Source organism: Manihot esculenta, chromosome 3 (genome assembly GCF_001659605.2).
Source record: "Manihot esculenta cultivar AM560-2 chromosome 3, M.esculenta_v8, whole genome shotgun sequence".
NCBI classification, from domain to species: Eukaryota; Viridiplantae; Streptophyta; class Magnoliopsida; order Malpighiales; family Euphorbiaceae; genus Manihot; species Manihot esculenta.
In genome coordinates, this window is record NC_035163.2 from 14,814,167 (window position 1) to 14,958,345 (window position 144,179).

A 144,179-nucleotide genomic window follows, 5' to 3' on the forward strand; every position below is an offset into this window, starting at 1 on the left:
TAAAGTTTTTCCTCTCCCTTTCTTCTTCTTCGTCCTCCTGATGGACCCAATCACATTTCTCTTAGCAGTGTTGCTCATATTAGCCTTCGTGTTATTTTCCTCCATATCATGTTGCATTTACCTGTTGAGGAGGGACCTGAAGAGGTCCCCTCATTTCCTTCCCAACAAAGTCAGCTCCCCTCCTCTCCTTCCTGTCACCGTCAGCTCCCCTCCTTTTCAACAGGGCTCCTCTGAGTTAACACCATTAACTAACAGGTAGGAGGGCTTCTCAGTGAGCCCTGAGTTAACACCCATGGTGTTAAATCAGCCTAAGGTTCCTTTTATGTTCAGCCCTGATCGAAGCCCTCCTGAAGCTCCAAGAGAGAAAATTTATTGCCAAGATGCTTCCTCATCTTCCTTTCCTCCATAGCTGTGGCCTGAAAAGTGTGCTTATTCTTCACAACACCCATGGACATTGGGATATCTCTTCAGTTTGCATGATAGGATGCTTTGGTCAAGAAGGGAATGGGGGTTTATTTTGTACCAGGGGAATGAGATTTATTTTGTACTAGGGAAATGGGGTTTATTTTGTACCAAGGGAATGGGGTTTTATGGTCATCAATCTGATAAATTTGTATTTTTGTGTTTTTCATGTATAGAAGAACTTTTTTATGTAATGGATAATATGTTTCTTAAGGGAATGGGGGTTTATTTTGTACCTGGGGAATGAGGTTTATTTTGTACCAGGGAAATGGGGTTTATAACCCAGGAGTATGAGGTTTTATAGTGAGTCCCAGCCTCAACTAAGGGAGCTTCTGGTGCAAAATAAACCCCATTTCCCTGGTACAAAATAAACTTCATTCCCCTGATACAAAATAAACCCCCATTCCTTTAAGAAACATATTATCAATTACACAAAAAAGTTCTTCTATACATGAAAAACACAACAATACAAATTCATCGAATTGAGGACCATAAAACCCCATTCCCCTTGTACAAAATAAACCTCATTTCCCTGGTACAAAATAAACCTCTTTACAAATAAACCTCCATTCCCTTCATGACCAAAGCATCCTATCATGCAAACTGAAGAGATATCCCAACGTACATGGGTGTTGTGAAGAAAAAGCACACTCTTCAGGCCGTGGCTGTGGAGGAAAGGAAGATGAGGAAGCATTTTGGCAATAAATTTTCTCTCTTGGAGCTTCAGGAGGGTTTCGATTAGGGCTGAACATAAAAGGAACCTTAGGCTGATTTAACACTATGGGTGTTAACTCAGGGCTCACTGAGAAGTCCTCCTACCTATTAGTTAATGGTGTTAACTTAGAGGAGCCCTGTTAGAAAGGAGGGGAGCTGACGGTGACAGAAAGCAGAGGAGGGGAGCTGACTTTGTTAGGAAGGAAATGAGGGGACCTCTTCAGGTCCCTCCTCAACAGGTAAATGCAACATGATATGGAGGAAAATGACACAAGGCTAATATGAGCAACACTGCTAAGAGAAATGTGATTGGGTCCATCATGAGGAAGAAGAATAGAGAGGAAAAACCCTAATGAAGAAGCGGCGGGAAGGAGAGTAGAGAAAGAGTAGCGTGCAGAAAAAGTACAGTAAGATTAGCTAGGTGGTGTAGACGGAAGAAGAAAAAAAATATATAAAGCAGACTTTATAAAAGTATACATCAACGTATTAACATCTTTGAGACTTATTGCCGTATACATCAACGTATTAACATCTTTTGAGGTACCTATCAACTGCATTCATGGTCAACAAAAGGAGACGACCCCAATTCAAAGACTTTATAAAAGTAGATGTAATCGTTAGTTTTTCTGAGCTGAGTCATTTTTGTATGTTATATATCTTGTTGCTACATTATAGGTGATTTTAAATGATCCATTCCTAGGAAAACGAGTTGAAGACATCAACTTTTCTACTGTGCCTATGAGAGATGAGTTCCTTGAAAATGCTCGCCTATTTATCTTTGAGACTTATTGTCGTATACATCAACGTATTAACATGGGGTAAGTGCATACTGGATGCTTTTAGTGAAGTTTTGCTTTTGGAATCAAGAATTTTATTCAATTTAATTGATTTTAAATTTCTTGATTGAAAAGAAAGAAATTCAGTTCTTTTTAACTTAAAAATTTTCATTTAAAATGTAAGAATTTATTTAAATTCTTCTATTGCAAAATAAATCATGCCAAACCTTAGGGAATTGGAACAATTTTACAGTTCCTTTCCTTTATTTTGCTAAATGAAATTAACTGTTCAAATGCAGAGTCCTTGCTGAGAAATTGAACCTGAATTATGAGGAGGCCGAGAGATGGATTGTAAATCTTATTAGAAACTCAAAGCTTGATGCTAAGATTGATTCACAATCAGGAACTGTTATCATGGAGCCTAATCAGCCCAATGTGCAAGATTATAGATAGATTCATAAATAATAGCACTTGTGTTGGTCTAGTATTTTTCAGTGCCTTCTATCTTGCTCTTATCTTTTCCTGTTATAATTCTTTTGCACTCTATATCTATGTGTGTTGATTTCTTTTCTTTATTTTTCTTAACGACTAAAATGCAATTTGAAAATTTCCCTCAATTCAGGTATGAACAGTTGATAGATCACACCAAGGCAATATCGGGCCGTACTTACAAATTAGTCGGTCAACTTTTAGAACATGCACATGCACAAGCTGCACGATGAAGTTATTCCAAAAGTTTGCAGGATTTATTGTTGTCATTTTTTGTTATTTGGAATCTGTTTGCTACCGCAAATAATTGTAGTGATAATCCTTTTTGGTGGGTTAATCTAGTAGAGCAGAGGTTGAGAAATTATTGATTATGAGAAACATGGTTTATTTTTAAATTCAAAAGCATCTTTTTTAGCATAAAGTTGATCTTGCGTTGAGTGAGCTAATGCTTCATGCTTGTGGGAATTCAATTTGTTTGTAAATTATTGGTTAGATGTGTTTAAAATTGAAAGCATTGTTACAAAATTGTTTTGTTTTGTTGTCTAGATTAACGAAAATACCACAAATGCTTTGTAAATTATAAGATGACCGACTAACTTGTACTCCTTATATAATTAATAATGTAAATTATAAGATCATGTTGAAAATATAAAATATATTATTGAAATTATATAATTATAATATTATTAAAATTATTTAAAATATATATATAATATTATTTTTTAAGTACCATTTTAGTTCGGTCAGTTCCGATATTTGATAAAAAAAGCAAAATCAAAATACAAATTTAGTTTGATATAATTTAATTTTTGTAGTATTAATTTTTTTTTTTATTTTGATATGATTCAATACGATTTTTTGATTGGTTCTTCGATTTAGTTCAAAATCCACCTACTTTTCAGGATATTTTCCAGCAGATTAAAGAAATAATCATCTTTGGTCCACCGTGATTTAGTGTACAAGGTTCCTCAAAAGTGTGATGCTCTACCTACCAACGCAAATGTCCTCTTGAATTATGCTGATAGAAATGGTGATTGTGATTTGAAGCGTCAAATCAGCATGTTTCAATATTTAGAAAGCAAAATAGAAATGATTTTGAGACGATCAGAGTACTCATTTGCTTATAAATCGATCAAGAAATCACAATCAATCCACCAAAATTAATTCCACAGAAATAAAAAAAAATAAAAAATTAATTCCACAAGTACTTTATAACAATGATTCTTTTATGACAAATCGCTTAATGAGTATTCAAATTATTTCTTAATATTTAATAAAATTTAATATATTTTTAAAAAAATAAAATAAAATTTAATGTTGTCATGAGTATAATCGAAAAGTTAATAAAAAAAATTATTTTTAACAAAAAAAAATTATCATTTCTTAATACATTGAACAAGAAATTATGATATTTTTTGAAACTTATAAGAAAATAATATTCGGTGATGATACGTTCAATTTGTTAAAAAGAGTATATATCTACTTGGTTTAAAAATCGAGTAATTCTTAATATTAAAAATAACACACAAATTGTTAAGTATTTTTGGATCATAGTATTATACATTAACTCTCACCTACTTTTCATAAAAGATTATTGTTTAGCTTGGTACAATCTATGAATCGGAGCTCTTGAAGGGACGCCATGTTCTGTAGGCAATTTGGCAATTCTCTGAGGTTGTCACAGTAAGCAACTTCCAACACTTTTAAAGTATTAGTAAATCCTCGAATAAGCCATTGTGGAAAGTCCACTAATTTTGGCAACTCTCTTAACTCTAATTTGTGTAGGCTAAATTGAGCGTCTTCTCCTTCCTCAATTCTCAAATCAAGGTTTTTACAATCTTCAATACAAAGACTATCTAATGTTGTTAGGCATTTTATACTTTGTGGCAAAGAGATCAAACTTCTACAACTAGAGACGGCCAATCTTCGGAGCTTTTTGAGACCTAGCATATATTCAAACAAATATTCCAGATTCGGACATTCAGTAATGAAAAGAGATCAAAGAGCCTTCAAGCAACCTATTCCGCCCATTGAGAAACACTTTTGATGCGTAGTTACCCAGAGCAATCTAAGGTTAATCATGTACTTTATATCTTTGGGCAGCTCTTTAAGGTTCCAACATCCAAATAGTAGTAGATCTTGCAAGCTTTGTAACTTACATATTGAATTAGGGAGTCTTTTGATGGTACTCTCAAGTACTGAAATCTTGAGAAACATGTCCTAATGAACACTTTACTACTTATTCCCTCTCTTCTTTCATTTATACAACAAATGGTTCGCATGCAATCCAAGTTTTGTAAGGATTTAGGAACAACTTTGGAAAGTGATTCAGGATAAGGAAAAGATACATGTCGAACACTCTTGGCAAATTGTTGAGTGCTGCCGATAAACATTGAGTATTCATTTTGTGTGATGGATAATGCTAGATCATTTATTAGTTCATGCATTTTGCATCTAACATTACCACCATATTCAGAAAAATCCAGGAAGAAACACCTAGAACACAACACTTTAAAATAGCGCAAGCCAACATCTTCAAACTCTTGATTCTCATTGGAAGATTGAACAAGTCCATTTGCCATCCATAAATAAACCAAATCAATGTCTACTAACTCATAATCCTTAGAAAATGGAACAATATGCAAAGCATCTTTTCAAGTAAGATGTTAAATGTTCATAGCTCAATCTTAAAGCAGGCAATATATCATTTTCCTTCTGCTCTCATTTCCATATCTCATTATCTCTATAAATTCCCACTCACGTTCATCAGTTATAGAGTAAAGCAACGATCCTAAAGTTATGACTGCTAGAGGAACTCCTTTGCATTTTCTCACTATTTCTCCCCTAATTCTTGTAAAATTTGGATTTTGTTTTCCTTCTCGTACTTAAAATGCACATTTAAAAAACAAAGATAAACAATGTTGGTGATGGAGAAGACTCAAATTGTGCGGAGAAACTGTGCCCATAATTTCAGCAACACGATTGCTACGAGTGGTGACTACTATTCTACTACCATTAGAACCTCCCATTAGCAGACTTTTCAGATCAAGCCATTTTTGGGGTCCTCGCTCCATACATCATCTAGGATCATCAAATATTTCCTTCCATTTAAAGTCTCTCGCAAAGTTCTCTGTGGTTGGTCTATATCCATATCTACATATTTCTGACCAAGACATGCATATTTGAGAATTTCAATAACCACCTTATCTAATTCAAGGACATTTGAAACACAAACCCATAGATTCAATTCAAAAATGAGTAGCTACCCTTTGATCATTGTACACCAATTTAGCAAGTGTTGTCTTCCCAAGACCTCCAAGTCCAACAATTGGAATAATGGAGACAACATTTTCACCATCAACAAATTGCAACAACATTTCAATGATGGTAAATTTAGCTTCTTCCCTCCCAATGACATTAGAAGCATCTATGAAGGAGTGGGTCATCTCCCTCTTCTTATGAATCACATGTCTATGAAAAATCCGCTCAGTCAGACCAAACTTAGACTTAAGAGCTGCGATTTTATCTATCCTCTCCCTAATTTTCTTTACTTTGTGTCCCATTTTAAAGTGGAATGCGAGTGGATTAGGGCTAGAAAAGAATCGGCGTACCTTCCGAGTCACTTTCCTTCTCAAGGCTTCATATTCAAAATCATCCACCACATCTTCTGCATCGTATAGAACTTGTTTGAGATTCTCCAGCCAAATCTCTACCCAAGGATTTTGCGACAGCTGCTGCTCTGCATCCAAAAGCACGGGTTTGATGACTTTCAAATTCTCTTTAATCTTTTGAAGCTCACTTTCAAGTCCCCATGCCAAAGAAAAATTCTTGAAGAGCAAGAGAGCCCAACTTCCCCAAAACACTTTCGGTATGAAAAGGAGATGTATATATCGAATGGAATATAGGGTGACAAGATGCTAAAAACAAGCTTATAATAATGTTTCATCGCCATATGATAACAAGCTGAAAACAAACTTACAACAAGTTGAAAACAAAGGCAAACAGAAGAAAAGAGAAACAAAATAGTGAAATGATTTTCATAGAGAAACAAAGCCAAAATATCACGTGCCTTCTACCTATTCAACTAAGCAGCACCTCTAGATTTCAAAATTAAATACAATATGTTTTTTTTTTTTTTTTGAAATAGAAATCGATAATTAAGAGATTAAAATTCAAGATTTCTCATACATGTTAAACCTGTAAATGTAAATACGAACTCTGTACATAATTTAAATAAACTACAAAATCATAAAACTAATTGATACTAACCGATAAATAGAAAATTTTTAAGAGAATGATTTGTTATTTTAATAAAAATTTATAATTTGTATATAAACACTCCTGTTCAATAAAAGAAACGACAACTATTTTCTACAAGTCTAATTTGTTATATAGGTATTAGGGTCTTTAATTTTTTTCTTGAGATTTATTTTTTGGGTACAGTTTAAAAGTATCACACATATTATTTATGACTTTGCTGGATTGGATTACGTTCTAAACTGATTTTGAATGTTTTAAAATTTTAAAAATGGTCATCAATAATAAGTCTATAATTACCCAAGGATGGAAAAAATAAATCTGTAACCTTAGCTTTGTTGGTTTATGTTCTAAACTTCCTTCCACTGTTTATAGAAGAATTATTAGTATGCTATCTAACTTTTGGTAGGACCAACAATTTAATAAGCAAAAAGGTTCGTTGGACGTCATGATCTAAAATGTATGAACCCAAAGCTAAAGAAGGTGGAGGGCTTTAATATGGCTCTACTGGTTACTGGCTAAGTAAAGAGGGACAAACCTTTAGTATCCAATCTTCTCTCTCGAGTAGTCAAAGAAAATATTTTCTTTCGCTCATCCTTACTTGCAGTTACTTCTAGCAATAGACTATGATGGGGATAGAGAGCATCCTTTGGTAGGTAGGATGAAGAGAAGTCATTGATCATAAAAATGATGGTTGAATTCCAAAGTTTCGGGGATTCTATTCCTCACATTTTTTTCAGAGGGAAGACAAATTGATATGACATTATAACAGACAAGGCAGATATTCAGTTAAATCAGGCTCCAAGAATCCTTGGCGGAAATTCTACCTGATGGCAAATTCTTGACTCAGTTATTGATTTTCCTGTCGTAGCATTTGTGGAAGAGTAGAAATGCCCGGGTCTTCAAGATGAATTGCAAGATATTAGAACCATTATCTCTAAGTAAATTTTGATGATGCTGTCAATAAGAGGAGAGAAAGGAAGAGGAGCAAGTGCAGTGGCAGGTAGAGACGATGTGGTTTAGATTGAAATTGCAGGATTATTCATGGCTAGTTTTGGAATGCATGGCAATGTGTCAGGGTCATAGAGTTTTCAGGGACCAAAACTGTAATTTTCCAACATTGGAATTCCTAGAAAGCAATATTAGGATAAAATAGTAGAAATTAGTAGGAAGATAATGGCCGAGACAATTTGTTGTAATTCCTTTCCATGTATTTGTTTTAGGGGGGGTGTCATATGAGACATGTTGATGTCTCCTCCTGCCATGGGCCAAGTTGTTCTTAAGGCTCTTTAGGGGGGAGTGACTAGTTGGCCACCAGCTGGGGCTGGGCCCAGTTGGCTACCGTAGGCCTACGGATATCCTGAGTTGTGCCTTCACTCCTTGTAGACCGTCCCCCCTGTCTACAAGGGAGGTGAGAATTATTGTAACGATTGCATTGATGATAATGTATAATTACCATTTTGCCCCTGGAATAAAATAAGTAGCCTGGTCATGAATTTCCATGTTCAGTTCTTATCTTTTGTGCCTACTGTGAGGCTTCTAATGGAATGTTGTATGTTGGCTTCGTTGTTCGTTTATATAACCTTGACTAATCAGGGTATTCATATTCACAGGATATTGGGTGATTCTTACGGCTGACTTGGCTTGAAGGTGTTCAAGTCAAGTGCCGCACGGTTCCAGGCGATTGCTAAAATCTGAAACCGTGACAATTGGTATCAGAGCAAAAAAAGATCTGCGAGCAATATAAAGGAATGACGAAGTTGGCATATGCCCGAACACCATTGAGGGAAGGGTGAGAATCGTGCTGCCTGGTTGGTTGTCTATACCACTTAAGAGGAGAAGGCGTTGGAGATTGATTCTGGTTAGAAGTGCTTTGAGGCACTAGAAAGAAAAGAAAGAAAAAAAAAATGAACGTTGTTGGCTATGATGGCCAAATTGGCGAGAGATTCAGGCCATCCAAAACCTCTTTCAGGCGAATGACACTCAGTGGGGTGATCTTGAGCATAAAGTGGTGAAAGGGGGAGGTGCTGACCTCCCAATTATGAAGCTACGAGGAGTAATAACACACTATGAGGCAAAAAAAGACAAAAGCATGAGCCTTCGGGCTAGACTGGCCATATTAACTAGAGGTGCTGCACGCTCCATAGGGACACCCTTGGGAGAGAGGTAATGGCCTAGTACTGCACACTCCATTGGAAATGTCTTCTGGAGAGAGGGTAATGACTAGGTGTTACCTACTTCCTTTTAGTGGCCCTTGGGGAGGGAGTAATGACCTCAGGGTATAGTGGTAAGGGGGAGGATGAGCCAATAGAGCTTGAGGCCATCTGAGAATCCCGAGACCATTCCACTCAGAATTGAGGCAAGAGGCCTTCTGAGATATAATTGAGGCAAGAGGCCTCACGAGACAGAATTAAGGCAAGAGGCCTTCTGAGACATAATTGAGGCAAGAGGCCTCCTGAGATAGAATTGAGGCAAGAGGCCTCCTGAGACAAAAGTGAGGCAAAAGCCTCTCATGTATTGTTTTGCTTGCAGGAATGGTGCAAGAATATTAAAGATAACATAGGAGAGACTATGAGCAATACTTCAGAAGTGAACCAGAGGAACATTTATCAAGGGCGTGCATTACGAGCTAATGCCTATGAAGTAGGCAAGGGTGGAATCCCAGAACCTCAATCCGTGTCGTGGGATGAAGGTAAATGATTTTCTCTTTAATATGAACTTATTTATTAATATTATTGGGAAGTGGGATGGAGCATATATATAAAGAACAACATTTATGTGATCGAACTATAAAGCTAGATTTATTCCAAGGATGAAATTGTAAAGTCCTATGGATAGAGAGCGTTCCCACTGGACATGAGAAAAGGGATATGAAATGGTAAGCTTCAATTTTACTACAAGAATGTAACATTCGTTATTCAAGAGAGTTGGTAAACTCCAACAAAGTGTTCATAAGGAAAGTACATAAAGGAATTGTTTAGCATATATGGCTAACACAAAAGAATGTGGCACTTGATTTTAATAGAGTAAGCGGATTGTGACAACAAATTCAAGAGACATGGATGAGCTTAAAACCTTCCTGGATAAGGTCAAAACTTGGAGGAATATGGTGCAGAGCAAAGGGGGACTAAGATTGAGTGGATTCTATTACCAAGGAGTTAAAAGAGATGTTCAACTCTGGTATCTAATTGATAGCCGCCTAAGAAGATGGGCTAAAGCAGTAAGTGGGGGAGCGATCTGAAATGTGATTAATAGGATGACATAAAAGTGGCATAACTAAGCAGTATGAAGTGTTCTCTATGAAGAAAGCCATATTATTCCACAAATTGCCTGGGCAAAAATGCTTCGAAGGTCTGGAAGGACTTGGTGAGTAAGGGAGGAGGGAACATAAGGTATAAATCATAGAGTTGTCAACTCTAGGTTGTTTGTACTTTCTTGTTCCTCCTCGTCTAAGGTAGTATTGTTCGCGTGAAGGGATCAAGCATGATGGAAATATTCTGCGAGTTGTGTGTCAAATAAGGGACATGGAATGGAGGAGGAGATCTTTAAAGTCTCATGGAGGACTTTAAGAGAGGAAATAGAGATAAAGCAGACAACTTGAGTGCAGGGATTAATGTGAGCATATCCTTTGACAAACTCACTTAATCAAGGACATCGAAAAGCAAGATGGACTTCACAATTCCTCCTTATAGTGAATCCGAGACGTTAATGGGTGTGGCGTCTCCCAAGAAAGACACAAGTTATCTCTGTATTGTCCAATAATTGTTCCTTGATAAAGGAGAGGTAATTGAGAGTAGTGAAGAAGAAACTAGTGGCTATCCAGCATGAGGGGGTGCAAGAGTAAACTCGACAAAAAGTAGCATTTGATGAAGTATTATCTGTTTGTGAGTAAGTGGAACAAAATAAATAAATGTGGTGATTATGAGAAATGAGTATCATGGTTATCAACTGTTATGATATTCTCCTATAGATGACTTGATCCTGGTGCGTAAGTAGTGAGCAAGTTATTGCTCCTATAACTCTTGCCATGTTGTGCAGCATTGTTAGTGCAGAAAGAAGAGTCTTGAGGGATCCCTGTGAAACACTAGTGTGGATGAGATGGTGATAGATCAAAAGTGGTAATTGCCTCATCTCTCAAAAACATATCCTTTATAAGAATACAGAAAACGAGCATCAAAATAGGAAGGGCATACACTAAAAAGGAAAGTAATAATTACAAGAGTATGAAACAATGTATGATAGGTGCCAACCAACTATGATTGCCGAGCACATGTTCATTCTCTTTGAGGTAAGTGAACCTTTTGATCAGACAACCAAGAGGCATGTAGGGTGACATTGGGCTAGAGTGGTATCAAATTCCATTGAGAGCAACAGGGTTGTGAAAAAGTAATTCACTCGTCCTACGACAAAAGAAGGAAGATAAGTGGAAACTAGCAAAAGTGAGGACCAGTGGGCTAGTCAAAGGAGTGTGGGGCTCAAGGTAATGAGGAGAGATTGAGATCCTTAATGACAATTCAGTACGAGAGAATGGAATTTAACAAGAGGGAACTCTCTCACATCATGAGACGAGTATAATGCTTTGGTGTTTCCTGATATCTTTCTTTGTCTTACTTCATTTTTAGTTATTCATTTATTCTGAGATATTTTGTGTATTATTGAGTCAGGTTGCTTGTGATGTGGGACTTGACAAGTTGGTGCTAACAGATATTGTGAACATACAGGGTATAACTTCCTTAAAAAGAGGATTGGAAAATAAGGTGTAATTAAAAGGACAAATTTAGTCCTACCCTTGTTGTTGAGCAGGAAAGAGACCTCATGGCTAAACAAAATTTCTCACAAGTGGATCAACGTGGAGGAGGACCGAGATAGGTCGAGAAGCACAGGTTGCCTAAGCCAAGTTGGTGAGGCAAGTCAATGTTGGGAGCTATGATGAAAGCGGCATAATAAAGGGGGTATCTTCTAGTAATTTCTTATTGTTGAATCATAATGATGATATTAATTGCTTTATGTATAGTCAATCTTAATAGCTGTTTTGAGTAGTCTTCTGCGGCTCATAGGGTTCAGTGGTCGTGGTTATTTGGTGTGTAATGTGTGTCGTTTTGTAAGCATTTGGCATTAACTACATTCTTAGGAAGAGAGGGAAAGGAGATAAAGTGAGCATAATACTGGAGCCTATGAAGGGAGGACTGTAAAACGGACAAAAGGAAAAGAGAGTGTGGAGAGATCTCTATTGACAATGGGGATACCGATTTCTTAGGAGTATTCACCGAGCTTCGCTGCAAGTGGGATAACGTGGTGTTATGTCAAGGGAATGGGTAAAAGCAGTTCAAGTCTTAGTAGTCAAGTGCGGTTGACACTCCGGTTGAGTTGTAATGGGTTGTATTTTAGATGATTTGCTATACTAATTTGTATTTCAATCTGACGTGCGTGGTACTAATCTTTCTTATGAGACTATTACAGGTTAATCACGATGTCGTGTGGCACGAGTGTATGCAGGTGGATAGATTTGTTGCCCGACGGGGTCGTGCTTTTGAGGCGAGGAGTAAGGTCGACAATTAAAGACGAGTAATGGCGAGACAGATTTGGGAGAAAAGAACTAGTGATCAATGAGTTCAGGCAATAAGTTCATGCTAAGGAGTAAAGTAGCAGTTTTCTCGCACCATATGCAGTAAACTAAGGAATCAATGGCAGAACATTTACCGCTAGAAGATAGAGCTTTTGTAGTTTCATCATCATTAAGAACCAGCAGTTCACAGAGATACCAAGAACGGAATCATTTCAAGCTAAGGATTAAGGCTGCCCAACAATTTAATCAAGCAGGACTGGGGTCAGATCCCACTGTGAGTAAGCATAAAAGCGTCGGACTCGAAGATTGAAGAACCCCAACAACGTCAGTCGACGAGGACGTCGACCGTTTAAGTGGGGGAGTGTCAGGGTCATAGAGTTTTCAGGGACCAAAACTGTAATTTTCCAACATTGGAATTCCTAGAAAGCAATATTAGGATAAAATAGTAGAAATTAGTAGGAAGATAATGGCCGAGACAATTTGTTGTAATTCCTTTCCATGTATTTGTTTTAGGGGGGGTGTCATATGAGACATGTTGATGTCTCCTCCTGCCATGGGCCAAGTTGTTCTTAAGGCTCTTTAGGGGGGAGTGACTAGTTGGCCACCAGCTGGGGCTGGGCCCAGTTGGCTACCGTAGGCCTACGGATATCCTGAGTTGTGCCTTCACTCCTTGTAGACCGTCCCCCCTGTCTACAAGGGAGGTGAAAATTATTGTAACGATTGCATTGATGATAATGTATAATTACCATTTTGCCCCTGGAATAAAATAAGTAGCCTGGTCATGAATTTCCATGTTCAGTTCTTATCTTTTGTGCCTACTGTGAGGCTTCTAATGGAATGTTGTATGTTGGCTTCGTTGTTCGTTTATATAACCTTGACTAATCAGGGTATTCATATTCACAGGATATTGGGTGATTCTTACGGCTGACTTGGCTTGAAGGTGTTCAAGTCAAGTGCCGCACGGTTCCAGGCGATTGCTAAAATCTGAAACCGTGACACAATGGCATGCAGGGACGTAGTGATATTTGCAATAAACAGAGGCTTGGATGATTTAATTGTGGCAGGAGATGCTTTGGGAGTCATTCAAGCCATAAATGAGGGACCAATTCCTCTAGAAATTCAGCAATATTCGAGTTTATAGATCCTGTAACTCAGCAGGCCATAGCATAGCTTCTAAAGCCATATGGGATAAGAACTGGTTCAGCGCAGCATTGTTCTTAGTTCTTTGCCACCTTAATGTTCTAAAAAGAATGAAAAGAAAAACCCAAAAAAGAGAGCTGGATGGAAGAAAAAGGGGAAAATATGTAAACCAACAATATTAAAAAACAATTGTGATTGTACTATTCATGGTTAACCAATTTTTATATCATAGTATATGAATTATAACACAGGCTCAATTTAAAAAAAAATAAAGGAGTATGTACTCTTTATTTCCTTCATCATATGCTCTCACTTCGTGCCACAGCAACCAGGCTGCTGCAAGTCTACCAGTTAATGACAATTAAACATTCGAATTGTATCAATAACAAATGTACGACTTTCCAATCATTTTCTTTTATATTCTGTGTTCCTGACGATGTCGAAATGCAAGAATTTGAGTCCAGTAGATAACAGGCCATTCTCCTCCCACATCCAACTCCTAACTTTACAAACACTCCTCATTAACTTTGCAAGTCATATAGTAGTCAACTTTGCATATTGTATAAGACCCAAAATGCTTTAGATATGTATAGGAGTAATGATTCTTGGAGATATGGCAGTCCCTTCTATTTGATCCATTCCGGAGCTAAAGTTGGTTAACAGACCAAGGCGACTGCTACCAGTACTAATTACTTAGACCCACTGCAAAACTTGTGCCACTATATTGATCCGACCAAATCGATCCAAATAAGGCGACTTGAATGCCAAATAATGTTTATTTGCACAAAATCCCAGGACTGCCATGAGCTTCTTACCATCGAGAACGTGAATGGCCATATGTATTCCAGTTGTCCTGACAATTTCGCTGACGGTTACCACTCCTCCCATATGAATAGCTGTAACCATCTGAAGTTCTTCTGGGAGGGTGGCTTCCTTTGATGCTTTTCTAATTTCCTCCTCTAGATCATAATTTGCCCGCTGTGTTAAAGAAAAACAGTAAATAAAAATCAATTAGCATTCCAAATTTAAAAAGGTGAAAATACCAACAGAAAAAAGCCCAAAGAGTTAACGATAAAAGGGACAAACACAGAACAACAGAGAATTGCCTTCTCTGACAGTTCAGAACTGAACTAGAGGTTGCAGATGATAACAAAATCTCATTCAAAGAACTGTTGTCACTAGGTGTAATTTTGAGTTAATGCAATTTTGTGATTAAAAAGAAGGTAAGGATATATAAGAGATTCCAATAAGTTCCTCAGGATAATCAAGTCCAAGTTCTTGTATACCCACATCAAATTGCCCATGCAACTGATATGGGATATTGAACCAAAAAAATCCACCACGCTCTCACAACTGATTCTCTAAGTTGGCCTTCTCCATCAATAAAACTTAAAACATAGAAAAATTTTTCTTAATGCTTTCATAGTTGCCATTTTTATCCAAAACTTAGATTGATTTTTATAAATATATAATTCAATTTTTATATTTTAAAAATTAAAATTATTTATAATGGTAATAAATAAAAAAATGAATAAAAATCATAAATTCACTGATTTTTAAAAATTAAAACAATAATTTATGAAATTTTAGTTATTAAAATAATAAATAAAATATTTTTTTATAAAAAAAATTTTAACTACTTAAAATGATATTTTTTTATTAAAAAACATAAAAATTTTAGTGGTTAATTAAGTACTATTTTATTAAAAAAGTTCATGAGTGACGTGAATTTTGTCAAACAAAGATTCATGTAAATTACCCTTAATAAATTTCCCTTGTAATTTATCTAAAATTAAGAAGGGATGGCTTTTATATTCGCTCCACCAACTAGGGATGTCAGCAGGCGGGCGGATTTTCGCGGGTACCCGATCCGCCCAAACTCTATTAAGACGGATTTGGGTTTTTACAAAACGGATTTAGGCGAGTTCGAGTTTGAAAAATTTTAGCCGTCTCAGATTCGAGCAGGGTTCGGGAATAGATGATCGGATACCCGTTACCCGAACCCTATTAGCTATACTTAGGGATGGCAAGCGGGCGGGTTTTCACGGGTACCCGAACCGCCCAAATCCTATTAGGACGGATTTGGATTTTTACAAAACGGATTTGAGCGGATTCGGATTTGACCCGTTATAATCCCTAAATTTTCTTTTTTCATTTCACTTCATACACTTCCCTCTCTCTGTCGGCGTCTCTCTCCCTCGCTTCCCTTCCCATAATTCCCAATCGACTCTCTCCCCCACTTCACTGCCGGCAGCCCCGACACCGGCGACGTCTCCTTTTTCTTCCCAACGACCATAAATCTTCTCCCTCCCCAGCTAGCGATATCTCCCTTTTCCCCATCCCTTGAGTACTACCTTCAAGGAATTCCCCTCGCGTCCCTGTATTAATAGGAGCGCATTCTCATGCTCCAAGACAAACAACGAATATTCTAACCGGGTAAGCATTCCGTTATAGGAACAGTAATCTCACAAACTAAAAATACAGAGTCTGCTCGTGACGTTTTTTTTTTCTTTTTATTTTTTTTATTTATCACTTGTGCGCTTTGTAGGGGTGAGCAGTATTCGGTTTAAACCGAAATAACCGACCGAGCCGATTAATTTCAAAAATTTGGTTCGGTTTTTTTTCCGCTCGGTTCAGTTTGAAATTTTTAAAAAATCAGTGATTTCGGTTCGGTTCAATTTTAGACATAAAAATTTCGATTAAACCGAACCGAACCGAAATCACCTATACTATGTCGTTTTAATATTTCCCTAATTCCCTATTTCCCTTCCCTTCCCTTCCCTGCCCTAAATCTAAAACAAATTTCGGTGCGTGCCGCCAGACCCAGTGCTCCTCCTCCTCCATCTCTCATCTCTCATCTCTGTGCTCACCCCTAACGCTAACGCCCTCACCTTAAGTGCCTCGCCTCTGAGCGGCGCTTCCACCTCAGCTCCATCCACTTCCAGCGGCGCTTTCACCATCCACCGTCCAGCCTCCGATCTCTTTCTGAGAAGAGCCACGCACGCATCTCGCCTCGAGATTCTCGCGCCTGTGCCTCCAGTCTCCTCTCGACTGGACTGATTCACCGTCGGCGTCAGCCGTTGCTCTCAGTCGTGCTTATTCCACAGCCCTCAGTCCTCTCCGAGTCTCTGTGTCGCGCTTCCAGCCATTCACAGTTGAACTTGAGTAAACTGTACAAGGTAAGTAAATATTTGTGATTTGCTATTGATCGTTGCCGGAGTTCTTTCATGAACACTTTTCCTCGTCGATTTATATGAAACTCAATTCTGTAACATGATGAGCTATAATTCTTTGAAATTTACGATCGAGTTGTTATCTACTGCTGTTACAGATAAATCTGTGAGACTGTTTGGTGTTCAAGAAAGGTATGGAAAAGTTGGTGAATTGGGACAAAGAAATAATACAAATAGAAGTGAACATATTTTAACTTATAAAAAATAATTTAAAAAAAAAAATAAAACATGATTGTATTGGGTCTACATTAGCTGATCTATTGGCTTGTGTACTCTTGATTGTTGAAGTTGTGTGCTGTTGAAGTGTTGATTGTTGAAGTTGTGTGCTCTTGATTGTTGAAATTAGACAGAAATATTATGTGAATAATTTAGGAAATTAGACAAAAATTAATTGTCAATTGATCTGTAATTATAAATATAATTATAATTATAATTAACAGAAATTATAATGAAATAAATAGCCAACAGTATAATTATAATTAAACAGAAATTAATTAGTGACTGCATGCCGACACTATAATTATAATTATAATTAATAGAAATTATAATAAAATAAATAGCCAACAGTATAATTATAATTAAACATAAATTAATTAGTGACTGCATGCCAATTGATATGTTTAATTACAATCTTCTATTGTGATCTGTTTAATTGCAATCAAGTTAGGATACAGTATTTAGTTTGGAAGTAGACAGAAATACCATTAATTTTGTACTGTATATGATCATGTTTTGAGGTACTTGACTCATCCAACTGAATCAAAGTTTAAGTAAGGTCTGGGCCCATTTTATATATATATATATATATATATATATATTTGTTTATTTGTACTAGTATTGTCCTGTCTTATTTCTTAACCTTGTCCTCTTTCATATTTCGGGCTCTAATTAACTGTTAATCTCATGTTATTGTTTTTTTAGGAAAATGAACAGATGGTCTTTATAGAGTGAATTCACCACTGTCTTTTCTTCCCTCATTCAATCATTGTATTTATTCACCACCTCTTTAAACTTTTTTCCCTCATTCAAACATTGTATTTATTCACCACATCTTTAAACCTTTTCCCCTCATTCAGTCATTGTATTTATTTCACATGATAACTGGTCAGAATAATTCGCTGCCTTTGTAGTTCAGATTTAAGGCTATTATCTTAAGCCGAGATTTTTATTTGAAAGGTTGCTTCTATGAATGTGATTTCAAGCCTCATTTTGAATTTTTCTGTTAAAAATATGCCAATGTCATCTATTTTGTCTATCGATATTCTGTAGTAAATGATAATTCTGGATCGCTTTTCCAAGGTCCTATGTTGCCTGATTAGTACTTGCACCTTTCTGCAGCTATTTGAATCCCATCTTCATAGTACTGAAGTACTTCTACGTTATTCATCTGCTCTTGTTCAAGGTGCTACAAACGTTTTCTGGTATGAATGCCTGCAATCTTGCGTAGATTGATTGTGCTTTAGCACCTGCTTAATAGTTTTTTTTATTTCTTTTGATTGAATATCGCCAAGTGTTGGCTGCACTCTTTGACATTACTTATGCATCAGGAATGAAACTGAGTTTCTTATGGCTGGATTTGAAAAAAAAAAGGAAGAAATGCACTAGTTTTGAAATTGACCACCTTAAGATTCCATTTTGAAGTTGACCATCTTAAGGTTCTGAGTAATGTTTATTTTACATCTCTTTTCATTTTCTCTTCTTTCAAGATGAATCAAGTTCTGGTCATCGTGTAAGATCAATTCCATGTCATAAATCAGATCAAAATCTAACTGTTCTTAGCTTTCTATCTGTAGCATTTTTCTTGGAGTAAAAAAAATCAATGTATTTTGTTTTCCCCTCTGCTTGTTGAATATCTGGGTATCAAACTGCGCATTTCTAAGTGGTCTAATGCTGAACTGAGATGGCAAGTCATACTCTTCTTAATAACCTTGGTGCTCCAATCAAATAGCTTTCTCATTTGGTCAGATAATGTCATATATGTGGCCAAGAGGTCAACCTGGCAAGAAAAGTAGAAGAGGGGATTTGGGGTGGGAGAAGTCCAGATGTACCTTTTCATAGTGTCAACTCTGTGCTGTCAGATTAATACTGTAGTGTACATATCTTTCAAGATAGAGGAAACTAAAATTTTGTATTTTACACCAGATGTGGTAATTTTTTTTGTTTGATATCTGTTCAGGATTGACATCCAAACAAACACTCGGCATTTTCAAAGCCTCTTTCGGGTAAGAGGCCTTTCAATAAGTTGAAGTGACCCATAAAAGTTGATATACATTGTTAAAACACATTTTGTTATTTTTTTCTTGTTGTTTTCTAATGCCTGTTACTTTTATCTTTGTGTTTTTTCGGTTTCAGTATCTCCTTGAGGAAGTTGCACTAGAGCCTAAGCGCTTGAATAAAATTCCATTACAGGTCAGGAAGTTACTATTGAATGGTTTAGCTCTGCTGTCATTACGATATACTAAAAATATGTTTAGAACTTTGGAACCATCATTCACTAGCAAACATGTGAAATTTTCCTTAATCAGATATAATTGAAAAATGTAATTTGTCAATTTAATTCAGGCACAACAAGATCTGTTTCTTCTACTCTCAAGATCCTTACTTTTTTACAACTTAGGTAACCTTAATTACTTTGCATTAATTCAACATTGAACAATGAATTCATGGTTATTTGCCTATTTATGATACTTTGTTCTGTGTAGATGACAAACTAGAAATCTTCTTAAAGCACTTTCCTGTTTTTCCAAATGCTTTCTTGGTTGGTGGTCCTGTGGATTTCTTTGTGATTGAACTTGCGGACCGGGTATATCAATCTTTAGTCTATACATATTTTATTATTGAAATTTCATTTTTTATCTGTTCTGTGTAGTTGGACATATGCTTGTAGTTGCCTGTTGTAACGGTGTTGGAATTCCTTTTTTGGTCAGCTTCAAAAGTTGAAGGTGGAGCCAGTTCTATTGCATTACCTCTCTCAAAATAAAATTCTCCAAGGTAGTACTATACAACATCAAAGAGTTGAGACTTATATTTCTAGCAAATTGATATCATTATTCATTATTATTCCCTTTCTGCTGCACTCCAAAGCCTTTGGCCTCTGATATCGTCATGATTCTTAGTCTCTTGCATGATTCAATCCACATCTTGTGTGTACATTATGATTTCAAGGTAGATATTTTTTTCTTGTTATTATTGATTATTGAATTGATTCTTACAATTTTTTATAGCTATTCTAATATTTTTTTATGCTTGCAAGTGAAATATCAGTTCAAATTTGAAAAATATGGTGGTGTTGGTCTGCTGGAGACTTGATTGAAAAATATGAGTTCAAATCTTCTCTCCCCCACTTCACTGACGACCGCTGGAGACAAGCCTTGCCTCTCCCCAATCGCCGTCGGCGACATCTCCTTTGACTGGAACTCTCTTCAGGTTTGCAATCAAATTTTTTGATAATCAAGATCTTTTATGTGCATGTTGTTAAAGAATTTTTAGTTGCTATTAAAGATTTTTAGAATTTATGGACTATTAATTTGATTATTTGGATACTGTTAAAAAATCTAATCATTTGCTATTTGGTTACTTTAACACTGTTGATTTTTAGAATTTATGGGCTATTAATATGATGTATGGACTAAAGGTTGCTATTAAAGATTTTTAGAATTTATGGACTATTAATCTGATTATCTGATTATTAATATGATTATTTGCTAGTTGGTCACTCTTAATCTGATAATCAAGATCTTTTTAGTTGCTGTTAAAATATGTTAATACTATCAGATCCCATGCTGTTTAAGAAAAATATGTGTTAATTTACCAGAATGATATTTGATGTAGTGAAGAGATTATAATGCCGAAGTACCATCTATGTAATCCACCTGGTTCGTGTCATTGAGCATTTCTCCAATGTTTCTACTGCTGGATTGTGCATATCCTACTGATAGTTTTAGTGAAAATTATTGCAAGTTCTCAGACTTGATTTACAATCTATGTTTTAACTGTTGGTAGTTTATTTGTGAGCTAAATTATTGATATTATCGTTCTCTCTGATGAGTACGAGTGTGTTGACTTCAGTAAAGGGATCTTTGAGCAAATCTTTAGAATTAACTAGGTGAACTGGAGTAGTTATTTTAGTTTGTGGTTATGTATTGACTTAAATAAATTTATTTGCTAATTAAGTTACTATATGTTATTTGTTCTTATGGTTATGTATTGTTTGCTAATACATGTTATTGTTTTTCATATTTAGGATATTTGCTAATCTATTTGTTTTTTTGAAGCTTTTCAAGCACAATTTGATATTGGAGATTGAAATGGCCAATTGAATATATTTTATGTTCAATCAATGTAGCTTAATGAATTTTTGGAACATTTCATTTGTTCAAAATTTTATGTTGGATAGATAATTGATTAATGGTTGTGTTATGATCAATTTGTAATATATTTATTTTGTTTTAATATATTTAAATTTTCTAATTCAGGTTTGTTATTTGGGTTATAATATCCAAATCTTTAAATTTTTTGTCATTGAATTGAATTAAAAAAAATCGGGTTCGGTTGTGTTCGGGTAGTGTGCGGGTATTGTTAAACGGATTTGGATCGGGTATGGGTTGTAAAATTAAAATACTAAACGGGTTTGGGATGAGTTTGGGAATTTTATATATAATCGGATTTGGGTTTGGGTGCTCTCAATTTTGCGGGTACCCTACCCGTTTACATCCCTACAACCAACTACATGACTGCCTAAAAAACCCTAATTCTATCACTCTCCTTTCCCCACCTTCAATTCGCAGGAAATACGAATATCAGCACCACCCCAGAGCAACAATGGCTACTTACGATCTAACTCCGAGAATTGCACCGAATCTGGACAGGCACCTGGTGTTCCCTCTCTTGGAGTTTCTCCAAGAACGACAGCTATACCCAGAGGAACAGATCTTCAAGTCCAAAATCGAGCTCTTGAGCAAAACTAACATGGTCGATTACGCCATGGATATCCACAAGAGCCTCTACCACACTGAAGACGTCCCTCAAGGTAACTACAAATTTCATCCTTTCTGACCTTGGGCGCTCTATACATGATGCGTATGTGATGTGTTTGGTTGGGTTTTTGTTAGATATGATTGAGAGGAGAGCTGAAGTCGTAGCGAGATTGAAGGCCCTAGAGGAGGGGGCAGCCCCTCTTGTGGCGTTTTTGCAGAATGTGAACGCCGTGCAGGAGTTGCGAGCGGACAAACAGTACAATCTTCAGATGCTTAATGACCGCTTCCAGGTTTGCAATTGCAATTTATGCTTTAGTAACGGGTGATTGTAATGTAATGTAGAATTGGTATGGGTGTCGTTTCTTGCTCCTAAACCTACTTTGGTTTAATCTTGTTTGAGTTTTTGAAGTGTGCTATGCAACTGGCATTATTGTAATTGAAGTGTTATGCTAATTCAGGCGTCATATTTATTGGGATGAAATGATGTGGTGTTATTGTTGAGTTCAAAAGAAATTGCTGAATTCAAAAGCTCCCTTGCTTCTGTATTGAAAGACTCAATTTTTCAATATAAGTGTATTGTCAAAGCTTTTAATTTTAGCTGAATTCCACTTTTTCTTCAACTTGTGTCATAGTGATATAGCTTCTATGCATTCCAAAGTCATTACCAGATCCAAATCATCCAATGATTGCACATTGGTGTTGCTATTGATAAGTCTCTTGCATAATTTCATCACAGAAGTTCTTGAACGTTACCTTCAAGTAATTCTTTTCTTCCTAAATCCCCCCTCCTACTGCTACTTTTTTTGGGAGGGGTTTGTTGGTTAAGAGATTTGGTTATCTTACTCTTGAGAATGCACTCATGAAATAGCGTTAGGGTTTGTTGGTTAAGATATATAGTTATTCTTACTCTCCAGAATGCACTCATTAAAATGGTGGTAATGCTTCATTATCAGATTGGTCCAAAGCAGATTGAGGCACTATATCAGTATGCCAAATTTCAGTTTGAATGTGGAAACTACTCTGGTGCAGCTGACTACCTGTATCAATACAGGGCCTTGTGCACTAACAGTGAAAGGAGTCTGAGTGCACTGTGGGGGAAGTTGGCAGCTGAGATATTGATGCAAAACTGGGATATTGCTCTTGAAGAACTTAATAGGTTGAAAGAAATAATTGATTCAAAGGTGGTTTTATTGTATCTACTTTTCCCTGTATGATGATTTACTATTTTTGTTGTTTTGGAATTGATATGTTCACTGGCTGTGATTTTACGTTTCAGAGTTTCTCGTCACCATTGAATCAGATGCAAAGTCGAATATGGTTGATGCATTGGAGTCTTTTCATCTTTTTCAATCATGACAATGGAAGAACACAGATTATTGATTTGTTTAATCAGGACAAGTATGATTTATCTTTTTCTTTTCTCTGTGTTTTAGCATTTGTTGAATTTCTCTGACTTGTTTCATCTATTAAACAATTTCTTGAGTGTCTTTAGCTTTTTATGGACTGGTCTTCTGGTTTTTTGACCACTTGGCCAATTGACATTTCAAGAGTAGTTTTTATAAATTGTCAAGCTTTTACTATATATGATCTGACTGGCAGCATGCAGTGTACTTAATGGATATTCCCAAAATGCAATTATGGATTCTGTGCACGTCTAACTTTACTGCTCTGATATGTTGTATGATAATTGATAAATTTTTTTAAATTTTTTTTGCTGGATCTTAGCTTTTCTTTTTTTGGCCTTATCTATGGTGGAAGAGATATTAGTGGAGATTATTTAAGCTGTCCTATGCTTCAAACCATGCAGCAGTGTGATGTTGAGCAAGACCGCATAATATTTAATTTTATGTATCATTTAAATCTTTTGCTGTTTATTATACTTCATTTCTTATATATTTTCAGGTATCTCAATGCCATTCAAACCAATGCTCCTCATCTTTTGAGGTACCTATCAACTGCATTTATTGTCAACAAAAGGAGACGACCCCAATTCAAAGACTTCATAAAAGTGCTACAGCAAGAGCAGCAATCATATAAAGATCCCATCACAGAGTTTTTAGCATGTGTGTACGTTAATTATGATTTTGATGGGGCACAAAAGAAGATGAGAGAGTGTGAAGAGGTAAGCTTTCTATATCCTAATGTGATTGTTTGGCTAACAAAAACATTTAAGTTATTATCCTCACTGAAAGGCTGCCACTTTTCCCAGATGACCTTTACTTTCTCTCTCTATCTTTACCTTTTTTTTTTTTCTAAAAAAAAGTTTTGGGCATGTGAATGGGACTGGTGAATGAGACGACATGGTTGGCATCACAGTGACATTGCAATAGCATGGTTTCTTAGCAAAAAGCCTTTTTTTTTTTCCTGTTTGGTCCTCTTCTTTTTTTCACTTCTGATTTTTTTCCCAAATTCTTTTAATGTGGATTGGGGGCAGGGCAGGGGGGGGCTTTGAGGGTGAGGGAGTGTGCGAGGTTGTAGCTTGTGTTACTGGTAGATGTAATCGTTAGTTCTTCTGAGCTGAGTCATTTTTGTATGTTATATTTCTTGTTGCTACATTATAGGTGATTTTAAATGATCCATTCCTTGGAAAACGAGTTGAAGACAGCAACTTTTCTACCGTGCCGATGAGAGATGAGTTCCTTGAAAATGCTCGCCTATTTATCTTTGAGACTTATTGCCGTATACATCAACGTATTAACATGGGGTAAGTGCATACTGGATGCTTTTAGTGAAGTCTTGCTTTTGGAATCAAGAATTTTATTCAATTTAATTGATTTTAATTTTCTTGATTGAAAAGAAAGAAATTCAGTTCTTTTTAACTTAAAAATTTTCATTTAAAATGTAAGAATTTATTTAAATTCTTTTATTGCAAAATAAATCATGCCAAACAATGGGTTAGGGAATTGGAACAATTTTACAGTTCCTTTCCTTTATTTTGCTAAATGAAATTAACTGTTCAAATGCAGAGTCCTTGCTGAGAAATTGAACCTGAATTATGAGGAGGCCGAAAGATGGATTGTAAATCTTATTAGAAACTCAAAGCTTGATGCTAAGATTGATTCACAATCAGGAACTGTTATCATGGAGCCTAATCAGCCCAATGTGTAAGATTATAGATAGATTCATAAATAATAGCACTTGTGTTGGTCTAGTATTTTTCAGTGCCTTCTATCTTGCTCTTATCTTTTCCTGTTATAATTCTTTTGCACTCTATATCTATGTGTTGATTTCTTTTCTTTATTTTTCTTAACGACTAAAATGCAATTTGGAAATTTCCCTCAATTCAGGTATGAACAGTTGATAGATCACACCAAGGCAATATCGGGGCGTACTTACAAGTTAGTCGGTCAACTTTTAGAACATGCACAGGCACAAGCTGTACGATGAAGTTATTCTTGAAGTTTGTGGGATTTATTGTTGTCATTTTTTGTTATTTGGAATTTGTTTGCTGCCGCAGATAATTGTAGTGATAATCCTTTTTGGTGGGTTAATCTAGTAGAGCAGAGGTTAAGAAATTATTGATTATGAGAAACATGGTTTATTTTTAAATTCAAAAGCATCTTTTTTAGCATATGTGAAGGTTAAAGTTGATCTCGCGTTGAGAGCTAATGCTTCATGCTTCATGCTTGTGGGAATTCATTTTGGGCACTTTGATAATGGAAGGGAAATAAAGAGAAATTGTACAGGGGAAATGATGAGAAAGGAAAGAACAGGAAAACTTTTGAAGAGAAATATATTTCTTTAGAAAAAAAGGGAATATAATTATATATATATATATATATATATATATTTCTAAGGGCATTTAAGTAATTTAGTATAAAAATACAAATAAATTTCAAATTTACCTCGATTTTTTTTCAAAGTTTACCAAGTTAACCCATAGCTTTTAGTATTGTGAAATTTTATATATCACATGTCGTACTTTTATACCAACTTCGACTCAATGAGTTTATTAGGACTAAATACATTTAATATCATATACTTCGACTCAATGAGTTTATTAGGACTAAATACATTTAATATCATATATTAGATTAACTCAATATGTATATGTATAATTCTGTATCTATTTCATGCCAGTTTAAGCAAACTTATCAAAATATCTCTTTGCAACTTCATGCCGTAAGGTACTCTCTATTAGTAACATAAAAATTTAATACACGGTTCTAATGCCTTAGCATTTTCAATGGTACATCAAATAAATTCAAAATAAAAATTTTGAGTTCCAATAAGACATATAAAGATTATTTATACTTCCCTCCTAGTGTACAAAAATTTAGATTAACAAGTTAATACGTGTATAAACCTAACATATGTGTAACCTTTACCGAAAACGCAAGCATGTTAACTCTTTGCAATTTGTTTTCAATTAGGCTGCATTCTGCCCGATTTTATCTCAAATTTTCAAGCATCTTATAAATATTGTACTTCATTTGAACAAATACATAATAAATTACAGCTTTTTAAATATAAATTGTCGAATTAGAGTTTCAATTTGCCAAGTTTAAATCAAAATCTCCATGCTTACCTATTTTTTAAAAAACCTTCCATCATTCATTTAACTCATTTAAACATTCAAAATAATATTTCCAGCCTCTAAAATCAAAAAACACCATTAGACCAAATCTTTTCAACAAAGTTATTTAGTTCACCACTTTTACTCATTAGCCACTTCCTTTTCCTTTGAAGTTCTTTCATCTATGTCAATTTCAATTTTAGCAAAGGATTGAATATTAAAACTAGCTTTGCATATTAAATTAATACATGAAAGGGTGGAGTTTCCTTAATTTTTTTTCGATTGCTTTTGACTTCCAAATTAAGACAACTTGGAACCTTAACTTTTAGAACTTGAAAACTTTCAATCTATGACTCTTCTTTTAGTTGTTTGTCTTAGGAAAGAATTTGATTGGACAAAGTTTTGGATTTCATGGAGAAATTGGCATAAATTTGATGGAAAATGAAGAAAGCTCACCTTGTTTTTCTATGGAGCCAAGCTTAGGTAAGGTTGAAGACAACTTTTGTTTTTAGTTTATTCATATTTTTAAGTCTATTTGAAAGACAAATGGAGGGCTAGGATATATTATTACTTTATTTCGAAGGTTAGGATTTAATTTAACTTATTAACTTTCTAAAACAATTCTTTAACCTACTAAACTTTTAATCATATTTCAATTTAACTTTAAGAGTCTATGTCATACAGCCATGATTAAGCTAACTCGTTAAAATTAAGTTAGCACCTCTTTTAAAACCTATTTACTCTAACTTTGAAAAATGACAAATAGTGCCCCATTCTTATCTCAGAGTTTTAGAATGTGATATAATCACAGTATGGTATACAATTTGGGCGTAAAATTACTATCTGGTCCATAAAATATAAAAAATTCTCTACTCGATTTTAATTAACCTTGAATCCTTCGTTAATGTATTCCTTAAATACCAATTTATATCAAAATATTTTATAATAATTTTATATTAAATAATTTCTCTACTATATAAATCCGGAAACTTTAATTCCTAAATTTCTTAAAAACCATTTTCTATCAAAATATTTTATAATGGTCTTATACTAATTTTTTTTTCTCAATTATACTAAAATAAATAATTTTGATACAAATTAATAAATTATCTTCCAAAATTTTTATATATTTTTATTGAATATATTACAATTGGTTGGTATATGGAAAAAACACAAATACTTATACTAATATTAACATAATAGAAAAAATTATATAATACAATATTGCTGTAAAATGTGAAATAATTATTAGCTCATAAAGTTTTATTTTGTTAGTAAAATAATTATTCGGTTAAAATTTTATAATAATACAGTTTTTCAAATTTCAACTCTTAATTTAAAATACTACATTATTATAGTCCAATAATAAATTTTAATAGAATAACTATTTTATTAACCAGATGATATTTAAATTCAATTATTTCACATTTTATAGTAATATCGTATTAAATATTTTCTCTATAAGTAATTTAATATACATCTATTAATTATAATATATTTTAAAAAAATTATATAAATTTTTAAAAAATAATTTGTTAATTATATCAAAAATTTCTTATTTTAATATAATTAAAAAATATTTAATATGAGACTATTATAAAATATATGATATAAATTCGCGTTTAAGAAATTTAGAAATTAAGATTTTATACAGTAAGAGAAATTATTTAATATAAAATTATTATAAAATATCTTGATATAAATTGATGTTTGAAAATTTTAGTTATCAAAGATTAAAATTAATTAAAATTGGTTGACCAATGAGTTTTTTTTAGTGTAAAGAGTAAATAATAATTTTCTTTGTAAATATATAATTTTTTTAAATTATATCCCTATCGCATTTAAGGGTACATATATTAATATTATATTAGGTAAATTATCATGAAATTTAATTTGATTAATTAAAATATTACTATATTTTAAAATTATATTAAAAAAATTCTTATAATTTAATTCCATTAATTAGCAAGGACATCCTCTATTTAGCCACTATTCTTCCATTAGTTATTATGGAAAAAAAAAACTTAATTACCCTCATTTAATTAGAAAAAAACAATAATACAAATAAATCCCAAAACCTTAAAACTTAAAACATAGAAAAAAATTTTCTAATGCTTTCATAGTTGCCATTTTTATCCAAAATTTAGAAGGGATGGCTTTTACATTGATTTTCATACTTATATAATATCACTTTTTATATTTTAAAAATTAAAATTATTTATAATGGTAATAAATAAATAATAATAATATATAAAAATCATAAATTCACTGATTTTTAAAAATTAAAACAATAATTTATCAATTTTCAGTTATTAAAATAATAAATAAAAACATCCCTTCTAAATTTTAGATAAATTATATAAATTACAAGGGAAATTTATTAAGCGTAATTTACATGAATCTGTGTTTGACAAAATCCACGTCACTCATTAACTTTTTTAATAAAATAATTCTTAATTAACCACTAAAATTATTATGATTTTTAATAAAAAAATATTTTTAAATTGTTAATTAAGAACTATTTTATTAAAATATTTAATAAGTGACGGGGTTTTGTCAAATACAAATTCATATAAATTATCCTTAATAAATTACCCTTGTAATTTATCTAAAATTTAGAAGGGATGACTTTTATATTGGCTCCAACCAACTACATGACTACCTAAAAAACCCTAATTCTATCTCTCTCCTTTCCCCACCTTCAATACGGAAGAAATACGAACATCAGCACCACCCCAAAGCAACAATGGCTACTTACACTACAAAAAAAACTGTGAAATTGCGACCAAAATTAGCGACCAAAATTTTTGGTTGCTATATAGCAACCAATCAGCTACCATTCTGCTACTACATGAATAAAATAGTATTTTTATTTAATAAAAAGCTCAACGACCAAAAATTAGTCGTTATTATTAAATCGTCGCTAAATTTAGCGGGAATTAGTGGCGCGAATTGCACAGAATCTGAACAGGCACCTGGTGCTCCCTCTCTTGGAGTTTCTCCAAGAACGACAGCTATACCTAGAGGAACAGATCTTCAAGTCTAAAATCGAGCTCTTGAGCAAAACTAACATGGTCGATTATGCCATGGATATCCACAAGAGCCTCTACCACACTGAAGACGTCCCTCAAGGTAACTACAAATTTTATCTTTTCTGACCTTGGGCGCTCTATACATGATGCATATGTGATTTGTTTGGTTGGGTTTTTGTTAGATATGATTGAGAGGAGAGCTGAAGTCGTAGCGAGATTGAAGGCCCTAGAGGAGGGGGCGGCCCCTCTTGTGGCATTTTTGCAGAATGCAAACGCCGTGCAGGAGTTGCGAGCGGACAAACAGTACTGTCTTCAGATGCTTAATGACCGCTTCCAGGTTTGCAATTGCTATTTATGCTTTAGTAATGGGTGATTGTAATGTAATGTAGAATTGATATGGGTGTCATTTCTTGCTCCTAAACCTACTTTGGTTTAATCTTGTTTGAGTTTTTGAAGTGTGCTATGCAACTGGCATTATTGTAATTGAAGTGTTATGCTAATTCAGGCGTCATATTTATTGGGATGAAATGATGTGGTGTTATTGTTGAGTTCAAAAGAAATTGCTCAATCCAAAAGCTCCCTTGCTTCTGTATTGAAAGACTCAATTTCTCAATATAAGTGGATTGTCAAAGCTTTTAATTTTAGCTGAATTCCACTTTTTCTTCAACTTGTGTCATAGTGATATAGCTTCTATGCATTCCAAAGTCATTATCAGATCCAAATCATCCAATGATTGCACATTGGTGTTGCTATTGATAAGTCTCTTGCATAATTTCATCACAGAAGTTCTTGGACGTTACCTTCAAGTAATTTTTTTCATCCTAAATCCCCCTCCTACTTCTACTTTTTTTGGGAGGGGTTTGTTGGTTAAGAGATTTGGTTATCTTACTCTTGAGAATGCACTCATGAAATGGCGTTAGGGTTTGTTGGTTAAGATATATCGTTATTCTTACTCTCAAGAATGCACTCATGAAATGGTGGTAATGCTTCATTGTCAGATTGGTCCAAAGCAGATTGAGGCACTATATCGAGCTACTTTATATTTCTTTTTTTTCTTCTTCCGTCTACACCACCTAGCTAGTCCTACTTTACTTCTTTTACACGCTGCTCTTTCTCTACTCTCCCTCCCGCCGCTTCTTCGTTAGGGTTTTTCTTCTCCCTTTCTTCTTCTTCTTCTTCCTCCTGATAGACCCAATCACATTTCTCTTAGCATTGTTGCTCATATTAGCCTTCGTGTCATTTTCCTCCATATCATGTTGCATTTACCTATTGAGGAGGGACCTGAAGAGGTCCCCTCATTTCCTTCCCAACAAAGTCAGCTCCCCTCCTCTCCTTCCTGTCACCATTAGCTCCCCTCCTTCTCAACAGGGCTTCTCTGAGTTAACACCATTAACTAACAGGCAGCAGGGCAGGTGTTAAATCAGCATAAGGTTTCTTTTATGTTCAGCCCTGATCGAAGCTCTCCTGAAGCTCCAAGAGAGAAAATTTATTGCCAAGGTGCTTCCTCATCTTTCTTTCCTCCACAGCCGTAGCCTGAAGAGTATGCTTCTTCTTCACAACACCCATGGACGTTGGGATATCTCTTCAGTTTGCATGATAGAATGCTTTGGTTATGAAGGGAATGGGGGTTTATTTTGTACCAGGGGAATGAGATTTATTTTGTACCAGGGAAATTAGGTTTATTTTGTACCAGGGGAATGAGGTTTTATGGTCCTCAATCTGATGAATTTGTATTTTTGTGTTTTTCATGTATAGAAGAACTTTTTTATATAATGGATAATATGTTTCTTAAGGGAATGAGGGTTTATTTTGCACATGGGGAATTGAGTTTATTTTGTACCAGGGAAATGGGGTTTATTTTGTAACAGGAATATGAGGTTTTATGGTGAGCCCCAGCCTCAACCAATGGAACTTCTGGTATAAAATAAACCCTATTTCCCTGGTACAAAATAAACCTCATTCCCTTGATACAAAATAAATCTCAATCCCTTAAGAAACATATTATCCATTAAACCAAAAAGTTCTTCTATACATGAAAAACAAAAAAATACAAATTCATCAGATTGAGGACCATAAAACCCCATTCCCCTGGTACAGAATAAACCCCATTTTCCTGGTACAAAATAAACCTCTTTACGAATAAACCTCCATTCCCTTCATGACCAAAGCATCCTATCATGCAAACTGAAGAGATATCCCAACGTCCATGGGCATTGTGAAGAAGAAGCACACCCTTCATACCACGACTAAGGAAGATGAGGAAGCACCTTGGCAATAAATTTTCTCTCTTGGAGCTTCAGGAGGGCTTCGATCAGGGCTGAACATAAAAGGAACCTTAGGTTGATTTAACACCATGGGTGTTAACTCAGAGTTCACTGAGAAGCCCTCCTACCTGTTTGTTAATGGTATTAACTCAGAGGAGCCCTGTTGAGAAGGAGGGGAGCTGACGGTGACAGGAAGGACAGGAGGAAAGCTGACTTTGTTGGGAAGGAAATGAGGGGACCTCTTCAGGTCCCTCCTCAACAGGTAAATGCAACATGATATGGAGGAAAATGACACGAAGGCTAATATGAGCAACACTGCTAAGAGAAATGTAATTGGGTCCATCAAAAGGAAGAAGAAGAAGAAAGGGAGAGGAAAAACCCTAACGAAGAAGCAGCGGGAAGGAGAATAGAGAAAGAGTAGCGTGTAGAAGAAGTAAAGTAAGATTAGTTAGGTGGTGTAGACGGAAGAAAAAAAGAAAAAAATATAAAGTAGAAGGGATGGCTTTTATATTGGCTCCAACCAACTACATGACTACCTAAAAAACCCTAATTCTATCTCTCTCCTTTCCCCACCTTCAATACGGAGGAAATACGAACATCAGCACCACCCCAGAGCAATAATGGCTACTTACGATCTAACTCCGAGAATTGCACCGAATCTAGACAGGCACCTGGTGTTCCCTCTCTTGGAGTTTATCCAAGAACGACAGTTATACCTAGAGGAACATATCTTCAAGTCCAAAATCGAGCTCTTGAGCAAAACTAACATGGTCGATTACGCCATGGATATCCACAAGAGCCTCTACCACACTGAAGACGTCCCTCAAGGTAACTACAAATTTCATCTTTTCTGACCTTGGGCGCTCTATACATGATGCGTATGTGATGTGTTTGGTTGGGTTTTTGTTAGATATGATTGAGAGGAGAGCAGAAGTCGTAGCGAGATTGAAGGCCCTAGAGGAGGGGGCGGCCCCTCTTGTGGCATGTTTGCAGAATGCAAAGGCACGTGCAGGAGTTGCGAGCGGACAAACAGTACAATCTTCAGATGCTTAATGACCGCTTTCGGGTTTGCTATTTCAATTTATGCTTTAGTAATGGGTGATTGTAATGTAATGTAGAATTGGTATGGGTGTCGTTTCTTGCTCCTAAACCTACTTTGGTTTAATCTTGTTTGAGTTTTTGAAGTGTACTATGCAACTGGCATTATTGTAATTGAAGTGTTATGCTAATTCAGGCGTCATATTTATTGGGATGAAATGATGTGGTGTTATTGTTGAGTTCAAAAGAAATTGCTGAATCCAAAAGCTCCCTTGCTTCTGTATTGAAAGAGTCAATTTCTCAATATAAGTGGCTTGTCAAAGCTTTTAATTTTAGCTGAATTCCACTTTTTCTTCAACTTGTGTCATAGTGATATAGCTTCTATGCATTCCAAAGTCATTATCAGATCCAAATCATCCAATAATTGCACATTGGTGTTGCTATTGATAAGTCTCTTGCATAATTTCATCACAAAAGTTCTTGGACGTTACCTTCAAGTAATTCTTTTCTTCCTAAATCCCCCCTCCTAATGTTACTTTTTTTGGGAGGGGTTTGTTGGTTAAGAGATTTGGTTATCTTACTCTTGAGAATGCACTCATGAAATGGCGTTAGGGTTTGTTGGTTAAGATATATAGTTATTCTTACTCTCAAGAATGCACTCATGAAATGGTGGTAATGCTTCATTGTCAGATTGGTCCAAAGCAGATTGAGGCACTATATCCAGCTACTTTATATTTCTTTCTTTTCTTCTTCCGTCTACACCACCTAGCTAATCTTACTCTACTTCTTCTACACGCTACTCTTTCTCTACTCTCCTTTCCGCTGCTTCTTCGTTAAAGTTTTTCCTCTCCCTTTCTTCTTCTTCGTCCTCCTGATGGACCCAATCACATTTCTCTTAGCAGTGTTGCTCATATTAGCCTTCGTGTTATTTTCCTCCATATCATGTTGCATTTACCTGTTGAGGAGGGACCTGAAGAGGTCCCCTCATTTCCTTCCCAACAAAGTCAGCTCCCCTCCTCTCCTTCCTGTCACCGTCAGCTCCCCTCCTTTTCAACAGGGCTCCTCTGAGTTAACACCATTAACTAACAGGTAGGAGGGCTTCTCAGTGAGCCCTGAGTTAACACCCATGGTGTTAAATCAGCCTAAGGTTCCTTTTATGTTCAGCCCTGATCGAAGCCCTCCTGAAGCTCCAAGAGAGAAAATTTATTGCCAAGATGCTTCCTCATCTTCCTTTCCTCCATAGCTGTGGCCTGAAGAGTGTGCTTATTCTTCACAACACCCATGGACATTGGGATATCTCTTCAGTTTGCATGATAGGATGCTTTGGTCAAGAAGGGAATGGGGGTTTATTTTGTACCAGGGGAATGAGATTTATTTTGTACTAGGGAAATGGGGTTTATTTTGTACCAAGGGAATGGGGTTTTATGGTCATCAATCTGATAAATTTGTATTTTTGTGTTTTTCATGTATAGAAGAACTTTTTTATGTAATGGATAATATGTTTCTTAAGGGAATGGGGGTTTATTTTGTACCTGGGGAATGAGGTTTATTTTGTACCAGGGAAATGGGGTTTATAACCCAGGAGTATGAGGTTTTATAGTGAGTCCCAGCCTCAACTAAGGGAGCTTCTGGTGCAAAATAAACCTCATTTCCCTGGTACAAAATAAACTTCATTCCCCTGATACAAAATAAACCCCCCATTCCTTTAAGAAACATATTATCAATTACACAAAAAATTTCTTCTATACATGAAAAACACAACAATACAAATTCATCGAATTGAGGACCATAAAACCCCATTCCCCTTGTACAAAATAAACCTCATTTCCCTGGTACAAAATAAACCTCTTTACAAATAAACCTCCATTCCCTTCATGACCAAAGCATCCTATCATGCAAACTGAAGAGATATCCCAACGTACATGGGTGTTGTGAAGAAAAAGCACACTCTTCAGGCCGTGGCTGTGGAGGAAAGGAAGATGAGGAAGCATTTTGGCAATAAATTTTCTCTCTTGGAGCTTCAGGAGGGTTTCGATTAGGGCTGAACATAAAAGGAACCTTAGGCTGATTTAACACTATGGGTGTTAACTCAGGGCTCACTGAGAAGTCCTCCTACCTGTTAGTTAATGGTGTTAACTCAGAGGAGCCCTGTTGGGAAGGAGGGGAGCTGACGGTGACAGAAAGCAGAGGAGGGGAGCTGACTTTGTTAGGAAGGAAATGAGGGGACCTCTTCAGGTCCCTCCTCAATAGGTAAATGCAACATGACATGGAGGAAAATGACACAAGGCTAATATGAGCAACACTGCTAAGAGAAATGTGATTGGGTCCATCAGGAGGAAGAAGAATGGAGAGGAAAAACCCTAATGAAGAAGCGGCGGGAAGGAGAGTAGAGAAAGAGTAGCGTGCAGAAAAAGTACAGTAAGATTAGCTAGGTGGTGTAGACGGAAGAAGAAAAAAAATATATAAAGCAGAAGGGAAGGCTTTTATATTGGCTCCAACCAACTACATGACTATCTAAAAAGCCCTAATTCTATCTCTCTCCTTTCCCCACCTTCAATACGGAGGAAATACGAACATCAGCACCACCCTAGAGCAACAATGGCTACTTACGATCTAGCTCTGAGAATTGCACCAAATCCAGACGGGAACCTAGTGTTCCCTCTCTTGTAGTTTCTCCAAGAACGACAACTATACCCAGAGGAACATATCTTCAAGTCCAAAATCGAGCTCTTGAGCAAAACTAACATGGTCGATTACGCCATGGATATCCACAAGAGCCTCTACCACACTGAAGACGTCCCTCAAGGTAACTACAAATTTCATCTTTTCTGACCTTGGGCGCTCTATATATGATGCTTATGTGATGTGTTTGGGTGGGTTTTTGTTAGATATGATTGAGAGGAGAGCGGAAGTCGTAGCGAGATTGAAGGTCCTAGAGGAGGGGGCGGCCCCTCTTGTGGCGTTTTTGCAGAATGCGAATGCCATGCAGGAGTTGTGAGCGGACAAACAGTACAATCTTCAGATGCTTAATGACCGCTTTCGGGTTTGCTATTTCAATTTATGCTTTAGTAATGGGTGATTGTAATGTAATGTAGAATTGGTATGGGTGTCGTTTCTTGCTCCTAAACCTACTTTGGTTTAATCTTGTTTGAGTTTTTGAAGTGTGCTATGTAACTGGCATTTTTGAAGTGTTATGCTAATTCAAGCATCATATTTATTGGGATGAAATGATGTGGTGTTATTGTTGAGTTCAAAAGAAATTGCTGAATCCAAAAGCTCCCATGCTTCTGTATTGAAAGACTCAATTTTTCAATATAAGTGACTTGTCAAAGCTTTTAATTTTGGCTGAATTCCACTTTTTCTTCAACTTGTGTCATAGTGATATAGCTTCTATGCATTCCAAAGTCATAATCAGATACAAATCATCCAATGATTGCGCATTGGTGTTGCTATTGATAAGTCTCTTGCATAATTTCATCACAGAAGTTCTTGGACGTTACCTTCAAGTAATTCTTTTCTTCCTAAATCCCCCCTCCTACTGCTCCTTTTTTTTGGGAGGGGTTTGTTGGTTAAGAGATTTGGTTATCTTACTCTTGAGAATGCACTCATGAAATGGCGTTAGGGTTTGTTGGTTAAGATATATAGTTATTCTTACTCTCTAGAATGCACTCATGAAATGGTGGTAATGCTTTATTATCAGATTGGTCCAAAGCAGATTGAGGCACTATATCAGTATGCCAAATTTCAGTTTGAATGTGGAAACTACTCTGGTGTAGCTGACTACCTGTATCAATACAGGGCCTTGTGCACTAACAGTGAAAGGAGTCTGAGTGCACTGTGGGGGAAGTTGGTAGCTGAGATATTGATGCAAAACTGGGATATTGCTCTTGAAGAACTTAATAGGTTGAAAGAAATAATTGATTCAAAGGTGGTTTTATTGTATCTACTTTTCCCTGTATCATGATTTACTATTTTTGTTGTTTTGGAATTGATATGCTCAGTGGCTGTGGTTTTACGTTTCAGAGTTTCTCGTCACCATTAAATCAGATACAAAGTCGAATATGGTTGATGCATTGGAGTCTTTTCATCTTTTTCAATCATGACAATGGAAGAACACAGATTATTGATTTGTTTAATCAGGACAAGCATGATTTATCTTTTTCTTTTCTCTATGTTTTAGCATTTGTTGAATTTCTCTGACTTGATTCATCTCTTAAACAATTTCTTGAGTGTCTTTAGCTTTTTATGGACTGGTCTTCTGGTTTTTTGACCACTTGGTCAATTGTTATTTCAAGAGTAGTTTTTATAAATTGTCAAGCTTTTACTATATATGATCTGACTGGCAGCATGCAGTGTACTTACTGGATATTCCCGAAATGCAATTATGGATTCCATGCATGTTTAACTTTACTGCTCTGATATGTTGTATGATAATTGATAAATTTTTCAAAAAATTTTTTGCTGGATCTTAGCTTCTTTTTTTTTTCCTTATTTATGGTGGAAGAGATATTAGTGGAGATTATTTAAGCTGTCCTATACGTCAAACCATGCAGTAGTGTGATGTTGAGCAACACCACATAATATTTATTTTTATGTATCGTTTAAATCTTTTGCTGTTTATTATACTTAATTTCTTATATATTTTCTATAATTTTTTTCTGGTATCTCAATGCCATTCAAACGAATGGTCCCCATCTTTTGAGATACCTATCAACTGCATTCATGGTCAACAAAAGGAGACGACCCCAATTCAAAGACTTTATAAAAGTAGATGTAATCGTTAGTTTTTCTGAGCTGAGTCATTTTTGTATGTTATATATCTTGTTGCTACATTATAGGTGATTTTAAATGATCCATTCCTTGGAAAACGAGTTGAAGACAACAACTTTTCTACTGTGCCTATGAGAGATGAGTTCCTTGAAAATGCTCGCCTATTTATCTTTGAGACTTATTGCCGTATACATCAACGTATTAACATCTTTTGAGGTACCTATCAACTGCATTCATGGTCAACAAAAGTAGACGACCCCAATTCAAAGACTTTATAAAAGTAGATGTAATCGTTAGTTTTTCTGAGCTGAGTCATTTTTGTATGTTATATATCTTGTTGCTACATTATAGGTGATTTTAAATGATCCATTCCTAGGAAAACGAGTTGAAGACATCAACTTTTCTACTGTGCCTATGAGAGATGAGTTCCTTGAAAATGCTCGCCTATTTATCTTTGAGACTTATTGTCGTATACATCAATGTATTAACATGGGGTAAGTGCATACTGGATGCTTTTAGTGAAGTTTTGCTTTTGGAATCAAGAATTTTATTCAATTTAATTGATTTTAATTTTCTTGATTGAAAAGAAAGAAATTCAGTTCTTTATAACTTAAAAATTTTCATTTAAAATGTAAGAATTTATTTAAATTCTTCTATTGCAAAATAAATCATGCCAAACAATGGGTTAGGGAATTGGAACAATTTTACAGTTCCTTTCCTTTATTTTGCTAAATGAAATTAACTGTTCAAATGCAGAGTCCTTGCTGAGAAATTGAACCTGAATTATGAGGAGGCCGAGAGATGGATTGTAAATCTTATTAGAAACTCAAAGCTTGATGCTAAGATTGATTCACAATCAGGAACTGTTATCATGGAGCCTAATCAGCCCAATGTGCAAGATTATAGATAGATTCATAAATAATAGCACTTGTGTTGGTCTAGTATTTTTCAGTGCCTTCTATCTTGCTCTTATCTTTTCCTGTTATAATTCTTTTGCACTCTATATCTATGTGTGTTGATTTCTTTTCTTTATTTTTCTTAACGACTAAAATGCAATTTGAAAATTTCCCTCAATTCAGGTATGAACAGTTGATAGATCACACCAAGGCAATATCGGGCCGTACTTACAAATTAGTCGGTCAACTTTTAGAACATGCACAGGCACAAGCTGCACGATGAAGTTATTCCAAAAGTTTGCAGGATTTATTGTTGTCATTTTTTGTTATTTGGAATCTGTTTGCTACCGCAAATAATTGTAGTGATAATCCTTTTTGGTGGGTTAATCTAGTAGAACAGAGGTTGAGAAATTATTGATTATGAGAAACATGGTTTATTTTTAAATTCAAAAGCATCTTTTTTAGCATAAAGTTGATCTTGCGTTGAGAGAGCTAATGCTTCATGCTTGTGGGAATTCAATTTGTTTGTAAATTATTGGTTAGATGTGTTTAAAACTGAAAGCATTGTTACAAAATTGTTTTGTTTTGTTGTCTAGATTAACGAAAATACCACAAATGCTTTGTAAATTATAAGATGACCGACTAACTTGTACTCCTTATATAATTAATAATGTAAATTATAAGATCATGTTGAAAATATAAAATATATTATTGAAATTATATAATTATAATATTATTAAAATTATTTAAAAAATATATATAATATTGTTTTTTAAGTACCATTTTAGTTCGGTCAGTTCCGATATTTGATAAAAAAAGCAAAATCAAAATAGAAATGATTTGGTCCACCGTGATTTTGTGTACAAGGTTCCTCAAAAGTGTGATGCTCTACCTACCAACGCAAATGTCCTCTTGAATTATGCTGATAGAAATGGTGATTGTGATTTGAAGCGTCAAATCAGCATGCTTCAATATTTAGAAAGCAAAATAGAAATGATTTTGAGACGATCAGAGTACCAATTTGCTTATAAATCGATCAAGAAATCACAATCAATCCACCAAAATTAATTCCACAGAAATAAAAAAAAATAAAAAATTAATTCCACAAGTACTTTATAACCAATGATTCTTTTATGACAAATCGCTTAATGAGTATTCAAATTATTTCTTAATATTTAATAAAACTTAATATACTTTTAAAAAAATAAAATAAAATTTAATGTTGTCATGAGTATAATCGAAAAGTTAATAAAAAAAAATTATTTTTAACAAAAAAAAATTATCATTTCTTAATACATTGAACAAGAAATTATGATATTTTTTGAAACTTATAAGGAAATAATATTCGGTGATGATACGTTCAATTTGTTAAAAAGAGTATATATCTACTTGGTTTAAAAATCGAGTAATTCTTAATATTAAAAATAACACACAAATTGTTAAGTATTTTTGGATCATAGTATTATACATTAACTCTCACCTACTTTTCATAAAAGATTATTGTTTAGCTTGGTACAATCTATGAATCGGAGCTCTTGAAGGGACGCCATGTTCTGTAGGCAATTTGGCAATTCTCTGAGGTTGTCACAGTAAGCAACTTCCAACACTTTTAAAGTATTAGTAAATCCTCGAATAAGCCATTGTGGAAAGTCCACTAATTTTGGCAACTCTCTTAACTCTAATTTGTGTAGGCTAAATTGAGCGTCTTCTCCTTCCTCAATTCTCAAATCAAGGTTTTTACAATCTTCAATACAAAGACTATCTTATGCTGTTAGGCATTTTATACTTTGTGGCAAAGAGATCAAACTTCTACAACTAGAGACGGCCAATCTTCGGAGCTTTTTGAGACCTAGCATATATTCAAACAAATATTCCAGATTCGGACATTCAGTAATGAAAAGAGATCAAAGAGCCTTCAAGCAACCTATTCCGCCCATTGAGAAACACTTTTGATGCGTAGTTACCCAGAGCAATCTAAGGTTAATCATGTACTTTATATCTTTGGGCAGCTCTTTAAGGTTCCAACATCCAAATAGTAGTAGATCTTGCAAGCTTTGTAACTTACATATTGAATTAGGGAGTCTTTTGATGGTACTCTCAAGTACTGAAATCTTGAGAAACATGTCCTAAAGCAGAAGGGAAGGCTTTTATATTGGCTCCAACCAACTACATGACTACCTAAAAAGCCCTAATTCTATCTCTCTCCTTTCCCCACCTTCAATACGGAGGAAATACGAACATCAGTACCACCCCAGAGCAACAATGGCTACTTACGATCTAGCTCTGAGAATTGCACCAAATCCAGACGGGCACCTAGTGTTCCCTCTCTTGGGTGAAGAGAAGTCATTGATCATAAAAATGATGGTTGAATTCCAAAGTTTCGGGGCCATGACAATAGCGCTCATTGGGTGGGAACAAGTCCTAGGAGGAGGATATTTTGCAGCAGAGGAGGTTCAAACATTCTGGCCATTCTTTTCTTTTTTTTTTTTTTTGCCATTCTATTCCTCACATTTTTTTCAGAGGGAAGACAAATTGATATGACATTATAACAGACAAGGCAGATATTCAGTTAAATCAGGCTCCAAGAATCCTTGGCGGAAATTCTACCTGATGGCAAATTCTTGACTCAGTTATTGATTTTCCTGTCGTAGCATTTGTGGAAGAGTAGAAATGCCCGGGTCTTCAAGATGAATTGCAAGATATTAGAACCATTATCTCTAAGTAAATTTTGATGATGCTGTCAATAAGAGGAGAGAAAGGAAGAGGAGCAAGTGCAGTGCAGGTAGAGACGATGTGGTTTAGATTGAAATTGCAGGATTATTCATGGCTAGTTTTGGAATGCATGGCAATGGCATGCAGGGACGTAGTGATATTTGCAATAAACAGAGGCTTGGATGATTTAATTGTGGCAGGAGATGCTTTGGGAGTCATTCAAGCCATAAATGAGGGACCAATTCCTCTAGAAATTCAGCAATATTCGAGTTTATAGATCCTGTAACTCAGCAGGCCATAGCATAGCTTCTAAAGCCATATGGGATAAGAACTGGTTCAGCGCAGCATTGTTCTTAGTTCTTTGCCACCTTAATGTTCTAAAAAGAATGAAAAGAAAAACCCAAAAAAGAGAGCTGGATGGAAGAAAAAGGGGAAAATATGTAAACCAACAATATTAAAAAACAATTGTGATTGTACTATTCATGGTTAACCAATTTTTATATCATAGTATATGAATTATAACACAGGCTCAATTTAAAAAAAAATAAAGGAGTATGTACTCTTTATTTCCTTCATCATATGCTCTCACTTCGTGCCACAGCAACCAGGCTGCTGCAAGTCTACCAGTTAATGACAATTAAACATTCGAATTGTATCAATAACAAATGTACGACTTTCCAATCATTTTCTTTTATATTCTGTGTTCCTGACGATGTCGAAATGCAAGAATTTGAGTCCAGTAGATAACAGGCCATTCTCCTCCCACATCCAACTCCTAACTTTACAAACACTCCTCATTAACTTTGCAAGTCATATAGTAGTCAACTTTGCATATTGTATAAGACCCAAAATGCTTTAGATATGTATAGGAGTAATGATTCTTGGAGATATGGCAGTCCCTTCTATTTGATCCATTCCGGAGCTAAAGTTGGTTAACAGACCAAGGCGACTGCTACCAGTACTAATTACTTAGACCCACTGCAAAACTTGTGCCACTATATTGATCCGACCAAATCGATCCAAATAAGGCGACTTGAATGCCAAATAATGTTTATTTGCACAAAATCCCAGGACTGCCATGAGCTTCTTACCATCGAGAACGTGAATGGCCATATGTATTCCAGTTGTCCTGACAATTTCGCTGACGGTTACCACTCCTCCCATATGAATAGCTGTAACCATCTGAAGTTCTTCTGGGAGGGTGGCTTCCTTTGATGCTTTTCTAATTTCCTCCTCTAGATCATAATTTGCCCGCTGTGTTAAAGAAAAACAGTAAATAAAAATCAATTAGCATTCCAAATTTAAAAAGGTGAAAATACCAACAGAAAAAAGCCCAAAGAGTTAACGATAAAAGGGACAAACACAGAACAACAGAGAATTGCCTTCTCTGACAGTTCAGAACTGAACTAGAGGTTGCAGATGATAACAAAATCTCATTCAAAGAACTGTTGTCACTAGGTGTAATTTTGAGTTAATGCAATTTTGTGATTAAAAAGAAGGTAAGGATATATAAGAGATTCCAATAAGTTCCTCAGGATAATCAAGTCCAAGTTCTTGTATACCCACATCAAATTGCCCATGCAACTGATATGGGATATTGAACCAAAAAAATCCACCACGCTCTCACAACTGATTTTCTAAGTTGGCCTTCTCCATCAATAAAACTTAAAACATAGAAAAATTTTTCTTAATGCTTTCATAGTTGCCATTTTTATCCAAAATTTAGATTGATTTTTATAAATATATAATTCAATTTTTATATTTTAAAAATTAAAATTATTTATAATGGTAATAAATAAAAAAATGAATAAAAATCATAAATTCACTGATTTTTAAAAATTAAAACAATAATTTATGAATTTTTAGTTATTAAAATAATAAATAAAATATTTTTTTATAAAAAAAATTTTAACTACTTAAAATGATATTTTTTTATTAAAAAACATAAAAATTTTAGTGGTTAATTAAGAACTATTTTATTAAAAAAGTTAATGAGTGACAGTGAGTTTTGTCAAACAAAGATTCATGTAAATTACCCTTAATAAATTTCCCTTGTAATTTATCTAAAATTAAGAAGGGATGGCTTTTATATTGGCTCCACCAACTAGGGATGTCAGCGGGCGGGCGGATTTTCGTGGGTACCCGATCCTTCCAAACTCTATTAAGACGGATTTGGGTTTTTACAAAACGGATTTAGGCGAGTTCGAGTTTGAAAAATTTTACCCGTCTCAGATTCGAGCAGGGTTCGGGAATAGATGATCGGATACCCGTTACCCGAACCCTATTAGCTATACTTAGGGATGGCAAGCGGGCGGGTTTTCACGGGTACCCGATCCGCCCAAATCCTATTAGGACGGATTTTGATTTTTACAAAACGAATTTGGACGGATTCGGATTTGACCCGTTATAATCCCTAAATTTTCTTTTTTCATTTCACTTCATACACTTCCCTCTCTCTGTCGGCGCCTCTCCCCCGCTTCCCTTCCCATAATTCCCAATCGACTCTCTCCCCCACTTCACTGCCGGCAGCCCTGACACCGGCGACGTCTCCTTTTTCTCCCCAACGACCATAAATCTTCTCCCTCCCCCCAGCTAGCGATATCTCCCTTTTCCCCATCCCTTGAGTACTACCTTCAAGGAATTCCTCTCGCGTCCCTGTATTAATAAGAGCGCATTCTCATGCTCCAAGGCAAACAACGAATATTCTAACCGGGTAAGCATACAGAGTCTGCTCGTGAGGTTTTTTTTTCTTTTTATTTTTTTTATTTATCACATGTGCGCTTTGTAGGGGTGAGCAGTATTCGGTTTAAACCGAAATAATCGACCGAACCGATTAATTTTAAAAATTTGGTTCGGTTTTTTTTTCCGCTCGGTTCAGTTTGAAATTTTTAAAAAATCAGTGATTTCGGTCCGGTTCAATTTTAGACATAAAAATTTCGATTAAACCGAACCGAACCTAAATCACCTATACTATGTCGTTTTAATATTTCCCTAATTCCCTATTTCCCTTCCCTTCCCTTCCCTGCCCTAAATCTAAAACAAATTTCTGTGCGTGCCGCCAGACCCAGTGCTCCTCCTCCTCCATCTCTCATCTCTCATCTCTGTGCTCACCCCTAACGCTAACGCCCTCACCTTAAGTGCCTCGCCTCTGAGCGGCGCTTCCACCTCAGCTCCATCCACTTCCAGCGGCGCTTTCACCATCCACCGTCCAGCCTCCGATCTCTTTCTGAGAAGAGCCACGCACGCATCTCGCCGCGAGATTCTCGCGCCTGTGCCTCCAGTCTCCTCTCGACTGGACTGATTCACCGTCGGCGTTAGCCGTTGCTCTCAGTCGTGCTTATTCCACAGCCCTCAGTCCTCTCCGAGTCTCTGTGTCGCGCTTCCAGCCATTCACAGTTGAACTTGAGTAAACTGTACAAGGTAAGTAAATATTTGTGATTTGCTATTGATCGTTGCCGGAGTTCTTTCATGAACACTTTTCCTCGTCGATTTATATGAAACTCAATTCTGTAACATGATGAACTATAAATTCTTTGAAATTTACGATCGAGTTGTTATCTACTGCTGTTACAGATAAATCTGTGAGACTGTTTGGTGTTCAAGAAAGGTATGGAAAAGTTGGTGAATTGGGACAAAGAAATAATACAAATAGAAGTGAACATATTTTAACTTATAAAAAATAATTTTAAAAAAAAAATAAAACATGATTTTATTGGGTCTACATTAGCTGATCTATTGGCTTGTGTACTCTTGATTGTTGAAGTTGTGTGCTGTTGAAGTGTTGATTGTTGAAGTTGTGTGCTCTTGATTGTTGAAATTAGACAGAAATATTATGTGAATAATTTAGGAAATTAGACAAAAATTAATCAGTGACTGCATGTCAATTGATCTGTAATTATAAATATAATTATAATTATAATTAACAGAAATTATAATAAAATAAATAGCCAACAGTATAATTATAATTAAACAGAAATTAATTAGTGACTGCATGCCGACACTATAATTATAATTATAATTAATAGAAATTATAATAAAATAAATAGCCAACAGTATAATTATAATTAAACATAAATTAATTAGTGACTGCATGCCAATTGATATGTTTAATTACAATCTTCTATTGTGATCTGTTTAATTGCAATCAAGTTAGGATACAGTATTTAGTTTGGAAGTAGACAGAAATACCATTAATTTTGTAGTGTATATGATCATGTTTTGAGGTACTTGACTCATCCAACTGAATCAAAGTTTAAGTAAGGTCTGGGCCCATTTTATATATATATATATATATATATATTTGTTTATTTGTACTAGTATTGTCCTGTCTTATTTCTTAACCTTGTCCTCTTTCATATTTCGGGCTCTAATTAACTGTTAATCTCATGTTATTGTTTTTTTAGGAAAATGAACAGATGGTCTTTATAGAGTGAATTCACCACTGTCTTTTCTTCCCTCATTCAATCATTGTATTTATTCACCACCTCTTTAAACTTTTTTCCCTCATTCAAACATTGTATTTATTCACCACATCTTTAAACCTTTTCCCCTCATTCAGTCATTGTATTTATTTCACATGATAACTGGTCAGAATAATTCGCTGTCTTTGTAGTTCAGATTTAAGGCTATTATCTTAAGCCGAGATTTTTATTTGAAAGGTTGCTTCTATGAATGTGATTTCAAGCCTCATTTTGAATTTTTCTGTTAAAAATATGCCAATGTCATCTATTTTGTCTATCGATATTCTGTAGTAAATGATAATTCTGGATCGCTTTTCCAAGGTCCTATGTTGCCTGATTAGTACTTGCACCTTTCTGCAGCTATTTGAATCCCATCTTCATAGTACTGAAGTACTTCTACGTTATTCATCTGCTCTTGTTCAAGGTGCTACAAACGTTTTCTGGTATGAATGCCTGCAATCTTGCGTAGATTGATTGTGCTTTAGCACCTGCTTAATAGTTTTTTTTATTTCTTTTGATTGAATATCGCCAAGTGTTGGCTGCACTCTTTGACATTACTTATGCATCAGGAATGAAACTGAGTTTCTTATGGCTGGATTTGAAAAAAAAAGGAAGAAATGCACTAGTTTTGAAATTGACCACCTTAAGATTCCATTTTGAAGTTGACCATCTTAAGGTTCTGAGTAATGTTTATTTTACATCTCTTTTCATTTTCTCTTCTTTCAAGATGAATCAAGTTCTGGTCATCGTGTAAGATCAATTCCATGTCATAAATCAGATCAAAATCTAACTGTTCTTAGCTTTCTATTTGTAGCATTTTTCTTGGAGTAAAAAAATCAATGTATTTTGTTTTCCCCTCTGCTTGTTGAATATCTGGGTATCAAACTGCGCATTTCTAAGTGGTCTAATGCTGAACTGAGATGGCAAGTCATACTCTTCTTAATAACCTTGGTGCTCCAATCAAATAGCTTTCTCATTTGGTCAGATAATGTCATATATGTGGCCAAGAGGTCAACCTGGCAAGAAAAGTAGAAGAGGGGATTTGGGGTGGGAGAAGTCCAGATGTACCTTTTCATAGTGTCAACTCTGTGCTGTCAGATTAATACTGTAGTGTACATATCTTTCAAGATAGAGGAAACTAAAATTTTGTATTTAACACCAGATGTGGTAATTTTTTTTGTTTGATATCTGTTCAGGATTGACATCCAAACAAACACTCGGCATTTTCAAAGCCTCTTTCGGGTAAGAGGCCTTTCAATAAGTTGAAGTGACCCATAAAAGTTGATATACATTGTTAAAACACATTTTGTTATTTTTTTCTTGTTGTTTTCTAATGCCTGTTACTTTTATCTTTGTGTTTTTTCGGTTTCAGTATCTCCTTGAGGAAGTTGCACTAGAGCCTAAGCGCTTGAATAAAATTCCATTACAGGTCAGGAAGTTACTATTGAATGGTTTAGCTCTGCTGTCATTACTATATACTAAAAATATGTTTAGAACTTTGGAACCATCATTCACTAGCAAACATGTGAAATTTTCCTTAATCAGATATAATTGAAAAATGTAATTTGTCAATTTAATTCAGGCACAACAAGATCTGTTTCTTCTACTCTCAAGATCCTTACTTTTTTACAACTTAGGTAACCTTAATTACTTTGCATTAATTCAACATTGAACAATGAATTCATGGTTATTTGCCTATTTATGATACTTTGTTCTGTGTAGATGACAAACTAGAAATCTTCTTAAAGCACTTTCCTGTTTTTCCAAATGCTTTCTTGGTTGGTGGTCCTGTGGATTTCTTTGTGATTGAACTTGCGGACCAGGTATATCAATCTTTAGTCTATACATATTTTATTATTGAAATTTCATTTTTTATCTGTTCTGTGTAGTTGGACATATGCTTGTAGTTGCCTGTTGTAACGGTGTTGGAATTCCTTTGTTGGTCAGCTTCAAAAGTTGAAGGTGGAGCCAGTTCTATTGCATTACCTCTCTCAAAATAAAATTCTCCAAGGTAGTACTATACAACATCAAAGAGTTGAGACTTATATTTCTAGCAAATTGATATCATTATTCATTATTATTCCCTTTCTGCTGCACTCCAAAGCCTTTGGCCTCTGATATCGTCATGATTCTTAGTCTCTTGCATGATTCAATCCACATCTTGTGTGTACATTATGATTTCAAGGTAGATATTTTTTTCTTGTTATTATTGATTATTGAATTGATTCTTACAATTTTTATAGCTATTCTAATATTTTTTTATGCTTGCAAGTGAAATATCGGTTCAAATTTGAAAAATATGGTGGTGTTGGTCTGCTGGAGACTTGATTGAAAAATATCAGTTCAAATCTTCTCTCCCCCACTTCACTGACGACCGCTGGAGACAAGCCTTGCCTCTCCCCAATCGGCGTCGGCGACATCTCCTTTGACTGGAACTCTCTTCAGGTTTGCAATCAAATTTTTTGATAATCAAGATCTTTTATGTGCATGTTGTTAAAGAATTTTTAGTTGCTATTAAAGATTTTTAGAATTTATGGACTATTAATTTGATTATTTGGATACTGTTAAAAAATCTAATCATTTGCTATTTGGTTACTGTAACACTGTTGATTTTTAGAATTTATGGGCTATTAATATGATGTATGGACTAAAAGTTGCTATTAAAGATTTTTAGAATTTATGGACTATTAATCTGATTATCTGATTATTAATATGATTATTTGCTAGTTGGTCACTCTTAATCTGATAATCAAGATCTTTTTAGTTGCTGTTAAAATATGTTAATACTATCAGATCCCATGCTGTATAAGAAAAATGTGTTAATTTACCAGAATGATATTTGATGTAGTGAAGAGATTATAATGCCGAAGTACCATCTATGTAATCCACCTGGTTCGTGTCATTGAGCATTTCTCCAATGTTTCTACTGCTGGGTTGTGCATATCCTACTGATAGTTTTAGTGAAAATTATTGCAAGTTCTCAGACTTGATTTACAATCTATGTTTTAACTGTTGGTAGTTTATTTGTGAGTTAAATTATTGATATTATCGTTCTCTCTGATGAGTACGAGTGTGTTGACTTCAGTAAAGGGATCTTTGAGCAAATCTTTAGAATTATTTTAGTTTGTGGTTATGTATTGACTTAAATAAATTTATTTGCTAATTAAGTTACTATATGTTATTTGTTCTTATGGTTATGTATTGTTTGCTAATACATGTTATTGTTTTTCATATTTTGGATATTTGCTAATCTATTTGTTTTTTTGAAGCTTTTCAAGCACAATTTGATATTGGAGATTGAAATGGCCAATTGAATATATTTTATGTTCAATCAATGTAGCTTAATGAATTTTTGGAACATTTCATTTGTTCAAAATTTTATGTTGGATAGATAATTGATTAATGGTTGTGTTATGATGAATTTGTAATATATTTATTTTGTTTTAATATATTTAAATTTTCTAATTCAGGTTTGTTATTTGGGTTATAATATCCAAATCTTTAAATTTTTTGTCATTGAATTGAATTAAAAAAAATCGGGTTCGGTCGTGTTCGGGTAGTGTGCGGGTATTGTTAAACGGATTTGGATCGGGTATGGGTAGTAAAATTAAAATACTAAACGGGTTTGGGATGAGTTTGGGAATTTTATATATAATCGGGTTTGGGTTTGGGTACTCTCAATTTTGCGGGTACCCTACCCGTTTACATCCCTACAACCAACTACATGACTGCCTAAAAAACCCTAATTCTATCACTCTCCTTTCCCCACCTTCAATTCGCAGGAAATACGAACATCAGCACCACCCCAGAGCAACAATGGCTACTTACGATCTAACTCCGAGAATTGCACCGAATCTGGACAGGCACCTGGTGTTCCCTCTCTTGGAGTTTCTCCAAGAACGACAGCTATACCCAGAGGAACAGATCTTCAAGTCCAAAATCGAGCTCTTGAGCAAAACTAACATGGTCGATTACGCCATGGATATCCACAAGAGCCTCTACCACACTGAAGACGTCCCTCAAGGTAACTACAAATTTCATCCTTTCTGACCTTGGGCGCTCTATACATGATGCGTATGTGATGTGTTTGGTTGGGTTTTTGTTAGATATGATTGAGAGGAGAGCTGAAGTCGTAGCGAGATTGAAGGCCCTAGAGGAGGGGGCAGCCCCTCTTGTGGCGTTTTTGCAGAATGTGAACGCCGTGCAGGAGTTGCGAGCGGACAAACAGTACAATCTTCAGATGCTTAATGACCGCTTCCAGGTTTGCAATTGCAATTTATGCTTTAGTAACGGGTGATTGTAATGTAATGTAGAATTGGTATGGGTGTCGTTTCTTGCTCCTAAACCTACTTTGGTTTAATCTTGTTTGAGTTTTTGAAGTGTGCTATGCAACTGGCATTATTGTAATTGAAGTGTTATGCTAATTCAGGCGTCATATTTATTGGGATGAAATGATGTGGTGTTATTGTTGAGTTCTAAAGAAATTGCTGAATCCAAAAGCTCCCTTGCTTCTGTATTGAAAGACTCAATTTTTCAATATAAGCGGATTGTCAAAGCTTTTAATTTTAGCTGAATTCCACTTTTTCTTCAACTTGTGTCATAGTGATATAGCTTCTATGCATTCCAAAGTCATTACCAGATCCAAATCATCCAATGATTGCACATTGGTGTTGCTATTGATAAGTCTCTTGCATAATTTCATCACAGAAGTTCTTGGACGTTACCTTCAAGTAATTCTTTTCTTCCTAAATCCCCCCTCCTACTGCTACTTTTTTTGGGAGGGGTTTGTTGGTTAAGAGATTTGGTTATCTTACTCTTGAGAATGCACTCATGAAATGGCGTTAGGGTTTGTTGGTTAAGATATATAGTTATTCTTACTCTCCAGAATGCACTCATTAAAATGGTGGTAATGCTTCATTATCAGATTGGTCCAAAGCAGATTGAGGCACTATATCAGTATGCCAAATTTCAGTTTGAATGTGGAAACTACTCTGGTGCAGCTGACTACCTGTATCAATACAGGGCCTTGTGCACTAACAGTGAAAGGAGTCTGAGTGCACTGTGGGGGAAGTTGGCAGCTGAGATATTGATGCAAAACTGGGATATTGCTCTTGAAGAACTTAATAGGTTGAAAGAAATAATTGATTCAAAGGTGGTTTTATTGTATCTACTTTTCCCTGTATGATGATTTACTATTTTTGTTGTTTTGGAATTGATATGTTCACTGGCTGTGATTTTACGTTTCAGAGTTTCTCGTCACCATTGAATCAGATGCAAAGTCGAATATGGTTGATGCATTGGAGTCTTTTCATCTTTTTCAATCATGACAATGGAAGAACACAGATTATTGATTTGTTTAATCAGGACAAGTATGATTTATCTTTTTCTTTTCTCTGTGTTTTAGCATTTGTTGAATTTCTCTGACTTGTTTCATCTCTTAAACAATTTCTTGAGTGTCTTTAGCTTTTTATGGACTGGTCTTCTGGTTTTTTGACCACTTGGCCAATTGACATTTCAAGAGTAGTTTTTATAAATTGTCAAGCTTTTACTATACATGATCTGACTGGCAGCATGCAGTGTACTTAATGGATATTCCCAAAATGCAATTATGGATTCTGTGCATGTCTAACTTTACTGCTCTGATATGTTGTATGATAATTGATAAATTTTTTTAAATTTTTTTTGCTGGATCTTAGCTTTTCTTTTTTTGGCCTTATCTATGGTGGAAGAGATATTAGTGGAGATTATTTAAGCTGTCCTATGCTTCAAACCATGCAGCAGTGTGATGTTGAGCAAGACCGCATAATATTTAATTTTATGTATCATTTAAATCTTTTGCTGTTTATTATACTTCATTTCTTATATATTTTCAGGTATCTCAATGCCATTCAAACCAATGCTCCTCATCTTTTGAGGTACCTATCAACTGCATTTATTGTCAACAAAAGGAGACGACCCCAATTCAAAGACTTCATAAAAGTGCTACAGCAAGAGCAGCAATCATATAAAGATCCCATCACAGAGTTTTTAGCATGTGTGTACGTTAATTATGATTTTGATGGGGCACAAAAGAAGATGAGAGAGTGTGAAGAGGTAAGCTTTCTATATCCTAATGTGATTGTTTGGCTAACAAAAACATTTAAGTTATTATCCTCACTGAAAGGCTGCCACTTTTCCCAGATGACCTTTACTTTCTCTCTCTCTCTTTACCTTTTTTTGTTTTTTCTAAAAAAAAGTTTTGGGCATGTGAATGGGACTGGTGAATGAGACGACATGGTTGGCATCACGGTGACATTGCAATAGCATGGTTTCTTAGCAAAAAGCCTTTTTTTTTTTCCTGTTTGGTCTTCTTTTTTTCACTTCTGATTTTTTTCCCAAATTCTTTTAATGTGGATTGGGGGCAGGGCAGGGGGGGGCTTTGAGGGTGAGGGAGTGTGCGAGGTTGTAGCTTGTGTTACTGGTAGATGTAATCGTTAGTTCTTCTGAGCTGAGTCATTTTTGTATGTTATATTTCTTGTTGCTACATTATAGGTGATTTTAAATGATCCATTCCTTGGAAAACGAGTTGAAGACAGCAACTTTTCTACCGTGCCGATGAGAGATGAGTTCCTTGAAAATGCTCGCCTATTTATCTTTGAGACTTATTGCCGTATACATCAACGTATTAACATGGGGTAAGTGCATACTGGATGCTTTTAGTGAAGTCTTGCTTTTGGAATCAAGAATTTTATTCAATATAATTGATTTTAATTTTCTTGATTGAAAAGAAAGAAATTCAGTTCTTTTTAACTTAAAAATTTTCATTTAAAATGTAAGAATTTATTTAAATTCTTTTATTGCAAAATAAATCATGCCAAACAATGGGTTAGGGAATTGGAACAATTTTACAGTTACTTTCCTTTATTTTGCTAAATGAAATTAACTGTTCAAATGCAGAGTCCTTGCTGAGAAATTGAACCTGAATTATGAGGAGGCCGAAAGATGGATTGTAAATCTTATTAGAAACTCAAAGCTTGATGCTAAGATTGATTCACAATCAGGAACTGTTATCATGGAGCCTAATCAGCCCAATGTGTAAGATTATAGATAGATTCATAAATAATAGCACTTGTGTTGGTCTAGTATTTTTCAGTGCCTTCTATCTTGCTCTTATCTTTTCCTGTTATAATTCTTTTGCACTCTATATCTATGTGTGTTGATTTCTTTTCTTTATTTTTCTTAACGACTAAAATGCAATTTGGAAATTTCCCTCAATTCAGGTATGAACAGTTGATAGATCACACCAAGGCAATATCGGGGCGTACTTACAAGTTAGTCGGTCAACTTTTAGAACATGCACAGGCACAAGCTGTACGATGAAGTTATTCTTGAAGTTTGTGGGATTTATTGTTGTCATTTTTTGTTATTTGGAATTTGTTTGCTGCCGCAGATAATTGTAGTGATAATCCTTTTTGGTGGGTTAATCTAGTAGAGCAGAGGTTAAGAAATTATTGATTATGAGAAACATGGTTTATTTTTAAATTCAAAAGCATCTTTTTTAGCATATGTGAAGGTTAAAGTTGATCTCGCGTTGAGAGCTAATGCTTCATGCTTCATGCTTGTGGGAATTCATTTTGGGCACTTTGATAATGGAAGGGAAATAAAGAGAAATTGTACAGGGGAAATGATGAGAAAGGAAAGAACAGGAAAACTTTTGAAGAGAAATATATTTCTTTAGAAAAAAAGGGAATATAATTATATATATATATATATATATATATATATTTCTAAGGGCATTTAAGTAATTTAGTATAAAAATACAAATAAATTTCAAATTTACCTCGATTTTTTTTCAAAGTTTACCAAGTTAACCCATAGCTTTTAGTATTGTGAAATTTTATATATCACATGTCGTACTTTTATACCAACTTCGACTCAATGAGTTTATTAGGACTAAATACATTTAATATCATATATTAGATTAACTCAATATGTATATGTATAATTCTGTATCTATTTCATGCCAGTTTAAGCAAACTTATCAAAATATCTCTTTGCAACTTCATGCCGTAAGGTACTCTCTATTAGTAACATAAAAATTTAATACACGGTTCTAATGCCTTAGCATTTTCAATGGTACATCAAATAAATTCAAAATAAAAATTTTGAGTTCCAATAAGACATATAAAGATTATTTATACTTCCCTCCTAGTGTACAAAAATTTAGATTAACAAGTTAATACGTGTATAAACCTAACATATGTGTAACCTTTACCGAAAACGCAAGCATGTTAACTCTTTGCAATTTGTTTTCAATTAGGTTGCATTCTGCCCGATTTTATCTCAAATTTTCAAGCATCTTATAAATATAAGTAAACTTAGTTTTCCTCATAAAAATTTTGTATTTTTATCTTAATTTTCTAACAAAATATAGTAAACCTAATTTTGATCACTCTAGTCTAAGATATAAAATTTTCTTTACAAGCTACTCAAACAAGTATTTACTAGTCCAGATTTAATGCCAGTATTTAACCGATTAAAGAATTTGATTTTCATAAAAATGCATATAGAATTGGATTGTTTTTTTGTCTTCTACAAAATGTTATGCCTACCCTTTAGGATTTATTTGGCACTAATTTGCTTAATTTCATTAAGTAAGACTTTAGTTATAACACAAGTAATACAAATTGTTTTAGATGTACTAATCCTACTAAACTTTAGGATTTATATTTTTCACTATTTTAGATCTAAAATCATATATTGGTCTCCTCATCAAAGTTTTATTCCTTTGTCGTAACTCTTTTTTGTTCATATTGTACTTCATTTGAACAAATACATAATAAATTACAGCTTTCTAAATATAAATTGTCGAATTAGAGTTTCAATTTGCCAAGTTTAAATCAAAATCTCCATGCTTACCTATTTTTTTAAAAACCTTCCATCATTCATTTAACTCATTTAAACATTCAAAATAATATTTCCAGCCTCTAAAATCAAACTCTAAGTATAATCAATGAAAAATTGAAAACACCATTAGACCAAATCTTTTCAACAAAGTTATTTAGTTCACCACTTTTACTCATTTGCCACTTCCTTTTCCTTTGAAGTTCTTTCATCTATGTCAATTTCAATTTTAGCAAAGGATTGAATATTAAAACTAGCTTTGCATATTAAATTAATACATGAAAGGGTGGAGTTTCCTTAATTTTTTTTCGATTGCTTTTGACTTCCAAATTAAGACAACTTGGAACCTTAACTTTTAGAACTTGAAAACTTTCAATCTATGACTCTTCTTTTAGTTGTTTGTCTTAGGAAAGAATTTGATTGGATAAAGTTTTGGATTTCATGGAGAAATTGGCATAAATTTGATGGAAAATGAAGAAAGCTCACCTTGTTTTTCTATGGAGCCAAGCTTAGGTAAGGTTGAAGACAACTTTTGTTTTTAGTTTATTCATATTCTTAAGTCTATTTGAAAGACAAATGGAGGGCTAGGATATATTATTACTTTATTTCGAAGGTTAGGATTTAATTTAACTTATTAACTTTCTAAAACAATTCTTTAACCTACTAAACTTTTAATCATATTTCAATTTAACTTTAAGAGTCTATGTCATACAGTCATGATTAAGCTAACTCGTTAAAATTAAGTTAGCACCTCTTTTAAAACCTATTTACTCTAACTTTGAAAAATGACTAATAGTGCCTCATTCCTATCTCAGAGTTTTAGAATGTGATATAATCACAGTATGGTATACAATTTGGACGTAAAATTACTATCTGGTCCATAAAATATAAAAAAATTCATTAATTGATCTCTCGATTTTAATTAACCTTGAATCCTTCGTTAATTTATTCCTTAAATACCAATTTATATCAAAATATTTTATAATAATTTTATATTAAATAATTTCTCTACTATATAAATCCGGAAACTTTAATTCCTAAATTTCTTAAAAACCATTTTCTATCAAAATATTTTATAATGGTCTTATACTAATTTTTTTTTTCTCAATTATACTAAAATAAATAATTTTGATACAAATTAATAAATTATCTTCCAAAATTTTTATATATTTTTATTGAATATATTACAATTGGTTGGTATATGGAAAAAACACAAATACTTATACTAATATTAACATAATAGAAAAAATTATATAATACAATATTGCTGTAAAATGTGAAATAATTATTAGCTCATAAAGTTTTATTTTGTTAGTAAAATAATTATTCGGTTAAAATTTTATAATAATACAGTTTTTCAAATTTCAACTCTTAATTCAAAATACTACATTATTATAGTCCAATAATAAATTTTAATAGAATAACTATTTTATTAACCAGATGATATTTAAATTCAATTATTTCACATTTTATAGTAATATCGTATTAAATATTTTCTCTATCATGTTAATATAAGTAATTTAATATACATCTATTAATTATAATATATTTTAAAAAAATTATATAAATTTTTAAAAAATAATTTGTTAATTGTATCAAAATTTCTTATTTTAATATAGTTAAAAAAATATTTAATATGAGACTATTATAAAATATATGATTTGATATACATCTATTAATTATAATATATTTTAAAAAAATTATATAAATTTTTAAAAAATAATTTGTTAATTATATCAAAAATTTCTTATTTTAATATAATTAAAAAATATTTAATATGAGACTATTATAAAATATATGATATAAATTCGCGTTTAAGAAATTTAGAAATTAAGATTTTATACAGTAAGAGAAATTATTTAATATAAAATTATTATAAAATATCTTGATATAAATTGATGTTTGAAAATTTTAGTTATCAAAGATTAAAATTAATTAAAATTGGTTGACCAATGAGTTTTTTTTAGTGTAAAGAGTAAATAATAATTTTCTTTGTAAATATATAATTTTTTTAAATTATATCCCTATCGCATTTAAGGGTACATATATTAATATTATATTAGGTAAATTATCATGAAATTTAATTTGATTAATTAAAATATTACTATATTTTAAAATTATATTAAAAAAATTCTTATAATTTAATTCCATTAATTAGCAAGGACATCCTCTATTTAGCCACTATTCTTCCATTAGTTATTATGGAAAAAAAAAAACTTAATTACCCTCATTTAATTAGAAAAAAACAATAATACAAATAAATCCCAAAACCTTAAAACTTAAAACATAGAAAAAAAATTTTCTAATGCTTTCATAGTTGCCATTTTTATCCAAAATTTAGAAGGGATGGCTTTTACATTGATTTTCATACTTATATAATATCACTTTTTATATTTTAAAAATTAAAATTATTTATAATGGTAATAAATAAATAATAATAATATATAAAAATCATAAATTCACTGATTTTTAAAAATTAAAACAATAATTTATCAATTTTCAGTTATTAAAATAATAAATAAAAACATCCCTTCTAAATTTTAGATAAATTATATAAATTACAAGAAAAATTTATTAAGCGTAATTTACATGAATCTGTGTTTGACAAAACCCACGTCACTCATTAACTTTTTTTAATAAAATAGGTCTTAATTAACCACTAAAATTATTATGTTTTTTAACAAAAAAATATTTTTAAGTAGCCAATTAAGAACTATTTTATTAAAATATTTAATGAGTGACGGGGTTTTGTCAAACACAAATTCATGTAAATTATTCTTAATAAATTACCCTTTAATTTATCTAAAATTTAGAAGGGATGACTTTTATATTGGTTCCAACCAACTACATGACTACCTAAAAAACTCTAATTCTATCTCTCTCCTTTCCCCACCTTCAATACGGAGGACATACGAACATCAGCACCACCCCAAAGCAACAATGGCTACTTACACTACAAAAAAACTGTGAAATTGCGACCAAAATTAATGACCAAATTTTTGGTTGCTATATAGCAACCAATCAACGACCATTCTGCTACTACATGAATAAAATAATATTTTTATTTAATAAAAAGCTCAACGATAAAAAATTGGTCGTTATTTGATCGCTATTTAGCGATCAAATATTAAATCGTCGCTAAATTTAGCGGGAATTAGTGGCGCGAATTGCACAGAATCTGCACAGGCACCTGGTGCTCCCTCTCTTGGAGTTTCTCCAAGAACGACAGCTATACCTAGAGGAACAGATCTTCAAGTCCAAAATCGAGCTCTTGAGCAAAACTAACATGGTCGATTACGCCATGGATATCCACAAGAGCCTCTACCACACTGAAGACGTCCCTCAAGGTAACTACAAATTTTATCTTTTCTGACCTTGGGCGCTCTATACATGATGCGTATGTGATGTGTTTGGTTGGGTTTTTGTTAGATATGATTGAGAGGAGAGCGAAAGTCGTAGCGAGATTGAAGGCCCTAGAGGAGGCGGCGGCCCCTCTTGTGGCGTTTTTGCAGAATGCAAATGCCGTGCAGGAGTTACGAGCGGACAAACAGTACTATCTTCAGATGCTTAATGACCGCTTCCAGGTTTGCAATTGCAATTTATGCTTTAGTAATGGGTGATTGTAATGTAATGTAGAATTGGTATGGGTGTCATTTCTTGCTCCTAAACCTACTTTGGTTTAATCTTGTTTGAGTTTTTGAAGTGTGCTATGCAACTGGCATTATTGTAATTGAAGTGTTATGCTAATTCAGGCGTCATATTTATTGGGATGAAATGATGTGGTGTTATTGTTGAGTTCAAAAGAAATTGCTGAATCCAAAAGCTCCCTTGCTTCTGTATTGAAAGACTCAATTTCTCAATATAAGTGGATTGTCAAAGCTTTTAATTTTAGCTGAATTCCACTTTTTCTTCAACTTGTGTCATAGTGATATAGCTTCTATGCATTCCAAAGTCATTATCAGATCCAAATCATCCAATGATTGCACATTGGTGTTGCTATTGATAAGTCTCTTGCATAATTTCATCACAGAAGTTCTTGGACGTTACCTTTAAGTAATTCTTTTCATCTTAAATCCCCCTCCTACTTCTACTCTTTTTGGGAGGGGTTTGTTGGTTAAGAGATTTGGTTATCTTACTCTTGAGAATGCACTCATGAAATGGCGTTAGGGTTTGTTGGTTAAGATATATCGTTATTCTTACTCTCAAGAATGCACTCATGAAATGGTGGTAATGCTTCATTGTCAGATTGGTCCAAAGCAGATTGAGGCACTATATCCAGCTACTTTATATTTCTTTTTTTCCTTCTTCCGTCTACACTGTAACGACCCGAAAATCGGACCGCTACCGGCGCTAGGATCCGGGTCGGCTTAAGGCCGCCAAGACCCGTAGCAAGCCTGACATTCATCCTGAAAACCTGTTTAATCCCATACATGATCACAACATACATAAAAATTTAAAACTTTTCTTTCATACATCCAACTCAACCTGAACATGCACTGCACATAGCCATAATAATAATCATGATCCCTCTGTGGGATCTCATCAATGCCCCAATGGGCGATACTTCATAAGATGAGTTGGCTTTCATGAACATAATAAAACATTTTTTATCATGTAATAAAAGGGATATCTCATACACAATGTCAAGCACAATATCTAATCCTCAATATCATTACATGACTGAAACTATACTTTTACATAACATTAATACATCTATCATGTCCACGCTAACTATTACATACACGTGACTTCATTACTCTTGTAAACCTCCTGGTCTACCCTGTACCTGCAATCCTGGGGAAATGGGGAGAGGGGTGAGCTACTAGAGCCTAGTGAGCAGAATAATAAAAACATTTAAATCATATGGATCATGGAATGCATCACATCACAGCTAATCACATCAAGGATGAACCTGTCACCAATAGCCCTCTACATGGTCCAACTGTGCCAGAACGTAGAATGGGTCCTGGTCTTTCCCTTACATATCATAACATAACAGTGTCCAACTGTGCCAGAACGTAGAATGGGTCCTGGTCTTTCCCTTACATAGTGCCAGCGAACGTAGAATGGGTTCCACTGGTCTTACTTTCCGTACCGTACATATCATATCGTCATATCATAGATCGAGGGCTATGGATCATTCAACATTCATCCACATCAACATAAAAATATGCAATGCAACATATTCGTGAATTCTAATGCAAGCAACCTAATTCATCACGTGGCATTCATGATGCGTGAAACATGCTAAAGTTCATTCTTTGCTTTAAAACATAATAAGTTATTCCACTCACCTTTGGATAGCTCTGACCAGACACTGGGGGCAACAGACTCACTGCTGGGGTCCTCGGTTCCTCGGGTCCGAACCTACACAGGTGGACTCAAATGAGGGACCAAACATATATGAACATAACTCTAAACTATCCCCCCAAAACCCCCTAAAACATCATGGAATCATCATAGAAAAACATGCAAGAAAGGGCTGGACAGGGCACTTTCGGCGGCAGGTTCGGCGGCCGAAAGTCCCTCCAGAGCCGAAAGTCAGGCAGGTTCGGCGGCACCTTCGGCGGCCGAAACTCCCAGACAGAGGCGAAACTCATGCATGTTCGGCGGCACCTTCGGCGGCCGAAAGTCCCAGACAGAGACGAAAGTCTCTTTTCGGGGGCAACTTCGGCAGCCGAAAGGCCTGCCTTTCCAGCCATGTTCGGCGGCCGAAAGTTCCTTCGGCTGCCGAACCTGGTTTCTGCCAAAGGGCAGAAACTTGGCTCCCTTATGCATTTGTGCCTCCAAAACTAACCAATCATGCATAGGCCTATTCTACAACATTCCCAAGCATTCACAAGCAAACATACAAGCTCCTAGGGGCATCAAACCATCAAAAACCCCAACTACAACACACAAGCAACTCACATTGCTCAAAACACATATAAAACCCATAAACCTAACTATGAGCTAAACACGCATTCTACTCTATAGATCTTGCATAAAACTTACTTTAAACATAAAATGAGCTTAAGATCGGCTCTTACCTCTTGTAGATCGAGGGAGAGACGTCCTAAACTCGGAGGTGGGAGGTTTTGAGTTCTTGAACCTCAAAGCTCCAAAACTTTGCTCAAAGCTTGAAAATCTTCAAAACCAAGTAAAAACTCATGAAAATCGAGTAAGATGGGAAGGAAAGAACTCAAGATCGGTGAGGGGCGGCAGAGAGCTCACCTTGGCCGGAAATGGGGAGAAAGCTCGCCCATTTTCGGCTAAGGGACCCTTTTATAGTGGCTGGCCAGGCCACGTTTGGGGGCCGAACGTGCCTCCGCATGCATGCCATGTTCGGCGGCCGAACTTGAGGTTCGGCGGCCGAACCTGGACTTTCCTCACTTATGCTTTCGGGGGCCTAAAGGCGCTCCCGAAGGCATGCATGTTCGGCGGCCGAACCTGAGTTTTCCTTCAAGGTTGTTTTCATGCAAAAACTCATTTCCATTTTACTTAAAACCATGAAATACCTTAAAACATTTTATGAAAACATGATTCTACCCTACTAGAGGCTTCCGACATCCGAGATTCCACCAGACGGTAGGAATTCCGATACCGGAGTCTAGCCGGGTATTACATTCTCCCCCTCTTAAGAACATTCGTCCCCGAATGTTCCTCAACTAGCACATAGCATGGCATAAAACATAACATACATACATACATAGCACATAAACACATAGAGATCTAACCTCAAAAGAGATGAGGGTACTGCTGGAGCATAGACTCCCGTGTCTCCCAAGTGCATTCCTCCAAATTGTGGTGGTTCCACAGGACTTTCACCATCGGGATTTCCTTGTTCCTTAACTTTCTGATCTGGGTGTCTATGATCCGTACTGGCTGCTCAACATAGGTGAGATCCTCTTGGACCTCCACATCAGACTCACTAAGAACCTTGCTTGGATCTGACACAAACTTCCTCAACATTGAAACATGGAAAACCGGATGGATTCTTTCCATTGAAGCAGGTAAATCTAGCTTATACGACACATTCCCAATCTTCTGCAAGATTTCAAAGGGTCCGATGTATCGTGGGGCTAGTTTACCTTTCTTCCCGAAGCGAACCACTCCCTTCATTGGAGACACCTTAAGCAATACCAGATCCCCCTCCTGAAACTCTACTTGCCTTCTGCGGATGTCTGCATAACTCTTCTGTCTGCTTGCAGCAGTCTTGATTCTTTCTCTGATTAAGGGTACCACCCTGCTGGTGATTTCTACTAGCTCAGGCCCTGCCAAGGCCTTTTCTCCAACTTCTTCCCAGCAAACAGGTGACCTGCACTTCCTTCCATATAAAGCTTCGTATGGCGCCATCCCAATGCTAGCATGATGGCTGTTATTGTAGGCAAACTCCACCAAAGGTAGATGCTGCCTCCAAGAACCGCCAAAGTCCAGCACACACATTCTTAGCATATTTTCTATGGTCTGGATGGTCCTCTCTGACTGTCCGTCTGTCTGTGGATGGAAGGCAGTGCTAAAATCCAACCTGGTACCCATGGCATCCTGCAGACTCCGCCAAAACCTGGAGGTGAACTGGGGTCCTCTATCTGACACTATAGAAACAGGAACCCCATGCAGTCTGACGATCTCATCAACATATACCTGCGCCAACTTGTCCACAGAGTAGCCACTCCTGACAGGGATGAAGTGAGCAGATTTGGTGAGTCTGTCCATAATCACCCATATGGAGTCCAATCTGTTGGACGTCGCCGGTAACCCCACTACGAAGTCCATAGCTATATTCTCCCATTTCCACTCTGGAATAGGTAGCGGGTTAAGCATTCCAGTCGGCTTCTGATGTTCCAGCTTCACCCTCTGACAAACTTCGCAGGCTGACACAAACTGTGCCACTTCTCTCTTCATAGCTGGCCACCAATAAACTTTCTTCAGATCCTGATACATTTTGGTGGCTCCGGGGTGAATGCTGTATCTTGCATTATGAGCCTCTCTCATAATGTCTCCTTTTAGCCCTATGTCATCTGGTACACACAATCGACTCCCATAGCGGAGGATCCCCTTATTGTCGAATCTGAACTCAATGTCCTTGCCTGACTGAACAGTCCTGGCAATCTTCACTAACTCTGAATCCTCATGTTGTTTCTGAGCCACCTGCTCCAGAAACACGGGTGTCACTTTCATCTGAGCAACCAAGGCACCTGTACCAGACAACTCCAACTGAAGTCCTTCCTCAATGAGCTTGTAAAACTCCTTCACCACTGGTCTCCTCTCTGCCGTGATGTGGTATAGACTGCCTAGTGACTTCCGGCTTAGGGCGTCTGCCACGACATTCGCCTTACCCGGATGATACTGAATCTTGCAATCATAGTCACTCAGCAGCTCTACCCATCTCCTCTATCTCAAGTTCAAATCTCTTTGACTCAGGATGTACTGCAGGCTTTTATGATCTGTGAAGATCTCACATTTTACCCCATAGAGGTAGTGCCTCCACATCTTGAGTGCAAAGATTACTGCTGCCATCTCAAGGTCATGTGTGGGGTAATTCAACTCATGCTTCTTTAGCTGCCTAGAAGCATAAGCAATCACCTTCTCATTCTGCATAAGCACACAACCCAGTCCCACACGGGACGCATCACAAAAGACTGTAAAGTCTGCATCACTAGATGGCAGAGCTAACACTGGTGCTGAAGTCAACCTCTTCTTAAGCTCTTCAAAACTCTCTTCGCACTGGTCAGTCCACACAAACTTCTGATTTTTCCTGGTTAACCTGGTCAGAGGAGCTGCTATTTTCGAGAAGTCCTGAACGAACCTCCTGTAGTAACCTGCCAAACCCAAGAAACTCCTGATCTCCGTCACTGAAGTGGGTCTAGGCCAGTTAGCCACAGTTTCTGTCTTCTTGGGGTCCACCTCTATCCCATTCTCTAACACTACATGCCCCAAGAACGAAATGCTCCTCAGCCAGAACTCACACTTTGAGAACTTGGCATACAAGCCATGTTCCCTCAAGGTCTGTAGAACCAACCTCAGATGATGGGCATGCTCCTCTGCATTCCTGGAATACACCAAGATATCATCTATGAAGACAATAACGAAGTGATCCAGGTACTGGCTAAACACTATGTTCATGAGATCCATGAATGCTGCAGGGGCGTTGGTTAACCCGAACGGCATTACAAGGAACTCAAAATGCCCATATCTGGTCCTGAAAGCTGTCTTTGGCACGTCCTCTTCCCTGATCCTCAACTGATGATACCCGGACCTCAAATCTATTTTGGAGAAACAACTCACTTCTGCTAGCTAGTCGAATAGATCGTCGATCCTTGGCAATGGGTACTTGTTCTTGGTAGTGACTTTATTCAACTGCCTGTAGTCGATACAAAGCCTAAGGGATCCATCCTTCTTTCTCACAAACAAAACTGGAGCACCCCAGGGTGAGGTACTCGGTCGGATGAAGCCCTTGTTACCAACTCCTGTAACTGCTCCTTCAACTCTTTCAATTCTGCTGGCGCCATCCTGTAGGGAGGGATAGAGATCGGTCGGGTTCCAGGCATCAGTTCTATCTCGAACTCTATCTCCCTAGCAGGTGGTAAACCTGGCAGCTCGTCTGGGAACACATCTAAGAACTCTCTAACCACTGGCACCGAGGCGGGCTCTCTAACCTGACTGCTAAGCTCTCTCACATGAGCCAAATACCCCTGACATCCCCTCCTGAGCAACCTACGAGCCTGAAGAGCTGATATCAGACCTCTAGGTGTACCTCTCCTGTCTCTTCTGAAGACAACCTCAGACCCATCCTGACCTCTGAACCTGACTACCTTGTCCCTGCAGTCCAAGGTAGCACCATGGGTAGATAACCAGTCCATCCCTAGAATGACGTCAAAATCTGTCAAATCTAGAACCACTAGGTAGGCGGACAAGCATCTTCCCTCAACAAACACAGGACTACACTGGCAGACTGACTCTGCCACTGATGGATCACACTTGGGTCCACTGACCCAGAGAGCACACTCTAACCCAGAAGTCATCAGACCCAACCTCCCCACGGCTCTCGGGGCAATAAAAGAATGAGATGCACCAGGGTCCATCAAGGCATACACATCTGAACAACCAATAATTAAGTTACCTGCCACCACGGTGTTAGATGCATCTGCCTCCTGCTGTGTCATTGTGAAGATCCGTGCTGGAGCTGATGGACCTTCACCTCGGAAACCCGCTGAAGAAGAGGCTGCCCCTCTCCCTCTGCCTCTGCCACTGGCCTGAGTCATGACTGGAGCTGCTGGCTGCGCTACACTGCCTGAAGCTGTCTGCTGGGACTGAGCCATCGGGACTGCTCTTGGACATTCTCGAGCCATATGCCCCTCCTGACCACATCTGAAACAGGCGTTTGTCCCAAGCCGACATACTCCCTTGTGTGGCCTACCACACCTTGCACAAACTGCATTATCCGCACCAGAGCTTGAGCCACTCCCAAATCCCAGACTGGACTTGACTTTACTCCAGAACTTATTCTTTTTACCCTTGGGTTTACCCCATCTCTTACTGCCTGAAGCTGCTGCACTCAGGGTAGAAGGATCTAATCTTCCCCCACCCGGAGTTTTAGAACCAGAAGGCTGTGCCACTGTCTGCTTAACTGTCCCCTGAATGATGGCACTGGCCTCCATTTTCCTAGCCATATCTACTATGGCATGGAAGCTCTCCCTGTCCACGGACTGAATCAAGGAGGAATACCTAGAATGAAGTTTCATGACATACCTCCTTGACTTCTTCGAATCTGTATCCAGACTCTGCCCAGCAAAAGGCAACAGCTCCAAGAATCTATCGGTGTACTCCTCTACACTCATTTCATCCGTCTGCCTCAACTGCTCAAACTCTATCATTTTCAGCTCCCTTGAACTATCTGGGAAAGCCCATCCTGCAAACTCGTTTGCAAACTCTTCCCAAGACATGTTGTCCACTCTCGGGTTCACATAACTCTTGAACCACTCTCGTGCCTTCTTGCACTTAAGCGTGAACCCAGCCATCTGAATGGCTCTACTATCATCAGCCCCAATCTCCTCTGTGATCACTTTAACCCTTTCAAGGTACACAAATGGGTCATCCCCTTTTTCATACTGAGGAGCACCCAGTTTCATGTAGTCAGTCATCTTGACCTTGCTCCCACTGGCTGAGCTAGGTCTAGAAGGTTGAGTAACTGGGGCTGCTGGTTCTGTAGGTGGTGAAGGTGGTTCAACATTTTCTGAGGTAGGGTTTGCTGGATTTGGATAGTAAGGTGGAGGTGGATACATTGGGTATTGTGAATATGGTGGGTAGTATGGTGGGTATGGCATCTGTGTGGGATAAGGGGTGAAGCTAGGGTAATCCGATGTACCTCCCATCGAATACCCGAGATGCTGTGAGAAGTGTGGGTAGTGGGGTGGCTGAACAAATTCCGAGGTCTGAGTGCCTCCTTGAGACTCTCCCATACCTTCTTCTGACATGCTAACTCCCAAACTGCCATTCCTCCTCTGCTCTATATCCATATCATCCCCCATGTCCTCTGACGCTCCTCCCTGAACTGTTCCTCTAACTGATCTGATCCTACCCAGATCCAGAGACCTTCTAGGGTCTCTTACTGCTCTTTCTCTGCTACACCTACTAGACATTGCCCTAGGCAATGCTGGAGGACGGGCGCTCGTGCCCTCATCCTCAGGTGGCACTCCAGTCAATCGTGCAGATCGACGAATTCCTCTCATCCTGTTTTCTGAAAAACAGTGCACATCACATAAACATTAGCATCATATGGTTCATGTGGGCACACATGAACCCGCATCACATACATCACATATCATTAATGCACATGCATAAAATCATGGCATTTCACATCATTATGTAAGACAGGACTCCACATCCTATCCTAGTGGACATGATCTTTCCTATTGTGCTTGACCTTCTATAACATCTATGAGCCCGACACTCTAGGTCCGACCATATGAACCTAGGGCTCTGATACCATTCTGTAACGACCCAAAAATCGGACCGCTACCGGCGCTAGGATCCGGATCGACTTAAGGCCGCCGGGATCCGTAGCAAGCCTAACATGCATCCTGTGAACCTGCTTAATCCCATACATGATCAACAACATACATAAAAATTAAAACTTTTCTTTCCATTCATACGCCAACTCAACCTGTGCATGCACTATAACATAATCATAACATTGATCCCTCAGTGGGATCTCATCAGTGCCCCCAATGGGTGACATAACATATGCTGAGTTGGTTTACATAAACATCATAAAAATCTCTATGATCATGTAATTAAAAAGGGATAACAACAATCTATGGTCAAGCACACTCTAACATCCATACACATCATCTCATTACATATCTATACTGATTGAGACATTACATTACGATTTGATCATGTCCATTGCTAGCTATTACATAAGCATGACTTCTTTACTCTATCCGGACTCCCGCACTATACTGTACCTGCAAGCCTGGGGGTAAAGGGAGAGGGGTGAGCTAAAAGCCCAGTGAGTAGAACTATAAAACATATTAATACTATGCTCCAATGAAATGCATCATAACACAGACAATTCACATAAGGGTTGGGTGAACTTGTCATCAATTAGTCCAAGCTAACTCTGTGCCAGGCCGTAGCATGGGGTCCTGGTCTTCCTGTCATAACATACATTACTTACCATTGTCCCAGGGCCTCCTTTGGGCTCCTGGTCTTCAAGTCCCATAACCGTGCCAGGCCGTAGAATGGGGTCCTGGTCTTCCTGTCATGGACTAATTGGGTCATCCAACATTCACCCACATCTACAACAATCGATGCAATGCGGCATATTCGTGAAAACTAATGCAAACACCCTATTGCATAATCATGATGCATGAAACATGATAAAACATTTAATTTCTCAATTTAAAAGGTTAAGTTTAGTTCCACTCACCTCTGGCTGACTCTGACAACACCGAAGCAGCTGAACTCACTGCTGGGGTCCTCGGTTCCTCGGGTCCGAACCTACACAGGTGGACTCAAATGAGGGACCAAACATACTAGAACATATCTCTAAACTACTCCCCAAAAACCCTTTAAAACATCCTGAAATAACCATAGAAAAACATGCAAAGGAGGCCTGGACAGGGCACTTTCGGCGGCAGGTTCGGCGGCCGAAAGTCCCTTCAGAGCCGAAAGTCAAGCAGGTTCGGCGGCACCTTCGGCGGCCGAAACTCCCAGACAGAGACGAAACTCATGCATGTTCGGCGGTACTTTCGGCGGTCGAAACTGCCAGACAGAGACGAAAGTCTCCTTTCGGGGGCAAGCTTCGACAGCCGAAAGGCTGCCTCCCCAGCCATGTTCGGCGGCCGAAAGTCCTTCGGCTGCCGAACCTGGTTTCTGCCAAAGGGCAGAAACTTGGCTCCCTTTGCACATTTCGCCTCCAAACCTTTCCAACATGCAACAAACCTATTCTACAACACACAAACACAAGCATACATGTTCCTAGGGGCTTCAAACCATCACAAACCCCATCTACAACACATCAAGCATCCACATTGCTCAAGAACATACATTTATACCCATAAACATAACCATAACCTAAACATGCATTCTACCCCATAGATCTACTTAAAACTTACTTTAAACATGCAATGAGCTTAAGATCGGCTCTTACCTCTTGAAGATCGAGAGAGAGACGACCTAAACTCGAAGTTGGGAGAGATTGGGTTCTTTAACCTCCAAGCTCCAAAACTTTGCTCAAAAGCTCAAATCTTCAAAATAAAGTTAAAACAAATGAAAACCTTGAAAGATCTAGAGGAAAGACGCCAAAGATGGGTGAGGGGCGGCGGAGACTCACCTTGGCCGAAAATGGGGAAAAAGCTTGCCCGTTTTCGGCTAAGGGACCCTTTTATAGTGGCTGGCCAGACCACGTTCGGGGGCCGAATGTGCCTCCGCATGCATACCATGTTCGGTGGCCGAACTCCAGGTTCGGCGGCCGAACCTGGACTTCCCTCACTTATGCTTTCGGGGGCCTAAAGCACACCCGCAACGCATGCATGTTCGGCGGCCGAACTTGAGGTTCGGCGGCCGAACCTGAGTTTTCCTCCAAAGCTATTTTCATGCAAAAACTCATTTTCTTTCATGCTTAAAACATAAAACACATTAAAACATTTTATAAAAACATGGTTTTACCCTACTAGAGGCTTCCGACATACGAGATTCCACCGGACGGTAGGAATTCCGATACCGGAGTCTAGCCGGGTATTACACTCCCCTTTAACCTCTTTCCTATGTGGGATACTTTTAATCCACCTACATGGGGTTCCTTCCCCCCATAAGGCCTAAGCGTCATCGCTCAGCACACCGTACTCATGAGGCCCAGGCTCTGATACCAATTGTAATATCCTCTAGGCCCACACCAGTGAATATTGTCCGCTTTGGGTTTACGCCCAGTATCCTTCCCTTCACGGGTTTGTTTCCGGGTCAAGGGATTTGATACCCTGTCTTCCCAAAACGCGTCCATTGGGGTCTCTTTGGGCAAGGCTTATCCCACATCGGAAAGAGGTTAAAGGGGAGAGGGCCTTATAAGCCTTGCCCAAAGAGACCCCAGTGGACGTGTTTTGGGAAGACAGGGTATCAAATCCCTTGACCCGGAAACAAACCCGTGAGGGGAAGGACGCTAGGTGTGAACCCAAAGCGGACAATATTCACTGGTGTGGGCCCAGAGGATGTTATACTTTTCCTTTCAAAACTCATTTTTCTTGCATAAAAACCATAAAAACATGCTAAAACATTTTCAAAACCTCTGTTTTACCCATCAAGAAGGCTCCGACACCCGTGAATCCAGGATTCCATCGGACATTCCGCCGGAAAGATAGAAATTCTGATGCCGAGCTCTAGTCGGGTATTATAGCGTGGTTGACACATACCTTTTAATAGGTAAGCTCTTCGTACCTGATTTCTAATATCAGGCAAATACCTTATTACTTGTTTAAGTGAAGTTGATTAAACAGGTTGATTCACCAACGATGATAACGATGCATTTATTAACATTCTTTTAGAAAATTGCTCTATTCTTATAATATTACACACAATTTCAACATATTAATAATTTAATTTAATATTTATTGTTAAAATTTATTTTTTTAAAAATTATATTTTATTAATTCACCCATAAAATTATATTTGACAAAATTTAAATTATTACCCATTAAAAATATTTAAAATTTATTTAATTTTTCTAATTTTAGTTAGACAAACTATTACCCATAGAAAATATATTTAATATTTACATAATTTTTTTAATTTTAATTAGACATACACTGTTGTTCATAAAAATTATATTTTAATATTTACATAATTTTTAAAATTTTTATTACACTAAATTATTATCTACAAAAATAATATTTAATATTTACAAATTTTTTTTTAATTTTAATTAGATCAAATTATTATCTATAAAAATATTATTTAGAATTTATACTATTTTACTAATTTTGATTAGATTAAATTATTATCCATAAAAATAATATTTACAATTTACACAATTTTTTTTTAATTTTAAGTAGACTAAACTACCATCCACAATAATAGTGTTAATGATTAAATGAAATAAATAATAATAAATTAACAATATAATGAAATAAATAAAAAATATAAATTAATTCTTAACAATAAAAAATAATATAAAAAGATAAAATAAGAAAATAAGAAAATAAGAAAATAAGAAAATAACTCACTATAAAAAAGAGAAAAAGATGAATAATGAAAAAAATGGATAATGAATAGTAGATTTAACGAAATAAAATAAAATTTGTGAATTAAAATGAAATTTATTAAATAAAACGAAATAAAATAAAATTTGTGAATTAAAATGAAATTTATTAAATAAAAATTAAGAGAAGGAAGAAAATGGGAGGCTGGAAGTTGACGTGAAAAAAAATAAAGAAAAAAGAAAGTTTAGAGGTATTAATGTAAAATTATATTAATATCTCTAGAAAAATTTAAAAATTTCAAGGAGATTCATGACTACGTTAAAACTGTGTTTGAGGCCGTGTCTGAGCTTGATATATGAATTTTGACTCTTTGCCCAAATATTTTAAATTTTTTCGCATTTTATGTGCACCATGTGATGAAATGTAGATTTAATTTCTACCTTTCAATCTATCTTATAAATCTTTGACAAAAAAAATTATCTTATAATTTCGTTTTAAGTTTTGTTTGTTTTTGAAAAATAGTTTATTTTTTGTTATTTATTTTAATTTAAAAATAAAATATATTAATAAATTTATATAAAAAATTTTTAATAGGATTTTCAAAATATAAAAAGTAATTTTAATTAAAAAAATATTTTTAATTTCACGCGCTATAAAATATGAAAAATTATTTTTCAAAATAACTGGAGCCTTATGAAAAACTTTATTTTTCCATCAAACCAAACAAAACCCTAACCTAAACAACTACTGCACACGTGTCATCTCTGCTACCTCCTTCGACTGTTGTCGCTCTCCTTCAACACTAGCTTCCCCCATCCGCTACTAATACGGCGGGATCCCGCCTCTTCTGATCCTCTCCACCGGAATTCAAATCAAAATTCTCTCATTTCTTCTACATTCACGCTCCTACGGTTGTACACACTGCTGAGCTTTCTCCGTACTCTTGCTCACGGTGAGTCTAAAATTGATGCTTAGGTTTTGCGAATGCTCTAACATTAGTAGGTTATTAGAGGTCTCAAAGTGTGCAACACATTCAACCGGAAAACCACTGCCTGTTACCGCTGCGACCACCGTACTGTATATCTTTTTGTCCTGCTATTTCAATTATACTGTAATGCACTTATGAATTTTGCACTTGCTTTATCATCCGGGAAATACAGGAAAAAAGCAATTCTCTTGTTTAGCTCGTAAATTTGGTGCATTTGATAGTTTTGGGGAGATGGATAAAGGCAATGCCGCATTTCTGGAGATTGAACTTTTGATCTCTGAGTAAGATGCACAGGAATGAGTAGGTTTGGGTTCAAAATTTGTCACCTTGTGTGACAAGGGCTATGCTTAGATTGGCTCTGCAAGGTGGTGCATTTTCACGAAGTTCCTCATGCTGGATTAGAAGCTTGGAAAATAAAGTTTTTTACTGTTGCGTTGACTAGTGTTTTAGTTAGATCAAGTCTATAAGGTAGTGCGATTTCTATGTGATTGTCACTCTTTTAAGTTATTATTCTTCCAATAGTAGAAAAAAAGGGAAATATAATCAAATTAACTGAGTTTTTCTTTTCCACGGCCTAACTCACCAAAAAATATGTAAGGATCCACATATTATATGTGGGTCAGGCTTAACTCAGCCCTTGAGCTAAGCTCCCTCAAGGAGCTCAAGAGGAGGAGTGCCTTGAGAGAGGAATGCCTAAGCCTTTACATTACCCAATGTGGGATTCAACATGATATTTAAACCTCACCTGTCTTCTGTTTCCACATACTTTGATTTCTTGGATCTTTTTTCGTTTTTCACTCAGTTTTGACACTCTTCCAAAATCTCTTTCCTTTCTACTTTTTTAAAAGGACTTTGAATACTCCTCTGGTCGCCCCTCAATTGAGCTGCTTCTTTCACCTCCTTGCTCCAACAGCTTAATCGTAGCACATCGTGTCTCGGTGCCAAAGTCCTAGTGCCAGCTTGCCAGTCCTACTGTGAAGGCAAAACATCCTGCAGCGGCTTCCTGGTGGTGCTCTGCGTTTGGTACACAGAGCTGCTTCATTGTTCATTTCAGGAGCTTGACTGTTCATGCTCCTAGCTTTAGTCTAGTTCGCAATATAATATCTTGTTACGTTGTTGAATTCTTTAAAGAGCTACTAGCAAGACACTGTCAAGGCTGGTCCAGTCTTGAGTAATATGTATGGTGCAGATTGGGAGAGCAGAATTGAGGTATTTATATGTCAGACTTGTGGTTGAATTGTAACTTTTTTCTATTAACATTTTTTTAGATGCATAATTCTGTATATTTGTTTGAGAATTTTTTTTATGGTTATATGTTCCACTTTCTTCTATTAGGCAAAGGAGCAGCAAGCCAATTTTGAGCATCTAAACATTTTAAGCAGGTAAAAATCTTGTCGTACTTGTCTCTGCTGCTCTAGGTGTTTTTACAGGCATCCACTACTTTACTGTTTGCTACTTCATAATATTTATGCATCTGCTTAGCTTGTTTAGTATTCTAGAACTTCCTTTTCCAGTTTGTTTTGAGTTTATTTAAGTAGCCCATCAATGGTTGCTAAGTATTCTAGAAGGCTGACAATATGGGTGGCTTGCTTTTGTACAATTTCTTGAAGTTACTTTTGCTGCAGTTCTATTAATATATGTGCTAGAATACTTGAACAGGCTTTTAGTAGTTTGTTTGGGGAATGTTTTGTGTTGCTATGTCTAATGCAAAGTCTACACTTTAATAAATCATTTGCTCTTTCCCTCTTTTTTTATTGTTCTTTCTTGAGTGTTCATAACCAGCCACCTGTACTCAAACAATTTTATCTTCTTTACTTGCTTTTTACATTGGAGACATTTCAAATTAATGGTTAAATCCAACAAAGTCAGATGGCTTTCCAATCGATGTGTCTATTTGTATGATTTCTTTTTGGAGTAATTGCTAAAACAAACCCTCTACTTCTCAAATTTTTGCAATTCTATTGCCAATTAAACTATGTACTTATAAATTTTTACCAGTTGTACCCTATCATTAAAAATCTGTTAATCAACTAATGAAGATGCTGTGTCAATGCCACATCAGCGCCATGTAATACAGTATTTTTTTTGGCAGTTATTTTGTAGTATGATGCAATGATGTGGCATGGACATGCCATTGCCGTAGTGCCTCCATTAGTTGATCAATGGTTTTTTAATTGATAGGCTACAATTAGTAAAAGTTTAAAAGTATATGGTTTAATTGGCAATTTTCATATTATAGGATAGAATTGTAAAAATTTGAAAAGTACAAGATTTACTTTTGGCAATACCCATTTCTTTTATTGCGTGGAGGTGCAAACTCTCTGGCTTACTAAATTAATTTCCAAAGAACTAGAAGGAGAATTCTGACAATTAGATAGTAGGATTGATTTTACGAAATCACCGCCATCTATTATTTTTGATTTGCACTGATAATTACAAACAGACAGAAAAATATTAATGATTAAACAGGTACAGTATGTTTATGGAATTTGTCTTTTGGTGCTTGTGGATACAACATGCAGGCATTCTGTGGGACTGTACTATTTGTTTTTGCTTGCAAAAAACTTCATATTTTACTGTTGAAAGTAGATCTTTTTTAAAATCACTATCAGGCAAATTATCCAATCAGGTGACTATGTAGATATATGTGCTGATTTGCTCCAGAAATATACTATAAGCAATGTCTCATATGAAGTTAATGACATGGTAATTTTATCATCTATATGTAAGGGAACTTTCTGTATTTTGTTATACAAGTGCATCTTCTGGTGCAGTGACTATATGATCTCTCACCATGCAAGTGAATTTTGAGTGCAAATTTGCTTTCATGAGCTTTATTGAAAGAAAAATTCTCAAGTAAATAACACTGTATCTTGTTATTAAATGGTTCTAGGCACTACAAAAGTGTATATAGGGAACTTTTCTTGACAAGTGATGCAAATGATGATAAGCAGTCAGCAGTTACAAGCGACACAGGAGCCATGTCAGAATATTATCGTTTTGGGTGGTTGCTGTTTTTGGCACTCCGTGTACATGCATTCAGCCGTTTTAAAGATTTGGTGACCTGCACAAATGGTTTAGTTTCTGTGCTGGTTAGTCCCCCAATTTTATTAATTATTAATACTACTATGTTCTGGTAAAAAAAAATTGCATGTTATTGCCTTTTCTATTATTTACCTATAGGTTTCATAAATTTAATTCCTAAGAATTAGCAGTCCTACCAAAAGATACAAGTAATATCTTTTCTTTTTTATTTCTTCTTTTTTGTGCCTTAGGTCTTTGCAAGATAGTATCATGGCAGATAATGACATTCTTTACCATTTAATGGAACTTGTCAGGCTATTTTGATAATTCACATTCCAGTTCGCTTCAGAAATTTCAACTTAAATGACTCTCAATGGTTTGGTAATAATCTTGCCTGTTTAGCATTTTTGTTTGAAAATTTCTCACTTTCTCAGAGAATTACTATTTTCAAAATTTTGTAATTAGAAGTTTTTTGTGTATAGTACAGTCAAGAAGGGTGACAAGGGTGTTGACTTACTGGCATCACTTTGCAACAAATATGACACCTCTGAGGATGAGCTGAGAAAAACAATGGAGAAGACCAATGATATAATAGCAGATATTTTGAAGAAAAGACCCTGTTTGGCATCTGAGTGTAAAAATGAAAACCTGGATAATATTAATCCAGGTGTGTTTGAAATCCATATTTACGGCTGTGAATATTTTAATATTGGAAAAATATTTTCCTTTTATGCTTCTGAAATTCTCATTCTCTTTGATGCAGATGGTTTGATCTATTATGAAGATTTAATAGAAGAATCATCAGTGCAATCCAATTTGGCTATTTTAGAGAAGGATTATGAGGATGCAATTCATTCTAATGGTGAACTGGATGAGAGGGTGTTTATCAATGAGGAAGACAGCTTACTTGGTTCAGGAAGCCCATCTGGAGGTGCCATAAATGTAACGGGCACTAAAGTAAGTTTATGCCAATTTCACATACTACAAGTCAAGACAGTAAGAAGGCTAAAGACATCAACCCTGACTTTTACACAACACCTTAACCTTTTCGTTGTTAACATTTGACACCTGGCCTTTATAAAAGTGTAACTATTTACCCCTCAAACTTTATAAAATGTGATTATAGAACTCTCAAACTTTATAAAATGTAATTATTTAACACCTAAAATGTCAGAGTTACTTTCATAAAGATTGGATATTAAATACTAGCAACGAAAATGTTAGGATGCAAATTGACTTTTTTGTGTAAAAGTCAGGGGCCAAATTATACATTCATTCTATAAAGAATTATTGTTTAAATGTTTATGATTTATTTTATTTCATTTAAAACATGGTTAATTTCTAATTACTTGCTCTTTACAGAGAAAATTTGATCAGATTTCCTCACCAATAAAGACAATTACAAGTCTGCTTTGTCCCCTTCGATCCCCTCCATCTCGTACAAATGGCATTTTAGGCAGCACAAATTCTAAGATGGCTGCTACACCTGTAAGCACAGCAATGACAACTGCAAAGTGGCTTTGGACTGTTATTTCTCCACTTCCATCAAAACCCTCGGTACAGCTTGAACGCTTCCTTGCATTATGTGATAGGGATGTCGCAAATGATGTCATACGTAGAGCGCAGATAATATTGGAGGCTATATTTCCAAGTAGTGCCTTGGGAGACTGTTGTGTAACCGGCAGTCTGCAAAGTACAAACCTGATGGACAACATATGGGCAGAACAACGAAGAATGGAAGCATTAAAGCTGTATTACAGGGTTCTTGAAGCAATGTGCACAGCAGAAGCTCAAATATTTCATGCAACTAATTTGACCTCTTTGTTAACTAATGAGAGGTTCCACAGATGTATGCTCGCATGTTCTGCGGAACTTGTTCTGGCTACACATAACACTGTCACAATGCTCTTTCCTGCAGTTTTGGAGAGAACTGGCATTACAGCTTTTGATCTTAGCAAAGTGATAGAGAGCTTTGTCAGACATGAGGAGTCTCTCCCAAGGGAGTTGAGGAGGCATTTGAATTCATTGGAAGAACGACTTTTGGAGAGCATGGTGTGGGAGAAGGGCTCCTCAATGTATAATTCCTTGACTGTAGCAAGACCCTCCCTTTCTGTGGAGATAAGTCGTCTTGGGCTATTAGCAGAACCAATGTCATCGTTGGATGCAATTGCCATGCATGTTAACTTTTCTTCTGGAGGTTTGCCACCAATTCCTTCTTCACAAAAGCCTGAGTCATCTCCAGGTAGTTCTTTTTAAGAAATATATATATATGATCTGAAGTAGCAACATATGTAACTTGTATTCACTCAGATTTGTATGTACTGATGCTTCATTTCATTGGTTGTCATGTATCATTTCCAGGTCAGAATGGGGATATCAGGTCTCCAAAGAGACCATGCACAGATATCCGCAGTGTGTTAGTAGAGCGGAACTCATTTACATCACCAGTGAAGGATCGCCTACTTGCCATTACTAACCTTAAATCAAAGCTACCACCACCTCCTTTGCAGTCTGCCTTTGCCAGGTAAATTGCTATTCTTAGGACGACATGAAGTGGCATCTCTGACCTTTAGGGTCAATATTAAAGCACTTTGATGTTATCTAACTGTGAGTTCTGTATGTGGATTTTTGTTTCAGTCCAACACGTCCCAACCCTGGGGGAGGAGGGGAAACATGTGCAGAAACTGGGATTAATATATTCTTTAGCAAGGTAGTGGGCATGATATTTTAATGTCAATGGTCATTTTATTGCCAACTTGACAACCTAAGATAATTGTTCATATGCTTTGAGTACTGGATGCATAGGTCTCCTTGCTGTCTGGCTATAAAGGAAAAATGACCGCCCTTTTCATATATATGGACAATTACTGTTTGGTCCTTGTGATATATATCATTGTAAATCTACAACACAGATGAAAACCAGAGTTTCAGGGATGGTCCCTTGCCATTTTCCTTGTTTTGATGATGGTGAGATGGGAAATTCCAATCAAATATCAAGGACTGAAAACTTGTTGGGCATTTTGTTTTGTTCTCTCATCCACATGAGAACTTCTCTTAATGCAAGAAAAATTCCATCTGAGGAGTTTAATAGGTTCTAATATTTTGAATTGCTGCAATTACGCCTCATGAATGAGTTACCCTGCGTGTCTAGTCACATCACAACTTTTCCTCTGCAAATTTGAAACAGTTGAATACCTCAAATCTAGACAGGCTTTTGTCTTCTGAGCTGGGGATGGGGAGAGGGAGAAAAGGGGAGGAAGAGAGAGGAGAGAAATTGGGGTATTTTGGGAACAAAAGGGTTTGTCCCTTGATCAGTCCAAAAACCCAGTGACTAACAAATATGGATGGAAGGACCAAGTGGTGAACCGTGAATAGAATCAAAAGTGATGGAGGGACTAACAAACACATTTCTGTAAATATGAGGACGAAGTCATCAGTTACCCTATAGTATAGGGACTAAATAGTAATTCACTCTCTATATACTCTGCATTGGTGGTGGTGGTTGGTTTTGGAAACAGAGTTATGGGTACGTGCTTGGTTGGGTGATGCGTATTCAACTTGGCTTCATCTTGAAGCATGCATGGATCAATAATTAAAGGGTGAGGTACTACCTGATGTATCATTGGTTCAAGAGTCTGCCAAAAATTAAAAACTAGAAGTTGGATCGAGTATATTCAAGCTTAAAATGATGGGACCAAGTTTGTTTATAGCCAATTTTAAGAACCTTAAGCTTAGCTTTAATTGACTTGAAATAGAATGTATTTGTAAAGCAGCTCAAGTTCCTATGGTATCGGATCCTCTTTCATGCATTTATAGAACATTGAGTTGGATACTTGTATATTTGCTTCTGAAGATAAATATTCTGGAAAGCTATATTTGTCTGTCTAAACCATTTGTCTCACCTGTTGTTGAGCATGCTGGTGAAAGTTTTGTGGATTTTCTATCATTTTTAATTTAATTGTTGTTGAAGAGTTTATACAGAAAATAACTTCCTTATTTGAATCAAGTTCCTTTGACAGGATTTCCCTCTGGTCACTTTTGAATTTGGTCAACATAAAACTATATTTCTTTATTTTATTTTAATTATGTTCCATAATTTACTTGTCCTTACTTTTTGTCCTGCCTAGATTAATAAGTTAGCTGCTGTCAGAATCAATGGTGTGGTTGAAAGGTTACAACAGTCTCAGCAGCATGTAAGAGAGAATGTGTATCATCTTTTTCAACAAATCCTTAGTCAGCGGACATTTTTGTTCTTTAACCGCCACATTGACCAGATCATTCTTTGCTGTTTCTATGGAGTTGCGAAGGTTTGCTGTTAGTAACTTCTGAGAGTTTATTGGCTGTTATTGAATGATTTGATGTCATCTTTCGCATTTACTTCTCATGCTCATGTTTTGTTCTCCAGATTTCCAAAGTTAACCTAACCTTCAGGGAGATCATTTACAACTATAGGAAGCAACCACAATGCAAACCACAAGTTTTCTGTAGTGTGTTTGTTGATTGGTCTTCAGCTTGCCCTGATGGAGTATGATGCCTAATCTCTACTCTCTTTGCTGTTGCATTTTGTGGATTTCTGACCTTTAGATGGTATCAAAACAGAGGAGAGGCCAAGATCATGTTGACATTATTACATTTTACAATGAAATATTCATTCCTGCTGCGAAGCCTTTGCTGGTGGAGTTTGGTTCTGTTGGAACAGTTGCAAAAGCTAGCCAGGTTCCTGAAGTCAATAATAATAAAGACGGTACTTTCTTCTTCTTCTTTTTCTTTCTTTTTTATTTTTTTAAATCATTATTACTTTGTTAGTAATGCCATATAGTTATATATTTGGTGTCTATGCCATTGCCTCCGAGTCATTTTTAAACATGCTTGTGTTTGGCTTATCAGGTCAATGTCCTGCATCACCTAAAGTATCTCCTTTCCCAAGTCTTCCTGATATGTCTCCAAAGAAAGTTTCTGCAGCACATAATGTGTATGTCTCTCCATTGCGGACATCCAAGGTACTTTTTTCCCATCAACCTTTTTCATTTAGAGATATTTTGCATTTGATTCTCTCCTTTTTTTTAAAAAAAAAAAAAAAAATCTAGTCAACCTTATTTGGCATGCTGACTATAACCATAAAAGGAGTGTGTAGGAAGTATGGGTTATTTCCTGTCAGTTCGAGACTTGTTTTGAATATGTAAAGCATTTTCACCTTGCTTTTAATTTATATGAACACTGAAACAAAAATGTTTTCAGTATGGTTTATCTTGTCTTGTATCATTTAATGAGACATTGTGTTCTTCTATGCTGGAACCTTCTTAAATAATAGTTTTCCTTCATTGTGAAATCAGCTTGTAACCTTTTCAAATGGGAAAGAGGAAAAACTATACAGTGAAGCGATCCTACCAACAATCCTACATGGTATAACAAGCCAATAAGAGATAGACAATTGTATAATAGTTACTGGAAAAAAAACTTGCTAGTTAGTTATCCATCTTTTATTGGCTTGTAACATGTAGGCAATTTTACGTGGTACAACTGCTTCATTTTATAATTTCTCGGGGGAGAGGTTCATACAAGCCTCTAAACTTTTCATCAAAGTCCAAATAAGCCAATTTTGACATTTTTGGCCAAATAAAGCCTCCAACTTTTACCTTTAGGTCCAAATAAGTGCGGACCTAATAACATATTATTATTTTTTATAATTTTAAATATTAAAAATAATTTACTATTTTTAACTAAAGCAAAAATTAGAATAAAAATTACAAAAAAAAGTTCAAGGAGAAATTTATTGTAACATGCAGGCAATCCTACATGATACACCCGCTTCACTATATAATTTTTCAGAGAAGAGATTCAAATAAACCTTTAAACTTTTCATCAAAGTCCAAATAAGCCAAATTGACATTTTTAGCCAAATAAAGCCTCCAACTTTTACCTTTAGGTCCAAATAAGTGCTAATCCAATGACATTGTTTTTTTTTATAATTTTAAATATTAAAAATGATTTACTATTTTTAACTAAAACAAAAATTAGAATAAAAATTAAAAAAAAGTTCTAGAATAAATACATTAAATAATTTTTAATATTTAAAAAATTATAGAATTATTTTTATTATTAAAAAATTTTATTGGGTCTGGATTTATTTGGACTTAAACATAAAGTAACTATTTATTCGGAAAAAAAAAGTCAGATTGGGCATATTAATACTCTACTCCAATAAAAAGCTGACAGTGTTACTAATGGAAAATAAATTTTGGAACTCTAAAGGTGTGTTTACTTACAAAAAACAGCTTTGTGTTTATCATTTTTTATTTTCTAAGAAAACTGTAGATTTCATTCTTTATGGAAAATAAGGAAAAATATGTAAAACATATTCACCTTTTAATAATAAAAATCCGTTGCTTTCAAAAATAATAATAATAATAATAAAAAACCGTTTTCAAATTATAATAGTAAAAAATACTCATAACTTTCATAATTAAATAAATTATTTAATTTTTTAAGGAAAATATTATAATATTTTTGTTATGAAAGAGTAATGTTTTCCATTTGGAAAAGAACTAGAAAACAAATTTTTATTATAAAGGAAAACTGTGGAAAACATCTTAAAACTGTTTTCCAAATCATAGTTAAATGTTTAAAAACTAAAAATTTGGTTTGAAATACAGAAAATAAGAAAAAAAATATAGAAATTGCATCCACTTGCAAAAATAGAAAATCATTTTCTAATTCAAAAAATAAAAAAAATTATAACTTTCCTAATTAAAAAATAAATCATTTAAAAAAATATTTAAAAACTTTATTGTTTCAGTTTCAATTTTTTTTACCTTGTTTATTTATTTTTATTTAGTTTTAATTATAAAAATGTTATAATATAATTTTGTTATAGAAGAACTATTGTTTCCTATTTTTTGGGAAATAGTACTGTTGTAGAATATTACGATTCAAATAAAATTTTTCAGTAAATCAATTCAAATCTATAGAGCGAATATCTTAAATGTACTTGAATCTTATGATTCCTGATTCGATTCTACATCCTACCAATTCAAATATATAGGGTATATTGCAAATTTACCTAAATTTTGTCTAAATTGAAAGAATCAATAGTGAATCAACATGAACCAACCCAGTTTTCACCCAATTTATTCAATTATTTATAAAGGGTTTGTCATATCTTATATTTTTAAAATTTAAGATCTAATTAACTTAACAGTGGAAAGCTTCTCATTTATATATCACGTTTCTTTTAAACAATAAATAGAAATAAATTCCACCACTTGTGTTATATATTTGACTGTCAAATAATAAGAAGAGGAGGCGAATAACATAACTGAAGTCCTTTTTTGGTTGGTCGGTTGTTATTGGTGTCCTAGCAAAAACAATTCAAGGACATTTCAGTGACTTGGTGTGGCTGTGTGCTTGTGCATCCTAATGGTCATAATGCGGCAAAAACTTGACAACAGTTATTGACTGCAAAATCAAACTACTTGGTTTTAGGTAGAGCATGCCCTTGGCCCTTCTATTAATGTCTTGTATAACTTGATGATGCTTTTAGATGGATGCCCTAATCTCCCACAGCTCAAAAAGTTATTATGCTTGTGTGGGAGAGAGCACTCATGCATATCAGAGCCCTTCAAAAGACCTGACCTCTATCAACAATCGCTTGAATAGGTACTTTTCCTTGGCAAAAAAGCTAATTAATTTCTTTTATCTAATGAATGATGTCATTTCTTTTTTTAAAATTTCAGTAACAGGAAAATCAGAGGCACCCTGAAATTTGATGATGTAGATGTGGGTTTAGTTAGTGATTCTATGGTTGCCAACAGCCTCCACCTTCAAAATGGGAGCTGTGCATTCTCATCTGGTGTACCTCTGAAATCTGAGCAACCTGACTCCTAATTCCAATTCTTAACTCTTCCTGTAAATTCTAATTCTCTGTGTAATTCTTCCTCGGTAGTTTTTATTATACTCGAGATAATGCAATGACGTAGGGGTGTTGTATGAGCGGTGAGTTGTACAAGGGACGCCACTTCACCCGCTTCCCTTCCCTAATATACCTATATGCTTTGTAATTTAGACAGTGGAACCTGGAAATTTAAGTCGGATAAATTACCTGTCTGAACTGCTTGTAGTTAATATCACGGTTTCACAATGTGGTCTCTTTGTAGTTAAAACTATTTTTCAAAATATGAGCGCATTTACGTCTGGTTTTGAATTCTCTTTTGTTTTTATTTTTTTTTATTTTTTTATTTTTTGGGGTGGGGGTAAAGAAGAAAGACTGAACAAAACAATACGAAAATCCTTTTATGGTATAGAGAAATTATTATTCAGTTTATTTGTTAATTTTGTTTTCAAGTATTTTACTTTATGGTATTGAAAAATTTGACTTTTTTTTTATATCAATATTCTTTATTTTTTTTAAACAATAAAATCAAAAACAAAAATAAATTGAAAATAACATGCAATACGAATTAATAACAATAACAGCTAATAGTAAACACCAAATCACAAACTATTAGAATTAGTAGGCATAATAACAAAAAGGGAGGGGTAGATTTGAATGTTGAGGTGAATTTTCTTGGTGAAGGCATAAATATCCTCGTTGAACAAAGGATGCAAAATCCAAAGAGGCAATGCGAAGGTTAAGAGTGAAAATTCAAGATATAATAGTACAAATTAACTTTAGGAGCATAAACTCATCAAAATTCAGAACAAACTAAACATAAATAAATATATATAATCACCAAACACAAACAGGAAAAAGTGATTAAATAATACATAGCAATTCTCAATGAGTAGTAAAATTTTAATTTTGTATTCATATATAATAATAAACCACAACAAACTTTGAACCAGAGAAATCTTTAGAGAAAACAATCGAATCAACACTTGAGCACTTTAAAAAATTCATACAAAAGGTTATATAGCCATACATACCAGAGAGAAAATGAGATGGCTCTTTGATGGTGAAGTGGTAACATTTGTCCTAAGGACAAGTTTAAAATTGATAATAATGTAACTTAATATTTTAGAGATTTTTTTTGTTCAACCTTATTAACTATTATTTTAAAATATCTGTAAAAGTAATTAATAGAGAAGAAAAATTATTATTTTATTGATTGCTCCGTACACATATTTATACAAAAGAGAAGATTATTCTCCAATAGTAATAAGAAAGATAGCTGACACAATTAGCTAAAGTAAAAAGGGAAAAAAAATGTGTATAGCTTTCATTCTACATTCTTCATGTAGAAACACATTGTTTAACCAATTGAGCAAAACGTTGTATTTTGCTTAATTTAAACACAACATTTTGCTTAATTGCTCGACTGCTGAAAAATTATGCTTTATTTCGAATTAAGAAAAAGTATTGAGAAAAAATTTAGAGTTTACAAATTACTTCACACCAAATCGCTTTACATCCGCTCCACAAGATAATGACGCTTCAGAAGAGTGAAGTCTCATCTTGGACAGTATATGATGGAAGATAGACGCTCCGAGAAGTTTGGTAAATAAGTCAGTAATTTGGTGTTGAGAAGGAACATGCTTTGTGGTAACGAAACCTTTTGTGGTTTGATTGCGAACGATGTGATAGTCAATCTCTAGATACTTCGTCCTTTCATGAAAGATGGAGTTAGCTATGATATGCAAGGCTGCTTTATTGTCACAGTGGAGCGGAATAGGGAGCACTAGCTTGTTCTTTAAGCAGGTAAACTATCCATTGCAACTCGCATACAGTAGAAACTATATTTTTATACTCAGCCTCTACAGAGGATCTACTAACTGTCATTTATTTTTCGGTTTCCTAGGAGATTAAGGAAAATTCGAGGAAGATGCAGAATCCGATCAAGGATTTTTTAGAGGTGGGACATGCGACCCAATCAGAGTCGCAAAAGGCAAAAACTTAAAAAATTATGAATGTCAGAAAGAAAAGACCTTTTTGAGAGTTCCTTCTAAAATATTAGACTACATGCAAAGCAACATTGAAATGGGGCTTCTGTGGTGTCTGCATGTATTAGCTGAGCTGCTGTGTGGAGTAGGTGATGTTCGATTGTGAGTCTAAGATACAACAGGCGGCCGACTAACCTTCTATACTACTCTAGGTTAGGCAAGAGTTCTCCAGTATTTTTGTCAAGCTTTTATACCTTTTGGGAAAGGAAAGTTTATAGTCTTTACATGGTTGAGGCCAATATCAAATACAATATCATTAATGTACTTCCGTTGATGTAGAAACATTTCTTCACTGGACCTGACTATCTTCAGGCTAAGAAAGTATTTTACTTGACCAAGGTCTTTGATGGTGAAGGCAGTGTGCACGTATGTTGTGGCTCTAGAGAAATTTGCACTATTAAATAGACCTCACGTAAATCTTGCTGGAAGGAATTATTGGACTTTGATTTGGTCCAAAGTAAAGATGGACATGGGTTTAAAGTTTTGAACTTGAAAGAAGAATGAAGTCTTATGCCCATTTATGAGTCCATGTGACAAGAAGACTAATTTACTAAAGTAGCTTATGGGAGAGGAAATCGAGGAGACACTGCTTCTTGTTAGAACTTGAAAGAACTTAGAAGCTGCACAATCCTAAAGGTACTTGACCTGTTCAACCACTCCAGTCGAGACTACAAATGAGGAACAAAGCATTCAGCGAGTGGATGAAGACGATTCACTCTTGCGCGGGAAAGAGGAGAACAGGTTGGCTACAAAGTACGAAAAGTGTTTTTTTTTTTTTTTTAAATTAAAAAGTAATTTTAATATATTAAAGAAATACATCTCTATATTCATTGAATTATAGCTATTTGACAATGTCATTTACACATGAAAAGCTATTTTCAAGAAAAACATTTTAAATATTATTGAAAACTATCTAATTAATTTTTTATATTAGTAAATAACCATGTTTAAATAATTTCCACTGAAAATAGAAACAGAAATTTCTGATGAAAACTAATTAAGGAACAAAGACAAATAAAAGTGAGTGGACAATGCGGCAATCCATTTTTACACGTAAAACTTCAGTTTTTGCCATGTCAGCAAGTATAGTCAAAAGAGAATTGCTGACATGTCAAAAGTATCAAAAATATATATAGTATAAAAATGCTAACAAGGGCATTTTTCAAAAGGGGTCACCCTATCTATTCCCATGTGATGCACTCCTGTACTCAGCATCATTCCACATATAGAAGAGATTTTTGTGAGCATCATATGCTTCTCCAATACTTATCATAGTATCAAACCATTTATGTAAAATTACTATAATTAATGAAAAAAAAAGGTATGAAGATGCAAATGTGTACATATTCAGAATCTACATTGATATTAAAATTAGATTTACTTCAACAACTGGAAATAATTTCCTGAAAGCAAAATATATATATAGAAGCCAATACAGGTCATGATAACATTTGCAGGCCCACATCCAAAAGGAAAGCACTTAATTTGAGCAGATACACAAAATTGACAGAAAGAAAGAGTCACATTTTGCTGTTGTGTCTCACAATCTTACTTCAATTAGTGGATGTTACAATCAACAATAGAAAGAACACGACCCTACAAAGCAGCGACTATCTATCTGTGCACACACAAGAGAGCAATTCCATTCACATTACAAAACTGAAACCTAAAAATGACTAAATATTGCACCAGCCACAAAAAGCAGCTTTACAATGAATAAATCATTCTACATGCTAAAATAATCGATGCACAAAGTTTCTGAACTACGCCGGGAAAATGTCACTTTGCTCCTAAACATCTCCTGTAATAAAAAACTATGTTGACCCTAATCTTCTCTTTTTCCCTCGAAGGTATGATTGACCCTAATCTGACAAAACGACCTAGATTTTTTTTAAAATTAATTATAGAACCTTGATTAGCATATAAAATTACACCAAAACCGTTATGAAAAATGTATAATTTTTTATTAAAAAAGGAATTAATGATAGAAAAGAGGGCTGGAATTATATTTCTATATCAAAAAGGGAAAAAAGGAATGCTTGCATGGCCAAATTCTGCCTCACTTCATTATTTGCTAACTTATAGCACAGTCACAAATATCATATAGCTCTCTAGACCATCATTTACAATTCACATAAAAAATACAAAATAAAATAAGAGTTCCAGATTGTAATGAATAATAATGAATGTGCTTGTGTGCTTCTCAAATATTACACCATCTGTGAACAGCTCACTTCAAAAGCAAATTTGATTTAAGAAAGTAATATCATACATAAATATACATCATGTTACTCCAACATATAATAAAAGCAAATGCAAATAGATCAAGTTGAGCATATCTTATTCTCATAGATTGAAAATCTGAATATTTTCAATGAATAACCCAACCTCCCCACATCCAATCTACAATTTCTCCTGAACTGAAATACAACACAAGATTCAACAGCAAAGTTTGGGCCATTGATAGAAGAATTTTTTTTTTCTATCATCACAGACAGACAGATTCGATTCTGATTGAACGTTGAAGCCAGGAGCATAAACCCCACTCCCCTTCTAAAAATCGAATCTGACCCATCATATGAAAAATTACAAGAGGATTAAAGAGGAAAAAGAGAAGGTTGGGGGTGGAGGGGAACTAATGACACCAACAATAACAATAGGAACAAAGATTAAAACAAAAATCATGGAGATAATTCGCAAAATATATTTCGAAAAGACTAAGAAGAAAGGGGACGTGGGGGAGGCAATAGTTGATGTAGGTTCTGATTCACCTCTCTTTGGCCTCCACTATTCCTTGATATAAAAGGATGTTGTAACAACTGAGTCGCCGTCCACCTTCTCGCCGGCTCCCTTTGCAGACAACAAGCAATAAAATTACGAAACTCCCTGGAAGCAGTCGGCGGAGCTTCCGGTGGCTGAGACATACAAATGGCACACATCAAGCTTGCCCAATCGCCCTGCCGCCCGACGGCAAACGGAAACCTCCCCAAATAGAACTCCAATATGCTCACGCCCAAACTCCAAATATCACCGGCATAACCGTCGTATTGGCCGTGATTCAAGTCCGTGTTGATCCTTTCAGGACTCATATAGGCAATAGTACCCACCGATGAATTGCAGGGATCCATAGTCTGAGCCAAAATCCTGCTCACCCCAAAATCTGCAATTTTCACATTCTTCCTTGAATCGATTAACAGATTCGAAGGTTTGATATCCCTGTGCACTATTTTACGGCGGTGGAGATACGCCATCCCGCTCAAGATTTGTCGGGCAACATCTGACAAGTGGGCCTCCAGGCTGATATGTGTCCCTTCAAGGGATCCGCCGTCCAAGAATTCTAGCAGCACTTGGATCTCCCCATTGTGCTCGTAAAATTCGTGACATTTAACCACGTTTGGGTGGTTAACGCCGCGAAGAATCTCGATCTCGCGGCAGATCTGGCTACGCACCATGTCTTCATGGTTCCCATAAATCACTTTTAGGGCAAAGGGCCTCCCCGTTGGACGGTGGATCACTTTGTAAACGGTTCCCCCGGCGCCGCTTCCTATACGGTTGATTCGGTCGAGGTCTGAAAAGCTCAATTGCTGAATTTGCTGATGACTCGTCGACGGGGCGGAGCTGGTGGTAGGTGGCAGAGGAAGAGGAACAGCCACTATCGGGTCTCGCTGAGGAAGAGGCAGGGTTAAGTCTGGCCGCCTCCGTTGCTTGTTTCGATTAGCCGTTCCGTTTCCCATTCCCGTTCCCATTCCGATTCCGATACCCGGCGGTGGTGATTGATTCGGTCTCATGACTCAGCTGCGAATCGGTTTTCCTTCTTTGTTCTTTTTATTTTCTTGCCCCTTACTTCTAGGGTTGCGTTCAGACAATGATGAACGATTAAAAATCGTCGTCGTCGTCGCTTTCTTCTTCGATGGAGAGCTTTCCCGGCAAGGTTTTGTATTCGATTTTTTCTTCACAACAAAAATACTGAAAATCAGAATTTCTTGTTTTTTTCTTTTTTTTCTTTTCTTTAGAGAGAGAGAGAGAGAGAGAGAGAGAGAGAGAGAGAGAGAGAGGAAGTTCTACCAAGAGAGGAAAATGAGAGAGTGACGCGATGTCTAAGGGGCCTTTTGGAAGTGAGAGAATAGACTCTTTTTCTTTTTCCTCCTTTAAAAATTAAAAGAATAAAAAGGATTTAAAAAAAAGGGCGAAATTGTTATGTAGAGCCAGGGAGAGAATCCGGAGAGATTTTAAAGGGGAGAATACAGAAGAGAGAGAAGGGAGAAACATTAACCAACCACGCGCTTTTATGGAAGTAGACTTGGTAAATGCATGCGCGTGAACTTTACGCTGCATAGTACACTACGTTGGCTATTACGGTAAAGCGAATAAATAATTAATGAAATACATTCTTATATTCTTATAGTAATTAAGAATAATATAATATTTAAACTAAAATTATAATATATTTAATTTTTAAATTTATAAAATTCTATAATTTAATTGATTGTAATTTCAGTTTAAATATTTAATAAATTAATATAAAATAATAAAAATTTTAAATATATGGCGATGAAAATTTTGAAGGCAGTAAGCTGAATTATTATTATTATTATTATTGTTACATTTTTCATGTTGACGTTGAGTTTCTTTTTAACTTTTTCATAATAATGAGGAAATAAAAGGTCAAAATGAGATCAATCGTGGAGTCTTTTTCCTTTTTAACTATTTATAATAGAAATTACTTTAAAATACCCTTTGACATGGCTGTTTTAGACGCGTTCCACATTTACGTTGAGTCAAGAGGTTGATTTTTTAAAAGAAAAAAGTTAAAATATTAATAAAAATATAATTTAAATTGTTTTATCATTTGAAGATTTTATAATAATATTTTATTAATTATAATCAAACAGTAATATAAATAAGCTTTTAATATTAATTTTTTTTTTCTTATTTTTTAGATTTCTTTACAGTAACAACATTAAAGGAAAAGAGATGAAGCAAATGGCTCTGCCCAAGAATATCATCCGTCACTAACTGCATGGATCTCACTGAGATTTTTTTTTATCAATCACTAAATTCAAGCAAAAAGGAATACATTGTTAGAATTCTTTGAAAATATATTTAAAAAAATTATGAAAAGATAGAAAAGGAAAACTGTCTCTAAATAAAGTCCTTTTTTTTATAATTTGTTGTGTTTACTATAAAGTTATAATTAAAGATTTTTCTTTTATATTAACAATTTTCCATTTTAAAACATTTCTATATTATTAATTAAGTTAAGGTAGAAATCTATTAGAAAAGGACTGCCGTTTAATTAATTTGTTCTTGTTCTTTTCTTTTTTTAACGTTTTCTCAATTTTTGAGTTTATTTATATTTTTATCATATTGCAAATAATTTTAAAATTAAGGATATTTGAACTTGTTTACTTTATTTAAACTGCAAGTTATTAAATAAAATATTCAACTAAAATGTGAGTTTTTTAATTTTAATATTTTTTTTAGTAATTCTTATATTAAAATATTATATTTTTTTTTAAAATAGGGATTGGGGGAGTCGAACCTTAGATCTTTCAAGGTTACAATATGCACTTTCCACCAGGCTAAGTCTTGGAGTGCTAAAATATTATATCCTTATATTTATGTATATTTTAATATTTGTATTATTTTTTTATAACTCCAAAAACAATTTAAGTAAAAAATATTATTTATTTTAAAATTTAAATGCTAATTAAATCTCTAATATTACAGTTTTTCTAATTAGAAATTTGGTAAATTAGACTAAATTTAAATATTTTAAATTTAATTAAATAAATAAAGAGGTTTATATTATTTTTCATTGAAATCAACTCTGAACCTTAAAATACTCTCAATTAGATCACACAAAGAAAAACAAAATTAGAGAAAAGCGAGAGGAAGATGTCAAACAGTCAGCCCAGGGACTTCGTCCTCCGCATGATTTCAAAGAACTACTTCTTCCTCTCTTAGACTGCGTAATGGAATGAAATTACAAACTTGCCCCTGAGCTTTTAGTTCATGTTGAAATAAACTTATTTTTAATTTTTGTTTCAATTTACCTATGACTTCCTCAAATTGGCCCATCTTTAGCAAAAATATAAAATAATGATATCTCTAATATTTCATTAATAAAATATCATTTTTTTATTTTTCAATATTTAAAATTATGTTGTAATTTTTGTCCATAAAATTATAATAAAATTTGAAAAAACGTAGGCATCCTAATTAAAGGAGCATTTGGTTTAGCGGTAGGCAGCTGATGTATCGAATAGATTGTTTGCAATTAACTATTGTTCTTTTAAAGTAAAAAGACCACTTTAATACTTTTCAATCTATATATATTTCTCTATATATACATATATATTGAAAGAAAATATCTACCCTCCTAAAAAATAAAATCTCATTTATAGAAGCTAAATTTTAATTTATTTTATATTAATTAAAATAAATTTAAAAAAAAATGTTACAATTGTGTGATTGAAGATAAGGCAACTGCAGATAGTGAGTGGTGGACAACTTTTAATATTTAAATTTTATCTTTAAAAATTATAAAAATTATTTTCATAATAACTAAATATTATTTTGTGATCGGGAGGGATGATTTGAGATTCAAAAAGAGATAGGGTTTAGGTGTGTATGAGTAAGGTTTGTCTAAATGGATCACGTCTCCCTCTTTTATTTTTTTTTCTTATTCTCTGGTGACGCATAACCGCCATTCTATTATAATGTTATCTGTCGTTATCGTGTAGAACCGTACGTATGAATGTATCTGTCTATCCACCATCGTCAAGCGGCCATTTAATTTACTGTCAGTGCTCATGATGATAGAGTCGGAGCATAGCTGGGCCTGTTTCCCTACTCCCCATCACATCAGATGAGCTAGGTTCTTCTCTGATGAGTCCGAACCCTGGTCAATTTAGCCTGTTTCAACCGAGGGTTGGGGCGCGTGTTGATGGGTCAATATTGCGTAGTGGGTTCTGATAGGTCTTGGGCCCGGCTCTCCTGCAAAGGCTCAACTATGATCTAGGTCCCAGTAGCCCAGCGGTCATCAAGTGCCCCTTTACCCGCTCATTAGTTATTCCATGATTAATAAGGGAATAAATTCCTAGGCCTCAATTATGACCGCGGGGCTCTAGGGAGACTCCCATTAAAATGTCTCTTCTCTACCTTCACCAATTTCAAATTCATGTTTTCAGTTTCGCTCTAGACTCTTCTTCTTATTCTGCTTCCTCTAATCCGTCTTTCCTTCTCTCTGCAAAACTTTTTCGAGATACGTCTTCATTTTCTTGATGGCCACCGTTAGAATCCCCAATATTATAGGTCTGAGGTCCACGATCACCCCTTTCACTCTTTTTAACTTTTTCTCTGCCGACTACATAGACACCTCCATCTATAGGATTAGGGCTCCTCTTCGCAATGAGAGGATTATTCTTCCTGTTCCTCCGTCGGCGGGTTTCATAGACACCAACAAGGTCGTAGCTTGATTTTCTATATCAAGCAACCGACTCGGGTTAACTTTTCCTTTCTTCCCCTTCTTTATCGAGGTCTTTCGTCACTTCAGAGTGACCCCTCGCATGTTATCTCCAAATTTCATCCTCTTCATGTGTTCTTTTGAGTCAATAAGTCTGTGCTAGGATTTTGCCCGTTCTGTTACTCTATTTTTCACCTTCTTTCGTTTAGTTCGGGTAAATCACAGGTTTTACTACTTTGCTCCTCGGGGAGGGTTGTCTATCTTCGCAGGGTAAAAGGACTGGGCCGAGGCCTTTGTGGTGGTAGAGCTGAAGGAGGGCTCTGGAATCGACTGGGATGTTGATCTCTCTTGGAGGGAAGTTCCCCAAGGCTGTAACGACCTTCCTCGGCTGCCCCTGGTGGACCAGATCTACCTTCTTCGACTGACCTCTGTTTAAAGGAAGTATGATGTAGAGAAGTGCATATTCGTGTCTAGTCTCCGAGACTGCCAGGAAGCTGGTACTCGTTAATGACTGTTTTTCTGTCTTTTTCTTCCACCCCCTTTTTTTCAGTCGTGTGTTTTTTTTTCTTTTTATTGTGCTTAGCCTTGACTCGTGTTGTTTTCATTTTTTCAGCTTCTACCGTGCCAATGGACAAGATCAGGCCACCCAAGAATTTCACCATGTTTGGGAGAGCATGAAGACCACTCTGAAGGCCTTCAAGATAGGCCGGTCAGTTGCAGATGTGATCTGTGAAGTTTTTCATGCGGTCACTCCTGTTGTTGCAGGTCGGACTGTTGGCCCTACTTCTTCTCAGGCACTGGTGCCCATAGCTAAGGGCTCTCATCCGCAACCTCCAAGGCCTCTACTCATGGCAAGGCTCCAGCCTCCTCCAAGTCTCCAGCGGCTTCGAAGCCTAAGTCCGCCTCCAGTCCAGTCTCCCGGGAGCCCATCACTATCAATGAGTCCACTGAGAGTGGCTCTAAGGGGGGACCGAAGTTGCTCCTCTGGTGATTCAATCTCGCCAGGCTGCTGCTACTGTTGTGATTGGTGGGGCTGCTGGAAAGCGGGCCCAGACTCCTGAGGTCTCCCCCGAGGGCCGGGCTGCTAAGAAGGCGCACATGGTAGGGCCTTCAGAGAACTACTCCTCCTTCCTCTGCAGACAAAGGGAAACAGGTCGTGGAGCAGTTGTCCTTAGCTCTTAACAATGAGCTCCTCGATGCCACCGAGGTGACTCTGGAGTCCTTGCTAACTTCTATGGCTGAAATGCTCTGCAACCGGATGTTCAAGGGGACTCCAGAAGCCTCAGATCCTTGCTTCCTCTCTCTCGTTAGTCACCTCGCTCACTCCACCAATTAGCAGGCCGCATTTAATTCTCGCTCTTTGGACGACCTCGGAGACAACCTGAGGCAGATGTTCCTTATAGTAAGTCATTGTTCCTTAAGGGTATTTTTAGTAATTTTTCTTTCTCCAACTCTGTTTTTCTTTTAGACTTTCAGGATCTTCCTCAAGATCGACTCGAGGAATCGGTCTTTTCAGAGCTCGGTGGATCAGCGTATTGCCGAGGAGCGGAGGGATGTGAACATCATTACCACCGGGGAGGCTCGAGGGCAACTCATCGCCTTCCAAGGGATCATTGAGGACCTTACCAAGCAATTGGGAGGCATGAGGGAGGAAGTGACTCAGGTTGCCGAGCGCGTCTCCTTGGCTGAGTCTCAGCAGGATGAGACCTTGTCCCAGCTGTCTTCCCTATAGGAGTCCTGCTAGCAACGTGATGAGGCCCGGGCTCAACGGGACAAGGCCTTGGCCCACATGGACACTTTGCAGCATGAGGTGAATAAATATGTCGAAGACCTGAAAGGCATGTCCTCTGCGGCGGAGGAGTCTCGTCTTTAACAGCAGCAACTCCACCAAGAGGTCATCGCCCTGGAGGAGAGATGTTCTACACTTTTGAGGGATGCCAGGGCTGCCGAAGACAGGGTCCAGCTAGCCTGTGAGGAGCTTCTCTAGGAGTATAAGAACTCTGCTGAACTGAAGGCCAAGATTCAACAAGCTTGTGAAGCGCGTCTTGAAGAATACAAGACCTCCGACGAGATGAAGGAAAAAGTATACAGGCAAGCCCTTCGTATGTATGCTTTCGGCTACAATCAACGCTTGAAGACAGCTAGAGATGCCCCTTCCACTCCGTTAGCGGTCCTGCGAGGCCTCGAAGTCGATTTCGAAGCGAGGAGTTGCGCTACGGAAAGGACGACAATCCCCTACCCAGGAGGGCTCCTCCCTCGCCAATTGAACCTATAACATCCTCAAACCCATAGCTAGAGTAGTGCCACCATTAGGTATGGGTTAGGCTAATTCACTAACTAAAGCAAGTGGCATTAGGAGAGGTGTTAGCTTACCCTGAGCTACTTAGTGGAGGTGCTAGCATAACTCTAAACTGCTAATAACTGAATCATAGAAAACTCAAATGAAGAAACAGACATATCCAGAAATAAAGTAGACAGTGTGATTAGCGAGTCAGGAATGAATCACTTTCAGGAGGTGTTTAGGGTTTCCCAACGTGCTTGCTTGAGGTGCTTGTTTAAATTTGTCATGCTTACTTAAGTAAAAAGGACTTTTAAAGGCTAAAAGCATAATTTAGTAGGTCAATCTATGAATATTGAAAGTTTGAAAACTAAATTGAAATATGGTAAAGAGTTTAGTAGGTTAAAGTGTGAATATGGAAAGTTTAAAGACAAAATTCAGTTTAGTCCTTCATATTTTTCACCTCTTCACTTAAACCCTCAATGTGTCACCTAGCTATGCATGGAAGAAATGACAAAGCAAAATGAAAAAAGGGGTTGTCTTCTTCTTTCCTTCGTGTTGCCGTAGGTCACTCCATTTTCAAGGAAAAAACATTGCTTTTCTTTCTCCCACCAAAGCCAAGCCAAACTTTCACCCAATCAACTTCTTTCTTTAACCAAAATTTACCCTAAAATCAATAGCTAAATAAAGAGCCAAATATTAAAAGAATTGAAGAAGAAAAGTTTAGGGTTCCATATACACCAAGCTTGAAAATCAAAGGTGAGCTTAGAAATGTGTAGGAAATAACATCTTCTCATTTCTTCATGTATGAATTTGAATTATAAAACTTTAATTTACAATTTATTCAATCCTTTCCTAAAACACAAATTGAACTAGGTGAAGAAACATCAAAGGGAAAGGAGATAGCTAGAGAATAGAAGAGGAAAGAAAGAGAAATTCAAGAAAGGTTTGGTGTCTGTATAATTTTCTATTTTTCTTTAATTTTCTCATGGATATGTGAAGTTAGGGATTAATTTTACTTACTGAAAATTTTGATTTGATTGTATAATTATATTATATGAAAGTTAAAATGGTGTTTCAAAATCTTAAAGTAAAGAAACTAAACATCAGAGCTAAAAGTGCAAACCTGGCAGGATAGGTTTTAACAAGGCAGTATATATTAGTAACTTCATAACTTATTATGTAATTATTGAAATTAAACCTAAAATATACCAAATGAAAGCTGAGACAAATAGATAAAACTTTCATGAATTGACTAGATTCTGAATCTGTAGGTAAGATAATGTAAACTGCAAGTGAACTTAAATTGGACACAGTGATAGTGCATTCGGAATAGAGTGTATTGATTATACCATAATTAATTATCTACTTAGTGAAATTTATTAAGACTAGTGCCAAATGAATTTTAAGAAGTATACCTAAAACTTTGTAGAAGACACTTAAGCTTAAATTTGTATGAAAATGCATAAATTTGATATGTTTTGTGATACTATAAACAAGTACTAATACTGGATAGATTAAGACCTTGTTGAGCAGCTTCTAAAAAAAATTCATAACTTAAGCTAGGGTGATCAGATTTGTCTGAATTATACCTTGTTGGAAAGATAAGACATAAATGTACATTTATTATGAAGAAACTGAAGTCAAATTATAACTCTAAACTGCTTGAAAAGTTTATGCAATATATAGCAGAATGTAGTTTTTCTCAAATTGGAATGCATAAAAATTAACATGCTTGCTTAATCAGTGAGAATTACGCACGTGCTTACTTATCGTACTTGGTTTTTTGCACATGCTTGCTTAATAATAACACCTATTTGTGCATGAAAATTTGAGTAAAATTTATCATTCTTTACTTATTAATGTTATGAAATGCAAGAAGTGAATTGACTTAACACAATATTGGAATGCTAAGTCAACAAAGTTTTGTACAACTTGCCATGAGTTTCTCATTTTGTTAATCTTGGCATATAATATATGTACTTTGAAAATGAATTCAAATAGCTTCAAATGACATGCATTTACATTGATACATTGAATTAATAATACTTGGCCCGGGTAAACTTAATAGGAGTCGAGGTTAGTATAAGGGTATGGCATGCCATATGAACATATAGAGTTCGCAGTACTGCTATCGATACATGATCTATATTTGAGGTTACATATCAGGTACCTCATAAGCACGGCCACAGAGACTTGCTATCACAGTTTTGGCCTCTGAGCCTACCGTTTGGCACCCTGTGCCTACCGTAATAACTCCTTATCTACCTAGTCGACCCTACTATGTGTTTATAAGGGCTGAGTACCTAATCAAGATTGATACTTGATTTTGTGAACTTATCAGTGAATGTTACATGTTTGTATCTATTACATGCACTAAGCTATGGTGATTTGCTATAAATAGAAAGTGTGCAATAAAGGCAAAAGAAGGTGTTTTTATTGAATATGAAGGAAATTCTTATCGTGCACAAGGATACATATGGCACTCATATTTTATACTAAGAAGTTGACAAGTATGCTTTGTATCATGTTAACTATATTTGACAGCTTGTAATTATTTACTTAATTATCTATATACGTGAACATGTTTGCTCTATTTTGTTATTTATTTGCAATCACCCACTGAACATTAGCTCAACGTGTTGGTTTTTACCTCACGCAGGTTGTAGATAAAGTAGGCACGCAGAGTTCATAAGAGGTCTACATCAGATATCAAGGCCATTATCATAACTGGTTGTTTTGAGTCTTTGAGTCATAGTACAGTTATATTTTGGCATGTACATATTAAATAGAGTGAGTTATGAAGATTATGTAAATTAAGGAATAGTAAGTTGTCAAATGACAGTTGATAATTTTATATGTGCTTTTTTTTTTTATATATGTGCTACAGGTTGAAATGTTGATGAAACGGAGGAGACTGCCAAAATTTTGGTTTAAAATCTTACATTTACTTTAATCACTTTATAAAATTTGCTTGGACTACCTAAAAACTTGGTATTTACAGATAAAGAAAATTGTTTAGTCATGATATATCTAAAAAGGTATGGTTTGTGAAAGTCCTTGCTTTGCCTACACTTTAATAGGGTAAGGGGTATTACAGAACCTTAAGAAGAGGACACTGTAGATAAGCCCTTGAACGATCTTCTTAGTTTTAGCTCCCCTTCCCCTACTATATCTGTAACATATTCTAGTCAATAAATAAAGATATTCTCTTTTGTGTATCTGTCTTTTTTTTTTCTATTTATTCTGTTTTTCCACCTATTTTCTGACTTGAAACTTTGTGTATGAAGACCTATGGATGTTAATAGCTTCTTAAATTCCTTCTCAGTGTATTTTTGCTTGTATACTTAGACTGTTTTTGAATATATGACTTTCTTTACTATTTCGAGCTGTTTAGTCCTTTGGGACTTAATTTGACCGTGCTTATTGCTGCTTGTATACTTAGACAATTTCTTAAGTATGTTACTTTCTTTACTCTTCCGAACTATTTAGTCTTTTGGGACTTAGTTTTCTTGTGCTTATGTATTGAATTATCTTCGTTTTTTGACTTGCGAGCTTATTTTAGCTTATTTTGGCATAAAGTGCCTTGGGCTGTGTGTTCAGCTTGTAATTGACTTATTCAATTTGCTTAACCTGTATTAATGTATTTAGGCTGTCCTTTGCGCAATTTTCTTGCTGGCTATGTCCGAGCTCTAAGCCGGGTTGTATACCTAATCTTTGGTTATATACTTGGCCTTTGAGCCTTTTTGTGCTTCCATAGGGGTACTTAGGCTATTTTTCTATGATCTCTTCTGGACCACGAGCTCGATTATGTCATGTTCAGTTCATTTTCCCATGTTTGCCTTGTGAGCTCGTCTGCATTTATGGAGCGTTGTCTTTTATTTGAGCTATTTTCACATGTCGTGAATGTAACGACCCCAAAATGGACCGTCACCGGCGCTAGGATTCAGGTCGGCTTAAGGCCGCCAGAACCCGTAGCAAGCCTGCTATACTCTCTGTGTACCTGTAAACCTCATACATGATCATACATTTTCTATGAAAATAAAACTCTTTTCTGAACCACGGCTTAACCTGTGCATGCACTATCTCTGTACTCTGTACTCATGTACTCTGTACTCTGTATCCCTGACTAGAGCTTGCTCTAGATGGGTTAACTCATACCTGTTAAGCCTGGGTTTCACATACAGGAAAACATATACTCATGTATACCTGCATATATCAGCAAAACTCCCATGGAAAACCTAAACATGCACCTCTCTCTCCACAACTCCCATAAAACCTTCAGACAACATAGAAACATGGTCAAGAGCATCACTTACCTCCTGAAGCAAGAAACTAAACACTCTGAATACAGGAAAACGGACCAACTCTTCTCAAACTCTCAAACTCTCTCAAACACTTAGCTTTTGTTTCAAACTTCCAACACCTTTGAAAAAACAAATTTCACTCTTCTGTAAGAGCAGCTCAATAGCAGTTGCAGATTAGTCATGAGGGACGTGGCCTATTCCAGGGCAAGAATCTGAGGCCAACATCTGTCAAAATCCATGACTCAGCTGGCTGGCCAACTCATCTTCGGCTGCCCAATCACATACAAGATCATGCAACGTTCGGGGGCCGAACTAAATCCTCGGAAGCCGAACATTGAGCACTTTCGGCGGCCGAACTTACCTTCGGCGGCCGAACTTGGCTAAAGTCGCCATAACCATGTGTTCTTCAAACCGCAAAACTCTCGAACTGTAAAACCATAAAACACATCATAACACTTAGAAAACATAACTCCTACCCTTATATAGAACCCCAACATCCCGGATTCCACCAGACAACAGAAATTCCGGTGCCGGATTCTAGCCGGGTATTACAGTGAACCTATGAGCCCGTTCATGTTGTGAGCTTGGTCGCTTTATACTTAGGCTATTTTTACGTGTTTATAGCCTATGAGCCTATCCGTGATGCGAGCTCGATCGCTTTATACTTAGCCTATTTTATCATGTGTTTATAGGTTGCGAGGCCGTCTGTGTAGTTAGCTTAGTTATTCAAATTTTTGTTCCCATACCTTAGCGGTTCGAGCTCTTTTGTGAGGTCGGGCTCAAGTTTTCATCTACTCACTGAGCCTTATGTGGGCTATGTTTTAGGTTGGCTATTTGCTTGCTTAGCTTAGCTTTTCTTTTGAGAGGGGGCTCAAGGCCTTTACTTATTTTTTTTACGCTGGTCTTCTTCCTCTTAGCCAATTTTATGGTGTCGGCGGTCATTTTTTGAGACCGGTCAGCTACCTCACTAAGGGATTCTTCCTCTTAGCCGATTTTGTGGTTCAGCAGTCATTTATCGAGATCGATCACCTACCTCACTGAGGGCTTCTTACTCTTAGCCAGTTTTGTAGTGCCGACGATCATTGTCCGAGACCAGTCACCTACCTCACTGAGGGCTTCTTCCTCTCAGCCGGTTTTGTAGTACCGGCGGTCATTCTCCGAGATCGGTCACCTACCTCACTGAGAGCTTCTTCCTCTCAACCGGTTTTGTGGTGCCAGCGGTCATTCTCTGAGATCGGTTATCTACCTCACTGAGGGCTTCTTCCTCTTAGCCGATTTTGTGGTGCCGATGGTCATTCTCCGAGACCGGTCACCTACCTCACTGAGGGCTTCTTCCTCTCAGCCGATTTTGTGGTGCCGATGGTCATTCTTCGAGACCGGATACCTACCTCACTGAGGGCTTCTTCTCCTCAGCCAAATTTGTGGTGCCAGGATTTCTATCATTGAAAAGAAAACCTCCAATGATTCTTAAAATATAAGCACGTGCATGTCTCTAGACCACTTCTTCATCAGCATCATCTGATAGTTCATTAAAATTTTTGACTAACTAACTTAATGGCAAAGAGCTACCACACATCATATTAGTAGAAGATACAAAACCCAAAAGTTGTTGACAATGTATCATCTAATTTATAATAGAGTTACCGACAACAACATATCCATCTATAGGTACGCCTGAAATAACACTTACGTCATGGAGAGTAATTGTACTCTCTTCCACTGGTATTGATAGAGCATATTTTAGTCCATTTTATCATTATGTTCTTGATGTTTATTTACATCTTTTCTGCTTAATTTTGTGGTTTTAATTATGTTTTGCAGATATTAGGTGTAAAGAGACAATCTGGAGAAAATCCTCTTAAAACTGCTAAAAAGTGCCAAATAAGGAAAGTTTTCAGAAAAGGAAAGTTTTCAAATGAGGAAAGTGCAGAAGCAAAAGCAAACAAGGAAAGCTCAGTCAGAAGATTATTTGAAATCCAAATCGCAGATCTTTCTTTCCTTGTTCAAAGATGTGCACACACTGCAGCAGTCATATCTTCCTATTTAGGCAGCAAGATCTCAAGGAGATGCTCTTCCTCTTCTGCATTCAATATTCAAATTTCAAAAGAGGCTCCACCTAAAAAGGAATGTATGGACAAGCATATCTTCCCCTTTGAAGATCAAAATTCGTGCATCCTTCCTTTTCAGAAACAATCTGCGCGCTTTCCTCTCCTGAGAGCCATCGGCGCGCCACCTTCCTTTTCTGCAACAACTTGGGCAGCAAGTTGCACATGGGCAGCACCTTGGGCAGTCTCTACACTAATTAGGAAGTAAGATCAGCATCTAAACTTATTTAGGAAGCATAATCTGCGCCTCCTTCCCTTTCTGAGACCAAACCGCGCGCACCAACTTCCTTCCGCAGTGCATTTTCGCGCAGCCTTCCTTCTGAAGCCGAAAAGCGCGATTCTTTCCTTTTCAGACACAACTTGAGCAGAAAATACCTCTTGGGCAGTAAGTATGACCTAGGGCAATACTTTTCAACTATAAAAAGCCACATAATGAGCCTCTACATGTCCCTTAAGCTCCCCTTGGGAGACACCTACGAAATTCACATCTCTTCTTCTACCTTTCTTCTTTTCTTTTATTTTTGATTTTGTTTCAGCCATGAGAGGCTGAAATCTTTTATTCTAGTTGAAGATTAGGTGATACTTTGGTTGTTTTATGGATTGGGAGACTTGATCAAACATTGTTTAACTTTTGGTTGTTCAATATTTATGCAATTTCAAGCTTGATTTCAATATTGCTTTGTTGTTTAGATCTACGTTGATTCTTGATTGCAAAGTAATAATATGTTAGTTTGGATAATTTAAGTCCGTAATTGCTTAGATTATTCTTACATAAGAACACTTGGGATAAAACCCAAGGAAATTGTATGATCTAGCGTTATCTCCATACGTTTGGGTAGCTAGGATTGGATCTCTCTATTTCTTAATGCAATTGACAATTGTTTTGATGCCTAAGGCCCAAGGATGTTCCTTGGCAATTTGTTAATTAGTAATTAATTAGAGGACGTTCCCTAATTGGTTTAATAATAAGGAGAGATAATGGTGGTGAGAAGCGTCTTCCATCTCCATAACTGTAATACCCGGCTAGACTCCGGTATCGGAATTCCTACCGTCCGGTGGAATCCCGGATGTCGGAAACCTCTAGAAGGGTAAAAGTATGTTTTTATGATATGTTTTCATGTTTTTAATAATTTTAAGTATGTTTTTAAATGAGTTTTTGCATGAAAAGTCCTTGGAGGAAAACCCAGGTTCGGCCGCCGAAAGTCAAGTTCGGCCGCCGAACATGCATGCGTTTTGGAGGCACGTTAGGCCCCCGAAAGCATGAGTGAGGGCAGTTTAGGTTCGGCCGCCGAACCTCAAGTTCGGCCGCCGAACATGGCATGCATGCGGAGGCACATTCGGCCCCCGAACGTGGCCTGGCCAGCCACCTATAAAAGGGTCCCTTAGGTCCGCACGGGCGAGCTTTTTCTCCCCCGTTGTCGGCCAAGGTGAGTCTCCGCCACCCCTCCCTCGATCTTGAGTGTTTTCCTTAGATCTTCCATGATTTTCACGGGTTTTAACTTCTGTTTTGAAGATCTGTGAGTAAAGAGCAAGTTTTGGGTACTTGGAGGTTCAAAGAGCTCAATCTCTCCATCTCCAAGCTAGGATCGCCTTTCCTCTCGTTTCTTCAAGAGGTAAGCTCGGATCCACCCTTGTTATGTGTTTTAAACAAGCATTAAGTTGTTTTATGGGTAGAGATGCATGTTTAGGCTTGTTGATGAGTTTATGGGTTTTGATGATGATTTGAGCAATGTATGTTGATTCTGTGTGTTGGAAGTGTTGTAGTTGGGGTATATGATAGTTTGAGACCCCTAGGTGTGATATATGGTGTTTATGCATGTTTTAGAACAAGTTTATGCATGATTTGAGAGTTGGGAGGCAAATGTGCATAGAGGAGCAAAAGTTTCTGCCCTTTGACAGAAACCAGGTTCGGCAGCCGAAGGCACTTTCGGCCGCCGAACATGGCTGGTGAGGCAGGCCTTTCGGCTGCCGAAGTTGCCCCCGAAAGGAGACTTTCGTCTCTGTCTGGGACTTTCGGCCGCCGAAGGTGCCGCCGAACATGCATGAGTTTCGTCTCTGTCTGGGAGTTTCGGCCGCCGAAGGTGCCGCCGAACCTGCCTGACTTTAGGCTCTGGAGGGACTTTCGGCCGCCGAACCTGCCGCCGAAAGTGCCCTGTTCAGCCATTTCTTGCATGTTTTTATGTGATGTTTTCATGATGTTATAGGGGGTTTTTTGGGGAGTATATTAGAGTTATGTTTATGTATGTTTGGTCCCTCATTGGAGTCCACCTGTGTAGGTTCGGACCCGAGGAACCGAGGACCCCAGCAGTGAGCCAGCTGCTACAGAGTTGTCAGAGCTAGCCAGAGGTGAGTGGAATAAACCTTAAGTTTTAAAATAAATGAAATATGAAATTTGAGCATGATCCATGCATCATGAATGCCATGAGATATAGTAGGTTGTTTGCATTAGTATTCACGAATATGTTGCATTGCATTTATGATGTTGATGTGGATTGGTCATTGGATGATCCTTAGTCCTCATATGATATGATGATGCTACGGCATGAGATATGGTATGGAAGTCCAGGTTGTACCCATTCTACGTCCCTGGCACGATGTAAGAGGAAGTCCAGGTTGTACCCATTCTACGTCCCTAGCACAGTTGGACTGTATGATATGTTATGTTAAGAGAAAGACCGGTTGTACCCATTCTACGTCCCGGCACAGTTGGACTATGTAGAGGACTATTGGTGACAATACCATCCGAGATGTGATTTGTTGTGATGTGTTGCATTACATAAGGGCATGAAATTTTAATACATGTTTTCTCTATTCTGCTCACTGGGCTATGTAGCTCACCCCTCTCCCCTAACCCCAGATGTGCAGGTACAGGGTAGACCAGGAGGTTAGCCAGAGATATGAAGAGTGTATGTAATAGTTAGTTTGTGGACATGACAGTTGTATTATGATTTAATGTAAGAGATTTCAGTATGTTATAGTTATGTTATGTGTAATGATATTGAGGATTAGATATTGTGCTTGACATTATGTATTGAGGTATCCCTTTTATTACATGATCAAAATGTTTTATAATGTTATGGAAGCCAACTCATCTCATGATGTATTTGCCCTTTTAGGCATTGTTGAGGTCCCACAGAGGGATCATAATTATGATTATGACTATGTACAGTATATGTTCAGGTTGAGTTGGATGTTTGAAAGAAAGGTTTTAAATTTTTATGTATTTTCTTGATCATGTATGGGATTAAACAGGTTTCCAGGATGTATGTTTGGCTTGCTACGGGTCCCGGCGGCCTTAAGTCGACCCGGATCCTAGCGCCGCCGCCGAACATGGCTGGTGAGGCAGGCCTTTCGGCTGCCGAAGTTGCCCCCGAAAGGAGACTTTCGTCTCTGTCTGGGACTTTCGGCCGCCGAAGGTGCCGCCGAACATGCATGAGTTTCGTCTCTGTCTGGGAGTTTCGGCCGCCGAAGGTGCCGCCGAACCTGCCTGACTTTAGGTTCTGGAGGGACTTTCGGCCGCCGAACCTGCCGCCGAAAGTGCCCTGTTCAGCCATTTCTTGCATGTTTTTATGTGATGTTTTCATGATGTTATAGGGGGTTTTTTGGGGAGTATATTAGAGTTATGTTTATGTATGTTTGGTCCCTCATTGGAGTCCACCTGTGTAGGTTCGGACCCGAGGAACCGAGGACCCCAGCAGTGAGCCAGCTGCTACAGAGTTGTCAGAGCTAGCCAGAGGTGAGTGGAATAAACCTTAAGTTTTAAAATAAATGAAATATGAAATTTGAGCATGATCCATGCATCATGAATGCCATGAGATATAGTAGGTTGTTTGCATTAGTATTCACGAATATGTTGCATTGCATTTATGATGTTGATGTGGATTGGTCATTGGATGATCCTTAGTCCTCATATGATATGATGATGCTACGGCATGAGATATGGTATGGAAGTCCAGGTTGTACCCATTCTACGTCCCTGGCACGATGTAAGAGGAAGTCCAGGTTGTACCCATTCTACGTCCCTGGCACAGTTGGACTGTATGATATGTTATGTTAAGAGAAAGACCGGTTGTACCCATTCTACATCCCGGCACAGTTGGACTATGTAGAGGACTATTGGTGACAATACCATCCGAGATGTGATTTGTTGTGATGTGTTGCATTACATAAGGGCATGAAATTTTAATACATGTTTTCTCTATTCTGCTCACTGGGCTATGTAGCTCACCCCTCTCCCCTAACCCCAGATGTGCAGGTAGAGGGTAGACCAGGAGGTTAGCCAGAGATATGAAGAGTGTATGTAATAGTTAGTTTGTGGACATGACAGTTGTATTATGATTTAATGTAAGAGATTTCAGTATGTTATAGTTATGTTATGTGTAATGATATTGAGGATTAGATATTGTGCTTGACATTATGTATTGAGGTATCCCTTTTATTACATGATCAAAATGTTTTATAATGTTATGGAAGCCAACTCATCTCATGATGTATTTGCCCTTTTAGGCATTGTTGAGGTCCCACAGAGGGATCATAATTATGATTATGACTATGTACAGTATATGTTCAGGTTGAGTTGGATGTTTGAAAGAAAGGTTTTAAATTTTTATGTATTTTCTTGATCATGTATGGGATTAAACAGGTTTCCAGGATGTATGTTTGGCTTGCTACGGGTCCCGGCGGCCTTAAGTCGACCCGGATCCTAGCGCCGCCGCCGAACATGGCTGGTGAGGCAGGCCTTTCGGCTGCCGAAGTTGCCCCCGAAAGGAGACTTTCGTCTCTGTCTGGGACTTTCGGCCGCCGAAGGTGCCGCCGAACATGCATGAGTTTCGTCTCTGTCTGGGAGTTTCGGCCGCCGAAGGTGCCGCCGAACCTGCCTGACTTTAGGCTCTGGAGGGACTTTCGGCCGCCGAACCTGCCGCCGAAAGTGCCCTGTTCAGCCATTTCTTGCATGTTTTTATGTGATGTTTTCATGATGTTATAGGGGGTTTTTTGGGGAGTATATTAGAGTTATGTTTATGTATGTTTGGTCCCTCATTGGAGTCCACCTGTGTAGGTTCGGACCCGAGGAACCGAGGACCCCAGCAGTGAGCCAGCTGCTACAGAGTTGTCAGAGCTAGCCAGAGGTGAGTGGAATAAACCTTAAGTTTTAAAATAAATGAAATATGAAATTTGAGCATGATCCATGCATCATGAATGCCATGAGATATAGTAGGTTGTTTGCATTAGTATTCACGAATATGTTGCATTGCATTTATGATGTTGATGTGGATTGGTCATTGGATGATCCCTAGTCCTCATATGATATGATGATGCTACGGCATGAGATATGGTATGGAAGTCCAGGTTGTACCCATTCTACGTCCCTGGCACGATGTAAGAGGAAGTCCAGGTTGTACCCATTCTACGTCCCTGGCACAGTTGGACTGTATGATATGTTATGTTAAGAGAAAGACCGGTTGTACCCATTCTACGTCCCGGCACAGTTGGACTATGTAGAGGACTATTGGTGACAATAACATCCGAGATGTGATTTGTTGTGATGTGTTGCATTACATAAGGGCATGAAATTTTAATACATGTTTTCTCTATTCTGCTCACTGGGCTATGTAGCTCACCCCTCTCCCCTAACCCCAGATGTGCAGGTACAGGGTAGACCAGGAGGTTAGCCAGAGATATGAAGAGTGTATGTAATAGTTAGTTTGTGGACATGACAGTTGTATTATGATTTAATGTAAGAGATTTCAGTATGTTATAGTTATGTTATGTGTAATGATATTGAGGATTAGATATTGTGCTTGACATTATGTATTGAGGTATCCCTTTTATTACATGATCAAAATGTTTTATAATGTTATGGAAGCCAACTCATCTCATGATGTATTTGCCCTTTTAGGCATTGTTGAGGTCCCACAGAGGGATCATAATTATGATTATGACTATGTACAGTATATGTTCAGGTTGAGTTGGATGTTTGAAAGAAAGGTTTTAAATTTTTATGTATTTTCTTGATCATGTATGGGATTAAACAGGTTTCCAGGATGTATGTTTGGCTTGCTACGGGTCCCGGCGGCCTTAAGTCGACCCGGATCCTAGCGCCGCCGCCGAACATGGCTGGTGAGGCAGGCCTTTCGGCTGCCGAAGTTGCCCCCGAAAGGAGACTTTCGTCTCTGTCTGGGACTTTCGGCCGCCGAAGGTGCCGCCGAACATGCATGAGTTTCGTCTCTGTCTGGGAGTTTCGGCCGCCGAAGGTGCCGCCGAACCTGCCTGACTTTAGGCTCTGGAGGGACTTTCGGCCGCCGAACCTGCCGCCGAAAGTGCCCTGTTCAGCCATTTCTTGCATGTTTTTATGTGATGTTTTCATGATGTTATAGGGGGTTTTTTGGGGAGTATATTAGAGTTATGTTTATGTATGTTTGGTCCCTCATTGGAGTCCACCTGTGTAGGTTCGGACCCGAGGAACCGAGGACCCCAGCAGTGAGCCAGCTGCTACAGAGTTGTCAGAGCTAGCCAGAGGTGAGTGGAATAAACCTTAAGTTTTAAAATAAATGAAATATGAAATTTGAGCATGATCCATGCATCATGAATGCCATGAGATATAGTAGGTTGTTTGCATTAGTATTCACGAATATGTTGCATTGCATTTATGATGTTGATGTGGATTGGTCATTGGATGATCCCTAGTCCTCATATGATATGATGATGCTACGGCATGAGATATGGTATGGAAGTCCAGGTTGTACCCATTCTACGTCCCTGGCACGATGTAAGAGGAAGTCCAGGTTGTACCCATTCTACGTCCCTGGCACAGTTGGACTGTATGATATGTTATGTTAAGAGAAAGACCGGTTGTACCCATTCTACGTCCCGGCACAGTTGGACTATGTAGAGGACTATTGGTGACAATAACATCCGAGATGTGATTTGTTGTGATGTGTTGCATTACATAAGGGCATGAAATTTTAATACATGTTTTCTCTATTCTGCTCACTGGGCTATGTAGCTCACCCCTCTCCCCTAACCCCAGATGTGCAGGTACAGGGTAGACCAGGAGGTTAGCCAGAGATATGAAGAGTGTATGTAATAGTTAGTTTGTGGACATGACAGTTGTATTATGATTTAATGTAAGAGATTTCAGTATGTTATAGTTATGTTATGTGTAATGATATTGAGGATTAGATATTGTGCTTGACATTATGTATTGAGGTATCCCTTTTATTACATGATCAAAATGTTTTATAATGTTATGGAAGCCAACTCATCTCATGATGTATTTGCCCTTTTAGGCATTGTTGAGGTCCCACAGAGGGATCATAATTATGATTATGACTATGTACAGTATATGTTCAGGTTGAGTTGGATGTTTGAAAGAAAGGTTTTAAATTTTTATGTATTTTCTTGATCATGTATGGGATTAAACAGGTTTCCAGGATGTATGTTTGGCTTGCTACGGGTCCCGGCGGCCTTAAGTCGACCCGGATCCTAGCGCCGGTAGCGGTCCGATTTTCGGGTCGTTACAGAATGGTATCAGAGCCCTAGGTTCATAGGATCGGACCTAGAGTGTCGGGCTCATAGAGGTTATAGAAGGTCAAGCACAATAGGAAAGGTCATGTCCACTAGGATAGGATGTGGAGTCCTGTCTTACATGATGATGTGAAATGCCATGATTATATACATGTGCATTGATGCTATGATATGCTATGCTATGTGATGTATGTGATGAGGGTTCATGTGTGCCCACATGAACCATATGATGCTAATGCTTGCTTGATGTGTACTGTTTTTCAGAAAATAGGATGAGGGGAACTCGTCGATCGGCAAGATTGACTGGAGTGCCACCCGAGGATGAGGGCACGAGCGCCCGTCCTCCTACATTGCCTAGGGCAATGTCTTGTAGAGCCAACAGAGAAAGAGTGTCAAGGGACCCTAGAAGGTCTTTTGATGCTAGCAGAAGGGGGACGGATAGAGGAGGAAGTTCTTCAGATGTGAGGGAGGTTATGGAAGAGGATCAGAGGAGGGATGGGAACCTGGATGTGAGCATGCAGGAAGAAGGGACAGGGGAATCTCAGGGAGGCGTTCAGGCCTCGGGGTATGGTTTTCCACCCCATTATCCACCCTTCCCACAGGGTTCAAGGTATCCGATGAGAGGTACATCGGATTACTCCAGCTTTAACCCCTACCCTACCTACATGCCCTATCCACCTTTCTATCCACCTTACACACAGTACCCAGCTTATCCACCCTCACCTTTCTATCCAAACCCGGCAAACCCCACCTCGGGGAATGCTGCACCTCCACCTCCACCACCTACAGAACCAGTAGCCCCAGTTACTCAACCTCCTAGACCTAGCTCAGCTGATGGGAGCAAGGTAAAGATGACAGATTACCTCAAGCTAGATGCTCCCAAATACAAGTCAGGGGATGACCCCTTTGAGTATCTGAGAGTAGTGAAGACAATAACTGATGAGCTAGGGGCAAGTGACAGCAGGGCCATTCAGATGGCAGGGTTCACTTTAAAGTGCAAGAAGGCACGGGAATGGTTCAAGTGTTATGTGGACCCGAGAATAGACGGTATGACATGGGAAGAATTTGCGAATGAGTTCGCTGGATGGGCTTTTCCAGACAGTTCTAGAGAACTGAAGATGATTGAGTTTGAGCAACTGAGGCAGTCAGAGCACATGGGTGTAGAGGAGTTCACAGATAAATTCTTGGAGCTATTGCCTTTTTCAGGGCAAGCTCTAGATACAGATACGAAGAAAGCCAAGAAATATGTTATGAAGCTGCATTCCAGGTACTCCTCGTTAGTTCAGTCAGCTGAGAGAGAAAGTTTCCACACTGTGGTGGATATGGCTCGAAGGATGGAAGCGAGTGCTATAGTTGAGGGGTCAGTGAAGCAGTCAATGACCCAGTCTTCAGGGGTTAAGACCCCAGGCAGAGGAGGACCAGGGTTCTCTTCTCAGAGCTCAGGAAAGAAGAGGTGGGATAACACCACCAGGAAGTCGAAGAAGAATAAGTTTTGGAACAAGTTGAAATCCGGTCTGGGATTTGGCGGTGGCTCGAGCTCAGGCTCAGATGGTACAGAATGCCAGAGATGTGGAAGACCACACAGGGGAGTGTGTCGAGCTGGGACTAACACATGTTTCAGATGTGGACAGGAGGGACACATGGCTCGGGATTGTCCTAGAGCGCCTTTCATGGGCCAGCCCCAGCAGACAGCTTCTGGTAGTGTGGCACAGCCAGCAGTTCCAGCCACGACTCAGGGCAGTGGCAGAGGTAGAGGGAGAGGAGCAGCCTCTTCTTCTGGTTCCCGAGGTGAAGGTCCATCAGCTCCAGCCAGGATCTTCACCATGACTCAGCAGGAGGCTAACACATCCAACACCGTGGTGTCAGGTAATCTCGTCATTGGGTGTTCTGATGTGTATGCATTAATGGACCCAGGTGCATCTCATTCATTTATTGCTCCGAGAGCCGTTGAGAGGTTGGGTCTGATAGTCTCTGGGTTAGAGTGTCCCCTATGGGTCAGTGGACCCAAGTGTGACCCGTCAGTGGCAGTGTCAGTCTGCCAGTACAGTCCAGTTTTTATTGAGGGAAGATGCCTCTCCGCCGACCTTGTGGTTCTAGATTTGACAGACTTTGACGTCATTCTAGGGATGGATTGGCTATCTACCCATGGTGCTACCTTGGACTGCAGGGACAAGGTAGTCAGGTTCAGAGGTCAGAACGGGTCAGAGGTCGTCTTCAGAGGAGACAAGAGGGGCACGCCTAGAGGTCTGATATCAGCTCTTCAGGCTCGTAGGTTGCTTAGGAAGGGATGTCAGGGGTACTTAGCTCATGTGAGAGAGCTAGACAGTCAGGTCAGGGAGCCGGCCTCGGTGCCAGTTGTCAGAGAGTTTCAGGATGTTTTTCCGGATGAGCTTCCAGGTTTACCACCTGCTAGGGAGATAGAGTTCGAGATAGAGTTGGTACCTGGAACTAGACCGATCTCTATCCCTCCCTACAGGATGGCCCCAGCCGAGTTAAAGGAGTTGAAAGAGCAGTTGCAAGAACTGGTAGAAAAGGGTTTCATCCGACAGAGTACCTCACCTTGGGGTGCACCAGTTTTATTCGTGAGAAAGAAGGATGGATCCCTTAGGCTTTGTATCGACTACAGACAGTTGAACAAAGTCACTACCAAGAATAAGTACCCATTGCCAAGGATCGACGATCTATTTGACCAGCTAGCCGGAGCAGGTTGTTTCTCTAAAATAGATCTGAGATCGGGGTACCATCAGCTAAGGATAAGAGAAAGAGATGTGCCAAAGACAGCTTTCGGGACCAGATATGGGCATTTTGAGTTCCTTGTAATGCCGTTCGGGTTAACCAACGCCCCTGCAGCATTCATGGATCTCATGAACAGGGTGTTTAGCCAGTACCTGGATCACTTCGTTATTGTCTTCATAGATGATATCTTGGTGTATTCCAGGAATGCAGAGGAGCATGCTCATCATCTGCGGTTGGTCTTGCAGACCTTGAGGGAACATGGCTTGTATGCCAAGTTCTCTAAATGTGAGTTCTGGCTGGGGAGCATCTCGTTCTTGGGGCATGTAGTGTCAGAGAATGGTATTGAGGTGGACCCCAAGAAGACAGAAACTGTGGCTAACTGGCCTAGACCCACTTCAGTGACAGAGATTAGAAGTTTCTTGGGTTTGGCAGGTTACTATAGGAGGTTCGTTCAGGACTTCTCAAAGATAGCAGCTCCTCTGACCAGGTTAACCAGGAAGAATCAGAAGTTTGTGTGGACCGACCAGTGCGAAGAGAGTTTTGAAGAGCTTAAGAAGAGGTTGACTTCAGCACCAGTTTTAGCTCTGCCATCTAGTGATGAGGACTTTACAGTCTTTTGTGATGCGTCCCGTGTGGGACTGGGTTGTGTACTGATGCAGAATGAGAGGGTGATTGCTTATGCTTCTAGGCAGCTGAAGAAGCATGAGTTGAATTACCCCACACATGACCTTGAGATGGCAGCAGTAATCTTTGCACTCAAGATGTGGAGGCACTACCTCTATGGGGTAAAATGTGAGATCTTCACAGATCATAAGAGCCTGCAGTACATCTTGAGTCAAAGAGATCTGAATCTGAGACAAAGGAGATGGGTGGAGCTGCTGAGTGACTATGATTGCAAGATTCAGTACCATCCGGGTAAGGCGAATGTTGTGGCAGACGCCTTAAGCCGGAAGTCACTAGGCAGTTTATCCCACATATCGGCAGAGAGGAGGCCAGTGGTGAAGGAGTTTTACAAGCTTATTGAGGAAGGTCTACAGATGGAGTTGTCTGGTACAGGTGCCTTAGTGGCCCAGATGAGAGTGGCACCCGTGTTTCTGGAGCAGGTGGCTCAGAAACAGCATGAGGACCCGGAGTTAGTGAAGATTGCCAGGACTGTTCAGTCAGGCAATAATAGTGAGTTCAGATTCGACAGCAAGGGGATCCTCCGCTATGGGAGCAGACTATGTGTACCAGATGACATAGGGCAAAAAGGAGACATTATGAGAGAGGCTCATAATGCAAGATACAGCATTCACCCCGGAGCCACCAAGATGTATCAAGATCTAAAGAAGGTTTATTGGTGGCCAGCTATGAAGAAAGAAGTGGCACAGTTCGTGTCAGCCTGCGAAGTGTGTCAGAGGGTGAAGCTGGAACATCAGAAGCCGGCTGGAATGCTTAACCCGCTACCTATTCCAGAGTGGAAATGGGAGAATATAGCTATGGACTTCGTAGTGGGGTTACCGGCGGCGTCCAACAGATTAGACTCCATATGGGTGATTGTGGACAGACTCACCAAATCTGCTCACTTCATTCCTGTCAGGAGTGGCTACTCTGTGGACAAGTTGGCGCAGGTGTATGTGGACGAGATCGTCAGGTTGCATGGGGTTCCTGTTTCGATAGTGTCAGATAGAGGGCCCCAGTTCACCTCCAGGTTTTGGCGGAGTCTGCAGAATGCCATGGGTACTCGGTTGGATTTCAGTACTGCCTTCCACCCCCAGACTGATGGACAGTCAGAAAGGACCATCCAGACTATCGAGGATATGCTCAGAATGTGTGTGCTGGACTTTGGCGGTTCTTGGAGGCAGCATCTACCTTTGGTGGAGTTTGCCTACAACAACAGCCATCATGCTAGCATCGGGATGGCTCCATATGAAGTTTTGTACGGAAGGAAGTGCAGATCACTTGTTTGCTGGGAGGAAGTTGGAGAGAAGGCCTTGGCAGGGCCTGAGCTAGTAGAGATTACCAGCAGGGTGGTACCCATAATCAGAGAGAGAATCAAGACTGCTCAGAGCAGACAGAAAAGCTATGCAGACGTCCGCAGGAGACAGTTAGAGTTTCAGGAGGGGGATCTGGTATTGCTCAAGGTGTCTCCAATGAAAGGAGTGGTTCGCTTCGGGAGGAAAGGTAAACTAGCCCCACGATACATCGGACCCTTTGAAATCTTGCAAAAGATTGGGAATGTGTCGTACAAGCTGAATTTACCTGCTTCAATGGAAAGAATCCATCCGGTTTTCCATGTTTCTATGTTGAGGAAGTTTGTGTCAGATCCGAGCAAGGTTCTTAGTGAGCCTGATGTAGAGATCCAAGAGGATCTCACCTATGTTGAGCAGCCAGTACGGATCATAGACACCCAGATCAGAAAGTTAAGAAACAAGGAAATCCCGATGGTGAAAGTCCTGTGGAACCACCACAACTTGGAAGAATGCACTTGGGAGACACGGGAGTCCATGCTCCAGCAATATCCCCATCTCTTTTAAGGTTAGATCTCTATGTGTTTATGTGCTATGTATGTATGTTATGTTGTTTTGCTATGTGCGCTAGTTGAGGTACATTCGGGGACGAATGTTCTTAAGGGGGGGAGAATGTAATACCCGGCTAGACTCCGGTATCGGAATTCCTACCGTCCGGTGGAATCCCGGATGTCGGAAACCTCTAGAAGGGTAAAAGTATGTTTTTATGATATGTTTTCATGTTTTTAATAATTTTAAGTATGTTTTTAAATGCGTTTTTGCATGAAAAGTCCTTGGAGGAAAACCCAGGTTCGGCCGCCGAAAGTCAAGTTCGGCCGCCGAACATGCATGCGTTTTGGAGGCACGTTAGGCCCCCGAAAGCATGAGTGAGGGCAGTCCAGGTTCGGCCGCCGAACCTCAAGTTCGGCCGCCGAACATGGCATGCATGCGGAGGCACATTCGGCCCCCGAACGTGGCCTGGCCAGCCACCTATAAAAGGGTCCCTTAGGTCCGCACGGGCGAGCTTTTTCTCCCCCGTTGTCGGCCAAGGTGAGTCTCCGCCACCCCTCCCTCGATCTTGAGTGTTTTCCTTAGATCTTCCATGATTTTCACGGGTTTTAACTTCTGTTTTGAAGATCTGTGAGTAAAGAGCAAGTTTTGGGTACTTGGAGGTTCAAAGAGCTCAATCTCTCCATCTCCAAGCTAGGATCGCCTTTCCTCTCGTTTCTTCAAGAGGTAAGCTCGGATCCACCCTTGTTATGTGTTTTAAACAAGCATTAAGTTGTTTTATGGGTAGAGATGCATGTTTAGGCTTGTTGATGAGTTTATGGGTTTTGATGATGATTTGAGCAATGTATGTTGATTCTGTGTCTTGGAAGTGTTGTAGTTGGGGTATATGATAGTTTGAGACCCCTAGGTGTGATATATGGTGTTTATGCATGTTTTAGAACAAGTTTATGCATGATTTGAGAGTTGGGAGGCAAATGTGCATAGAGGAGCCAAAGTTTCTGCCCTTTGGCAGAAACCAGGTTCGGCAGCCGAAGGCACTTTCGGCCGCCGAACATGGCTGGTGAGGCAGGCCTTTCGGCTGCCGAAGTTGCCCCCGAAAGGAGACTTTCGTCTCTGTCTGGGACTTTCGGCCGCCGAAGGTGCCGCCGAACATGCATGAGTTTCGTCTCTGTCTGGGAGTTTCGGCCGCCGAAGGTGCCGCCGAACCTGCCTGACTTTAGGCTCTGGAGGGACTTTCGGCCGCCGAACCTGCAGCCGAAAGTGCCCTGTTCAGCCATTTCTTGCATGTTTTTATGTGATGTTTTCATGATGTTATAGGGGGTTTTTTGGGGAGTATATTAGAGTTATGTTTATGTATGTTTGGTCCCTCATTGGAGTCCACCTGTGTAGGTTCGGACCCGAGGAACCGAGGACCCCAGCAGTGAGCCAGCTGCTACAGAGTTGTCAGAGCTAGCCAGAGGTGAGTGGAATAAACCTTAAGTTTTAAAATAAATGAAATATGAAATTTGAGCATGATCCATGCATCATGAATGCCATGAGATATAGTAGGTTGTTTGCATTAGTATTCACGAATATGTTGCATTGCATTTATGATGTTGATGTGGATTGGTCATTGGATGATCCTTAGTCCTCATATGATATGATGATGCTACGGCATGAGATATGGTATGGAAGTCCAGGTTGTACCCATTCTACGTCCCTGGCACGATGTAAGAGGAAGTCCAGGTTGTACCCATTCTACGTCCCTGGCACAGTTGGACTGTATGATATGTTATGTTAAGAGAAAGACCGGTTGTACCCATTCTACGTCCCGGCACAGTTGGACTATGTAGAGGACTATTGGTGACAATACCATCCGAGATGTGATTTGTTGTGATGTGTTGCATTACATAAGGGCATGAAATTTTAATACATGTTTTCTCTATTCTGCTCACTGGGCTATGTAGCTCACCCCTCTCCCCTAACCCCAGATGTGCAGGTACAGGGTAGACCAGGAGGTTAGCCAGAGATATGAAGAGTGTATGTAATAGTTAGTTTGTGGACATGACAGTTGTATTATGATTTAATGTAAGAGATTTCAGTATGTTATAGTTATGTTATGTGTAATGATATTGAGGATTAGATATTGTGCTTGACATTATGTATTGAGGTATCCCTTTTATTACATGATCAAAATGTTTTATAATGTTATGGAAGCCAACTCATCTCATGATGTATTTGCCCTTTTAGGCATTGTTGAGGTCCCACAGAGGGATCATAATTATGATTATGACTATGTACAGTATATGTTCAGGTTGAGTTGGATGTTTGAAAGAAAGGTTTTAAATTTTTATGTATTTTCTTGATCATGTATGGGATTAAACAGGTTTCCAGGATGTATGTTTGGCTTGCTACGGGTCCCGGCGGCCTTAAGTCGACCCGGATCCTAGCGCCGGTAGCGGTCCGATTTTCGGGTCGTTACAGAATGGTATCAGAGCCCTAGGTTCATAGGATCGGACCTAGAGTGTCGGGCTCATAGAGGTTATAGAAGGTCAAGCACAATAGGAAAGGTCATGTCCACTAGGATAGGATGTGGAGTCCTGTCTTACATGATGATGTGAAATGTCATGATTATATACATGTGCATTGATGCTATGATATGCTATGCTATGTGATGTATGTGATGAGGGTTCATGTGTGCCCACATGAACCATATGATGCTAATGCTTGCTTGATGTGTACTGTTTTTCAGAAAATAGGATGAGGGGAACTCGTCGATCGGCAAGATTGACTGGAGTGCCACCCGAGGATGAGGGCACGAGCGCCCGTCCTCCTACATTGCCTAGGGCAATGTCTTGTAGAGCCAACAGAGAAAGAGTGTCAAGGGACCCTAGAAGGTCTTTTGATGCTAGCAGAAGGGGGACGGATAGAGGAGGAAGTTCTTCAGATGTGAGGGAGGTTATGGAAGAGGATCAGAGGAGGGATGGGAACCTGGATGTGAGCATGCAGGAAGAAGGGACAGGGGAATCTCAGGGAGGCGTTCAGGCCTCGGGGTATGGTTTTCCACCCCATTATCCACCCTTCCCACAGGGTTCAGGGTATCCGATGGGAGGTACATCGGATTACTCCAGCTTTAACCCCTACCCTACCTACATGCCCTATCCACCTTTCTATCCACCTTACACACAGTACCCAGCTTATCCACCCTCACCTTTCTATCCAAACCCGGCAAACCCCACCTCGGGGAATGCTGCACCTCCACCTCCACCACCTACAGAACCAGTAGCCCCAGTTACTCAACCTCCTAGACCTAGCTCAGCTGATGGGAGCAAGGTAAAGATGACAGATTACCTCAAGCTAGATGCTCCCAAATACAAGTCAGGGGATGACCCCTTTGAGTATCTGAGAGTAGTGAAGACAATAACTGATGAGCTAGGGGCAAGTGACAGCAGGGCCATTCAGATGGCAGGGTTCACTTTAAAGTGCAAGAAGGCACGGGAATGGTTCAAGTGTTATGTGGACCCGAGAATAGACGGTATGACATGGGAAGAATTTGCGAATGAGTTCGCTGGATGGGCTTTTCCAGACAGTTCTAGAGAACTGAAGATGATTGAGTTTGAGCAACTGAGGCAGTCAGAGCACATGGGTGTAGAGGAGTTCACAGATAAATTCTTGGAGCTATTGCCTTTTTCAGGGCAAGCTCTAGATACAGATACGAAGAAAGCCAAGAAATATGTTATGAAGCTGCATTCCAGGTACTCCTCGTTAGTTCAGTCAGCTGAGAGAGAAAGTTTCCACACTGTGGTGGATATGGCTCGAAGGATGGAAGCGAGTGCTATAGTTGAGGGGTCAGTGAAGCAGTCAATGACCCAGTCTTCAGGGGTTAAGACCCCAGGCAGAGGAGGACCAGGGTTCTCTTCTCAGAGCTCAGGAAAGAAGAGGTGGGATAACACCACCAGGAAGCCGAAGAAGAATAAGTTTTGGAACAAGTTGAAATCCGGTCTGGGATTTGGCGGTGGCTCGAGCTCAGGCTCAGATGGTACAGAATGCCAGAGATGTGGAAGACCACACAGGGGAGTGTGTCGAGCTGGGACTAACACATGTTTCAGATGTGGACAGGAGGGACACATGGCTCGGGATTGTCCTAGAGCGCCTTTCATGGGCCAGCCCCAGCAGACAGCTTCTGGTAGTGTGGCACAGCCAGCAGTTCCAGCCACGAATCAGGGCAGTGGCAGAGGTAGAGGGAGAGGAGCAGCCTCTTCTTCTGGTTCCCGAGGTGAAGGTCCATCAGCTCCAGCCAGGATCTTCACCATGACTCAGCAGGAGGCTAACACATCCAACACCGTGGTGTCAGGTAATCTCGTCATTGGGTGTTCTGATGTGTATGCATTAATGGACCCAGGTGCATCTCATTCATTTATTGCTCCGAGAGCCGTTGAGAGGTTGGGTCTGATAGTCTCTGGGTTAGAGTGTCCCCTATGGGTCAGTGGACCCAAGTGTGACCCGTCAGTGGCAGTGTCAGTCTGCCAGTACAGTCCAGTTTTTATTGAGGGAAGATGCCTCTCCGCCGACCTTGTGGTTCTAGATTTGACAGAATTTGACGTCATTCTAGGGATGGATTGGCTATCTACCCATGGTGCTACCTTGGACTGCAGGGACAAGGTAGTCAGGTTCAGAGGTCAGAACGGGTCAGAGGTCGTCTTCAGAGGAGACAAGAGGGGCACGCCTAGAGGTCTGATATCAGCTCTTCAGGCTCGTAGGTTGCTTAGGAAGGGATGTCAGGGGTACTTAGCTCATGTGAGAGAGCTAGACAGTCAGGTCAGGGAGCCGGCCTCGGTGCCAGTTGTCAGAGAGTTTCAGGATGTTTTTCCGGATGAGCTTTCAGGTTTACCACCTGCTAGGGAGATAGAGTTCGAGATAGAGTTGGTACCTGGAACTAGACCGATCTCTATCCCTCCCTACAGGATGGCCCCAGCCGAGTTAAAGGAGTTGAAAGAGCAGTTGTAAGAACTGGTAGAAAAGGGTTTCATCCGACAGAGTACCTCACCTTGGGGTGCACCAGTTTTATTCGTGAGAAAGAAGGATGGATCCCTTAGGCTTTGTATCGACTACAGACAGTTGAACAAAGTCACTACCAAGAATAAGTACCCATTGCCAAGGATCGACGATCTATTTGACCAGCTAGCCGGAGCAGGTTGTTTCTCTAAAATAGATCTGAGATCGGGGTACCATCAGCTAAGGATAAGAGAAAGAGATGTGCCAAAGACAGCTTTCGGGACCAGATATGGGCATTTTGAGTTCCTTGTAATGCCGTTCGGGTTAACCAACGCCCCTGCAGCATTCATGGATCTCATGAACAGGGTGTTTAGCCAGTACCTGGATCACTTCGTTATTGTCTTCATAGATGATATCTTGGTGTATTCCAGGAATGCAGAGGAGCATGCCCATCATCTGCGGTTGGTCTTGCAGACCTTGAGGGAACATGGCTTGTATGCCAAGTTCTCTAAATGTGAGTTCTGGCTGAGGAGCATCTCGTTCTTGGGGCATGTAGTGTCAGAGAATGGTATTGAGGTGGACCCCAAGAAGACAGAAACTGTGGCTAACTGGCCTAGACCCACTTCAGTGACAGAGATTAGAAGTTTCTTGGGTTTGGCAGGTTACTACAGGAGGTTCGTTCAGGACTTCTCAAAGATAGCAGCTCCTCTGACCAGGTTAACCAGGAAGAATCAGAAGTTTGTGTGGACCGACCAGTGCGAAGAGAGTTTTGAAGAGCTTAAGAAGAGGTTGACTTCAGCACCAGTTTTAGCTCTGCCATCTAGTGATGAGGACTTTACAGTCTTTTGTGATGCGTCCCGTGTGGGACTGGGTTGTGTACTGATGCAGAATGAGAGGGTGATTGCTTATGCTTCTAGGCAACTGAAGAAGCATGAGTTGAATTACCCCACACATGACCTTGAGATGGCAGCAGTAATCTTTGCACTCAAGATGTGGAGGCACTACCTCTATGGGGTTAAATGTGAGATCTTCACAGATCATAAGAGCCTGCAGTACATCTTGAGTCAAAGAGATCTGAATCTGAGACAAAGGAGATGGGTGGAGCTGCTGAGTGACTATGATTGCAAGATTCAGTACCATCCGGGTAAGGCGAATGTTGTGGCAGACGCCTTAAGCCGGAAGTCACTAGGCAGTTTATCCCACATATCGGCAGAGAGGAGGCCAGTGGTGAAGGAGTTTTACAAGCTTATTGAGGAAGGTCTACAGATGGAGTTGTCTGGTACAGGTGCCTTAGTGGCCCAGATGAGAGTGGCACCCGTGTTTCTGGAGCAGGTGGCTCAGAAACAGCATGAGGACCCGGAGTTAGTGAAGATTGCCAGGACTGTTCAGTCAGGCAATAATAGTGAGTTCAGATTCGACAGCAAGGGGATCCTCCGCTATGGGAGCAGACTATGTGTACCAGATGACATAGGGCTAAAAGGAGACATTATGAGAGAAGCTCATAATGCAAGATACAGCGTTCACCCCGGGGCCACCAAGATGTATCAAGATCTAAAGAAGGTTTATTGGTGGCCAGCTATGAAGAAGGAAGTGGCACAGTTTGTGTCAGCCTGCGAAGTGTGTCAGAGGGTGAAGCTGGAACATCAAAAGCCGGCTGGAATGCTTAACCCGCTACCTATTCCAGAATGGAAATGGGAAAATATAGCTATGGACTTCGTAGTGGGGTTACCGGCAGCGTCCAACAGAGTGGACTCCATATGGGTGATTGTGGACAGACTCACTAAATCTGCTCACTTCATCCCTGTCAGGAGTGGCTATTCTGTGGACAAGTTGGCGCAGGTGTATGTCGATGAGATCGTCAGACTGCATGGGGTTCCTGTTTCGATAGTGTCAGATAGAGGGCCCCAGTTCACCTCCAGATTTTGGCGGAGTCTGCAGAACGCCATGGGTACTAGGTTGGATTTCAGTACTGCTTTCCATCCACAGACTGACGGACAGTCAGAAAGGACCATCCAGACCTATCGAGGATATGCTCAGGATGTGTGTGCTGGACTTTGGCGGTTCTTGGAGGCAGCATCTACCTTTGGTGGAGTTTGCCTACAATAACAGCCATCATGCTAGCATCGGGATGGCTCCATATGAAGCTTTGTATGGAGGAAGTGCAGATCACCTGTTTGCTGGGAAGAAGTGGGAGAAAAGGCCTTGGCAGGGCCTGAGCTAGTAGAGATTACCAGCAGGGTAGTACCCATAATCAGAGAAAGAATCAAGACTGCTGCAAGCAGACAGAAGAGTTATGCAGACATCCGCAGAAGGCAGGTCGAGTTTCAGGAGGGGGATCTGGTATTGCTCAAGGTGTCTCCTATGAAGGGAGTGGTTCGCTTCGGGAAGAAAGGTAAACTAGCCCCACGATACATCAGACCCTTTGAAATCTTGCAAAAGATTGGAAATGTGTCGTACAAGCTGGATTTACCTGCTTCAATGGAAAGGATCCATCCGGTTTTCCATGTTTCAATGTTGAGGAAGTTTGTGTCAGATCCGAGCAAGGTTCTTAGTGAGCCTGATGTGGAGGTCCAAGAGGATCTCACCTATGTTGAGCAGCCAGTACGGATCATAGACACCCAGATCAGAAAGTTAAGGAACAAGGAAATCCCGATGGTGAAAGTCCTGTGGAACCACCACAATTTGGAGGAATGCACTTGGGAGACACGGGAGTCTATGCTCCAGCAGTACCCTCATCTCTTTTAAGGTTAGATCTCTATGTGTTTATGTGCTATGTATGTATGTATGTTATGTTTTATGCCATGCTATGTGCTAGTTGAGAAACATTCGGGGACGAATGTTCTTAAGGGGGGGAGAATGTAATACCCGGCTAGACTCCGGTATCGGAATTCCTATTGTCCGGTGGAATCTCGGATGTCGAAAGCCTCTAGTAGGGTAGAATCATATTTTTATAAAATGTTTTAAGGTATTTCATGGTTTTAAGTAAAATGGAAATGAGTTTTTGCATAAAAGCAACCTTGAAGGAAAACTCAGGTTCGGCCGCCGAATCTTAAGTTCGGCCGCCAAACATACATGCCTTCGGGAGCGCCTTTAGGCCCCCGAAAGCATAAGTGAGGAAAGTCCAGGTTCGGCCGCCGAACCTCAAGTTCGGCCGCCGAACATGGCATGCATGCGGAGGCACGTTTGGCCCCCGAATGTGGCCTGGCCAGACACTATAAAAGGGTCCCTTAGCCAAAAACGGGCGAGCTTTTTTTTCCCCATTTCTGGCCAAGGTGAGTTCTCCGCCACCCCTCACCGATCTTGAGTCTTTTCCTTCAGATCTTTCGAGTTTTTCACAAGTTTTTACTTTGTTTTGAAGATTTTTGAGTTTTAAGCAAGTTTTAGAGCTTTGAGGTTCAAGAACCCAAAAATCTCCCACCTCCGAGTTTAGGACGTCTCTCTCTCGATCTTCAAGAGGTAAGAGCCGATCTTAAGCTCATTTCATGTTTAAAGTAAGTTTTATGCAAGATCTATGGGGTAGAATGCATGTTTAGCTCATGGTTAGGTTTATGGGTTTTATTTGTGTTTTTGGACAATGTGAGTTGCTTGTGTGTTGTAGTTGGGGTTTTGATGGTTTGATGCCCCTAGGAACTTGTATGTTTGCTTGTGTATGATTGAGGAATGTTGTAGAATAGGTTTATGCATGTTTGGATGAGATAGGAGGCATAAATGCATAGGGGAGCTGAGTTTCTGCCATTCTGGGAGAAACCAGGTTCGGCAGCCGAAGGAACTTTCGGCCGCCGAACATGCTTGTGGAGGCAGCCTTCGACTACCGAAGCTTGCCCCCGAAAGGAGACTTTCGTCTCTGTCTGGGACTTTCGGCCGCCGAAAGTACCGCCGAACATGCATGAGTTTCGCCTCTGTTTGGGAGTTTCGGCCGCCGAAGGTGCCGCCGAACCTGCCTGACTTTCGGCTCTGGAGGGACTTTCGGCCACCGAACCTGCCGCCGAAAGTGCCCTGTCCAGCCCTTTCTTGCATGTTTTTCTATGATTATTCCATGATGTTTTAGGGGGTTTTTGGGGAATAGTTTAGAGTTATGTTCAGATATGTTTGGTCCCTCATTTGAGTCCACCTGTGTAGGTTCGGACCCGAGGAACCGAGGACCCCCGCAGTGAGTCTGTTGCCCCAGTGTCTGGTCAGAGCTATCCAGAGGTGAGTGGAATAAACCTTTACGTTTAAAGTAAATAAATTTCAAAGTTTTGAGCATTGTTCATGCATCATGAATGCCATGTGATGAATTAGGTTGCTTGCATTAGAATTCACGAATATGTTGCATTGCACATTTTGATGTTGATGTGGATGAATGTTGAATGATCCATAGCCCTCGATCTATGATATGACGATATGATATGTACAGTACGGAAAGTAAGACCAGTGGGACCCATTCTACGTTCGCTGGCACTATGTAAGGGAAAAACCAGGACCCATTCTACGTTCTGGCACAGTTGGACACTGTTATGTTATGATATGTAAGGGAAAGACTCGGACCCATTCTACGTTCTGGCACAGTTGGACCATGTAGAGGGCTATTGGTGACAAGTTCATCCTTGATGTGATTAGCTGTGATGTGATGCATTTCATGTTATCATATGTTTTAAGTGTTTTATTATTCTGCTCACTGGGCTCTAGTAGCTCACCCCTCTCCCAATTTCCCCAGGATTGCAGGTACAGGGTAGACCAGGAGGTTTACAAGAGTAATGAAGTCACGTGTATGTAATAGTTAGTGTGGACATGATAGATGTATTAATGTTATGTAAAAGTATAGTTTCAGTCATGTAATGTTATTGAGGATTAGATATTGTGTTTGACATTGTGTATGAGGTATCTCTTTTATTACATGATCAAAAATGTTTTATTATGTTCATGAAAGCCAACTCATCTTATGATGTATCGCCCATTGGGGCATTGATGAGATCCCACAGAGGGATCATGATTATGATTATGGCTATGTGCAGTGCATGTTCAGGTTGAGTTGGATGTATGAAAGAAAAGTTTTAAATTTTTATGTATGTTGTGATCATGTATGGGATTAAACAGGTTTTCAGGTTGCAAGTCAGGCTTGCTACGGGTCTTGGCGGCCTTAAGCCGACCCGGATCCTAGCGCCGGTAGCGGTCCGATTTTCGGGTCGTTACACTTCCAATCTTACTCTTTTGCTCAAAAACTTCAAAAACACATGAAAATCCATTAAAACCATGAAAGATTTGAGAAAACACATAAATCACTCAAGGAAGATCAAGTCTCACCTCAGCTCGTGCAAATGGCAAGAAAATCTTATCCATTTGACCGACCTAGGGCCTTTTATAGTTGGCTGGCCAGACCAACTACGGCGGCCGAATGAGAAGCCGAATGTCATGCACGTTCGGCGGCCGAAAGTCACCTTCAGCGGCCGAACCTTGGCTTTTCTGCCTTGGTGCTTTTCTTGCAAAACCTTACTTCTTTCACATTTTAAAACATGAAAACACTTTCAAAACATAGGAAAACATAATTCGTACCCTTCCAGAGGATTCTGACATCAGAAATTCCACCGGACTACAGGACTTCCGACGCCGGACTCTAACCGGGTATTACACCACTATTAAAACATATTGCCGAATTTAGATCATCATTATCATGATCATTAAATTGACCACATGAAAGTTCTCCTCCTCATCAATCCAATATCATCACGAAAATCACTATTATCATCGGTTTCACCCTGTCCAACATTCTTAGGGTTAAATAGAAATTAAAAAATAATTTAAAATATAATAAAATAATAAAGCTAAAAAGAAAAGTATGAAAATTGAATACGGTGGTGAAGTGCAATCGAAATATAATTTTCACTACATAAATTAAACTCTCTCTCCTTAGTTTATATAAATAAATTTTAGACAATAAAAATCTATAAATTTTGTTTAAAAAATGTAAAGCAACTTTAATCTTAGAATAAATACTGCTTTGCTCAATCGATTAGTTTTCATTTTTCAATTTTAAAATATTGTTATTTTTTTTAGAATAAATTTATTTTAATAATTAATTAAATTAGTCTATGGATATTTTTATCCACACCATTATTTTATATATATAAACTTTTATATTTCAATTATCTATATATAGATAGATAATTAAATCATAAAATCATATTAAAAGTTAGTTAAAGGATAATACATTAACAAAAAATGAACTATAAATTATGGAACTAATTAATTAAGTGTATAATAATATAGAATAAATTCCTTGAAAATAAATTAATTAGTTTATTTAAAAATTAAACTAAAAATTAGAGTGTTAGAAAATTTTTATTCTTAGTTTTATTAGAATAATAAAATATTAGATTCATTTCCATTTTTGTTGAAAATTTAATTCTAAGTTCAGTCAAAAAGTTTTACATAAAAGGGTGCAGTTCCGTTTAACAAAATTAGAATAATAATAAAAAGATAAATTTTTTTTTTGAAAAAGGAGCACTTCTGTTCTTTTTTTAAACGCAAGTATTCCAATTTTTTTACAGTATTTTATTTAAAATTATAATAAAAGTAGAATTTCAATTATAAACAGAACTAAAGTATTTATATAAATTCTAAAATTAATATACATAATACAATTTAAAATAAATTAATTTTTAGTAAACAATTAATTTAATTTCCATTATAATAACACTAAATTATCATAGATATTTTTTGCAATTTTATTTTTATATATATTGTAAATATAAATATGTAGATAGAGTGAGGGTATTCGGTTTAAATCGAAAAAATTAATCGAATCGAATTAAGTTGAAATTTTGATTTGATTTTTTATTTATTTCAGTTCGGTTTGATTTTTAATTTTAAAATTTTTAGTTATTTTGATTTGATTTGATTTTGATCAGAAAAAAATCAAAAAAATCAAATCGACTGATTAGTGATAATTGTATATTATTTTTAATAATATAAAGAGATTAGATCATATTAAAATTAAAATATTCTAATTAAATTTTAAAATACTAAAAATAAAGTATAAAAAATAAAAAATTTATTAAAAATTTAAATCGATCAAATCGAATTAAATTGAATCAGATCGATTTGATTCAATTTCTTATTAAAATCGGTTCGATTCGATTTTCATAAATACTAAAATTTTAATTTTTAATTTATTCAATTAGATTTAATTTTGAATCGAACTGGCTCAATGCTGAGCCTACATATATTATAAATAGACAAGTGAAACTCCTCAATATGCATTGTGAAAATTGGATTCCAATCTTTTCTTGGTAATTTATGTATTAAATGAGATTCTTAAACCAATGATTATTGATTCTGTTGTTGTAGTTCGTGTAAACACAGGTCTTTGGATAGGAGCATGTTGAGAATGACTGTGCAATCATGCCCCCGCAATTCGATGGAGGTGGCAAACATCGAATTGTCAATTATTCACATAGCTGGTTGTGTTGAAGCCTTTCGTTCCATGGGCTTTGTCATGATGTTAGGTAGTTGGTCTTTTGACGAGATGAAGCGAACGGTGAGCTTTTTCTTAGTCACTTTGTTCCTTATGAAATGATAGTCCACATCTATATTTGCAGTGAGGAATGTTGCTCTTATGTTGTTACTTCATAAGTTGGAATTTGTTGTGGAGTAATGTTCAAGTCCCGAAGTAGAGTTTGAAGCCAAGTGAGCTTTATAGTGCAGGTACCAATGGCTTGATATTCAACCTCGATGGAAGATCTTGCTATTGTCTTTTGTTTCTGTGAGTGCCATGATACCAATAAGTTGCTACCAAAGAAAATCACATATCCAAAGTTGATTTCCTATCTTCAGCACTGCTGGCTATCTATATTGGAGTAGGCATGCAAGTTGGGATTGGATGATCGTGTGATATAAAGCCCATGTCTACTAGTGATTTTTAGATACCACAATTCTTTTGCATGTGTACATTGATGTTCTTTCGGATCATGCTGGCACTGAGCTATGGGATTTACTGAATATGTGATATTTGGCCTTGTAAAGGCAAGATAATGCAAGCTACCAACTATGCTTCGAAATAGAGTGGGATTAGGAGCTGGTTTATCATCTCATTTGAGCTTGTCAGTGATAGTGGATGGAGCGAAAACACCAGCTTTTTGAAACTTGAATGAAGATAGGCATCGGCTAAGGATGCAATGAAGCCATGCTCCTTCAAAACAGTAGTCAAGCATTTGTGGCATTGCCTTGGCACTTACTTTAAACCATATAGGAACTTTTTAAGTTTGCACACATGAGTGGGTTTATCTTTATCCACATACCCCGATAGTTATTCCATGTAGACTATATCATTGAGTTAACCATTTAAGAATGCATTTGATGTTTAATATCCCACCCATTTGTGATTGCTAATGATAATACTACTCAAATTGTAGTTGGCTTCACAAGTTATATGAGAAGGTCTCTTGGAAGTTAATGCTTTAACGTTAGTGAAAACCTTCTGTAACCAAACGAGCTATTTTGTGACTAATATTACCATCAGACATATTTGCATCTATTAAGGTTTGATGTTTAATTCTGTGTGACCAATGTCAAGGTGCCAGACAAAGTGTTGAATTCTTTATTCATAACATCCTTCCAACATCTTTCTGCAACTGCTTTGTACAACAATTAGGAATGACGGTTGGAGTGGTCTCAATGGAGTAGGTTTTAGGTTTAAGGTTAACAGTTTGAGAACTAGTGACCATGGAGTGAGTTTTTATTGGTGGAAGAGTGGGTTGGGCTGGTGATTAAGATGCGGTAGGAATGGACTGGGATTGAGGAGGTGTTGGACTTGTGGTAGGTATTGAACTCAGTTGTGAGAAGATCCAAGAATTCTAATAGAAGAAGGAAGTAATTAGGGGTATAAACGAACCGAGTCGAGTCGAATTCTAAAAGTTCAAACTTGATTCATTAAAATTTTTTTGAGTTCAAGCCGAATTCGAGTTTTACTCATTTTGAACTCGAGCGAAATATTAAAAAGTTTAAGTTCAACTCGTTTAGCAAATGAGTTTAGACGAGTGGAGTTTTTATCGAGATTAGTCTCGAATAATTCACGTTCAATTTATTTATATGTATAATGAGTTTTAATTTAAAATTAAAAAGTTTAAAATTCAAATAATTTTAATTAAATAATATATTTACAAATTAACTCGTAAACTTATAAAGATGAGTTTTTAAATTTTAATAATCCAAATATAAGTAAGTTTAAAAGTCTAACTAAACTATATAAAGCTGTATTTTAAAAAATTTAGGTTTGACTCATAAAAGTATATATAGGGTTTGAGTTTATTTCTCTTATAATAATAATATCAGTTTACTCAACGAAACTGTTCACGAGTCTATTTACGAGCCTACTTATGAATTCAGAAATGAATCGAGTTTACGAGTCTTAACAAACCGAATACTATAAAGTTTAAATTTGACTCGTTTATCAAACAAAATTAAAGATTAAGTTTAAACTTGACTTATTTCGAAATCAAGTCGAGTTCGATCGAAATTTTATCAAATTATATCTCGAATAATTTATGAACGATTTGATTTATTTACGTCTGGAGTTGCATGGGCATAAGATTCGGATTTAGATACCGATTATGGTGTAGAAGTCGAGTGCAAATTATCACTTATGCGAGAGAGTGGAAAATCCTATTCATAAAATAAAAATAATAGCAAGTGATATTTAATTTTCCAGAAATATATCCATGACTTTTTGCTGTAATGATTACAAAATAAAATATAATAGCGAATCCTATCTGTTGAAGAGATAGGGTGTAACCATCAAAAAAAAATGATGAGGGGCCATTAGCTAACGCAATAAAATAATAGATTTTTTTTAAAAAAAAAAAAAGGAAAAGAGGATAAATATACTTCATTAATCCATTTTATAAGAAAAAAAAAATTGAAATGCTCAAAAAGTGAGCAGGCAGTGGCTTATGTCCCAAGAGTGAGTGAGAGCACGAGAGAAAGAGAAAAAAAAAATGAAAATTTTCCTTCTCTTTAAATCCAATATTCCTCCATTCAATTAGTCACAAAATTGTTGCTTAGGATTTCATGATCAATCAAATTCTAACCTAAAATTCATTTTTTTTACTTACAACCGCACTAATCCTTCCCATTTCAAAAAAAAAAAAAAAAAAAACAGCACTAATCCTTTAATACGTAAATTTTTCTTCATTTATTTATAGATCCTTTAAGTTTAAATATTTCCTTATTGTATTAAATGAGGAAATAGTTTGAGTTAGATTAGTTAAAAAAGTTTTACTTTTAACCCTTATTTGAGATACCAAATTTTAAAAAAAATTCAAAAGAAATAAAATTTTTGTATTTGACAAAACTAATAATATAAAAATTTAATTCTTTTAAATTTTTGTGAGAATTTGAAGAATTGATTTTGAATTAAAAGTAAATTTTATCAAAATTGTTAAAATTTTGCATGATTCCACTCAACATTTTTATATCAAAACTATTTAATTAGCTATTGAAAATTCTTTTTTTTCTTTTATTTTTAATTTTAAATTTATTTTTTTATTTTTAATTAATAATTGCTCATTAAAAAAATTATTTTAATTTAATAGTGACTATTAATAGTTAATATATTTGTAATTAATATTAAAAATTTTATTATATTATTTTATTAATTTAAAAAAATAATTTTTATATTTAATAGTAAAAAATTATGTAAAATTCAGATTTTAAATGCTACAAAAATATTAATAATGATTTTTTTTATAAAATTAATTGTTATTTATAAAAATAAATATTTATGTTTAGTTTTTTTTTTTTTTGGAAAATGAAGGGAGCTACTAGATCATATTATTAGTATCAAAATGAAGAATCTCATACAAATAATTAAGAGGGCATACCCATACAAAATCAGGGCTTGAAACAACAGCTCTTACAATTACATGTGTAGTTTGATTCGTTGACTTTTTAACAAAAGCAAAGCTAATCTGAGAGTTGTATCTCAATGTTGATTGACAATTCCTTATAACAATATCGAAATAAGAACAATCATTAACACAAGAGTTTAAATTCTAAATTAAAACTTGACAATCAGACTCCATTACCACAAAGTTTAAGTTTAAAGTCTTTACCCAACTAAGTGTTTCTTGAAAGCAAAGTACTTCGCCTATTATCATATCCACAATAAACGGGATAGATTTTGAATGTTCTGCAACACATCTCGATTAAGTCTCTTACAATCATACCCATTCCAAACTTATCACCTCCCGCAGGTAATGAAACATCTACATTACATTTAGGAGTTGACCGTTATGGATTGCATGGCTAAGCTTGGAGAAGTCAACCACAAATAGGAGTTCACCGTTTAAGAAGAATATCATTATGGATTGCATGGCTAAGCTTGAGAACTTCTCCACTCAACGCACAGTAAGGGAAAAAATTGCAGCAGCTAAATTTTGCTTTGAATTCTAGACCACCTCATTACTATTTTGCCAAATTCCATACATTACAGTTAAAGCTTCCTCAACTTTTATGGGCAGTTTCATAGCTAGCCAACGAAACCATTCCTCCACTGTACTCAAAGCTTGCCAATCTGATTTGGTTAAGAGCCACACCTATCGAGCAAAATAACAATAAAAAATGGCATGCAACGTGCTCTCCTCTTCTCTGCCACAAACAACACATATAGCTGGAACATCCATTCTTCTTCTTCTTAAATTAGTGGCTGACGGCAATAAATCACTCACCACCCACCAACAGAGGTGCTGTATTTTCTTCGAAATTATTATGCTCCAGATTAATGTCCAATAATCACCAGAAATAGCTAGAGGAGAGCTTAACAGCTTAGTTGATAGATTATAACCTGTAGAAACAATATAAACACCTTTACGTTCTAAACTCCATATCCATCTATCACATTTTTTATTATATGGCAATGGTATTTTGAGAATTATACCCACATCTCTATCATCAAACAGGTTCCACACTTTCAAAATATCCTACATTTGCTCACCTTAAATGAATAACTCTTCCACCTTCATATCTTGTACTGTGATATCAAATTCAGTTTGGATCCTCGATTGTGGACTAGGTGGCCAAGGATCTATGCCAATGCGAGTATTTCTACCATCACCAATTCGGACTATACAACCCTCCTGTAAAATATGTCTAACAACTAAAATGCTCCTCCAAATATAGGAAGAATTACTACCAAGCTTAGCATCCCTAAAAGTATGATTACAAAATACATGACTTTTAAAAGTGTTGCTACTAGAGACGTAGATCCATCAATTAACCTCCAGCCTTGCTTCACCAATAAGGCTAAATTAAAATAATGAATTCATCGAAAATCCAACCCACCTTTCTCTTTAGGTGCACATAAATGATCCCAATTAAGTATGCCAGTGGATTCCTGAATTATTTTTATTTATTGCCCAATAGAAAGCATTAAACATTGCCTCTAATTTCTGACAAATATCCATTGGCAATAAAAATAAAGATATTACGTAATTCGGCCTGAGCACCCATTCGGATTAAGATATCCTTTCCAGCCTTAGACAAAAGCGTGTAGACTGAGAGGCTGATCTCCTGTAACCTCTTAAGCCGATCTCCTGAAAGCAAGTGAACACGGGAGCCGAGCTTCGACCTCCTGTAACTCTACAGCTGATCTAGCTAAGCTCCGACCTCCTGTAACTCTGCAGCAAATCTCCAACCTCCCTTATCTTGGAAGTCGATCTCCTTTAAGGAGTGCAAGCACTCCTTTTCCAAGTGCGAACACTGTAGCCGAATTGCTGACCTCCTGCAACTCTCTCAAACCAAACTCACGAGAATGTGAATATTGCTCTGTGCAGAGTGTAAACTCTCTTTTTGAAAAATTAGCCGATGTATCTTATTTCGGCTTTTCATTCTTATTTATATTGAATCAAATCAACCATTACAAACTGAAAACGAAACTTATTCCGAGCTTGAAGTCACATTGCGCAAGACTTGGGTTACAGAACACGTGTGCAATAGACATTTAACAAATTAAAACATGCTGAGCACGTGGGTACGTGCTTTATTAATAAAACAGAACGATAGTGCACATGAGTACGTGCTTAACAAAAATGGCTGCTTAATAGAAAATGGCGCGAACGAGCTTACTTTCTTCATTTCTCCCCCGTAAGCTTGTTCTTCACATCACCGATTCTGATCATCATGCTCAGCTTGTCGATCTTGTCCCGAAACAGTGGCTTTGTCAGAATGTCAGCTAGTTGTGCTTCAGTCTTGACATATTCAACTTTGACTTCTCCTCTTTGAACACATTCCTGAATAAAATGAAACTTAATGTCTATATGTTTACTTCTGTTATGATAAACGGGATTCTTTGTGAGCGCGATTGCAGATTTGTTGTCAACTCTTAACACGAACTTGTTTGTCTTCCAACCAATCAGCTCATGTAACAGCCTACTAATCCAAGTGCCTTGACAAGTCCCTGTTGTTGCAGCAATATACTCGGCTTCACATGAAGATAAGGCTACGACTTTATATTTCTGTGAAATCTAGGTGATAGGGCTTTGGCCGAAAAAATAGATTACCCCTGTCGTACTTTTCTGATCATCTACATCTCTGGCTAAGTCACTATCGCTATAGCCTACCAACTTGAACTCCTCCTCTTCAACTTTGTTGTAATTGCAGCCATGATACAAAGTGCCTTTTACATAGCATAATATCTGTTTTACGGCTGCTAGATGTTTTGTTGTTGGGGCTTCCATGAAGCGACTTACCATCCCAACTGAATATGCGAGATCGGGACGGGTGTTCACCAAGTACCTTAGACTTCCGATTGCACTCCTGTATAGTATTGCATCTACTAGAGGACTTCCGTCTGATTTGCTCAGCTTTACTCGTGTATCCATTGGAACCTAACATGGCTTACACTCAGCCATGCCAAGCTTCTCAAGCATCTTCTCTACATACCCTGCCTGGTTAAGGGTGATACTATACGGCCTTTGCTCGACTTCTATTCCCAGATAGTAGCTTAGCTTTCTAAGATCACTCATCTCGAAGTTCTCTCTCATCTTGGCTTTGAAATCCTCCACTGCTCTCAGCTTTGAACCCATGATTATCAGATCATCTACATACACTCCCACAATCTGCACTTCATCTCCTTTGTGTTTCTTGTAGACTGCATGTTTGATCACACATCTTTGAAGCCCTAGTTCACGGAGACATTTATCTAGCTTTATATTCCATGCACGAGGCGCCTGCTTAAGACCATACAGGGCCTTCCGTAGCTTTAGAACCTGTTTTTCTTTCCCTTGTTCAACGAATCCGTCTGGTTGTGTCACATATACCTCTTCTTCTATCTCACCATTCAAGAACGCAGATTTGACATCCATATGATGCACTATCCAGCCATCTTGAGCAGCTACAGCAAGTAATACTCTCACAGTCTCCAGCCTGGCTACGGGAGCAAAGACTTCTTCAAAGTCTATGCCTTATTTCTGCACATACCCCTTTGCAACAAGTCTCACTTTATATTTAATGATCTCCCCTTCTGGATTCTTCTTTACTTTGAAAATCCATTTCAGACCAATAGCTCTCTGGTCCTTTGGGAGTTCTGCTAGTTTCCATGTTCCGTTTCTCCGGATAGCCTCCATTTCTTCTATCATTGCTTATCGCCAATGTTCACTGTAGGCAGCTTCATGGTAAGATGCCGGTTCTTCAATTGACATGAGGTAAAGACCGTAGTCTTGGTCGACCTCCACTGTGTTGTCATAAATTTCTTGAAGAGTCCTGAACCTCCTTGGTCCCTCCGAGCTGCTTTCTCCTATCTCTGAATGTTCTGGACCTGACCCGGCTATAGGTGATAAGGAAGCCGACGTCAGTTCCTAACTTCGGAGGTTTTTGTCTTCTTGTATTTGTGCTTCTTTATATGTGATGACAAGTGGTCCTTCTGTTGTGGAGTTTGATGTTGTCTGGCCTTGCCATTTTCACTTCTCTTTTTTCTAAAACACAACATCCTGACTTACCACAATTCGATTAGAATTTGAATTCAATAACCAGTATGCTTTGGACCCTGGTTCATATCCCAATAAAACCAGCTTCATGCTTTTGTCATCCAATTTTCTCAAGTGAGGAGCTGTGTTCTTGGCATATGCAATGCAACCAAAAACACGCATATGATGAACACTCGGGAGTTTTCCATGCCACGCTTGCTACGGAGTCATGCCTTGGACACTTCTTGTAGCTAGGTGATCTGTTCAAAATGTATACTGTAGTACGTGCAGCTTCTCCCTAGCATGTAGCTGGCACCCCGGAGCTATTCAATAGACACCTCATCATCTCCACTACGATTTGGTTTCTCCGCTCTACTACACCGTTTTGCCGTGGGGAGTAAGGTGCAGTGAGTTGGCATTTGATTCCATGTATCTCGTAGTACTCTCCGAACTCATTCGATGCAAACTCACCTCCTCTGTCTGTTCTAAGTATTTTGAGCTTACAGTCGGACTGGACTTCGTTCTGAGCTTTCACTTTCTTGAAAGCATTAAAAACTTTATCTTTGCTTCTAAGCATTTCAATCCACATATAACGACTATAATCATCCACGAGCAAAAGGAAATACATATTTCCGCCGCATGTGGTAGGTGATATCGGCCCACACAGATCACCATGCATGAGTTCCAAAGGTTTAGTTGCTTGATACTCTCCTGCTTTCGGGAAACTTATGCGATGCTGCTTGTTGATCACACAGTGTTCACAGATGTACTTCATTGTTTCTATCTTCGGTAAACCTTTTACCATGCTTTCTTGTGTAAGCTTGCGTAAAGCTTGATAGTTAAGGTGCCCATAGCGTGCATGCCATAAGCAAGACTTTTCTGACAACCTTGTCAAGTGGCACTCCGGTTTAGCTTGTATCATCCTCATCGTATACAGACAATTTTCAATTCTCTGCACCTTGGCTATCAATCTATCCTTTGCATCATATACTCTGAGAATTCCTCCATTCACCACCACTTTTGCTCCTGATTCGTCGAGTTGACCAAGGCTTATAATATTGGATCTTAATCGAGGAATGTAGTACACATTTTTCAGTTTGAAAAGATCTCCATTCTTGCACTGAAACACTAAAGTACCTCTGCCTTCTACCTTAATGACGGAACCATCACCGAACTTGACATTTCCTTTAACTAATTCATCGAGATTGGTTAAGGCCTGCTTGTTGCCGGTCATATGGTTGCTTGCCCCCGTATCATAGTACCACATGGTTCCTTTTGTTTCTACACCTTCAAAGTCATGCATCTGTTCTTCATTCAGCATTAGCTCTTCTTCCTTCTCTTCACGGATGTGAATCAGCTCACTGGTTTTTAGCATCAACAACGTCGACTCCTCTTCGAATTGCTCCACTGAATGTGCCTCTTTTTTTTTTCTTTCTTTCAGCTTTGTAATCAGATTGAAAATGGCCATATTCATTGCAATTGTAACACCTGACCTTTTTAATGTCGAATGTCTGATGGTGTTGTCCTTCATTATCCTGACCTTGGCCTGTTCCAGGACGGCCACGACCCCTGTCTTGACCTCCTCCTCTACCTCTACCTCTACTGCGTCCTCTACCATGTCCACTTCCGCATCCCCGACCTCTACTTATGTGCTATGGATGTTTGTTATTGGTTTTTGAAGACTCAGCTCGTGCTTTCCACTCTCCTTTAATGAGTAGCACGTGTTCGTCTGTTCTGGAGTCATAGCTCCGCAACCTCTCCTTGTGAGCTTTGAGAGAACCGGTTACTTCTTCAATTGTCTTTACAGACAGATTTTCGAATTCTTCTAAGGTTGAGGCAATATGAAGATACTTAGGGGACACTGAGCGCAACATTTTCTTTACTACATACGTTTCATCAACCTTTTCTCCAAGTGCTCGAAGCTTGTTGACAACAGTCGAGATTTTCCCGGTGAAATCATCGATAGACTCACCATTTTCCATCTTCATGCTTTTGAGCTCCCATATGAGAGCTTGTGCCCGTACTTCTTTTACCCTCTCTACACCGAGGTTCATAACCTTGAGAGCATCCCATGCCTCTTTAGCTGATTTTTTTACCCCCAACTATAACAGGGTGTCTTCGGTGATCCCTTGAAAGATTGCTGCCAATGCAATCCGGTCTAAATAAGGATCAACTGGACCTTCCGACTCAACGACATCCCAAACACCTTAAGCTTGCATGTAGACTTGCATCTTGATTGCCCAAGCCGCATAATTTGTCTTTGTTAGGAGTGGATACTGCAGAGAGACACCCCTTTCTCTTACGGGCGCTCTCACTACGGTTTCTGCCGTCTGACCACCATTGCCACCGTTACCACTGCGGATAGCACTCGATGATGATGATTCATGCCGAGACATGTATTTAGGCATAAACAAGGTCCTGGGCTCTAATACCAAGTGTAGACTGGGAGGCTGATCTCCTGTAACTGTAACGACCCGAAAATCCGGACCGCTACCGGCGCTAGGATCCAGATCGGCATAAGGCCGCCGGGACCCGTAGCAAGCCTAACATAACCTGTAAACATGTTTAATCCCATACATGATCAACCATATATATAAATAAAGATAAAACTTTTCTTCATACATACTATCATCAACTAACTCAACCTGTGAATACTCTGAACATAAACATAACATAGTCCCTCTGTGGGATCTCATCAAGCCTCAAAGGCAAAACAACCTGTGTTGAGTTAGTTTACATAAACATCATAATATAAGATCATGTACATACAAAAGGGATTAACAATATTCTGTGGTCAAGCACAACTCTATCCTCACTAACCTCATTACATAACATCCTGAATATTTTTACATTCCATCATAATACATTTGTCATGTCCACAAACTAACTATTACATACATATGACTTTTTCTCTTCTTGCCTTCTCTATCTATCCCGTACCTGCAAACCTGGGGGTTAGGGGAGAGGGGTGAACTAGATGCCCAGTGAGTAGAACTATAAAAAAAAGATTATTTAAAACATGCTATCATGAAATGCGCCACTGCACAAACAAATCACACCACGGATGGACTGATTCAAAAATCCCTCAACTCCATGCCCGGCCCTATGATGGGCACCACAGGACTTCGTATTGCCCGGCCCTATTATGGGCACCACAGGACTTCGTACTCGGAGTTATTGCCCGGCCCTATTATGGGCACCACAGGACTTTGTATTGCCCGGCCCTATTATGGGCACCACAGGACTTCGTATTCAGAAGGCTAATGAATCATCCTAATGTCCATCCACTATCATCTATCACAACAATACAATGCGGCATAGTCGTGAATTCTAATGCAAACAACCTATAATATGATCATGATGCATGAAGCATGATAAAAGCATTTCATTTCTAAATTTAAAAATTTAAGTTTAGTTCCACTCACCTCTGGTTGACTCTGACAAACTCTGTAGCAGCTGGCTCACTGCTGGGGTCCTTGGTTCCTCGGGTCCGAACCTACACAGGTGGACTCCAATGAGGGACCAAACATACATAAACATAACTCTAATATATTCCCCAAAAACCCCCTAAAGCATCCTGAAAATATCACATAGAGATATGCATGAAGTGGCTGAACAGGGCACTTTCGGCGGCACCTTCGGCGGCCGAAAGTCCCAGACAGAGACGAAACTCAGGTAGGTTCGGCGGCACCTTCGGCGGCCGAAAGTGCCAGACAGAGACGAAAGTCTCTGTTCGGGGGCAGCTTCGGCAGCCGAAAGGCCTGCCTCCCCAGCCATGTTCGGCGGCCGAAAGTACCTTCGGCTGCCGAACCTGGTTTCTGCCAAAGGGCAGAAACTTGGCTCCCTTTGCACATTTCGCCTCCAAACCTTCCAAACATGCATATTTTTCAACCAAAGCATGCATACAAGTTCCTAGGGGCCTCAAACATGCATATACCCCATCTACAACACTTCAAGCATACTCAAACATGCCACATTGTTCAAGAATCACATAAAACCTAACATTTGCTTAAAAACTCATACAACCCTATACATGCCATTCTACCCCATAAAATCACTTAAAACTTACTTAAAACACATGAGGAGCTTAAGATCGGCTCTTACCTCTTGAAGATCGAGAGGGAGACGACCTAAACTTGGAGATCCACGAAAATGAGCTCCTGAGTTCCCAAAGCTCCAAAACTTGGTTTAAATGTTCAAAACTTGCAATGTGAGTTTAAAACTCAAGAAAAATGGAAGAGATTTGGAGGAAGAACACTAGATTTGCAAAGGGAAGGTCGGAAGCTTGCTGTGGCCGAGAATGGGAGAAAACTCGCCCATTTCGGCTAAGTGCCCCTTTTATAGATGGCTGGCCAGGCCACGTTCGGGGGCCGAATGTGCCTCCGCATCCATGCAATGTTCGGCGGCCGAACTTGACTTTCGGCGGCCGAACTTGGACTGCCCTCACTCATGCTTTCGGGGGCCTAACGTGCCTCCAAAACGCATGCACGTTCGGCGGCCGAACCTGGGTTTTCCTCCAAAGACTTTTCATGCAAAAACTCATTTAGTTTCATACTTTAAAACCATTAAAAACATGAAAACATTTTTATAAAACATGATTCTACCCTTCTAGAGGTCTCCGACATCCGAGATTCCACCGGACGGTAGGAATTCCGGTACCGGAGTCTAGCCGGGTATTACATTCTCCCCCCCTTAAGAACATTCGTCCCCGAATGTTCCTCACTAGCACACATAGCATGGCATAAAACATAACACATAAACACATCAACACATAAGGATCTAACCTTAAAAGAGATGAGGGTACTGCTGGAGCATAGACTCCCGTGTCTCCCAAGTGCATTCCTCTAAATTGTGGTGATTCCACAGGACTTTCACCATCGGGATTTCCTTGTTTCTTAACTTTCTGATCTGGGTGTCTATGATCCGCACTGGCTGTTCAACATAGGTGAGATCCTCTTGGACCTCCACATCAGGCTCACTAAGAACCTTGCTCGGATCTGACACAAACTTCCTCAACATTGAAACATGGAAAACCGGATGGATTCTTTCCATCGAAGCAGGTAAATCCAGCTTGTACGACACATTCCCAATCTTTTGCAAGATTTCAAAGGGTCCGATGTATCGTGGGGCTAGTTTACCTTTCTTCCCAAAGCGAACCACTCCCTTCATTGGAGACACCTTGAGCAATACCAGATCCCCCTCCTGAAACTCTAACTGTCTTCTGCGGACGTCTGCATAACTCTTCTGTCTGCTGGTAGCAGTCTTGATTCTCTCTCTGATTATGGGTACCACCCTGCTGGTAATCTCTACTAGCTCAGGCCCTGCCAAGGCCTTTTCTCCAACTTCCTCCCAGCAAACAGGTGACCTGCACTTCCTCCCATATAAAGCTTCATATGGAGCCATCCCGATGCTAGCATGATGGCTGTTGTTGTAGGCAAACTCCACCAAAGGTAGATGCTGCCTCCAAGAACCGCCAAAGTCTAGCACACACATTCTGAGCATATCTTCGATGGTCTGGATGGTCCTTTCTGACTGTCCATCAGTCTGGGGGTGGAAGGCAGTACTGAAGTCCAACCTAGTACCCATGGCATTTTGCAGACTCCGCCAAAACCTGGAGGTGAACTGGGGCCCTCTATCTGACACTATAGAAACAGGAACCCCATGCAGCCTGACGATCTCATCCACATATACCTGCGCCAACTTGTCCACAGAGTAGCCACTCCTAACAGGAATGAAGTGAGCAGATTTGGTGAGTCTGTCCACAATCACCCATATGGAGTCCACTCTGTTGGACGCCGCCGGTAACCCCACTACGAAGTCCATAGCTATATTCTCCCATTTCCACTCTGGAATAGGTAGTGGGTTAAGCATACCAGCCGGCTTCTGATGTTCCAGCTTCACCCTCTGACATACTTCGCAGGCGGACACAAACTGTGCCACTTCTTTCTTCATCGCTGGCCACCAATAAACTTTCTTCAAATCTTGATACATCTTGGTGGCTCCGGGGTGAATGCTGTATCTTGCATTATGAGCCTCTCTCATAATGTCTCCTTTTAGCCCAATGTCATCTGGTACACATATTCTGCTCCCATAGCGGAAGATCCCCTTGCTGTCGAATCTGAACTCACTATCATTGCCCGACTGAACAGTCCTGGCAATTTTTCACTAACTCCGGATCCTCATGCTGTTTCTGAGCCACCTGCTCCAGAAACACGGGTGCCACTCTCATCTGGGCTACCAAGGCACCTGTACCAGACAACTCCATCTGTAGACCTTCCTCAATAAGCTTGTAGAACTCCTTCACCACTGGTTTCCTCTCTGCCGCGATGTGGGATAGACTACCGAGTGATTTCCGGCTTAAGGCGTCTGCCACAACATTCGCCTTACCCGGATGGTACTGAATCTTGCAATCATAGTCACTCAGCAGTTCTACCCACCTCCTCTGCCTCAGATTCAGATCCCTCTGACTCAAGATGTACTGCAGGCTCTTATGATCTGTAAAGATCTCACATTTTACCCCATAGAGGTAGTGCCTCCACATCTTGAGTGCAAAGATTACTGCTGCCATCTCAAGGTCATGTGTGGGGTAATTCAACTCATGCTTCTTCAGCTGCCTAGAAGCATAAGCGATCACCCTCTCATTTTGCATCAATACACAACCCAGTCCCACACGGGACGCATCACAAAAGACTGTAAAGTCCTCCTCACTAGATGGCAGAGCTAAAACTGGTGCTGAAGTCAACCTCTTCTTAAGTTCTTCAAAACTCTCTTCACACTGGTCGGTCCACAGAAACTTCTGATTCTTCCTGGTTAACCTGGTCAGAGGAGCTGCTATTTTCGAGAAGTCCTGAACGAACCTCCTGTAGTAACCTGTCAAACCCAAGAAACTTCTAATCTCTGTCACTGAAGTGGGTCTAGGCCAGTTAGCTACAGTTTCTGTCTTCTTGGGATCTACCTCAATACCATTCTCTGATACTATATGCCCCAAGAACGAAATGCTCCTCAGCCAGAACTCACATTTAGAGAACTTGGCATACAAGCCATGTTCCCTCAAAGTCTGCAAGACCAACCGCAGATGATGGGCATGCTCCTCTGCATTCCTGGAATACACCAAGATATCATCTATGAAGACAATAACGAAGTGATCCAGGTATTGGCTAAACACTCTGTTCATGAGATCCATGAATGCTGCAGGGGCGTTGGTTAACCCGAACGGCATTACAAGGAACTCAAAATGCCCATATCTGGTCCTGAAGGCTGTCTTCGGCACGTCCTCATCCCTTATCCTTAGTTGATGGTACCCCGATCTCAGATCTATTTTGGAGAAACAACCTGCTCCTGCTAACTGGTCGAATAGATCATCGATCCTAGGCAATGGGTACCTATTCTTGGTAGTGACTTTGTTCAACTGCCTGTAGTCGATACAAAGTCTAAGGGATCCATCCTTCTTTCTCACGAACAAGACTGGAGCACCCCAAGGCGAGGTACTCTGTCGAATGAAACCCTTTTCTACCAGCTCTTGCAATTGCTCTTTCAACTCCTTCAACTCGGCTGGAGCCATCCTGTAGGGAGGGATAGAGATTGGTCTAGTTCCAGGCACCAACTCTATCTCGAACTCTATCTCCCTAGCAGGTGGTAAACCTGGAAGCTCATCAGGAAAGACATCCTGAAACTCTCTGACAACTGGCACCGAGGCCGGCTCCCTGACCTGACTGTCTAGCTCTCTCACATGAGCTAAGTACCCCTGACATCCCTTCCTAAGCAACCTACGAGCCTGAAGAGCTGATATCAGACCTCTAGGTGTACCCCTCTTGTCTCCTCTAAAGACGACCTCTGACCCGTTCTGATCTCTGAACCTGACTACCTTGTCCCTGCAGTCCAAGGTAGCACCATGGGTAGATAGCCAATCCATCCCTAGAATGACGTCAAAGTCTGTCAAATCTAGAACCACAAGGTCGGCGGAGAGGCATCTTCTCTCAACAAAAACTGGACTGTACTGGCAGACTGACACTGCCACCGACGGGTCACACTTGGGTCCACTGACCCATAGGGGACACTCTAACCCAGAGACTATCAGACCCAACCTCTCAACGGCTCTCGGAGCAATAAATGAATGAGATGCACCCGGGTCCATTAATGCATACACATCAGAACACCCAATGATGAGATTACCTGACACCACGGTGTTGGATGTGTTCGCCTCCTGCTGAGTCATGGTGAAGATCCTGGCTAGAGCTGATGGACCTTCACCTCGGGAACCAGAAGAAGAGGCTGCCCCTCTCCCTCTACCTCTGCCACTGCCCTGAGTTGTGGCTGGAACTGCTGGCTGTGCCACACTACCAGAAGCTGTCTGCTGGGGCTGGCCCATAAAAGGCGCTCTAGGACAATCCCGAGCTATGTGTCCCTTCTGTCCACATCTGAAACATGCATTAGTCCCAGCTCGACACACTCCCCTGTGCGGTCTTCCACATCTCTGGCATTCTGTACCATCTGAGCCTGAGCTCGAGCCACCGCCGAATCCCAGACCGGATTTCAACTTGTTCCAAAACTTATTCTTCTTCGGCTTCTTGGTGGTGCTATCCCACCTCTTCTTACCTGAGCTCTGAGAAGAGAACCATGGTCCTCCTCTGCTTGGGGTCTTAACCCCTGAAGATTGGGTCACTGACTGCTTCACTGACCCTTCAACTATAGCACTTGCCTCCATTCTTCGAGCCATATCCACCACAGTGTGGAAACTTTCTCTCTCAGCTGACTGAACCAACGAGGAGTACCTGGAATGCAGCTTCATAACATATTTCTTGGCTTTCTTCGTATCTGAATCTAGAGCTTGCCCTGAAAAAGGCAATAGCTCCAAGAATTTATCCGTGAACTCCTCTACACTCATGTGCTCTGACTGCCTCAGTTGCTCAAACTCAATCATTTTCAGTTCTCTAGAACTGTCTGGAAAAGCCCATCCAGCGAACTCATTCGCAAATTCTTCCCATGTCATACCGTCTAGTCTCGGGTCCACATAACACTTGAACCATTCCCGTGCCTTCTTGCACTTTAAAGTGAACCCTGCCATCTGAATGGCCCTGCTGTCACTTGCCCCTAGCTCATCAGTTATTGTCTTCACTACTCTCAGATACTCAAAGGGGTCATCCCCTGACTTGTATTTGGGAGCATCTAGCTTGAGGTAATCTGTCATCTTTACCTTGCTCCCATCGACTGAGCTAGGTCTAGGAGGTTGAGTAACTGGGTCTGCTGGTTCTGTAGGTGGTGGAGGTGGAGGTGCAGCATTCCCCGAGGTGGGGTTTGCCGGGTTTGGATAGAAGGGTGAGGGTGGATAAGTTGGGTACTGTGTATAGGGTGGACAGAAAGGTGGATAAGGCATGTAGGTAGGGTAGGGGTTAAAGCTGGAGTAATCCGATGTACCTCCCATCGGATACCCTGAACCTTGTGGGAAGGGTGGATAATGGGGTGGAAAACCATACCCCGAGGCCTGAACGCCTCCCTGTGACTCCCCTGTCCCTTCTTCCTGCATGCTCACATCCAAGTTCCCATCCCTCCTCTGATCCTCTTCCATAACCTCCCTCACATCTGAAGAACTTCCTCCTCTATCAGTCCCCCTTCTGCTAGCATCAAAAGACCTTCTAGGGTCCCTTGACACTCTCTCTCTGTTGGCTCTACAAGACATTGCCCTAGGAAATGTAGGAGGACGGGCGCTCGTGCCCTCATCCTCAGGTGGCACTCCAGTCAATCGCGCAGATCGACGAGTTCCTCTCATCCTATTCTCTGAAAAAAACAGCTCATAACAAGCAAACATTAGCATCATATGGTTCATGTGGACACACATGAACCCTCATCACATACATCATATAGCATAGCATATCATCAATGCACATGTACAAAATCATGGCATTTCACATCATCATACAAGACAGGACTCAACATCCTATCCTAGTGGACATGACCTTCCCTATTGTGCTTGACCTTCTATAACCTCTATGAGCCCGACACGCTAGGTCCGACCATATGAACCTAGGGCTCTGATACCATTCTGTAACGACCCGAAAATCCGGACCGCTACCGGCACTAGGATCCAGATCGGCATAAGGCCGCCGGGACCCGTAGCAAGCCTAACATAACCTGTAAACATGTTTAATCCCATACATGATCAACCATATACATAAATAAAGATAAAACTTTTCTTCATACATACTATCATCAACTAACTCAACCTGTGAATACTCTGAACATAAACATAACATAGTCCCTCTGTGGGATCTCATCAAGCCTCAAAGGCAAAACAACCTGTGTTGAGTTAGTTTACATAAACATCATAATATAAGATCATGTACATACAAAAGGGATTAACAATATTCTGTGGTCAAGCACAACTCTATCCTCACTAACCTCATTACATAACATCCTGAATATTTTTACATTTCATCATAATACATTTGTCATGTCCACAAACTAACTATTACATACATATGACTTTTTCTCTTCTTGCCTTCTTTATCTATCCCGTACCTGCAAACCTGGGGGTTAGGGGAGAGGGGTGAGCTAGATGCCCAGTGAGTAGAACTATAAAAAAAAGATTATTTAAAACATGCTATCATGAAATGCGCCACTACACAAACAAATCACACCACGGATGGACTGATTCAAAAATCCCTCAACTCCATGCCCGGCCCTATGATGGGCACCACAGGACTTCGTATTGCCCGGCCCTATTATGGGCACCACAGGACTTCGTACTCGGAGTTATTGCCCGGCCCTATTATGGGCACCACAGGACTTCGTATTGCCCGGCCCTATTATGGGCACCACAGGACTTCGTATTCAGAAGGCTAATGAATCATCCTAATGTCCATCCACTATCATCTATCACAACAATACAATGCGGCATAGTCGTGAATTCTAATGCAAACAACCTATAATATGATCATGATGCATGAAGCATGATAAAAGCATTTCATTTCTAAATTTAAAAATTTAAGTTTAGTTCCACTCACCTCTGGCTGACTCTGACAAACTCTGTAGCAGCTGGCTCACTGCTGGGGTCCTTGGTTCCTCGGGTCCGAACCTATACAGGTGGACTCCAATGAGGGACCAAACATACATAAACATAACTCTAATATATTCCCCAAAAACCCCCTAAAGCATCCTGAAAATATCACATAGAGATATGCATGAAGTGGCTGAACAGGGCACTTTCGGCGGCACCTTCGGCGGCCGAAAGTCCCAGACAGAGACGAAACTCAGGTAGGTTCGGCGGCACCTTTGGCGGCCGAAAGTGCCAGACAGAGACGAAAGTCTCTGTTCGGGGGCAGCTTCGGCAGCTGAAAGGCCTGCCTCCCCAGCCATGTTCGGCGGCCGAAAGTACCTTCGGCTGCCGAACCTGGTTTCTGCCAAAGGGCAGAAACTTGGCTCCCTTTGCACATTTCGCCTCCAAACCTTCCAAACATGCATATTTTTCAACCAAAGCATGCATACAAGTTCCTAGGGGCCTCAAACATGCATATACCCCATCTACAACACTTCAAGCATACTCAAACA

General features: G+C 38.2%; 8 protein-coding genes and 1 pseudogene across 8 annotated transcripts; 8 read left to right on the forward strand and 1 right to left on the reverse strand.

The window, feature by feature from the left end:
* Positions 1-1,087: 1,087 nt before the first annotated feature.
* LOC110607975 (eukaryotic translation initiation factor 3 subunit E-like) lies at positions 1,088-2,858 on the forward strand. Its single transcript, XM_043955062.1, has 5 exons — positions 1,088-1,193; positions 1,321-1,415; positions 1,852-1,994; positions 2,252-2,389; positions 2,575-2,858. Exons 1-5 carry the CDS (start codon positions 1,088-1,090, stop codon positions 2,672-2,674), a joined length of 582 nt encoding a protein of 193 aa, XP_043810997.1. The 3' UTR covers positions 2,675-2,858.
* Positions 2,859-16,295: 13,437 nt separating this feature from the next.
* On the forward strand, positions 16,296-19,971 carry LOC122723280 (the record flags this gene model as incomplete). Its single annotated transcript, XM_043955063.1, has 8 exons — positions 16,296-16,583; positions 17,976-18,058; positions 18,814-18,859; positions 18,990-19,046; positions 19,200-19,254; positions 19,340-19,440; positions 19,565-19,628; positions 19,891-19,971. Coding segments are annotated over 8 exons (750 nt in total), but the record flags the coding sequence as incomplete, so codon positions are not given.
* Positions 19,972-20,003: 32 nt separating this feature from the next.
* On the forward strand, positions 20,004-25,184 carry LOC110607974 (eukaryotic translation initiation factor 3 subunit E). Its single transcript, XM_043954772.1, has 9 exons — positions 20,004-20,063; positions 21,425-21,666; positions 21,749-21,903; positions 22,567-22,794; positions 22,890-23,011; positions 23,516-23,735; positions 24,175-24,317; positions 24,580-24,717; positions 24,901-25,184. The coding sequence occupies exons 2-9, from the start codon at positions 21,459-21,461 to the stop codon at positions 24,998-25,000; spliced, it is 1,314 nt and encodes a 437-aa protein (XP_043810707.1). The 5' UTR covers positions 20,004-20,063; positions 21,425-21,458; the 3' UTR covers positions 25,001-25,184.
* A 3,995-nt stretch (positions 25,185-29,179) lies between these two features.
* LOC110607973 (eukaryotic translation initiation factor 3 subunit E) lies at positions 29,180-37,448 on the forward strand. Its single transcript, XM_021747155.2, has 6 exons — positions 29,180-29,261; positions 29,344-29,498; positions 36,164-36,391; positions 36,487-36,608; positions 37,125-37,242; positions 37,302-37,448. Exons 1-6 carry the CDS (start codon positions 29,201-29,203, stop codon positions 37,446-37,448), a joined length of 831 nt encoding a protein of 276 aa, XP_021602847.2. The 5' UTR covers positions 29,180-29,200.
* Positions 37,449-37,468: 20 nt separating this feature from the next.
* Positions 37,469-38,595, forward strand: LOC110607972 (eukaryotic translation initiation factor 3 subunit E-like). Its single transcript, XM_043955064.1, has 4 exons — positions 37,469-37,525; positions 37,585-37,727; positions 37,990-38,127; positions 38,313-38,595. Exons 1-4 carry the CDS (start codon positions 37,469-37,471, stop codon positions 38,410-38,412), a joined length of 438 nt encoding a protein of 145 aa, XP_043810999.1. The 3' UTR covers positions 38,413-38,595.
* Positions 38,596-42,920: 4,325 nt separating this feature from the next.
* On the forward strand, positions 42,921-47,644 carry LOC122723281. Its single transcript, XM_043955065.1, has 10 exons — positions 42,921-43,017; positions 44,173-44,261; positions 45,662-45,744; positions 46,498-46,543; positions 46,674-46,730; positions 46,884-46,938; positions 47,024-47,124; positions 47,249-47,312; positions 47,406-47,486; positions 47,574-47,644. The coding sequence occupies exons 1-9, from the start codon at positions 42,921-42,923 to the stop codon at positions 47,417-47,419; spliced, it is 606 nt and encodes a 201-aa protein (XP_043811000.1). The 3' UTR covers positions 47,420-47,486; positions 47,574-47,644.
* Positions 47,645-47,670: 26 nt separating this feature from the next.
* Positions 47,671-52,844, forward strand: LOC122723352 (eukaryotic translation initiation factor 3 subunit E). Its single transcript, XM_043955404.1, has 9 exons — positions 47,671-47,746; positions 49,084-49,325; positions 49,408-49,562; positions 50,226-50,453; positions 50,549-50,670; positions 51,175-51,394; positions 51,833-51,975; positions 52,238-52,375; positions 52,561-52,844. Exons 2-9 carry the CDS (start codon positions 49,118-49,120, stop codon positions 52,658-52,660), a joined length of 1,314 nt encoding a protein of 437 aa, XP_043811339.1. The 5' UTR covers positions 47,671-47,746; positions 49,084-49,117; the 3' UTR covers positions 52,661-52,844.
* An 18,348-nt stretch (positions 52,845-71,192) lies between these two features.
* Positions 71,193-82,030, forward strand: LOC110611562 (annotated as a pseudogene).
* Positions 82,031-86,129: 4,099 nt separating this feature from the next.
* On the reverse strand, positions 86,130-88,008 carry LOC110612157 (mitogen-activated protein kinase kinase 5). Its single transcript, XM_021752857.2, has one exon. It carries the CDS (start codon positions 87,595-87,597, stop codon positions 86,527-86,529), a length of 1,071 nt encoding a protein of 356 aa, XP_021608549.1. The 5' UTR covers positions 87,598-88,008; the 3' UTR covers positions 86,130-86,526.
* Positions 88,009-144,179: the final 56,171 nt, after the last annotated feature.

Bases quoted from the DNA above. Each gene is read 5' to 3' on its own strand.
- LOC110612157 (XM_021752857.2), bottom strand. From the start codon at position 87,597: ATGAGACCGAATCAATCACCACCGCCGGGTATCGGAATCGGAATGGGA.
- LOC110607972 (XM_043955064.1), top strand. From the start codon at position 37,469: ATGGTCAACAAAAGTAGACGACCCCAATTCAAAGACTTTATAAAAGTA. The intron at 37,526-37,584 runs GTTAGTTTTTCT...GCTACATTATAG, and splicing joins TTATAAAAGTAGATGTAATC to GTGATTTTAAATGATCCATT. The intron at 38,128-38,312 runs GCAAGATTATAG...CCCTCAATTCAG, and splicing joins GAGCCTAATCAGCCCAATGT to GTATGAACAGTTGATAGATC.
- LOC122723352 (XM_043955404.1), top strand. From the start codon at position 49,118: ATGGCTACTTACGATCTAACTCCGAGAATTGCACCGAATCTGGACAGG. The intron at 50,454-50,548 runs GTGGTTTTATTG...TTTACGTTTCAG, and splicing joins AAGAAATAATTGATTCAAAG to AGTTTCTCGTCACCATTGAA. The intron at 51,976-52,237 runs GTAAGTGCATAC...GTTCAAATGCAG, and splicing joins CATCAACGTATTAACATGGG to AGTCCTTGCTGAGAAATTGA.
- LOC110607973 (XM_021747155.2), top strand. From the start codon at position 29,201: ATGGTCGATTATGCCATGGATATCCACAAGAGCCTCTACCACACTGAA. The intron at 36,609-37,124 runs GCATGATTTATC...AATTTTTTTCTG, and splicing joins GATTTGTTTAATCAGGACAA to GTATCTCAATGCCATTCAAA. The intron at 37,243-37,301 runs GTTAGTTTTTCT...GCTACATTATAG, and splicing joins TTATAAAAGTAGATGTAATC to GTGATTTTAAATGATCCATT.
- LOC122723281 (XM_043955065.1), top strand. From the start codon at position 42,921: ATGGCTTTTATATTGGCTCCACCAACTAGGGATGTCAGCGGGCGGGCG. The intron at 46,939-47,023 runs GTAACCTTAATT...TGTTCTGTGTAG, and splicing joins CTTACTTTTTTACAACTTAG to ATGACAAACTAGAAATCTTC. The intron at 47,125-47,248 runs GTATATCAATCT...TTTGTTGGTCAG, and splicing joins TGATTGAACTTGCGGACCAG to CTTCAAAAGTTGAAGGTGGA.
- LOC110607975 (XM_043955062.1), top strand. From the start codon at position 1,088: ATGGGTGTTGTGAAGAAAAAGCACACTCTTCAGGCCGTGGCTGTGGAG. The intron at 1,194-1,320 runs GTTTCGATTAGG...GAGCCCTGTTAG, and splicing joins TCTCTTGGAGCTTCAGGAGG to AAAGGAGGGGAGCTGACGGT. The intron at 1,416-1,851 runs GTAAATGCAACA...GCTACATTATAG, and splicing joins TTCAGGTCCCTCCTCAACAG to GTGATTTTAAATGATCCATT.
- LOC110607974 (XM_043954772.1), top strand. From the start codon at position 21,459: ATGGCTACTTACGATCTAACTCCGAGAATTGCACCGAATCTGGACAGG. The intron at 21,904-22,566 runs GTTTGCAATTGC...CTTCATTATCAG, and splicing joins TGCTTAATGACCGCTTCCAG to ATTGGTCCAAAGCAGATTGA. The intron at 22,795-22,889 runs GTGGTTTTATTG...TTTACGTTTCAG, and splicing joins AAGAAATAATTGATTCAAAG to AGTTTCTCGTCACCATTGAA.